Raw genomic sequence first — 144,179 nt, forward strand, 5'->3', positions numbered from 1 at the left:
AAGCAGGTAAGAAGAAAGGCAGGTGAGTTGAGATTAAAAATGACAGAAAGGTTGAATGGTGAGCAGGTAGGCAGAGGCAGGCAGGCAGGCAGCAAAAGGGCAGAAAGCAGGTTGCAGAAGTGGGGGTTAGAATAAAACCCAGTTACTTAGTTTTTTTCTACTTACTTGCCAGACTTAAAACATGAATACATATCTAATAGGCAACAGAAAAAGCATTCCAGAGGTCCCTTCCAGTGAATATAGCAAATTAATCAAATCAGGTATTCAAAAGCCAAATTAGGAAGAATAATAAGAGAAGACTGGCTAAGAGATAGGCACCTAACTCCCTTTTTGGGGTGCTTTAATTTCTGATCTGCATCAGAGAAGACTTGGGGAAAGTTAGCACATAATCAGAGCCCTCATGGATTCACTTTCACTGACATCTTTTATTGTTCTATACTTGGAATTTATCCAATAATCGTCACAATAACTAGTCATTACAAATCTCCTTGAGGGTTAAAAATATTAAGGACGTTTTCCACAATACAGTTTTACATTCTTTATATCAGAGGTCACAAATTAGTGACCCACGAACTGGATCCAACCAGCAAATATTTTAAAAATCTTTTGCAATATTTGCTAACATATTATAGTTAGAAAAATTTACACACACACAGAGGCAGACATACTTCTGTATTTTAGGGGCCCATAGCTACAAGGGCAATGTTGACAAGAGCTGACCAGCAGCTCCTCCTTTCAGGTAAGAGTTGTCCTTAGCACCAGGACTCCCTAGGGTCTTAACCCTGATGCATTTATTACCTTACCTGACAGCTTCCTGTAGGCATTTGCATTTTGGATGCTAGGTATAATGCCTACTTGAGAAATTTATTTTACAATGTATTGACAAAGTAAAGTTTGCCTCATACAGGAAAAGAGGCACTTCTTTTCTGGCAATAAGAGCCATATAACGTCTTGCATTAACTGCTCAGAAGCTCAATACCAAGTGTGTCGTCAACCATATGTACTAGTACTTAAATGTACATTCTTTTTTATAATTCCATCATACATTATTTATATATTAATGTTGTAATTATTTTTTGCAGAAAAATACCTCAAATCCTTTTTGCAAAGAGTCAGAGTACACATGTTCTAAAAGGAACATTGCCTAAACTCTATTTAAGAATGACTGAAATAAAAAAATAAAATGAGGAAATAATGAGCATTGACAGAATATTTTATTTGGGGATTAAATTAAGTCTTTAGCTACAAACACATAGTACTCATATAAGGAAAAATAAAACAGAATGTGAGCTCAGCTACTGTTCATATAATGCCTGTCACTAAATATTTTTCCTACAAGATACCTAAAAAGTCAAGAGCAAAGTTTCAAGAATGTACTTTAATAAATATAACCACACAGCAAATTTTCAAGTAAGAATTTAGTAATCAGATTTGCAGTTGGCTTTTTATATGAAGTCAGAGATTAGACTGCTCCATTTTAATATTAATGGCTTAAGAGTTTGTAATGAAAAATTAGATATAGAAAGGCAGCATTCAATACATATAAATTTAGTAGTACAAAAAAAGTTGTGCCACGCTACTCCCAGGTGACTGTGTTCCAAACAAATTTCTAAAATTTGCTGCATGTTTTATAAGTGAATTTTTTCTATTTCTCTTTTTTTGCATTTGATGTTTTCAAGATCAGGGTAAAGATCACATTACATTAGACATTATTATCAAATTAACACGGTCATACAGTTTTGATAACGGCTTTTGTAAAACTGACAGAAATACTCTTAAGCATGGACTTAGTTATAATTAACGTATTTACTTTAAATGTGATTAAGTAGCTGAAGATTGCCACTTTTTGTGTTGTTTACTGTTATTTTTGCTAGGATTTTTAATCTGTTTTTTCACAAAGTCAAAAACAAAACCACTTAAAGCATGATGACACAGCCATATTCCATAAGTTGAATCCTATGTAGTATTATCTTACCATAGTATGTCACTGGTGTCATGAAATATTTATTTCGGTGGGGTAGCTTCTAAAAGGTTTTTGAACTTTATGGGTTTTTTTTTATATAAATTGAGAAACATGAAATTCAAAATATAAGATGCTTTTAAAAGAAGTCTAGAATATCCAATATAAATGTACCACTATGTTTCAACTTAGTAAATTTTCTATCTATGACTATTTGCTAATTAGGTATTAAATTATTTTGTCTTTTAATATCATAAATAGTACTTATATGACAACAACGACAAAAGCTAATCACACTGTAAAGAGCTCCTCACTTCACTGATAGTTGGACTATAACAGCATTACTAAGTTCTTTGATTTGCCTGAGGATGAATGAGTCTCTGTGAAGTAATTAAGCCAAAGTAGTACCTGAATTCTCAAGTATAATAGTCTTACATTAAGCATATAATAACATTTAGCTTCTATGTGGACATATAACAAAGTCAGTATAAAATTTAATTTGGAGTACATTTCTTGAAAGAGGAATTATCTGAGCCAAAACACTCTTTTGCTTGTGGCTAAATCAATTTTTCATGTTGAAATTGTAAATATTTATAAAAATAACTGAACTTTTGCTGGTCGAAAAGTATTGCTTCTACACTATGGGACATGGGAGTGTTTGACCTTAATTCAAAATTCAGATACAGACTTTTAAAGACTTTCTGTAGGCACTATAGAGTTTAGGAACAATCATCAAGTTTAAATTGAGTAACTGTAATCAGTTTTAGAAAGCACATGGTTATGAACTTGGTGGGTTCTCTGGTGGCTTGTTACTTTTGCTGTTTTAGAGGAAGATCAATTTCCTAAAGGATGTCAGAGCTAATATATGATTATGCCCAAAGAATAAAAAAATAAGAAAATGTTCCCCAAATTCTTAAAAAAACTTTATATGTTTGTGTGTGTATAACACAAATTCACAGATGTAAAAAGTATGTACAGTTAAAGCTATCTACTTTGTAAGTGCTACATCTCTCAGAGAAAATATAGAAAGAGTGCTGAGTGAATACTACTTTTCATTTGTTAATCAGAAATTAAATAAAACATATTTCATAAATAGAAAGGACTAAATTTTTATATCTAAGACATATTTCATGTATGCTCTTATTAGATGAAAGTTAAGTACTCCACATATCAAAATAGTCATCTTTTAATTACACACCCTTAAAACAGAAAAAAGTTAACATACAACTAAGATAAATGTTAATAACAGCAGTTTCGGACAATATTAGTCCTTAAGGGGAGGAGTAAAAGAAAGATTTGGTTTCTATATAGTCAAAACAATTAGACTGATTAAACTATAAAACAATTCATTATGACTCATGCATTGCATATATTACACTGCTTTTTCTTTTAACAGTTATTTTAGTTTACTGAATTCAAACCTATAGTTTTTAAAATTAGAAAATCAAGTCTTTGCTCTTATTTACTTGTGATCACAATGATCTAAACTGTGCTACAAGTCAAATGGTAAAGGCAGCTGTAATGAATACCTGAGGAAGATTTTGAAAGCTTTCCTCCCAAAGAATAACAAAATTATTAGAAATAATTCCTCCTAATAACCGTTTTGTAAAACAGGAGAAAAGAAACATGATATTCATATAATTATATATTAGTAAACCATTATGAGATCAGATTCCAAGCATTCTTTCCTTGAGAATAACTTTCAGTGAGGAAGACAGAATCTGTTTCATCTTACTTTGAAATCTGACTGATTATTACTGGCTGGTTAGGGTAATGTGTTGGAAACCACAACAAAACTCAGAGGTAAAGTGTGCTGTAGTAGATTATCTATGTCTGCAATGGGAGCAGGATAGAAAGTGGTGGTATCCATTGTGAGGATTTGCTGACCTTGTGTCTATATACTTTCCCTTAATCTTAAAACTATTTCATAAAATTATCTGTTATGGTGGATTCAAAAATATAACACAAGCAATGACAAAAATTCCTCTATAGTAGATAGTTCGTTAACTAAACTTTAATAAAATATTGTATGTTATAAAAGATTAGGTATGACATATTTAGAGTTTATCCCTAAGATAACATATAATGGCTAACTGGACATAAGAAAAAAAAATACACAGGTTATATCTGTATGATTGTTTCTATGAACATACTTGGTTTTATGTCCTCATAGTGATTTATTCTTGTAATTTCCTCTAGAAAGTAGATTATTAATATTGTACTAATTTCCTGTGGCCTGATCATTCTCCGAGAAATGGCAAATTCTTAAGTTATAAATAAGTTTAACATTAATCAGGCCTCTTTTCAAAGACATGATATTTTACTTCAAAACTACTGCTCAAAAATAAGTTTCAACATCTGATGGGCTATTTTATAATAAATTCCACTGCTAATTTGTTTCTGAATGAATGCCTTTATTCTCTAAAGATTTATAGTATTATTGTTTAGTATTACCCTATTGCTTCTCATTGATAAATTAAATATCTAAGAAATAATATGCATGCATATATATTCAATTTTTTTACTATAGTTCTAGTTGCAAGTATTAACAATGATAGAATGCATTTTATTCTCTAGTTTTTAAGGTAAAGAGATTCATTTTTGGCATTAGGTGATTAATTTGTCACAATATGACCAATAATTGATCACAAGTATTTTACATGATAGGTATCATAAAAGTATAATGTTTTTAAATAGGGATATTATTATATAAAATAAAGTATTATCTTTTAAATGAAATTTTATTTCCATCATTAAAGGTTAAACAAAAGTCAAACTTCAGGAATGAATTTATGATATAAAGGAATTTTCATTTCCATTTCCCTAAAATCTAAAATGCTAATAAGTAAGTTTTCTCTATTACTCTTGGTAAAAATAGCTTAAAATATTAAAAGAAGGCAATCCAATGATAGTATCAGCTTCTTTCTTATCTTACAGTTGGTCTCTGATTAACATTAAATTTAAAAACATGAATAACAGAGTAAGTTAAAGATTGATAAGGTAACACGAATAATAGAGTAGTCAAAGATTGATAAGGTATCCCAAAAATGATAACATTTTGGGCATTTTATCTTCATAATAATTATGAAACAATTATGTTTTCTTAATAATTGAGAAGCAGTAGGTAACTTTTATGAAGAAACTTTCCACAGCTTCCAGAATCTAAAATTTAGCATACAAAGCAGAAACATTAGACATGCAAAACACCTCGCATGCTATGGGTAACCCAAATCTGCCAATGATGATACATATTATGCTGCAGAAAGCAGGCCTTCCTAACACAATATAGTTCACAGCTTAAGGTACGTGATTCTATTCTTCTTAAGAATTATTATTGGAGAGTTACCTAGATAGAGCTTGAACACTAATACAACAAAGCTGATGGAATCATTGAAAAAAAATTAGAAATGAAACGTACAATATCTTTCAGGTCTTTTTTCTTCAATAGACATACCAAATATACACACAATCCTATTTCTTTGGGCCCAGAATACAAGTAGGATTTAACTGTGTGCTAGCTACTTTCGGTAACACAAGCATTTATCTGTTGTGAAAAAAAAATTAAACTACTATCAAAGCAGGATTTCACTTTCAATCAGAAATTCAGCAACTCGTGCCACAGGGAATGTTATCCGCACAACTCTCATCTTCTCACTGCAGCATTGTGAAGGGTGGCAGTGACAATATTACTACCTTTAAAAAAGTACAAATTATTTTTATTAAAGACAATAGTTCCAGTGCATACTGATTTTGACAGTTTTCTTTCCATAACTCAGAACAAAAGGCATTTATTGAAATTAGGTCATTTCTATAATTAATAAACTTTACTCAACGCATTAAGAAACAGGCAGCTGGTGATCTAACTCGTAAGTTGCTCTTTCTTTACTGTATTTTTCAGACCACTTGCGAGTTAGTTCCAGATAGAGACTTGGTTTATGAGGCCGGTAATCCAGGTACACTGTATTACTGGTTCTTTTGGGAACAGCTTTTTCAATCTGAGTTCCTTCATGCCACTCATTAAAGGAGGTGATAGAAATCACAGAGGGCTGGGCTTGGAGCGCGGCACTCAGAGCGGTTTCATAGTACTTCCCGTTGACTCGGTTCCGAGTGTTTTGAGCGTTCCACGGACGGATGCTGGTATCTATGTATCCTGGGCCCACACTTGGGATAAACATTAGGTTGAATTGATCACAAAAGAATTTTAGCCTACCCCAATTCTCATAAGATGAGCCATAAGTAAAGCCATTTGTGGCAAAATACGTATAAATTCCATCAAAACCACCTCGAAGAATATCATATTTATGTTTGTTTTCCACAAGAAGTGCGATAAACAATCCATCATAAGGAGAATTGCGAATGCTCTGAGACCCTGAGGCAGTTAACAGATTGGCCCATTTTTCAGGCTTTGTGATATAGGAATCATAGACATAAAACATAGGAAGTGCATTGCCGTTCTTAGTCTTGTACCTGTAAAAGGCTGGATGATTCCCATACCTAGAATACAAATATATGTAAAAGTGAGATGAATATTCACAACTCATTTGCCATAGGCAATAACCGTTTATGTGTTGAAAATGAAGGTAATCAGTACAGTTTAAGCACACTGTACACCTTCTTTAGGGAATCAGTCATATAAGTATACTCATTAAAAATGCATTTTAAATTTTACACATTGGGAAATGAGATACTGGATACAGTAAGACATAACCAAACAGGAAATTAATTATCTTACACTGAGGTTTACAAATGATGACAAACACCATAAAAAGCCCATTTTCTACATGAATATATAAACTGCTTTTTTTGTATCAGTGATAAATGTCCCACTGTTGCTGACAAGTTTCTCTGTAAGAGTATGGCATCTGTCACAGACTGTTATCAGTAAAATTCTTGAACAAAATTAAATGTATTGATTCTTTCCTTATAATCAGATTAAATATAAATAAAATATTAGATGTGGGTCCATTGCTATAAAAGCAGTTCACATTTCATAATCTGAACCTTCTTTTAGAAAGACAAAACTCTATATTCATGAGATTTACAGAATTTACAGATTTACAGAATAATATCTATTTAAAATGTCAGTCTGACAAAAATCATAAATAGCCAAACACATAAAACAGTAAAAAGAGAAATTTTTATTCATACACAAAGCGAATTTTAAGGAACTTCAGAAGCGTTCCTCAAAATGACTGCAATACTCATTACCAAATTAGTTTAAATTAATTTTAACGTCAGACCATAAGTTATTCAAATCTCTCAAATATAATTTAAATATACTTTTCTTAGAATTATCAATTGATCATAAAACAGTAATAATAAACACTGAGGAAACTCACTTGTCTATAATATATTTGACATTTCTGTACATGTTGTTTTCATCTCGATTGCTATATGGTTCGATGTGAAAAGTGACCTAGAATAAAAAATGATTAGAGAAAAAATTATCTATGATATAAAAATAAAAATCTCATATTTTTAATGAAGTGACTGATTTAATAACCTTAATTTACACTGAATACTTAGTGAACATAAAGTTACTACAGAATTCTAATAGTAATAACATTTACTAAGAGCTTTCTCTGTTAAATAATACGCTAACGATTTTATACTTTTTACCTCAGTTAATTCTCTCTACTCTCTAAGACAGTTACTATTAACTAACTTCATTTTCTAAATGAGACAATCAAAGGTAAGACAGGTTCAGTAACTTGTCACCCAGCAAATTGGAGGCAATATGGGCAGTCTGAGTTCAGAGCTCAAATGTTCAACCACTCAGCAATAATTGTTCCTATCTGTTGATTCCTTATAAAGAATAAAGAGGGATATATTCTATATTCAGACGTATCTTTCTTAAACAAAATAAACCATAGTCCAGAAAAATCTAGATTCTTTTTTCAGGTGTGGCCATGAAGTTTATATTTAAATAGAGTCAATATCACGTCTTTAAATGACAAATTCTTCTATATCATTAAAATAGCATTTTACAAAATAATCCATGTTTAATTTGTACTATTACTCAAAGAATTTACAACAAAATTACTGAAAAAATAATATCCATTAGAACTATAAAGGACGATAATTTTCAGAATGCTTGCTGGTGACACGGTTTATATATTTCTACCATAATAACAGAAAGCAGTAACCAAAAATATTTTTAAAATACTGTGCACAGAAGATTCAAATTTTTTTAACTAAAACAAGTTAGTTATATATAAATCAAGAAAACTAATAATAGCTAGTAAAATCATTTTGTATGCCACTTCTAATGGGTAGTGTAGATAGTATAGATGATACCTTCCTTCAATGACAATCTATTTAAGATCTGTAAAACAAATATGAGAATTTACACTTTTATTACTAACTTTACTGACTTACCAGTAACCATTAAAAATCTTTATGGCAATCTAGTAAACTTATTGATATTATTTTTTTTTTTTTAATTTTTTTTTCTTTAAAGATTTTATTTTTTCCTTTTTCTCCTCAAAGCCCCCCCGGTACATAGATGTGTATTCTTCGTTGTGGGTCCTTCTAGTTGTGGCATGTGGGACGCTGCCTCAGCGTGGTTTGATGAGCAGTGCCATGTCCGCGCCCAGGATTCGAACTAATGAAACACTAGGCTGCCTGCAGCGGAGCACGCGAACTTAACCACTCGGCCACGGGGCCAGCCCCGTTATTGATATTATTTTAATTGTAGGGTTTGGTCTCTATGAAGCATGTGTGGAATCCAAGATTTCTAAGCTACTGGAATATTTAATAAGCCTTTGTTTTCAACTACCCAATTAAAGTGAAATGCATTTTATGTTAATCAGTACTACTAGTTTTCACAGAATTAATTTTAAAGTCAGAGAGCATTTAGTGAAAATGTCCTTCTCTACTTTTAATAAAATGAGATTTCAGTAATATATACAAAGAAAGTTTTTATCAGCAGCAAAGTAAGGTCAAATTCATTTCTGCAGTATATTGTAAGTATTGCTAGGGTAGTTGGATCTTTCAGTAGCTCTGGTATTTGCTTTTTAACTACAATTGAAAGAAGGTTGGCAAAGGTATATATTCATACTCTTATATAATGTTACCCTGCATCTCCCTTAAGATGCAACACTGTATTTCCTAAGACAGATTCCATTTTATATATAAAGGACACATTTAAGCAAATATCCGAGGTCAAAATGAATTTCCTTTTTTTTTTTTTAAAGATTTTATTTTTTCCTTTTTCTCCCCAAAGCCCCCAGGTACATAGTTGTATATTCTTCGTTGTGGGTCCTTCTAGTTGTGGCATGTGGGACGCTGCCTCAGCGTGGTCTGATGAGCAGTGCCATGTCCGCGCCCAGGATTCGAACCAACGAAACACTGGGCCGCCTGCAGCGGAGCGCGCGAACTTAACCACTCGGCCACGGGGCCAGCCCCAAAATGAATTTCCTTTTAAAGCTGCAAATTATAAATGGCATCCTTCTTTTGTAAAGTTTAGATCAATATATTTGTAGTAATTCAAAAAGCCATTAATGATAAATATCCAATATTTTAAATTTTCCCTCATATATTTCTAACTTCTTAATTGTAGGTTTAATTAATGATGTGATGTAGTCACTATTTTTCTATTCCATTTGGAAAAATCTATTAGACTAATACTAAAACAACTTTAAAAATGACAGAATACTATATTAAAACCAAATGTTTGCATTATCTTCGGATTAAGGAATGAGAGTCATATAAATGTTCCCTCATTTCATGCTTCTAGTTTTGACCTTGCCAGTCTTTTCTCTACCCTGCAGCCAAAGTGAACTTCTGAAGTGAAAATGTGAGGAACTTGCTGATGTTTCTCCTGGAGAGTGATGTCAACAACATGTTCCTCACTTATCTTGCGTTTTAATCAATAAATTAGACATACCTGAAACTTAAACTCTTTATTACAATGGTGTATTAACTACTCAACTATAATATACAGGTTAAAGGAAAGTAGGAAAAATAACCGTAGCTTCTATAAGTTAACAAATACATGACAAAAAAGAGGTGAATTGTGACATCAATAATATAAAAGGGAGGAGTAAATGGGAAGCCTTTATAGCCAATCAAAGATAAGTTGCTATCAGCCTAAAATGGACTGCTTTATCCTTAAGATGTTTTACGTAAGCCCCATGGTAACCACAAAGCAAAAATCTAGAGCATATCCACAAAGGACACAGAAGGGAGACACAGAGCATAGCACCATGGAAAATAACCAACTTACAAAGGTAGGGAGAAACAGAAGGAAAAGAAATCATAGAAATACAAAACCAGAAAGCAATTGATAAGATCGCATTAGTAAGTCCTTACATATAAGTAATTACTCTAAATGTAAATGGGTTGAATTCACCAATCAAAAGGTACACAGTAGCTGGATGGATACAAAGAAGACCCAAATATAAGCTGCCAACAAGAGACCACAACAGCTTAGGACACACACACAGTAAAGGGGAAGGGATGAAAAGATATTCTATGCAAGTGAAAACCACAGTAAAACATCAAGTTTCAGTATGTAAATTCAAAGAGGGTGAAAAAATTAAATGTCCAAGTGAAAACTGTTAATTTTTTATGGAAATGCTTTCATGTGCTGTGGCAATGATGCCGTATTTTAAAAGTATTCTTGGGTTTCTCCTGATTATTTTTCCCCATTAATATACGAACAGATATTTATAATTTATTGTTCTTATGCTGATTACCTTTAACTTTCTTCCTTACAAAATTGTCTGACTGTCAAATGTTTTTGTTTTTTTGTAGTTTTACTCTATAATTTTGTTGAAATAAATATCTCTTTGTCCTATTAGGGAAAAAAAGAGTTCTGGTTCAAGATGGTGACATAGGAACATCCTGGATTCACTTCTTCCCACAGACACTGCATCTACAGTTATATATGGAAGAATTTCCTCTGAAAAAAACCTAAAAAATGGCAGCGCAACCCCTTCACATCTGGCAGATGAGAAAGAAATCACACCAAGCAGGTAGGAAAGGCTGAGACACAATCTTGCCATAAACCCCATCCCTGGTGCGGCAACCCACAATTGGGAAGGAACTCAACCTCCAGAGATTCTCCCTGAGGAGTGATGGTTTCGTACCTCATATCAAGCATCCAGCTTTTAATACTGGCACCTGAAAGACAAGCCCCAGAAACATCTGGCTTTGAAGACCAAGGGGGCTCACAGCCACAAGCCCTGCAGAGCAGTGGCGAACTGAGAAATGGCTCTTAGGGCTCATGTGCAGACTCATCCACTCCAGGGCCCAGAGCAGAAGCGGCCCTTTGAAAAGCGCCCAGACTTTACATTGGAGACTCATTTGCTAATTTTAAACTGCTGGTCTGAGGGCCAGGGGTACTGATGGGGGAAGGAGACTGGGGTGCACCACCTCCCATGCTCTCCCTTGCTCTGCGCCTTGCTCCAGCTAGGGGTTGCCACCTCCATGCTCTCCCTGGTGCACTGAGAGTGCCGGTATCTCCAGGAGGAGGGCTTCAACACATCTGGTGCCCTCGTTTTTGCAGCTGCCACTCAGGAAACACCCCTTAACACCTGGCTCTGGAGGCCAGGGAGGCTTGCGTTCCTGGGTCCCATGGGACTGTGACAATCAGAGAGAAGGTTCTTAGCAGGCTACCACCCCCAGGGCATGCACAGACAGCAGGCTGAAACACCCCCAGCCTTTTTGAGAGAGAGGCCTCTGCTCCTCCTGGAGCTCTGGCCTGAGCAGCAGGCTTCTGGATTGGCACACTTAGAGGGGCCTATGGCAGTCCTCTCATGGAACGGAGGGCAGTGAACGCAATCTTCACATGCTCCCTCTGGCGGACGGGGGCCTTACACTCATGGGTCCCACCGGACTGTAACCAAGAGAGAAGTTGTTCTTAAATAGCTACAACTCCTAGGGCACAGCAAGAAGCAAGAGACCCAGGAACTCAGTCTTGCGCTGAAAGAGGCCTATTAGCTTATCATCACAGCTACAGCCTGAGGGTAGGCTTCTAATGACACACACATCTAAGGGGTGACTGTAAACCTTTCCAGTGATCTCAGAGGGCAGGAACTGTCTTCCCAGGCTCCCTCTGCTGCACTCTAGGGCGCCAGCATCTCCTGGAGGGGAGCTCTTACATGTGTCTAGTGCCCTGGTTTTTGCAGCTGCAGCTCAGGGGATATCCCTGATCACCTGGCTCTGGTGGCCAGGGCTTGAGTACTTGAGTCCCAGGAGATTGGAACACTTGGAGGGAGTTCTTGGCAAGCTACCAACTGTCAAAAGACACAGAGTGGCTAAATTGTAAAAAACCCAAGATCTACCTAAATGCTGCCTACAAAAGCCTTACGTCAGACATAAGGGGACACAGTCTGAAAGTGAAAGGATAGAAAAAGATATTCCATGCAAATGGAAACCAAAAGAAAGCTGGGGTAGCTATATTCATATCAGACAAAACAGATTGTAAAACAAAGACTGTAATAAGAGACAGAGAAAGGCATTATCTAATGATAAAGGGGTCAATCCAATAAGAAGATATTGCATTTGTAAATACTTATGCACCTAACACAGGAGAACCTAAATATAGTTTTCATTATACATTGCTTTAAATAAGACTTGCTGAAAAAAATGAAGACACAAACAAATGGAAGGACATCCCGTGTTCACGGATTAGAACAATTAATATTGTTAAAATGTCCGTGCTATCCAAAGCCATCTATAGATTCAATGCAATCTCTATCAAAATCCAACGGCATTTTTCACAGAAATAGAAAAAAACCCTGAAATTTTCAAGGAATCACAAAAGATCTTTAATAGCCAAAACAATCATGAGAAAGAAAAATAAAACTGGAGGCATTATATTTCTTGATGTCAAACTATATATGAAGCTATAGTAATTAAAACAGTATGGTACTGGCATAAAACAGGCACATAGACCAATGGAACAGAATAAGGAGGCCAGAACTAAACCTCTGCATATAAGGTCAACTAAAATTTGATAAGGGAGTCAGGAACATCCAGTGGGAAAGGACAGTCTCTTCAACAAATGGCATTGGGAAAAGTGGATAACTACATGCAGAAAAAGAAAATTGGACCTCTATCTAACACCACTCACAAAAATTGCCTTGAAATGGATTAACTTAAACATAACACCTGAAACTCCTAGAAGAAAACATAGGGAAGAAGCTCCTTGACACTAGTCTTGACAATGGTCTTTTGCATATGACACTAAAAGCACAATCAAAAGAAAAAATCAAAAGTGGGACTATATCAAACTTAAAAGTGTCTGCACTGCAAGAGAAACGATTAACAAAATGAAAAGACAACTATGGGATGGTAGAAAATATTTGCAAACCATGAACTGAGTAAGTAGCTAATATCCAAAATTTATAAAGAATTCATACAACTCAATATAAAAAAAATCTGATTAAAAAGTAGGTATAGGAACTATAGAGACATTTTTCCAAAGACACCCAAATGGCCAACAGGTACATGAAAAGGTGCTCAACATCACTAATCATCAGGGAAAAGCAAATCAAAACAAAGTAAAATAGCACCTCACATGCATTATTATGGCTATCATCACAAAGACAAGCCATGACTAATGCTGGGAGGATGTGGAGAGAAAGGAACTCTTGGGCACTGCGGGTGGGAATGTAAAATTGGTGTAGCCACCATGAAAAGCAGTATGGAGGTTCCTCAAAAAATTAAAAATAGCACTACCCTATGATATAGAAATTTCACTTCTGGATATTTATTTGAAGGAAATGAAATCACTCTCTCGAAAAGATATCTCACCTTTATATTCATTGCAGCATTACTGACAATAGTCAATACATGGAAATAACATAAGTGTCCATCAATAGATGAATGGATAAAGAAAATGTGTTTTATACATACATACACACACACACACACACACACACAAAATGGAATGCTATTCAGCAGTGAGATAAAAAAAAGCAAATCCTGCTATTTGAGACAACAGCAATAACAATGGATGGACCTTGAGGTCATTATGCTAAGTGAGATAGGTCAGAGAGGGAAAGACAAATACTGTATGATATCTCTTATATGTGTAATTGGAAAAAAACTCAAAAAAACAGAGTGGAATGGTGGTTACCAGGGGCTGAAGGATGGGGGAATCGGCGATGTTGTTTAAGGGTACGTACTTGCAACTAGTAGATAAATAAAAGTCAGACCTCTAACACATAGTACAGTGATTATGGACAACAAAACTGTATTATAAACATTAAACTTGCAAGGAGACTAGATCTTAACTGTTCCCACCACTAGAAGAAATGATAATTATGTGGCATGATAGAGGAGTTAGCTAGCACTCTAATGGCAATCAGATCACAATATAAATGTTTCAAATCAATATGTTGTATACCTTAAACTTACACAATGTTATATGTCAATTATATTTTAATAAAATAAAAAACGAAGTGAAAATTGGATCATACTTTTCTCCTTCTCCAACTCCTCTACTCCCCACCCTTCACTCCTGCACACCCTCCATCCCCCACTACAATAAGAATGAGGTAGGTCTTCCTACTCCCATGTGGTGCCATCATACTTTGTACTTTTCTCTTCCTGCAATTACTTGTGTTTTTCTCTGATCTTCACTAGATTGCAAGGTCCCTTAAACACAGAGATAACATCTTATTCTTCTTAATATTACTGGCATCTGGAACAGTAACTGCACATAGCAGACCCTGAATGAATGAATGCATGCATGAGTGAATGAATGATTTCCAGGCAAAATTGGGTAATAAATTAAACTCTGGGTCTGCCATTTATATACCCCATTAGGTAAGATTCACCAAGTTTTCACCAAAAATTCACATTATTAATTTGAGAACAAGAAAGAAAAAAGGGAAAAAGAAGAGAAGTCATGGATAGAATAATGTCTTTCAAATGGAGCTGAAAAACCATTTTAAAAAGAACACAGACACACTACATATAAGTTTCACATGGTGAAAAATTTGCATAAGCCTGAGCAGCAGATATAATGATGATTCTAGAACCACAGGCCACATAAATATTGGATGCTGATAAACCAATAGTATGAGAAATGTGATTTATATACAAAGTAGAAAAAAACGTGCTATTTTAAAATGCAATACTAAATTTATTAAAATACAAGAAGACCACCAGTGGCTGAGTTGGTTCTTTCCACTATAATCCTGAGCAAAGGGAAAGAATCACTGGATCAGCCTGATTTTCTTTTTACCCAGATGGCTGGCTTAACTCAGTCAGGCTTAATGTGATGGTGATGTATCATAAGCAACCCACAACCTCAGTGGCTTCCAAAGACAAACATTTGTTTGTTGCACAAAGGCTGATGAAGTGGCTCTGATGGTTCTGCTCCACGCTGTCGATTAGGTCTAGATCTGCTCCATGCGTCTGTCATTCTGGGTCCTAGGCAGAGGAGCACATGGGGCATGCTGTTCTCACAGAAGAGGAACACAACTATGGAAATGCATATAATGCTTCTGCTCAGACATGGTATACATTATGTTTTCTCACATCCCATTAGCCAAAGCAAGCCATGAGGCCAAGCCCAACACCAACGAGGCAAGACATATACTTGCTCTTTCCACAGAGGGGAGGGAGAACAGGATGTTTGCTAAACATTGACTTCAAAACCTATCTATCATGCCTCACTCAAAAGATTGTTTCACTGCTCTGTTCTTAATGGTGTAGGATGGAGAGGATATAGAGGAAAAGATCCATCTGTGATTTGTATAGTCTCTACAAAACCAGACTGCTTAATGACAGTTAAACGAGTTACAGCCCTTACTCCAGCGAATATGCAGACAAGTACATGAATGAGCAGATATCTAAATCTCTGAAAAATCATGATTTACACTTTAGTTTTACTCATTTACTTTTCCAAAAAAATATCTTAGGCCACATTTGCTAAACACAATGCAAAACAAGTAACTAAAGTGTCAAACATTTTTGCTATTCTTGCTTGTTTATTTATGACTTAAAAAGCAGTCACCTAAATGACTCTTGGTATGAAGTTAATAAATCAAAATTGCACTTACAAATTATTCAGTGACTAATACTAGTTAAAACATTACATAATAGAAACTAATGAACTATAACAAAAGCTTAACTGTGAGACAAATTCACTCCTCAAAAACTCTCTATTCCTAAACAAAAATAGAATGAAAATAAAGGAAAAACATTTTCAACTCAAAAGGCAGAGAGGGCCAGCCCCAGTGGCCTAGTGGTTAAGTTCGGCACGCTCTGCTTCAGTGGCCCAGGTTTGGTTCCTCGCTGCAGACCTATACTGCTAGTCCATGTCTATGCTGTGGCAGTGGCTCACATAAAAAATAGAGGAAGATTTGCAACAGATGTTAGCTCAAGGCCAATCTTCCTCAGCAAAAAGAAAAAAAGAAAGAAAGAAAGAAAGAAAAGAAAAGAAAGAGAAGAGTAAAACAAACCCAAACAAAGAATAGAAACACATTAATCAAGATTGAAGTAGAATTAGGGCCGGCCTGGTGGCACAGCGGTTAGGTTCACAGGTTCCACTTCAGCAGCCTGGGGTTTGCCAGTTTGGATCCTGGGTGCAGACCTATGCACTGCTTGTCAAGCCATGCTGTGGCAGGTATCCCACATACAAAGTAGAAGAAGATGGGCACAGATGTTAGCTCAGGGCCAGTCTTCCTCAGCAAAAATGGGGAGGACTGGCAGCAGATGTTAGCTCAGGGTTAATCTTCCTCAAAAAAAAAAAAAAAGATTGAAGTAGAATTAATATGTTAAAACCATTAGAATATTTTTTAAATAAAATTGATAAATTGAAAGGCTGCTTTTGGGGAAAGGGGCTAAGCAGGTCTATACTAATCAATTGAAGAAAAGGACAGATTAGCTCCTTGCTTTGAAGATTAGCAAACCAAAAGAGTTGTTACTAATGAACCTACTTATTTTATACTTCAAGTTTTCAGGTGTGGTCAGTTATGTGCAGCATAGGCCCCAGTTTATCAGCACAGAACTCACAATATTATCATTCATCTCTGTGTATCATATTGCCTTAGAACTTTAAAAAATTCTAGTACGTTACTGTGATTAATTAAACTAACTTTTCCTTATATTAGCGAGCACAGGAAAGTTTTCTATTCCTGATAAAAACAGAATTTACTAAACTTTATCTAATTATAAAAAATATCCATCTGACAAGATCAACACAACAGAAATCACACAAAAATCCAACAAATAAAACCATCTTATGGTTTAATCCTGTCATTTTACAAATGAGGAAGACACGCCAAAAAAATGAAGTTGAAGTAACTAACACAAGATTCCAGAGCTACTCAGCTGGGACGAGAACTCCAGTCTCAAGGTCCTGGTCTATTTTTTTAACAATGTATAGTTCCTCCCCAGATATAAGGACAAGAAATTATTCTAAAAATTTTGGAAAATATTAGCCTGTCAGGTTCCAAACTTTTCTAATTACCAGATAAAAAATCTGAAGCAAAGAGAGAGCAAGAATGTTGGCAACTAGACTCTCTGCCACACCCTCTTTCCACAGGGAAGCTTTAAACAGGAGAAAACACAACCTGTCCTCGTGCATCAGAACATGTCACTTCACCTTTAAAAGCCTCCTGAAAGTAATGAAACAGCCAACTTCCCTGAGTTGTGAAGGCCTCCTGCCTCCCATCTCCCAGGATTATAGTAGGGCCTGGTGAGAGGAGTGGCCTTCGGACCTGTTTTGTGGAAGATAAATCAACTCACTTATCCAGTCTCAGACTGGTGCCAGAAGCTGCAGGTCTGTCTATGTGCAGATTTTAAGTGCCAACGAGAGCTCACTGAATGGCACTAGGGGACAGCAGACGACAGCTCTCGCCAGTCAGCTAGTTTAAGAGATGCTGCCCTAACTGATTCAGGATTGTAAAGTAGAAAAAGAAGGCTCTATGGACAAGGATTAAAAAAAGAAAATGCACACCTATTAGTTCTTTCCCTTTCCCTAGAGTTCCATTTCTATTCCCCAACAACTGCTGAATCATTAAGCTGCAAAAGGAATACTAAAACAAAACTAATTTTTCACGTTTTTATTTGGAAATAAATATTTCAACAGTGATCCACATCATCTCTTAGGGAGCTCGCTCAATTACGTGTATTGGTCAAACTAGCTTGTCTTCCATTAGGATATATAAACTGCAAGAAGTTTCAGAGCAAATGAAAATCCTCACTGATTTTTAAGAATGGTAGCAGCCTGAGAACTCAGGGTAAATAGTCTCTCATTAAAAGATGTTTTAATTCACATTTTCATTAAGACTTGCAAACACACTGCATTGAAAAACAAGAATAAACTTCAAGAAAAATGAGCAACCTGAGAAAAGAAGAATTATTAGACATGAAAATTATTGCCCAAGGACACAGAAGAGTGGATAATGCAAAAAACTAAATCAGTGTCATGAAGACAAGATCATTAACGAACCTCCCGTTTATACTTGATTCCAAATGATTCTTGAATTACACATTAGATTCCCATATACAGTGCCTTGTTTCTGGACTCTGTATTACACTTCATTATCTCCTTCTGAATACTGATGCTAATGCCATACTCTTTCAATTTCTGCCATTTTATAGTACATTTTGGTATCTAGGAAGACAAGCTTTCCTGTCATTAATAAATATTTTTTAAAAGTTATACTTTTTTTTAAATACATTTGAAACTTTAGGATCAGCCTGTCAAAAATCTCAGTGGAATTTTTAATCAGGATTGCATTAAATTTACACATCATATTAAAAAAAATAAAATACAAATGTTTTGCAATTTTGGATCTTCCCATCAAATTCCTGTTTCTCTATTTATGCAAGTCTTTCATATCCTTCAATAAAATGTCAAAGATTTCTTTATATCCATTGCTATGCTATTTTCAATGTACTTTTTCCATGTTTTCACCCTGTAATATAGGAATCCTATTGACTTGTATGTTTTTTGGTTTCAGTCACTGTACTGGACTCATTATATCTAATGGTTTTTAGGTACTTTTCACAGTTTTTGAAGGTATTTTCCGTTTGCAAAGAATGATAATTTTACTTAGAACACTTTTTCTTAGAACATTTTCCTTAAACTAAGAACACGTATTTTAGTTAAACTGCTTTGTTGAATCTCTATAACGATACTAAATAATGCTGATGATAGAGGTTATTCTTTTTTTTTTTTGAGGAAGATTAGCCATGAGCTAATATGCACGGCCAATCCTTCTCTTTTTGCTGAGGAAGACTGGCCCTGAGCTAACATTTCTGCCCATCTTCCTCTATTTTTTATGTGGGATGCCTGCCAAAGCATGGCTTGATAAGCAGCGTGTAGGTCCGCACCTGGGATCCAAACTGGCGAACTCCATGACACTGAAGCAGAGCACGCAAACTTAACCACTGCGCCACTGGGCCAGCCCGATAGAGGGCATTCTTCACTGATCTTGGTTATGAGTATGATGCTACTGTTTCTCCTTTAAGTATGGTGTGTGATATAGGTTACTAAGGAATACCCTTTATCAAGTTAAAGAACTCTCATTATTAACAGTTTTATTAGTAATGACTTTTTATTTCCACAAAATTTCAGTATCCATTAAGATGTTTTATCTCCTTTAAATAATCAATAAAGTTTTATCTACTTAACACTTATATAGTGCCCACTCCATATTGCTTACTCTTTGCCAGACACTAAGTGCTTTACATATTACTGCATGTAATCTTATAACCACTCTGTAAGGTAGATTTTGTTCCTTTTTTCTTCACTTGAGAGATGAGGAAACCGAGGCACAAGAGTTACATAAATAGCCAGTAAGTGGCTGAGTCAGCACTGAATGCAGGAGATTTGAACTCAGATTTCATACTCTTGAAACTATTCGGAGATTCGTGCTAATCAACACTACTTCTGTAAGTTTTATTTAGGAATTTTGCATATATTTTAACTAGTGAGATCATGTTATAAATCCCTTTCTTGTGTTATGCTTGTTTAGTTTTTGAATTAGAATTACGCCATCATTATAGAACAAATTCACAAGTTTTCTGTGGTAGCCAGTTTCCAAGATGGCCACCTATGATCCCCATCTTCCGATATATATATAACCTGTGCAGTTGCCTCCCACATTGTACCAGGGTTGGTTTATCAATAGATAAACCAACAGAATAGGGCAGAAGTGATAGTCACTTCCACGATTAGGTCCAAAAAAAGACTGTAGCTTCTATATTGGACTCTCATTCTCAGATCACTCACTATAGGGAAGCCAGCTGCCATGTCTTAAGGAGACTCCAGCAGTCCTGTGGAGAGGCTCACTGGTGAAGAACTAAAACTCCCCTTCTAACAGCTCAAAGGAACTGAGGCATGTCAGCCACCACATGAGAAAGCTTGGGAGGGGCTCCTTGAGCCTTCTGACGACTGCAGCACCACCCAACAGCTAGACTGTAACCTGAGAGATCCTGAACCAGACCTACCTGGCTAAGCCACTCCCAGATTCTGGACCTTTAGAAATTGGGTGAGATAAATATTTGTCGTTTTAAACTGCCAAGTTTCAGGGTAATTTGTTATGTAGCAATTGATAATGAGTAAACTTTCCACTGTTTCAATATCACAAGAATTAGCTGTTTCTCAAGAGAAATAGAAATGACAGGTAAAATCTGGTGCTTTGGGGAAGATATATGTTTAATAAACTTTTAGAAGTTTTCCTAGGATACAAGTCAACTCAGACCTTTTAAACTTCTTGCTGCATAAAAAATAAACCTTTTTGTATTTTCCAAGCAAACTGCCCATTTCTTACATATTTTAAATATGGTGACATAAAATCTTAAACTCTCTTCTGTACCTATATGTATATTCCCTTTCAATTTTTGATGAGATTATGTTTCTCTAGTTTTTTTCCTTTTTTAATCTCACCAGTAGTTTTTCTATTTTATATCTCTTTCCAAAAGTGGAAAAATGATTAATTTATCCAGGCTACTGCTTTTAAATGTTTTTTATTTGATTTAGTTAACTCTTTACTTCAGCCTTATTATTCCTCCTTCTACTTTTAGTTTATTTTATTATCCATGTCCTAATGATATGGCTAATGCATAATGATATGGTTACTGCATAATGATTATGCAGTAATCTCAGTGCTATTTATTTTCATATCACCTCAAATTTCACTTTTGATTTTTTCTTTAAAAGAAGTATTATTTTAAATTACAATGTTATAATTAAAATTTTAAACAATTTTATATTTTTTAAATGTTTAGTTTGGCCTTAATTATTAATGTCCAGTTGTACTGAATGTGGTCAGAGAATGCAGACTCTATGGTTATAATTTTTGTGAATTTATTAAGATTAATGTTGCTACCTACTACATGACCAATTTTTTAAAAGTATCCTCAGATTTTGAAAACAATGCTGCTTCTCTTGGTATTCAGTTTAAAAACTTCCTTTGCAGTGCTATTTAAATCCTTTTAATCATCCCTTCTATTTTTCTCCATGATTAATTAATTTTTGAAAGAAATAAAAATCTCATGCTGTGAGAAATTTTCCCTCATTTGTAACACACCATAATATCTGGGCAGATACACTTGGTCTGACAGTTGTCTTCAGACTTTCATCTGCATTTTATATCTACAACGGTGGGTGTGTGTGTGTGAGTATGAATGTGTGTTAAATGAGGTTTAAATGAAAATCAGACTTCTGACAAATTTCTGAGCAGGAGTTTGTTTTCTAACTACTTTATAAATACTTAAATTCACATAGTTAACAACACATTTTTAGTAGTACATCTTTGACATCTAAGATACTTAGACATGTAAATCTCACTAATTACTATATTATCTTCATAAAAGAACATTTCAATCCTCTTTCTTTTCTAAAATAAATAAGTAGATGAATATAAAACAAGCACAGAAAAATAGTAACGGATCTTTAATAAGTTGTAATCTAGAAAAGGTTTCGAACTCATGTGATAGAAATTTTTTTATGAAAAAAGTAGTATTATTAAAAAAGATTGTCATTTTCACATCAAGTTTTTAATTAAAATGACTACTGCAAAAGTTGTAATCACTATCTTCATGCCCAAAAGAATTATTTGTAGCTTGATAAAGTAAATACCTTCAGAGGTTCCAGTTCAAGATACGGCATAGGAGGATCCTTAACTCACCTCTTTCCCCGGCACACCAAATCTACAACTACACATGGAACAATTTCCTCTGAAAGAAATTCAAAAACCAGCTGAGCGACTCCTATACACTGGGCAAACAAGGAAAAAACCCATTTTGAAATGGACAGGCGGCTAAGACACAATCTAACCACTAACTCTACTGGCACAGTGACCCACAATCAGGAGAGAACCCACAACTCTCAGCTTCCCTCTGAGGAGTGAAGGATTTGAACCCCCAATCTGATACCCCAATTTTTAAGACGCACACCTAACAGACAAGTCCCCAAAACATTTAGCTTTGAAAGCCAACAAGGTTTGTGCCCATGAGACCCACAAGGCTATAGCAAACAGAGAAACGGTTCTTAAAGGGATCATGAGCACTCACTGTGGCTACACCCTAGTACCCAGTACAAAGGGAGCCAACTGAAACACCCAATATTTCTGTGAAAGAGACCTAAATGCTTATCTTAAAGCCCTGGCCTGAGGGGCAGGCATCTAATTTAACACATATCTAGAGGTTTACTGAGCACTCTCAAAAGAGAGGCAACTGGTGGGTACCATCTTTGCATTCTCCCTTTGCCTCACTCCAGGTCACTGCTATCTTCTGGAAAAGAGCTTGGTACATGTCTGCTGCCCCAGCTTTTGTGGCTGCCACCCAGGGGATACTCCTTGATCACCTGACTCTGGTGGCCAGAGTGGTATACATTCACAGGTCCCAAAGGACTGTACAATCAGAGAAAGAGTTCTTAGCTGGCAACCACCCACAGGGTAAAATACAGAAGCAACAGCCTGAGGCACCCAGTCTCTCTGTGAAAGAGGTCTATTAGCCTATCTTCACAGCTACAACCTGACGGGGAGGCTTCAAATTAAACGCACGTCTAGGGGCCAACTATAAGAGATGGGAAGGACAGTGGGCACCAACTTCACACACTCCCTGTAACCAGCAACAAGTTGCTGGTATCTCTGAGCAAGGAGCTTGTGCACACATTTGGTACACCTGCTTTTGGGGCTGCCGCCCAGAGGAAACATCCCTTGACAGCCTGGCTCTAGTGGCTAGCAGGGCTTGGGTTCAAGGGTTCAACAGGATGAGAGCAAAGGAAGAAATAGTTTTTAACTGACTATCTCACAGGGCTCAGTAGAGAGAGACCAAATAGAAATGCTCGTCTCCTAGCCTTCCACTGAAAGAGATATATTTGCATAACTTAAAGGTGCTGCCTAAAGTATGACTTCTAGAAAGGGATAAACTCCTAGAAACACACAATCTACCAAGACTGAATCATGAAAAAGTCAGAAAATCTGAACAGACTGATTACTACTAAGGAGATTAAATCAGTAATCTAAAAGTTCCGAACAAACTTCTAGAACCATATGGCTTCCTTCATGAAATCTACCAAACATTTATAATACCAATCCATCTCAGGCTATTTTGAAAAACAGACTATGAGAGAACACACCCATATTCATTTTATGAGGTCAGCATTATCTGATACCAAAATCAGACAATAACACTACAAAGAAAGAAAATTATAGGCCAATATTGCTGAAGAACATAGATGCAAAAATCCTCAACAAATATTAGCAAACAAATTCAACAACACATTAAAAGGATCATACACCATAATCAAATTGGATTTATTCTAGGGATGCAAGGATGGTTCAACATGCACAAATCAATCAATGTGATACACCACATTAACAAAATGAAGGATAAAAATCACATAATCCTCTCTACAGATGCAGAAAAACATGTATCTGTGATACAAACCCTCAACAAAGTGGGTATAGAGGGAACATACTTCGACAGAATAAAGGCTATAAACAACAAAGCCCCAGCTATATCACACTCAACAGAGAAAAGCTGAATGTTTTTCCTTTAAGATCAGAAATAACACAAGCATGCCCACTCTCAACACTTTTATTCAACATATTATTGGAATTCCTAGCCGGAACACTAATGCAAGAAAAAGAAATGAAAGGCATTCAAAACAGAAAGGAAAAAGTAAACTATCTCTCTTTGCAGATGACATATGACATACAGAAAACTCTAAAAACTTGATCAAAATAACTGTTACAACTAACAAACGAATTTACTAAAGTTCTATGATACAAAATCAATATACAAAAATCAGTTTGATTTCTATTCACTAATAATAAACCATCAGAAAGAGAAATTAAGAATAGAATACTATTTACAATTGCATCAAAAATAATAGAATACCCAGGAATAAATTTAACCAAGGAGGTGATAGATTTGTACACTGAAAACTCTAAGACAGTAATGAAAGAAACTGAAGACCCAAATAAATGGAAAGATATTCTGTGCTCAGGGTTGGAAGAATCAATATTGTTAAAATGTCTATACTACCCAAAGCAATGTATAGATTCAATGAAACAGAAATAGATTCAATAAAACAGAAATAGAACAAACAATCCTAGAATTTGTATGGAATCACAAACCCAAAGTAATCTTGAGAAAGAAAAACAAAGCTGGAGACATCATGCTCCCTGATTTCAAACTATATTACAAAACTGATCGGTGATGATTTTTTGGATTTGACACCAAAAGCAAAGGCAAAAAGAGCAAAAATAAGTAAGTTGGACTACATCAAACTAAAAAGTTTCTGCACAGCAAAGGAAACCATCAACAAAATGAAAAGCTACCTACTGAATGGGAGAAAATATTTGCAAATCATGTATCTGATAAGGTATTAATATCCAGAATACTTAAAGAACTCACACAACTCAATAGCAAAAAACAAACAATCTAATTAAAAAATGGGCAGAGGTTCTGAATTGACATTTTTCCTAAGAAGACATCTAGATGGCCAACAGGTACATGAAAAGATACTCAGCATTACTAACCGTCAGGCAAATCAAAAACCACAATAAGATATCATTTTACACCTGTTAGAATGGCTATCATCAAAAAAAGAAGACGTAATAAGCGTTGGTGAGGATGTGACAAAAAAGCAACGCTTGTGCACTGTTGGTAAGATTATAAATTGATGCAGCCCCTATGGAAAATAGTATAGAGGTTCTGTGAAAAATTAAAAATAGAACTACTGTATGATCCAGCAATTCCATTTCTGGGTACTTATCCAAAGGAATAAAAAACACTAACCCAATAAGATATCTGATGCTCACTGCATCATTATTTACAATAGCCAAGAAATGAAAACAACCTAAGTGTCCATTAATGGATGAATACAGAAAATACTGTACATATATACAATGGAATATTATTCAGCCATAAAAAAGAAGGAAATCTTGCCATTTGCTACAACATGAATGGACATCACGGGCATTAAGCAAAGTGAAATAAGCCTGCCAGAGAAAGACAAATATCGTATGATCTCACTTATATGAGGAATCTTAGAAACAAACAAACAAGTAAACAACTCATAGTTACACAGAACAGATTTTTAGTTACTTGAGGCAGTGGGTGGGTAAATCAGTCAAGATGGTTAAAAGGTAAAACTTCCAGTTACAAAATAAATAAATCCTGGGGATGTAATTTACAGCATAGTGACTATAATTAATAATACTGCATTGCATATTTGAAAGTGGCTAAGAAAACATCTTAAAAATTCTTATTACAAGAAAAACTAATTTGTAACTATGTGTGGTGATGGATGTTAACTAGACTTATTGTGATAATTATTTCACAATATATACACATACTGAATGATTATGTTGAATCTCTGAAACTAACATAACGCTATAGGTCAATTATACCTCAATAAAAAAATAAAATACCTTCAGATTATATTTATGAGCTTTATCCAAAATACCTGGTACCAAGTCATCAGTAGGTTCTCCATTCTCATCCTTTGAATGGGGTGGGTACCAAGACAGGGCTAGTACACCTAATAGAAAAGACCAAAAAGAAAAATAAACACAGGAACAGGAAAGACTGCAGGTATTCTAAAAACAGGCAGAATAAAGACCAAATTGTTACCAATAAAAAAAACACATATTCTCACATAAGGTTTTTTACTTTACTTACATATTACCTTTGTTTATTCGATTACTTTGTATAGTGAATATATGAACTCTTTATCAGGCATTATTATCTTTTAATTAATTAAAAGATTTTTCTTTCTAGAGTAAGTTTTAGGTTTACAGAAAAATTGCACAGAAAGTACAGAATTCCCACAAACTCCCCTCCTACCCATCACTCATCGATCACACATACAGTTTCTATTGTTATTAACATCTTTCAGTAGTGTGGTACATTTGTTACAACTGATAAGCCAATATTGACCATCAGTACCAACTAAAGTCCCGAGTTTACAATAGGGTTCACTCATTGCATTGTACAGTTCTATGGCTTTTGACAAATGCATAATGTTATGTGCCCATCATTACAATATCATACAGAATAGTTTTACTGCCCTCAAAACCCCTTGTGTTCCACTTATTCATCTCTCCTCCCGCTCCCCATCAACGCCTGGGACAATTATTGATCTCTTTGCTATCTGTATAGTTTTGCCTTTTCTGGAATGTCTTATAGGTGGAATCATAAAGTAACTTTTTCAGACTGTCTTCTTACACTTAGCAATACGTATTTAAGGTTCATATGTCCTTCTAAGGCTTCAGAGCTCACTCTTTTTATTGCTGCATATTATTCCACTGTATGGATATACCACAGTTTGTTTATCCAATCACCTATTAAAGGACATCTTGGTTGCTTCCAATTTTTGACAATTATGAATAAAATTGCTATACACTCATATGCAGATTTTTGTGAGGTCCAATATCTTTTAACAGAAGATTCGAGAAATAAAAAAAATTATATTTTCTCCCTGTAGTCCCTACTAACTTCTGAACTGATAAATTACAAAAAAAAAAAAAAAAAAAAAAAATGTAGAAACATAAGCCCAAAAAAAAGAATCACTAACTGGAGAGGGAACATGTGAAATTAACTAATTCAAAGCCTCCTTGCATATATAAAGAAATAAGAGGCCATTAGAAAGACAATACTAATTTCTAAACCAATCAACAGATTCTTTAAGGTAAGGAGAGAAACACAGTGGTACCAAAAGCCAAGCAAGTGGAAATCCAGGAAATGTAAGGTTAGAAATTGGCAGAGAACTAACTTGTAAGACAAACTTTGTGGCAGCCATTCCACATACAAACAGAGCAGTACCATCTAGAGGAACAAAACAGAACTTTCACTAAATAGAAAAAAGATGTCTATGTCCCCATCCACTCTGAAAATAAGAAGAGAAACAAGAAGGTAAGAGGTAGGAAAAAGAACCTATAATATATGGGGCTTCACGGAAACTTTTGGCTAGCCAAGAAGGAATCATATATGGAGAAAAACGTAGGTAAGAAAAGTGTCTGGAGACAAGCGATGAAATATTCAAGCTGCCTACTAGCCCAGTTTATAGGAAGAAGATCACCAATGAAAAGAAGAATGACGGTAAGAATTTTCTCAACATGGGACCTATGAAAAAATCCTGCAAAAAAAATGAATGGAAAAATAATACATGAGAGAAAATAATAAAGGAGGAACACACAAAAGAAAGATTATGCCATAAAGCTCAGGAAAATTATGAGCACTGTATTCTTCCCTGAAATTAAAACCAAAACAAAATTCCTGTTTCTAACAATAGTAGATTAGGTTACTTAGACCAAAATTTCCAATGAAAACAAATTATTAAATAAAATACGGAGAACAAAACTTAAAACCAAAAAGCTGAAGAGCCTGTCCAAACTGAAGTGAAAATGTGAAGTCAGAGAAGTGAGCAAGGAAGCCAGTTTGCTGGAAGCATAACTGGCAAAAGTAAACCAGCTCTTAAAACCAACAGATTAAATCCCAAATTGGCCATGCTTGGGAAGTCCTCTAGCTTTAAATTTAATTTAAAATAGCTAACATTTTCTATTGTATTGGACAGCACAGATATAGAGCATTTTCATTATCATAGAAAGTTCTGTTGGATAGCATTGCTAGATGATTCTGATTCTTTTAACACCCTAACCAACTCATTCTTGTCTAGTGATTTTTGTTCCTCCCTATGCTTTCTGAATATGTAGATTAAGGCACAGGGAGTATGTTCTTTGTTCTTCCTTATCCTATTATTGTGTTTCAGCTTCTTTACTGTATCAATTATCACTTCCACATGTCTAATTCTACCCCAATACTCTGCTCCACACTCCAATTTATCTTTGTACAGTATCTTTTGGACTGTGTCACTCATGAGCTCTGAATATGTAATGGCCTGGGAACCAAGCCAATGATGGTCCTACTCCTGAGGAGAGCTGGACCACTTACAATGGTAATGAATCCTTCACAGTAACCAAAAAGGTTTCTCGAAAATACATCAACCAAGTATCATTTGTAAGTAAGAGCTATTACTGTGTATTTCTACCATTCCAATTCCTTCGTGAAAAAGGATACTCTTTGAAGTCCATTCTTAGAATATTAGCATAATAAATGCAGATCATATCATATTGATCTTGTCATCCCTCCATAGCACTTATCACAGCACCTTCAATGTAACTCATAGTTTGCTTGTTAAGTTCAATGATGCATCTAAACAGGGTAATAGTTAAGAACACAAGATACGACATCAGATAGACCAGAGAATCAAGTCCCAATTTTGTCACTTGACAGGGGTTTATATTTAGGTAAGTTATTTCACTTAAGTTTCCACACTTGTAAAATGGGAATAAGTTCAGTTCATAACCTAAAAGTCTGTTTTAAGAAGTATAAATGAGAGAATGTATTATGCAGAGTAAGACTCCCTCCAAAACTGATTAAAAAAAAAACTTAATAACAAGAAGACAGGAAAATGGTAAATAAATTTGGATACCTTTAACTCCACAGAGCTTGTGATAGCTTCTTTTATATATAGGAACCTTACTTAGTGCTGCTTTCAAACATCTTAAACATTCTTTCAAACTACAGATTTAGCCTTAAGAAAGGCAAGCCTATTTCCAGACATAAACACTATTATCACCACAAAGAATGACACACTTTCAACTAAAAATTAAAAGGTACATAAAAATGCAAGAAAAATAATACACTGCCAAGAGACAAAGCAATCAATAGAACCAGATTTAGATAAGAAAGAGATGCAGAAATCATTAAACAGGGAATTCAAAATTTCTATGATTAAAATGTTAAAGGATCTAATGTGAAAGACAGTCAACATGTAAGATGAGTGGGAAATATTAGCAGGGAGATGAAATCTGTAAGAATCAAACAGAAATGCTAGAAGTGAAACAAACATTAAAAGATATGAAGAATGACTTCAAGAGACTCATGAACAGATTAAACAGAGCTGAGGAAAGAGTCAGGTAACTTCAGGCAAGTCATAAGAAATAACCATAACTGAAATATAATGAAAAAAAAAAGACTGGGGTAAAACACACAAAACAACACATCTAATAGCTCTCGGATAAATACACGAACAATTGTACATGAACAACTTGGATAGCCTAGATAAAATGGACAAACTCCTGGGGCCAGCCTGGTGGTGAAGTGGTTAAGTTTGTGCACTCCACTTTGGTGGCCTGGGATTCACAGGTTCGGATTCTGGGCGTGGACCTAGTATCGCTCATCAAGCCACACTGTGGTGGCATCCCACATAAAACAGAGGAAGAGTGGCACAGATGTTAGCTCAGCAACAATTTTCCTCAAGCAAAAAGAGGAAGATTGGCAACAGATGTTAGCTCAGGGTGAATCTTTCTCAGCAAAAAATAGAGAAATAATAAAAGGTAAAAGTTTTGTGCAGCAAAAGATACTATCAACGACTAAAAAATGCAAAATACAAAATGGAAGAAAATATTTGCAAACCATCTATCTGATGAGATTACTATCCATAATAAAGAGAGAACTCCTAAAACTCAACAGCAAAAGACCCACCAGATTTAAAAATGAGCCAAGGACTTGAACAGAAATTTCTCCAAAGTAAATATACAAATGGCCAATAAGCACATGAAAAGATGCTCAACATCACTAATTATTAGGGAAATGCAAATTGCAACTATAAGCAGATACCACCTCACACCCATTAGAATAGCTACCAACAAAGAAACAGAAAACAATTGTTGGCAAGGATGTAGAGAGACTGAAATCTCAATGCACTGTTGGTGGAAATGCCAAATGGTATAGCCACTGTGAAAAACAGTGTGGCAGTTCCTAAAAAAATTGAAAATAGAATTACCATATGATTCAGCAATTCAACTTCTAGGTATACAACCAAACAAACTGAAAAAAGATTATAGAAGAGATATTTATATATCCATGTTCACAGCAGTATTAGTCACAGGAGCTAAAACGTGGAAGCAACCCAAGTGACCATCAATGGATGAATGGATAAGCAAAATGTGGTGTATACGTACAATGGAATATTATTCAATCTTAAAAAAGAATACAATTTTGCCTATATGCTACAACTCAGATCAACATATATTATGCTAAGTGAAATAAACTAGTCATGAAAGGACAAATACTGTATGATTCTACTTATATGAGGTACTTAGAGACAAAACACTAGAGACAGAAAGTAGAATGGCAGTTGCCAGTGGCTGGGAGGAGGGGACGATAGAGAGTTATTTTTTAATGGGTAGAGTTCCAGTTTTGCAAGATGAAAAGAGTTATGGAGATGCATGGTGGTGATGGTTGCACAACATTAGGTATGTATTTAGTATCAATGAACTGCACACATGAATATGGTTAAAATGGTAAATTTTATGTTTTATGTATTTTACCACAAAAAAATTTGAAAAGAAAAACTAAAGGAAAAAAAGAAATCAAATTAATTAATGCAGAATAAAAGCATTTGATAAAATTCAACATAAAACTCTCAGTAGTAGTAACAGAAGTGAATTTCTTTGACTTGATAAATGACATTTACAAAAACCCTATAGTTAACATAATAATGAAGAAAGACTTCTTTTACCCTAACTCAGAAACAAGTCAAGGATATCTTCTCTTTCCACTCCTATCCACATAACACTGGAAGTCCAAGACAGTGCAACAAGGAGAGAAAAAGAACCAAAGTATACAGATCAGAAAGGAAGGCATGAAAATGTCTCTATTTGCATTTGATTGTCTATATAGATAAAGAATCACAAAAATACTCCTAGAGTTAATAAGTGAGTTTATCAAAATCACAAGATACAAGGTCAACATATTTTTTAAAATTGCATCTCTATTTACTACTGAGGAGCAAGAAAATAACAATTTAAGAAATAGTACTATTTAAAATAGCACTCCCCTAAAAAAGAAATACTTAGAAATAAATGTAACAAAATGGGTACAGGATCTGTATGCTAAAAATTACAAAAATCTAAAGAAACTAAAAACTTTTTAAAGCCCTATATAAATGGAAAAACACACGATGTTCATGGAATAGAATATTCAATTTGTTATTGTTTAATATTGCTAATTCAATTCACTATTTTTAAAATGTCAACTTTCCCCAAATTGGTCCATATGTTCAAGGCAATCCCATTCAAAATTCCTCCAAGATATTTGAAGATATGGACTAGCTGATATGCATAGGCAAAGGAATTATAATAGCCCAAGAAACTTTGAAAGAGAACAAAGAGGAATCACACTACCTGACTTCAAGATGTATTACAAAGCTAGAGTAATCAAGACAGGATGGTATTGGTGAAGGATAGACATATAAATCAACAGATTAGAAGACAGTCCGGACACAAACCCAAAAAAACACAGGCATCTGATTTTTGATAAAAGTAGAAGAACAATTAATGGAGATAGGACAGTCTTCTATCCAGAAAAACTGGATGCCCACAGTACAGGCTTAGCAGAAAGAGAGGCATGCCCATTTTCCAGGAATAAAAACTACTTATCACAGTCTCTATAGCCCTAGAAAAGATGACGTGCTTTCAAGAAAAAATTACGAGGCATAGAAAAAACTGAAAAAAATCCAACACACTCCCAAGAGACAAAGCAATTGGCAATCAGTAGAACTAGACTCAGGTATCTATAGAAATATGAAACTATCACCAATCTACAATTATAGATACAAATTTAAGCTTAATATGAACAGTTATTCTAAAAGAAAAGTTTATGACATTTTGTTAAATGTTAATAGATCCATTTAAACTTCAAAAATCTAATTTATCTTACTATAAGTTCTAATTCTCCTACTTTTATGTACAAATTTTAAAGGCAGGAGATGCAAAAGTAAGACATGTGGCCTTATAAAAATTGGTATTTTCTGCCTTCAGAAAATATTCTAATGCTGATTTCCATCTATTGGTTTTGACACATCAAAGATGAAAACAAGGGAAAGATTAGGGGATTTGACTTATTCACCTTTTGTCCTCAGAATCTTGCACAAGGTTTGGATATGGTGTAAATAATAAATATCTAGTGCTAAACTGAGGGAAAGAGAAAATAATTTTAAAGACAGTGAATTATGTTTTGCTAAGTATCTTAGTTTTCTATTGTTGCCATAATGAATTGTCACAAATTTAGTGGCTTAAAACAATGCAAATTTATTATCTTATAGTTGCATAGGTCAGAATGTGACAGGGTCTCACTAGGCTCAGATCAAGGTGTTGGACTATACTTCATTCCTTTCTGGATGCCCCAAGGAAAAATCTATTTCCTCACTGTTCTGAGCTTGTGGAGGACACCACATTCTTTGGGTCATGAACTGCTAAACCCATTTTCAAAGGCAAGAACAGCAAGCTGAGTCTTTTTCAGATCACATATCTCTCACACTTTTCTTCCCTTTCTACTCTAAGGACTTATGTGATTAGATTAGTCCCACGGATAATCCAGGATAATTCCATCTCAAGGTCAATTGATGCCTTCAGTGCCTCTGGAACCTTAATTCTCTTTGCCATGTACAAGAACATATTCAGAGATTCTGGGCATTAGAATGTGTACATCTTGGGGGCCATTATTTTAAATACTCTACTATGTTTTTAGAAAATTTTATAAAAAAAGAAAAGGTACCCATGTGGTATCTTTAGAATTGTAAGATATCAATACAAGGGATAGACTGTTATCTTTTACTTAAAAGACTTGAAAAGAATACAAATCATCAGTGGCTTCTGCTATCTGATACATTATTATGATATAATAGTTGGAGTTTAAAAATAACATTAATACTTCATTTTAATTTCATCATTCTTTTCCAGAAAAAAATAAAGTGGACCATTAGGATTTATACACATAACACTTCTAACTGTAAAAGCAAAAATTTAACCAACTTGTACTCTGTAATAAAATAGTATAATTACTTTACACAGCAATTTAAGAATAAAAAAGTGACCATTTATATCAAAGGGAAAATATGAATGTTAAAGAAGTCAAAGCACATTCAACCACAGAGCAATTTAAATAGCCTTCATTTACTATCTTCTTCAATTCAAAAAATGCCAGTCAGCATGCCAACTTCATACTAAAATAGTGTTTTGTGTTCAGTATTTTTACAGCCAAATTATTGTTCACCTAATAATAATGAGTATAATAGGAAGTAATGTCAGGAACACAATGGCGTAAGACGCTCCTCTTTCATATGCCTCTTTTTAATCAATGAATTAGACATCCATACACAAATAAATCGCCTTTGTGGGCACTCTGGGACCTACAGCCTTACTCCAAGGAACCCATGAGGAATCTTGCCCAACAGTGTAGCATGTAACAGACAAACCTCCCTGTGAGCTGCGGAACCAGGAGAGCTGGCAAAACTGCCTAGAACCCTCTCACTGCTGTTGGGCAAAAATCAAGAGTGCTCTCCCAAGCAGGCATCATGGACAAGAGAGAACTTCCAGAAGTCCAACCTTCCCAAGGAGAGCCACCAGCACATCCTTTGGTTGCAGTGGAGGCGGTAAGAGAAACCGTACTAGTGCTGCCACTCTCCTCTAAAAAATGGAACACGATAGATAGCCCAGAATTAAACTCCCACATATAAGGCCAACTAACCTATAACAAGAGAGCCAAGAACATCCAGTGGGGAAAGGATAGTCTCTTCAACAAATGGTGTTCGGAAAACTACATAACCACATGCAGAGAAAGAATATTGGATCCCCAGCTTACACCACTCACAAAAATCACCTCAAAATAGATCAAAAATGGAAACATAAGACCTGAAACAGTAAACACTTCTTAAAGAAAACACAGAAAGGAAAATCCTTGACAATGGACTTGGCAATGACTTTTCTGGATATGACACCCCAAAGCATAGATAACAATAAGAAAGAATCAACAAGTGGCACTATATCAAACTTAAAAGCTTACACTGCAGAAGCAACAATTAACAAAATGAACAGGAAAATTATTTGTAAACCATCTAACAGATAAGGGGTTAATATCCAAAATTTATAAAGAACTCATGTAACTCAGTAACAACAACAACAACAAAAACGATTCAATTAAAAAATGGGCAGAGGAACTAAAGAGGCATTTTTCCAAAGAAGACATTCAAATGGCCAACAGGTACATGAAAAGGGGTTCAACATCACTAATCAACAGGAAAATGCAAATCAAAACCATAATGAGATATCATTTCACACCTGTAAGGTGGCTACATCAACAAAACAAGAGAGAACAAGTGTTGTGAGAATGTCGAGAAAAGGGAACTCCTGTGCACTGTTGGTGGGATTGTAAACGGGTTCACCCACTATGAAGAACAGTATAGAGGTTCCTCAAAAAATTAAAAATAGAACTACTATATGATCCAGCAATCCTACTTCTGAGTATACATCCAAAGGAAATAAAAACAAGTTATCAAGAAGATTTATGCATTCCCATGTTTACTGAAGCATTATTCACAACAACCACAATATGGAAACAACCTAAGCATCTATAAAGGAGTGAATGGATAAATAAGTAGTTATGGTATATATATGAAGAATGGAATACTGATATTCAGTTATGAGAAAAAAGGAAATCCTGCCATGTGCAGCAACAGGGATAAATCTTGAGGACATTAAGCTAAGTGAGATAAGTCAGACCTAGAAAGATAAATACTCTAAGATAGCTCTTATATGTGGAATCTATTAAAAAAAAAAAAAAAAACCTCATGGGGCCGGCCTGGTGGTGGAGCAGTTTTTTTTTTAAGTTCATGCACTTCAGCAGCCCCAGGTTCACTGGTCCAGACCCTGGGCGTGGACCTACATACCGCTTACCAAGTCTTGCTTTGGTGGGCATCCCACATATAAAATAGAGGAAGATGGGCACGGATGTTAGTCCAGGGCCAATCTTCCTCAGCAAAAAGAGGAGGATTGGTGGCGGATGTTAGCTCAGGGCTAATCTTCCTCAAAAAAACAAACAAGAAAACAAACTCAAAGAAACAGAGTGGAATGGTGGTTACTAAGGGCTGGGGAGTGGGGAAATGGGAGAGATGTTATTTAAGGTATATACTTGCAACTAGTATTTAAGTAAGACCTGCACATTTAATACACAGTACAGTAATTATAGACAACAAAACTGTACTATGGACATTACACTTGCTAAGAGAGTAGACCACCAGATGAAACGATAATTATGTGATCTGACAGAGGTGTTAGCTGACGCTACAATGGCAATTATACTGAAATATAAATGTATCAAATAAATGTGCTATACACCTTAAAATTATACAATGTTATATGTGAATTATATCTCAATTAAAAATGTATAACATTCAATATTTAACTGATATGGAAATAACTTATTTACAGATGGATTATAATGTCACTTTTATTACTATCAAGTGTTTTTTTAATTTTCCCCAGCAGAAAATCAACCAAAGAAATAGAATATTTGCATCAATAGTGAACCTGTCACATTCAACATTAAAATAATTGTATTGTTGATAATGTTTGGAACTAATTCATGTTCTTATGTTATGTAGTAGTAAAATAATATGTGGGGCGAAGGTCTTCATAAACATTAAACAGGCATAAAACTAAATATGAAGTGAAACTTTTCTTCTTGATCACAATTAAATTATAGCATATGCAGTATGTCATTTATATATTACTTCTATATTTACATATGATATATATGTTATAAATAAATATATACATATATGGAGCCATTATACATCTGAGGGGAAAAAAACACCTCACTGTATACAGTTCAGTTTGCTTTAAGAAAACCAAAACTTTTGCAACTATCCATTTTTTTCATCAATCAAGTTTAGCTTTTAATAGCCACAAACAAGTCTACCTTGAAATAACAGAAAAGACTTGAATGTGGTATAAATTCTTTGTAGAAAACAGGGAAAAAGTCATTTGAAAAGTCCTCCCCACCAAAAGCAAGTTATAGAGACAGATACATACACACACAGCAGGCAGTGCGGTCTGCATTTACCAGTCCTATTTTTGGGCATAGTTTACGTCACAGAACACAGAAACTAGACTTATTAGTATACACTAGAAAGTAAGATTTTTTTTTTTAAATAGTTGAAACAAAACCCACAATTACTCCAGAGAAGAAAACCAAGTAATCTTGCACACAGTTTTTGTTCATGTTCTTGCATATATTGTTTTGTTCAGGAAAAAGCCTTGCGTGTCTCTATAAACATATCAGCTCAACAGTGAGTTTTTGCCTTTTGTAGAACTAGAAAAATGTGGGAACACCCAATTTGTTCTTGTGTTCCTAGTGCTAGGGACACTAACAAGACAGAGGGAACCAAAACAGGAAGGTTTTTATAAAGGGCATATTAATGAATTTTCAGGTACCCAATTATATTAAAGAATTTTCAGGCACCCAATTATATTTTTTTCATATTATTTACCTGTGGAATAATAGGGCTCTATCTAAATATGTGTAATTGGAGTGCCAAAAGTTAGAAGGAAGAGGAAGTTGAGGGGAGGGGGGAACGACAATAAGAATAACCAGTTACTCCGCATCAGTCAAGGTAAAGGTGCATACTGTCAGCTTCAGAGCAATCACAAAATAAACAAGATGAAAGAATACATGTAATAACCCAGAAGAGACTACAAAATAGAATAAACATATTCAATACAAGAGAAGGCAGAAAAAGAAGGAAAAGGAACAGAACAGATGGGATAAATAGAAAACAAACAGCAAGATGAAACATTTAAAATCAACCAGAGCATTTTACATTAACTATAAATAAAATAAACACAGAAATTAAAAAAAAGAGATTGTCTGACTAGTTTAGAAAAACAAAAAAAAGACCAAATTATACGCTACATGCCTAAAATTTGAAACAGCCCACTGTTCATCAAGGTTAATGCAGAAACAAATTGCTATAACCATCCAGTGGCATCCTACTCAGCAATAGTAATGACTAAACTACTGATATAGTTAACAACATGGGTAAATTTCAAAATAGAGTACTGAACAAAAGGCCATACACGTACAAATCCTGGATTATTCTATTTTTATATAGTAACAGAATATTCACAACTACTCTACAGTGATAAAAATTAGATGCATAGTTTCCTGGGGTGGAGGGTGGTGCTGAGTAACAGAAGAATGACAATTTTGGGGCTACAGAATATTTTACTTCATTACTGGGGTGATATTTAAACAGGTATACATCTTTGAGAAACATTATTGAGCTGCAAATTTAAAGTGGGAGAATTCACTGTATTTTATGTAAATCATAACTTAATAAAAGTCAGAAAGAACACTAAATTAGAAATAAATTAGAAATAAAATAAATTAGAAATAAAATTCACATATCCAGAAATGCTCCAAAATTTAGAAATTAAACCACATTCTTTAAACTAGTGTTTAAGGTGGTTGCCCGGATGTTCAAGAATATATATACAGTTTGATTGGAGTTTATAAGTTAAAAATCATAATTAATAACAATGTAAAGACTAGTAATTTAATGTTCTACAAAAAATTATTCATATAAACACATACACATACATACACACTCACATACATACACACACAAACCTAAACACACACACATAAAATAAAATAATTACCAATTGAAGCTGAGTACATTTGTTTCATGTGAGTTTCAATGACAGAAGGATCCCGAGAGCTATAACTTCCCAGCTCAGGGTAAAAGCTGGAGCCAATGTCATCTGGGGGATTGTGTTTCCCTTGTGGATAATTCTTGGTTATTTTAGGATCCCAATGCTTCAGGATTGGATGGTTCCAATGTACATATTTACCATCAAATTGTGGATTTCCATACCAACTGTAATAAAATACATGTAAATAATAATTCAGAGGTGGCTGTTCTTCCAGGTTAGGTTCAGAAGCTTTGGAAGCTTTTATAGTGATTTCAACACTTTTTAAATTCTTGACATTTGTTTCACTGTTGATTTTGTCACTCTTTTGGGAATCAAAACTTTTCCCCAAGTGAGATTGTTGACGAAGTTCTGGAAGAAGGTCCAGTCCAAAAGGATCTCCAAAAGTAGCTTTATTTGGTCTCAGCATTTTTAAACCCATCATCAGAGAGAAGATAAATAGAATAAAAAGTGACAAAATGATGCAAGTCTTTCTTCGAAACTTTGCCATGACGACATACTTTAAACTCCAAAATGGTAAATGTTTAGCTGTAATTTATTGAAAAATGGTAATTAGTAAGTGGTATTAACATTATTTTCCAATGTCTTCAAAATGAAAAGTAAAATCCATTCAGTTCATTACAATGAAAAAATTTCTAAGTGCATTATCATGTTAATTATACCATCAATTATTGATGTCTACAAAAGAATCCATATATGGCTTGGCTAAATAGCAGTATTTGTTTGGAAATATCACAATTACATTTTGTCAGATAAACATTTTAGGAATTTTAAGAAAATGAATATATTTTTCAATTGGGCATATTCTGCACATACTGAATACAGAAAGGGAATATCCTATGTTTATGGACTAAAATTTTCTAAATATAAATATAAAATTAAAGGTTCATAGTTTAAAAAAGGAAATACTTATATTAAAAGTCTAGTCATTAAATGGATTTGCAACAAAGTCAATTTTTTTTTAACTAAAATAATGATTTCACATGAAGGGAGTAATCACACATTTTAAATGACATTTTTGAAATAGAATGAGATAAAATAAAAAAGAACGACAGTAGATAAAAGAATAACAAGTTAGAGATTCCTAATTTAAAAAGATATTACTTTACAACTTTAAAAATCTTATTGACAGAGGTTATAAACACTAACTTAAAACTTCTAGAATGGTATTGCATGTGTGTTTTTATGTTTTAATAAGCAGATGTATACACATATCTGTATAGGTAAGTGTGAATATGTACAAAGGTGTATACACATACACATACATATGGATAAAACATTTAAGTCTTTTTAAGTTTTATTAGAAAGGTATTTGGCAAAAAGTTGACGTTGATTGAATTTGTAAAACGTGACTTTCTAAGATAACATCATGCTGTTGTTATTCTAGAGAATTAAGTTAAAATAAACTAACCCTGATATAAGACAAGTAAAACTCACTCTAATGAGCAAGTAGTTCTGTCACACACACACAAAAACTTGTAAAAACTGCTGCTTCTATTATGCATATATGCAAGAAATACTAAGATGAGCAAGCATACTTCTTTTAGGGCTAAGATCACAGAGATTCTTTTCAAAGTCAATCTCGTTTAACTGTGAAATATATGACACCTAAAGACACTATAAAAGACATATGTCTAGTTTGAAACACACAAACATTGGAAAAGAAAACTACCAGCTTAAAAGCCCATCTCCACCTTTTGTGTCCCCTGCCAATCACCAGCCCTGTCCCTTCTCCTTGCTTAAGGGCATCCACTTGACTTTGTGTTTACCATCCCCCTTCACCTTTCTTTGTAGTTTTTCCAAAACATAAGCATACCTAAACAATATTAACTTTGTTTTGCCTGATTCAAGATTTTAAGTAGATATGGTATATCCATATATACACCATACACATGTGTATGCATCCACACATGAATATATAATAAGTATATTAATCTTATATACAGATATACTTTTACCTTACATATATTTACATACACTATAAATATGTATAATTATATCTATAATTCGATGTATATAAAATATACAAAACTCTTGAGAAATAATATCGTTTACTAAACCTTCTGACACTTTACCTGGCATCCTAACTCTTCCCCATCCCTACGTCCCAACACACCAGTTCTTTCTCTCTTATAAAAAGCCATGAAAATGGACTTTTAGTAAAGGAATAGGTAGATGGGTTTTGGGATTTTATTTATAACTATATTAATTCACTGGTTTGATGAACATGCTTTCATGTCAAATATTTCTCCTTTCCAAACCTTGAAAATAAAGTTATCAAAGTAACACTTTCTCTTGTTCCTAAGACTCTAATTTAGGGACCGACCCCCCCAAAAAACCTTTTATTACATTTTAATATCATTGCATGGATACACTGTGACCATATCAATAAGCTGGACTCAAACTATGTCATGTAACCGATCAATAACATAAGATGTAAGCTAAAACAAACATTATGAAAGTAGGCATAGTTGACTTTAAGATGAGAAATAGCTGAATCTTTATTGCTCTCCAAGGAACAAATAAAAACTTGTTTCATTTGCTTGAAATAGCAAAAAAAACCTCCAGAAAACAAAAAGTAAAAGATGTGTAATTCACTTTCAACTATATTATGTAAAAAGTAGTATGCTAGGTGCCACACAAAATAGGTTTATTAGTAAGACAGTTCTTATGTTCAAGGGGCTTAGAGTCCATGAGGAAGGGGAAGACACATATGCAAAGAAGAAAAGTGCCAAAAGAGAAGTGGAAGGCATACAGCAGAATGAAATGTCATATAAACTAAGGAGGTGAAGAAAACTCTTTAGGAAAAAATAGTAACATCTTGGAAGAATGTGTACAATATGCATAGGCCGGTGGAAAAGAAGGGAAAAGAAGAGATAGTCATTAAGTGTCAAAGGAAACAATATGCCCAAAGATATACTGGACATGGAAAAAAGATACATTTGTAAAATAAAAAGGCTTCTTCTGGCTGCAGCACAGAAAACAAGATGGTGAGGCAAAATAGAGCTGTAGAGGGATGTTGGAACCATGCTGTACCAAAGTGAGAGGACAGTTCTTATTCTGGTAAACAGGGGGACACTGGAGACTTATAAACAAAATATCGGCATAGAGTTTAGAAGGATGAAGCACCTATAAAAAATGACATTGAAGCCATGCCACTTTACCATTTTCTAATCTAACAATCTCCCATTCACTGATGATTTTGGCAACTGACTTCCTGTCTTCCCCACTACCCTACTTCTACTTTTAGTGACTCCGCGAACATGCATGATCCAGGCAGTAGCTTACCCTCCCAATTCTTTGCCTCACTTCTAATGATCTGTTTTTCCACCCCACTTCACCAACTTGTGTCATATGCATACTCTTGATTCCGTCATTTTCAACCTTTTATCACTCCAAAATCTTCATTCTTTTTTCATTTCTAAACATAATGTCTCATGCTTTGAACCCCTCATTCTAGCAATTTCTTGACCTTATTGAGATGTCCAATCCACTTACTCTACCACTTTTTCACTATTTCTCCTTTCATTCATGTTTTGTTTCTAGTGACGCAGTTTATAGCCCACAGTCTAGCATTATAATTCCTCACTTGCAAATACCCTTAACTCCCTTTATTTCTCCCCTTTCTTAATACTTACCTGGTAAAACCTCAAATAAATGATGCCTGTCTTGACTTTGATCCAGAACCACAGAATGATACTGGAGAAAAACATAGAACCATACTGATTTCTCACTTTGAATTCATGACTATAAATTTCAAATGGACACTCAAGTCGGCTTAACAATCCTATTACTCTACCCCAGTATATTTACTTTTCTAACCTCAAAAAAATTATTTCATTCCTTTTCATTTTTCATAAAACCTGCTACATTACCAACTTCCCTTATTCTCTTTTGATAGCCATGTTTTATACATCATAGAGAAAACAGAAACAATCGTACAGGCACTCCCTTATGGTCCCATTAAGAAATTAACTAACCTCTAGACATTTACTTTTCTATTGTCAGCCAATATTTCCGATCTTAATATTTGCTCCATTTCGCTGCTTTGCTTTTCTTCTATAGAAGTCTTACTACATTTATTGACTTTTGCTCAATTTTTACAACTGTCTTTTCTCTTTTTCACCTCTTTCTTCATTTCATTTCGATTTTAAGTTTCTCTTTACACTCTATTTCTCCTAAAGTGTTATCTGTTGTCTTCTAGTCTTCATTTACAAAATAATTTATGAAGTAGTTTTTCTGTCAATTTTTATTTTCTGATTAATTTTACCTCATTTCTGAGTTTTCATAATTGTGATTTATTTATTCATTCATATCTCATATAATTATTTCAATTGTTTCCTTCTATTTAAGCATTAAGTTACAGTTGTCGTCTATGTTTTGTGAGCATGTCTCTCAGGCATGCTCTCAATGTTTACAAGAATATTAACTGTTGCCAATAATGCCTTTGCATGGGATTTGACTGCAATCCTTTTCTGTTGCTAAATAGTACATAAAATAATTTTCCCTTAATTTTTGCAAGTGACCATTGAATCATGATAGCTTTTCTAGCTTTACAGCTCTAGAGATCTTTCTTCTGTTGTGTAAAGTCGTAACGTGGCCTTGAATTTTTTCTGAGATCAGTTGGGTTTTTTTTTATTCCCACGTTTATTCTGGAATTTTTAATTTCCTTCGCTTCTATTTTGTTCTTAGCCTGATCAATTTGAAAGTTATTTCCAGAAGTTACTCTTCAATATGAGGCTTTGTTCTGAAAATGAGCTTCAGCTACTTAGTTTTGCAAAGTTCTCAGAAACGAAGATGCTCTAGCCCCTTCAGATATGACTTCAAAGCTCCCCTCCTCCTTTGCAGCTATTATTCTCAAATTGGGCTGCTACTCTTTCCAATTAATATCTATGTTTAGACATTTTTCTGTTTGCTGATAAGCAGACACACTATTGCTTCCCTCTGCTTCCTCCAGCACAGACAGACAGAATACAAGTCTTGTCATTGTTAGTGAGCTGTCCCCATCCCTCACATTTTGGGGTCTGTGAGGATAACTTGTCATTTCCATTTTATTGCAGATGCTTGTTTGGTTTTACTATTTTAATGCTATGTTTTTATGATTTCAGGAACATTCATAAACTATACCACTGCGGTTGCCATCATCCTTGAACTCTCTTTTGTACTTTCCTAAAACATGTCTTTAACAGTATCCCATTAGGTTTGCACTCCTGTATTTTCATGACCACTTAATTCAAAATATATTCTAATTTCCATTATGATTTCTTCTTTGATGACTTATTTATAAATGTATTATATTTGGAAGATTTTCTAGTTATCTTTTTGTTATTGATTTCTAGTGTGAATGCAGTGTAAACATCCCCTGTATGATATCAATCCTTTGAAACATGTTGAGACTGGCTTTAAGGCTCAACCTATGACCAATTTTGTTAAGTGTCCCATACGCACCTGAAAAGAATACATATTCTGCAGCTAATGGTTACTAAGTTCAATGTATGTCTATCAAAACAAATATACTAAGTGTGCTGTTTATATTTTCCACATCCTCATTTTTCTTCTGCTTGTGTTAAAAATCCCCCACCATCATTATGGCATGTCTATAAATGTTTACATTATACAATTCTAATTGATGTTATTATGTAGAGACAAATTTAGGACTGTTCTATTTTCCTTAAGTATTAAATCTGCTTTTATAATACAATGTTCCTTTCCTTCCCTACTGATGGGTTCTGACTTGAATCTTATTCTGTCTAATATTAACATAGCTACAACAGATTTCATTTGGTTCATGTTTAGAGAGTACCATTTTCACCATTTTATTGTCACTTTAAATGGTTATTTTTGAAACAGGACATTGTTTTTATTGTTATTGTTGTTTTTAACGTAACCTGACAGCCTCTGTCCAATAATTGTAGTACTCATTACATTTACAATTCTGTAAATATGGATATTACAGCTTTAAATCTACTTCTTACCCTTGCTTTCCTTTTGGCCTCTCTATCTTACAAGCTCTATTCTCTCTTACCTTCTTTTTGTTTCATTTTTCCCTATTAGCTGGTTAATTGTACATTCTCTTTGCTATTATTTTAGTTATCTCAGTGATTATGACATGCATTCTTATTTGTCAAAATCTTGTATGAATTAGAACTTCACTCTCTCTCAAACAATGAAGGTACATTTAGAAGACTTTAATTCCTTTATCCCCGCCCCAACTTTTATGCTTCTATTTTGGTGTATTTTATTCTTTACATATATCTTAAACCCCACCAGACAGTATATTGTCTTGTGCCGTCAAACTTCATTACATTTACTCTTTCCTTTGCTCTTCACTTCTTCCTGCATCTCCTTACTTCCATTCAAAATAATTTCCCTTAGGGTGAAGAAATAATTTCCTTTAATAGGGCCATTACCATTGGTGTGCTGCTGATCAACTCTTTCCACATTTGAAAATATCCTTATTTTGCCTTCAATCTGATATATATGTAAAGATTTCTATATTGGCAATTATTTTCTTTCAGCCCCAGCCATTATCTTGTCTTTGATTGTTTCTGTTGAAAACTCAACTATGTATATTTTTCTTGATTCTTTAAAGACTTTAAAGATAATACATTTTCTTTTTTTCTGGCTACTTTTAATATTTTTCTCTTCATCTTTAGTTTTCAGCTATTTTCCTATGGAATATAAATGGACCACGGTTTTCTTAATATTGATCCTGCTTTAGGTTCAAGTGCTTTCTTCAATCTATGGGTTGATATCCTTCCTTACCTTTGTAAAATCCTGACCATTATCCCTTCAAATATTGCTTTTGTTCCATTATTGCTCTCTTGCTCTTTCATCTCTCATTTTGGAATACGTTACACACATGTTAAGAGTGTTAAGTCATGTTTCATAAACATTTTTTTTTATTTTCCTCATTTTGTCTCTCCACACTTCAGTCTGAATATTTACTTCTGAACTCTCTTCCAGTTTCCTAATTCTCTTCAGCTGTGACTTCCTATTTCAGTTATGATTCTAGTCTTAGAGTTCCTATTTGACTCTTTTCAATGATATCAATTCTCTGCTAAAGTTTTCCATCTTCTAATTCCTTGAACATTTTAATCCCTTTTATTTAAAGTCCACTTCTAATAAACTGAATTTGGATCCTAGGAATTCTGTTTCTATAGCCTGCTTTTTTTTCTTTTTTCCTCTTAATATCCAGAGAGTCACTATCTTTTTTTGTATGCTAGGTCTTTTTTTTTAATTGAAAAGCAGACATTGTGAACAAAAATTTTTAGAGACAATGTGAGGCTCTACATTATTTTCCTTCAGAGAAAGCTTATTTTTGCTTCTGGAAGACTGCTAAGGTAGCGAAAGATTATCTTAACCTAAATCACAGACTGAAATCTTCAAAACTGGGTTTAAGTCATTGTGAATATTTGGTCTATTTCTGATTCATCCTTACACCCGTGAGTTCTGAAATCAAAGCCACAGGTATTGATAAGATCTCTCCTCTTTGACAGGCCTTGGAAGGGCCCAGAATTCCAATTTTGGTCCCCACAGAGCCATGAAAATGCAGAAAGTTCTGTTCATTTTCTCAGCTGCCACTTTATCCTAACTGTGCCAGCTGTGTCAGCTTCTCTGCTGCTACTTTTGAATCAAGGGTTTTAAACACCCCCCTATTTCCTACCCCAATCTCCCAAAGAATAATGCAAGTTAAAGAGCTCTGAATCATTCAAATGATTAAATAACCCCACCTTAATTCTCTTATAACCTCAGTGTAGTGAAAGGCTTTATAACTATGACTCAAAATTCAGATGCAATAAATGAAAAGACGGATTAATTTAACTACATAAAATTTTTAAAAACATTTATCAAAAAACACTATAAACAAAGTGAAAGGACAACTGACTGAAAATATCTGCAAAATCTTCTACCTCACTGAAAATTAGAAAAATGCAAATTAAAACTAGACAAAGCTATCACTTATCTATGAGATTGGCAAAAAATAAACAAACTATGAAGATACATCCTGTTGGCAAGACAGTGGGAAAATAAGCACTCCCATACATTGCTAGCGACTCAAACTGGTACAACCTTTTTTGGAATTTGGCAATATCTAACAAAATTACACATCCTTTTACCTTTTGACTCAGCAATTCTACTTCATGGAAATTTACCTTGAAAATATACAACCAACAGTACATAAAATCATATAAAGTATTGTTTGCAATTGTAAAATATGAGCTTATTCAGGTGAAAAAAATGAGAAAGATCTCTGAAACGACAGAAAGTGATTTTCTGTAATGTAAATAAGAAAATATACATTTTCTCAAGAGAACAAAAGAAACACAGGAAGAATAAATAAGAATCTAATGAGGTTGATTACCTACAGGGGGCAAGGAGGAACCAAGTGGAAAATCTGAGAGGATGAAAATGGGGTAGAAGGGCTGGGAAATGGAAGTGACTCTTCTCTGAGTACACCTTTTTGTATAGCTTTCTCTTTTTGAGCCATATTATATTTCACGTACTCAAAACAAACAAATATTAAATGCTAAACTCCACTTAGTAAGCTGTTTTTTGCAATAGTACAAATTAGCAATTCTTAAAATACTTATTGTGTAAGCAAATAAACAATATATGCTAGAAAATGGGGCCCAGGTTTTTCACTGACAAAAAAGTGAGTCATAAATATAGAAAGTGGGAGGCTAGAGTGAATCTTGTGCTATCAGATTGTAATTGGCAGTATCAGTATGGATGTGTGGATTTTAATAGATCAATAAAGACATGTGTATGTGTTTGTGTGTGTACACGTAAATGTATTCACACTATTTCCTAGTTCTGTCCTCTCAGGGTGTCTAGAACCAAAGAAATACCTGTAGCAATGAACACATGATCCCAAGATTTTGGTTTCTAAATACCTTTCTCTACATAAAAGAACCAAGTTCCTCTGAGAAATATTGTTTCCAATACTATAGACGAGAAAGCAAAAGATCACCCTGCAGCATCTTGCCAGAAAGTAAGGAAGTACTCAAAAAATGTAGGGGACGTGTCCATAGGACACAGAAGCCAGCTTGAAGGGGCAATCACTGGCTAAATCTGGGGACAATTTTAGCACCACAGTAAGGAATAAGAGTAATAAATTATAGCTATTAAAATATGAATTATGAATCTATACTGATATTTTTAAATGCAAAAATAAATAGAATAAAGAAGCCTATTTCTTATATTAGAACACCAACTAATAAATTTAGATAGAATAATGGACTTAGAATATCACCATTTGGTAATCAATATAATAATAACTGTATCAGGCAAGAATCACCAATGGATATTAAATGAGGCAGTAAAAGTCTGATGAGAAACAGGTTATCTACTATTGGCAAAGTATCTCCCCAAAAGATACCCAATTAACTACAAAAGGAAACAGCAACTTAACAGTGCAGAACCTAGCAGACATCACCTTAAACAAGTGGCCAAAATCAACTGAGGAAGTTAATTTTGGATAAGTAGATATCATGAGTCTCCTGAGAGGATACCCTAAGGAGGACACAGCATCACTGCTGTGGTATTTCTGCCAAAGCTTAATCTGGAGCTAATCATGAGGAAACATCAGACGATATGTTAGACACTCAAACATCCACATGTATATGCATACATATACACACATACATACACATTACGTATGTGTATGAATAATTATATACAATGTAACATATAAGAGTGTGTGTGTGTGTGTGTGTGTGTGTAACGATAGAGCAAATGTGATAAAATTATCACTTGGTGAACCTGCAGGAAGAATATACAGTGATTGTTGAGCTGTTTGTACTGTTTCTGAAGCTTTTCTGTAGGTCTAAAATTATTTGAAAACTAAAAAAGAAAAAAGAAGAATCCCACCAGCAAACTGGAGGACATGAGCTGTTAATCTAATACCTGCTTATTTCTGGAAAGGGTCAACTCGTATAGTCCTTCATGCTCTGCACTGCACGACTCCAGGGAGTGAAACACCCATGGACAGAACGTGGCAGCCCTGTGAACAGGAAAAAGGGATGATATAAACATTTTGGCCCGCCTCTATGATTTCTTGTCCTGAAATTTCAGTTATCAAGATAAATCCTTCCCTTTGCTTAAAGAGAGAATTTTGACAAGCCATAAAGTAGAAAAAAAAATTATGGACATAATGTGATCTCAACTATGTTAAAGATACAAACAGAGGAAGGAAATATACTTAAACATGTATAATGATTACCTCTCAGTAAGAAAACACAGTGATATTTTTCTACTCTGTCTTCTACAATTAGAACATAATACTTCATAAGGAAGAAAAGTTTGAGGTAGGTACTTTATAAGGGAATAATCAATGGTAATGAATATTGACAAGTCACAAAGAATGGGAGAAATAACCCCTAAATTTAGAAATGAGTAAGACAATGACTTTTGAGACGTTGACCATCTGAGCGGTGAAATGCATGGAAGAGTCAGGATATATAAGGGAAAGAATATTGATCTTGAAATCTGAAGATCCAAGTTCAGATCAGCAATGCTCACCTAGTTGTGTGATCCCGAGTAAGTCACTTTCTCTCTTCTTAAAAATGAACATTTACGGGGCCAGCCCTGTGGCTGAGTAGTTAAGTTCGCGCGCTCTGCTTTGGCGGCCCGGGGTTTCACTGGTTCGGATCTTGGGCACAGACATGGCACGGCTCATCAGGCCATTTTGGGGCAGCATCCCACATGCCACAACTAGAAGGACCCACAACTAAAAAAATATACAACTGTGTACTCGGGGGAGTTGGGGAGAAAAAGCAGGAAAAAAAAAAAAAAAGACTGGCAACAGTTGTTCACTCAGGCGCCAATCTTTCAAAAAAAAAAAAGGAATACTTCGTCTGTCTATTTTTCTGACAAAGTTGTTCTGTGAATCACGCAAGATCATGTATGTGAAGAAATATCGGCAATTATTTATTATGATGAAGATTATTACTAAAGGTGGGTGTCTGGCAAGCAATTAATAACCAACACATAGTTTATTCTCTCTAAACGACTGTTCTCTATATGGCTAAGTTGTAAAATACTACTCATCCTTCCAGACAAAGTTGAAATGTTGCCTCTTCTTCTTGATACCCCTCCTAATGATTCCAGGGTGAAAAATTCCTGCTTTTTACATTGACATTTCTTTCCTTATGTATTTCATCATATTTACTTATATTTACTTATTTACATGTATTATATCCCCTACTAAACTGCTCCTTAAGGTCCAGAAATGGAGCCCTTATCTTTACACTCTAGTAGAGCCCAACATATCTTACACAGCATCTATAAGTGTTCAGCTTAAACAATTTAATTTCTGGCCCTTCTGTTTTTGACGTTGGTACATAATTGCACAGTATGTATACAAAAAGATTCTACTGACTATACATATACTTAACATGTTTATAGTCTCTGTTGAACAGATTATATAGGAAGGATCATATATAGACAGATCTAATACTTTTTAAAATCCATTTTAATGGAAATTATCATGTCCAACATAGCAAACCCACAATGACCCTTGAGATGCCTAACAGGTCTAATGGTCTCACAGGAAGTGAGGAGAGGAACTACTTATTTGGCTTCAAAAAAAGAAAGAAGTTTCAGAAGTCACCTAAGAGGAAAAAATTACAAGTTAATTGCAGATGTACAGGTTCCCAAAGCAGGAACCTACTCAAGGTATTGGCTTTCAAAAATCTGTCTTCAAAGGGCAGTTTACATTACATAATAATACGTGGAAGTTATACATAATAGGTTCTTCTGAAACTCTATGGTTTCTATTTTCGTGTTTTGTGCTTCTAATCTCTGAGATGCTAGTTTTTGACTTGGAGGTCTAATGAGGTCTAAGAGATCCAGAAGCAGTGTGATATCAATTACTATTTCAAAAAGAATATGCTGTTATCCTGGTACTCAGAAAAGCCAAGAAGATTTCACCTTTTAATTATCTACTGTTAAATTATAACAGGCTTCTGGTGCTTTTTCATCTTTTTGAGTATTGTTTTCTTCTAATTTTATTTTCTAAGAAGCCACTGGAGATAAACTTAACTAATACTAGAAGACACATCTGGAACTTTCAAAATCAGTTTCGGTACGGAGGCTTCCTTGCTCAGGTCGGTTTCAGTGCAAACATTTGTACCCTTTGGTTAAAAGAAATTCAATTAAGTGTACTCTCACTCTTCCATTTTAATCTTCTCAACGACCTGAGAAGTAGAATCTCTTTTTAACACCATTTTACAGATGTGGAACTGAGGTACAGAGGTAACTTTTCCCAAGTCTTGGGCTAGCAAATGGCTAAGTAACCTGTCAGGTTCAGCAACTGGCAAGGAACAGAGCAAGTCTGGCTCTGGGACTCAAGCCCTTGCCCTCATGCTACTCCATTTTCCTACAACATATCAGACAAATCAAATTTAGAGAATACAACACTGTAATTTTTGTGACATACATAAAACCTGCTGACGTGTGGTCATATTTTCATTTAGATTATGAGCTTAGAAAACAATGATTATCTGTTACCTACTCATAAACTGTTGCCCGAATTTAATCCGAAGACAGTTTATTTTCTGATCAAACGCTTACTACTAATCACGTGACTAACAGCAAACACTCTGGAAATGTTTTATGCGTAAAGCCTGAAAATCCACAATATTCACTGCCCTCCACTATTTTTGGAGGTTTACATATAACTCAATATGAAATAAGTAACATATTGTCATGAAAACAATTTGCAAAGCATGTGACAATATTACCAATACCTAGATTTCATTTTGTCTTTTTCTTTCAAACTACAGTCTAAATATTTTAACGTAATCTATTCCAGTCCTATTTGTCTTTTTTTATAAAGTTCATATAATTAACATTATCCTCCCTTACTTTATTTTTTTAAGCACTTCCACATTTTCCCTTAAGACTTATCCGTAGGGTCCTGCCATAATAAAAGGAAAACAAACTATCATAACTGCCTGAATTTCAATTTTCTCCTTTGGATAAGGGAAAAAGATACTAGTCCCGCATAGCTGCATCCCGACACTTAGCAAAAGATCACAGGCTACGGTGATCGTGCCAAATATGTTAACAGGTGAACGGGAAAAATCTCTGAGCCGGCCTCGCCATCCTTGCTCTCCTCTCCCGACCCGAGGGCGCCGGGAGGCAAGAGAAGGCGACCTGCCTGCTGCACCCCAGGTCCCGTAGGCTTCGATCTTTCCTCCTTCCCCGGAGGCTCAAGGCCGAGCAGCAGTTTCGGGACAAAAGGACAAAGCACTGAAAGGCTTCCCCCACTCCCAGAATTCTCAAACTACTGGGAGAGAAGGGAAAACCGAGGCGACAGGAGGTTCCGCTCCAAAGAAGTGGCGGAGAAGAGGCCGACAGCGTCGGGATAAAGCAGGGTAGACGGCTAGAAAACTAACCCAGCCCAAAACAGAGGGATGCGGCCTCGGGTCCCGAGGACCGCCGCTCCACGTCCCCGCCGCCCGCCCGCGGGGGACAGGGTCAAAGGCCGCGGGCAGGCGAGCAGCGAGCAGATTGGCTGGCGGACGAGCGCGCAGGCGCTGGGGTGGGCCCGGTGCCCGCCGCGGTCGCGGCCGCGGGGCCTTGAATCCTTCAGCTACTCACCAGGTGCTGGGAATCCGGCCACCGGCAGGCACTCAGCCGCCAGAGCCGTTGAAGTTGGGAGGAGAGACAGCGTCCCCGGCCTACCGGCTACGACGCCAACCAGCCCAGCCTTCTGGAAGGCGCGCGCAGAGCGTTCCGGGAGCCCTGAGGGGCGGGGCGGGGCCCGCTGAGGGGCGGGGCTCTGGTTTCCCGGCACCGGCCCTACGTGTCTGCGAGGGTCAGGAGGGGAGTGGAGGGGGAGAGCCTTCCGTTGCCTTCGTACTGATGGAGAAAAGAGGCGGAGTGGCGTCGGGCTGGCCTCCCCTTCCTCTTTCTGCAAGTGGTGAGGACGCTCCCCTCTTTTAGAAACTTGACAGCTAAGGTTCCGCTGGGAAGCTCTCACTAAGCGAGGACAGCTGTTTTTGATGTGAGGCGTTCCAAAGTTGCCTTGAAGTCGAGTACACGGGTTGTTTTCAGACTTTTTAAATTGAGAGACTGTTTTGTCTTTTTTAAAAAATGAAACTTTACTTGGAAGCCCAAGGTAGACGAATAAAGATAACATTTTTAATTTGCAAATGGATGTTATAAAATCACATTTGTATTGGAATATTTATAGAAATAATTGAGAGCAATAAGGCAGGTGTGAAGAAGAGGAACTTCTGAAGGTTTCCATTTTACATCAGACTCGGAGCTAGAGAATTCTCCATTTTGTTTGGTTACATAGTAACAAGAAATCTTGACTCACAGTGTAGAACTTGCTGGTGTGAACAGGTTTGTAAGGGCTCTCCCTAAAAATCTCACTGGGTTTTTTTAAACAAATTTTAATTGTTAAATGTATATCTATGAGTGTATGCCGTATGTGCACGTTTTAAAGAATAACAAAAAGAATATCCAGGTACCCACTACCGGGCTGAAGATACAGAAAAATATCAGTATTTTTGAAGCTTTCTAGAAGGCCTCTTCAAAAGTATTTTTCCCTCTCAGCCAGAAATAACCATTCTGCTGAAATTTTGTATTACTCATTTCCTCGCTTTTCTGATAACAGTTATAATAGATAAAATTCCCTAAAAATATAGCTATCCTGGTGTTATATTTTATATAATGAATCATGCTGCATTTTTTCCCTCTGACCTCTATTTTCACTACACATCCAGGTTTTGAGATTCAACTATACATAGATCCATTTCACGTGGACTAAGCTGACACGTCATTATCCAGAACGCTTGCTATAGTTAGATCTTAAAATCTTTGCCTGGTCACAGCATCTGATTGCTCTTTCTTTTGTTTTTTGTTTCTGTTTTTGTTTTTGCTGAGGAAGATTTTCCCTGAGCTAACATCTGTTACCCATCTTTCTCTTTTTGTATGTTAGCCGTGGCCACAGCTTGGCCACCAACAAGCAGTGTAGGTCAGGAACTGAACCTCGGCGGTCAATGAAGAGCCTGCCGAACTTAACCACTAGGCCACTGGGGCTAGCCCCTGATTGCTGTTTTAGTTTGCATTTCCCCTCTTGCTACTGGGCTTATGCATCTTTAATATGCTGAATAGCTATTTGGGTTTCTGTGAAATGCCTGTTCTCAATTTTGGCTGATTTTTTTATTGGATTGTTTGCTTTTGAACATCAATTTGTAGATAATCTTTATATATTTTTAAAGTTTAAATACTTCTTGTCAGTTTTATGTATTGCAAGTAGCTTCTCTCAGTTTGTGGTTTTTCTTTTAACTTTCTATGTTTCTTTTGATGACCAAAAGCTGTAAATTTTGAGATACAGCTAATTGAATTTAATTTTTTACATTATAATTTCATGCATTTTGCCTTCTCGTTTACAGGAGTCTTCCCAACCTGAGATCATAAGCTATTCTCTTCTATTTTCTTCTAAAAGAACTAAAGTTTAATTATGAAATATTTTAGAAACAGAAAGGTACAGATAATAACATAATGAACACCATGCGCTCATCTCTATGAATTCAAACATTTTGCAAGCCCCTCTTTTTTATGATTTTTCTCTAAAATTGTCTTAGCTATTCGTGGCTCTTTGCTCTTCCATCTAAACTTTAGGATGAGTCAGCCAAGATCCATTAAAAAAAACCCTATTTGGACTTTGATTAGAAGGGAACTGACTTTATAGATTAATTTAGGGAAACTTACCTTCTTATCCATGAACATGGTAGAATTATCTACTTTTTCAGGTCTTTTATGTTCTGTAATGCTTTGTAATTTATTGAAGTTTTAAACAAGTTTCATTATACAAGTTCCTAGATTTTATTGTTAAAATTGAAGATATCTTTCTTTAAATTACATTTTCTAATTTGTTATTGATGTTACATAAAAAGAGCATCAATTTTTGTTTATTGGTCTCACATCCACAAAACTTTGCTGAATTTTTTTGTTTGTATGTTTTCTTTTTTTCTTTGTTACTTCTCTGGATATGTGGTATAAACATGATTTGTAAATAAGGATAATTCTTTCCTTCTTTTTCACTTCTTAAACCACTTATTTATTTTTCTTTTCTTGTGTATTCACAGGACTTCTAGTACAATATTTAATGAAAGTACCAATAGCTCCTTATCTCATCCCTGACTGTACTGCAGTCCTTCTAAAATTTTATCATGAAGTATAATGTTTGCTACGGGTTTTTGGTAGATGCTTCATAAGAATTATTAAGTGTTCTATTTCTAGTTGCTAGATTCTTTTTTTAATCATGAATGGATGTTTAACTTAATCAAATATTATTTCTATAGTTTTTTGTTTTGGGACAGGGTGAGGAAGATTGGCCCTGAGCCAATATCTGTTGACAATCTTCCTCTTTCTAATTGAGGAAGATTGTCCCTGAACTAACGTCTGTGCCACTCTTCCTCTGTTTTGTATGTGGGATGCTGCCATGGCGTGGCTTGACAAGCAGAGGGTATGTCTGCCCCGGGATCTGAACCCACGAACTCCGGGCTGCCAAAGTGGAGCACACAAACTTAACCACTATGCCACTGGGCCGGCCCCCTACATTTTTTAAATATAATCATTGTTTCCTACTCTAATATGTTTATAGGGCTTATTATATTAATAGATATTCTAATGTGGAATGAGAGAGAAGGTATTTTATTTTGCAAATATATCAATGCATGACCGCTTCTGAAAAACTGTTTGATTCCTTTATACCTGACAGTGTAAATAAATTAAAGTAAACGGATTCTCACTGCATCACTTTTTCTGCCCATCAGATTCATTGCCTGATAGTGTTTATAAATTGGATTGGAGTTGCAGAGAATGCCCCATCCTTTACCTCTGACTGCTCTGTTGGTCCTTTGCTTCTGGCAAGGAATATTGAAATGGCGTTGATAAAGACAATGTTGTCATTGTTTTTTTTCCCCCACATGGCTTTTTTCCGAAGAGTTTTTGTGTATGTTATGTAATTATTTTCTACATCCCTGGGAGGTATGGAAACAATGCTTTTTTTGTAATGACCACATATATAATTATACATGTAATTACGTGCTAAATCTTCATGCTAAATCTTGACATTTTTTCAGATGTGGAATGGCTGTAATTTCTTCCAAGTGAAAGTTTCTATTTCTCATATTTTTAAAAAATTTTTTAAAATAGTTCCCTGAATATGGTAGATTTATAAGTATTGATTCAGAAAGTTCTCCATGACAAATTAGTAAGTTAAGAAACTATCTTCATTAATATTTACAGGATGAGTCCACTTATTTAAATACGTGTGTATATGTATATATATTATATATATAAAATAACATATGTATCTTAAATCATATAAAATATCTGAAGGGATGTGTACACCATTAAGTGTAGTCATCTAAGGGAAGGGGAATGAAAGAAGATTTTCCTTTTTTACTCCAACACTGTAGTGGGTTTTATTTGTTTATTTTTACTATCAGCACATATTTATGTATTTTGTAATATAAAAAATAGCACTAGAGTAATATGCAATTCATCTAATAGGTGGTTTCTTGGAAGGAAAAGATATGCGCTGCATGTAAGTTGATTTTGCCTAGTAAATAGACATTTTAATTGTTTCATCAAGGGTGATCATTGAGATCTCAAAGAAAAAAAATGATCCAAAGAAGGAAGAATGGGAAAAAAATACAAATTTTGCTTATCAAACTCTTGTTAAGAACTATCCTAAAGCATTAAACTAATAGTAGCCTTTGATTTCTTGCAATTGCCATTTATTATTGTAATAGTCCCCAACCTACAGGGTTCTTGGGGTGGATCTTGTCTTGCTACTAGAAAAACAGCACACATTTCTCTTTTGCTATTAGCAATAAAGATCCTTCTCCTTATTTCTCAGGCCTACGCAAACTTTTATCCCTACAGCCATCCTTTTCGCTGTCTTTATTTCAGTGAGCCTCAGACACATACAAAATATATAGTGTGTGAGGAGGTATACCAGTTAGGGTTAGCTCTGTTCGCACAAACAGAATACTCAACAGTTGCATAAACAAGATAAAGGTTTGCTTCTCTCTTGTGTAAAAGGGGTGGGGCTCATTTCGTGACTCCACAGTTATAATGGATCTAGACTCCTGTTTTATTTTATTTTATTCTACTTTACGTTATTCTACTTTCTTTTTACCCCACCATCCTTATTGCTGGCTTTGATCCTCATACTTCTCCTATAGAGAAAGATGGCCGGTATGCTCTAGATATCTTGTCTGAATCCCAGTCAGGAAGTAGAAGGAAGGTGGTGGCAGGGGATGTTGGAAAGGACAAAGATGGCTCCTCCAGTCACTTGTTAAAGAAGTTTTCTGGGAAGTACCATCCAACAATTTATGCTTTTGTGTGGTTGAATGTAATCGAGTCACTTATCCATACTCAGCAAGGGAGTCTTAGGAGTGTGGTCTTTTACCTGGGCTTACTGCCACCCCAAATAAACTCAGAGCTCTGTTACTAAGAAAGAAGGGAAGAATGGATATTGGATAAACAATAAATAGAACTTACCTCAGCAGAGAATAGAGTAGAGAAAAATAAAGAGATGTACTGGGGCTGGCCTGGTGGCGCAGCGGTTAAATTCGCATGTTCCACTTCTCAGCAGCCAGGGGTTTGCTGGTTTGGATGCCGGGTACGGACATGGCACCGCTTGGCAAAAGCCATGCTGTGGTAGGCGTCGCACATATAAAGTAGAGGAAGATGGGCATGGATGTTAGCTCAGGGCCAGTCTTCCTCAGCAAAAAGAGGAGGATTGGCAGTAGTTAGCTCAAGGCTAATCTTCCTCAAAAGAAAAAAAAAAAAAAGAAAGGAAGAGATGTACCTTACCAAGATAGGTGGATCCAATCCAAGATCCTGGAATACTGCTGACCACCTTGTAGCTTGGTTTCCCTATGGGGTGTCCCTTTGTTCAGGAAGGTAATAAAAGAGTGTAAAGGTCTTGCCATGGGATTGACAGCGTCTTCCAACATTCTTACCCATCAATTTTCCAGTTTCCAATATAAATGGGGGGAGGGGTGAATATAGGTTGTTAGGTTTTCAGAAGAGTAAAATGGAATTGCTCAGTGGATGTCTTCTCCCAGTGCCAGTTATAAGTCATCATGTTCCTTAATACCATTTTTTGGGAAGGGCATATCAGAGTACATTCCTGGTCCTAGGACTAGTGGTGGTGGGTATTCTTTTGATTAATTTGAGGTTGATAGTTAGGTACAAGGACCTGTGGAGTTTCAATAAAAGTTATAGCATTAAAAGTACTCCTATAGTATTCCATTGATATGCTTCTCCGCCTGTTTGTCTTTAAGAGTAACAGATATGTGGATGAAGAAATAAAGGGCCTTAAATTGTTCCCTCCAAACCAAGCACACAAACTGACACCCCAAATATGAAGCCAGGTTCCATCGTACCTCTGCCCCTTCACTATGTCTGGAGTCTGGAATTCAGACAGATTAATTCCCTTATTGGAAGTTTGAGCCATTCTCTGGCTGCAGAGGTGGTACTCCATGTGCTGGCACTTGCAAACCTGGCCATAGGACATGTAGTGATTCTCTGCCCACGAGCACCTCTGCTCTGTAGCTGCCATCGGGGAGGCCAGGCCTCAGTTAGCTCTCTCTGACGGAGGTCTATTGAGGTCTGTGTGGATACTGACTGCACTGTGCCACCGGACTTTCCCAGAGTTCTTAATTTAGAGAGGCTAGTGAGTGTTGATTCTACCTAGTGCTTCCCATTCTTGTTCACATTTTGTCAAACAGAGAAAATAATATTTTCATAAAATATTGAGGCAAATTCTCTGCTTGCAGTGAACATGAGGGGTCCTATGACTGACTACTCTAGGCCTCTAGGCCCTATGTGGTAAATCCTAGGGTTAAGGAGATCAGTATCTTGACATACCTGAAACAGGTATGTAACAGGGGCACCCTAGAGGAGAAGCTCTTCTCTAGCTAATTAATTTCACTTCACCACAACACACCACCATATAAATAGTCTTCAGGAAACAGGAGCTCCAGTAATTATGCTGATGGAGTGATAGAAGACCACAGTGGGTTAGGAAGCCATCCGACTGTGACATCCATCTGTGAGTGAGGACTAGTTTTGGATAATCTCCTCATCAGTGCTCTGTAAGTAAGCCCCTGTGAGTCTTCCATGGACTAGAGTTATTGCTCAGCTCCGCATCTTATAATTTTATTTTATAGCCTAGCGCATGTCTTCCTAGTTCTTTTCTTCCCTTGCAGTAATGGGAGATTTGGAAAAAAAGGTGAGTTATCTATGTCCTTTTGGTCACAAGAGATAAATTTTGTTGTCTTCCTCTTCTGATTGGCGAGTGAGTTTTCACTAGTTTGTGCTTTAAACTTCCTGTTCTATTTGATTCCAGTCCCAAGAAGACTATCAGAATTGTGGCAATAGAATTTTAATCCAGGCCTGTGTATTCCAGGAATAAGGGCTTTCTGGGAATCCAAATTGATAAGTGCCTAGGGACAGCTGGGTCAAGTGATAACTAGCCAGGCAGACATTGGTGACACCAGCCTTTCTGCTATCATTTGTAGATTTTCCACTTCCCTATTTTCTGTACTACGTTATTTCACAGTAAACTCATATTAATTAACCATAACTAACAAATAGGTATGTAGTCTTACAGGACTCAAAAGCTCTTACTTTCATTCTTCTAGGATTAGATGATATTGGAAATATTACTTAAGAATTTCTATTTCCATCAATTTTTAAAATTGATAAACTAATGGCAATAATTAGCTCTAGAGAGAGAGAGTTATCTAAATGGTCAAATTGAGAAATAAAAGGAATTTGTATCCTGAAATCTGTTACCGCACTGTGAAAGACTAGTGTTTCCTTGACAGCCTGTATTTTGCCCTTTTTATGTTGATATGCCCAGAGCCAACAAAAGTTGTTGACATATAGCAAGAACTCAACAAATAATTTATTTGAGGGATAAAAGAATAAAAGAGTAGGAGGCTGGTCATTATTATTTAACTCCACTTCCTGATATGTACTGTTTACTCTGTCCTAGAATTGCCCTTGCTGTCTGCCTTCCAAATGTTTCATGGATTTTTTTCCCTCTGCAGTCCTAGAAGTCTCATTAGAGTCTCCCAGACACATCATGCTATTTTATACCTTTGTTCATTGCTCCGCTCGCCTGAGATGGCTTCTCAGTTCCTGTCCATATCCTCTCTACTCGCATTAATCAGAGTTCTTTTTTGCATGTGGTAGAAATGGAATCTGGCTGATGGACATAAATAGGCTTTATGTGAAAGGTTGTAGAGTAGAATACAGCATGAAGGTGAAGGCTAGTGCGTTATGCAATGGCAGTGGATGGGAACTGAGGAGGGCCGGGCATCAGGGAGCACAGCCTCATACACAGTACAGGTTAGGGTGCTGATACTTTCAGGACTGCGCTGAACTCTCAGTGTTGTTGACACCACCATGAATAATTTCCCAAATCTTCCTGCATTATTTGCCTCATTTCTTCAAGCTTCAGATTTTCGTTTGGAATAGTCTTGGCTAAGCCTAGGTTATATTGTCTGTATCTCCTTAGCTTCCTTGAAGTGGAAGTCGGTCCCTTTGGCTTCCTTAATGGGAAGTAGGGCACAAGATACACACTATGGTATTCCTCTAAAACCAGAAGGATGTTTGGATTCCGAAGAGCCAAAAACAAACAAATAAACAATAAAATAAATCCCAAAACAAAAATTCTGTTATCCGTTACTCTATGTTCAATGTCCATGTCAAGTCTAATTTCTCTATGGCTCTTGTATTACATACCGATTATTTCATTCTTTTCATCCCTATTGTATTTATAGGCAATAATATGAAATGCAGCAATAATTTCTTCATTAATTCTCGTTCCATTCTTTATATCATATATTGCTTTATGAAGGTGTAACTAGAATATCTTTTGACACAGTTTGGGATGCGAAGAATTTAACTCCAAGGAATCCCCTGAATAAAACACCAAAGCTTCCACCAGCTGATAGAAACAGCCAATTCAGAGATCCAGACTCTTACCCATACCCCCAGTGCTCTAATCCTTTTGCCATATGTACCCAGAAATTCCGAGTACCTAGCAGCATCTTGACAGCAAAGAATCCAGTCTAACTCCATCCTACATAAATTCATGAATTGTGATGCAGGTCAAAGAAGAAGCTGGTCCTGCAGGTCATGTCTCAAACTCAGAGCTGTGTAAATTCCCTGGCCTTGCAGTGGCCACAGAGGCTAGGGTGCCTTCTTTACCCATTGGTAGAGGGTCTTCTAGGGTTCACTCATACCCCAGGATTAAACTCAGGGTAGGTGATTCCCAACTGCTGTGGTCTCAGTGTTTGTGTCCCTCCAAAATTCATATGTTGGAACCAAACCACCAAGGTGATGGTATTAGGAGGTAGGGACTTTGGGAGGTGATTAGATCATAAGAGCACAGCCCTCATGAGTGGGATTAGTGCCCTTATAAAAGAAGCTTCAGAGAGCTGCTTCCCCCACCTTCTGCCATGTGAGGATAAAACAAGAAGTCTGCCACCCAGAAGAAGGTCCTCACCTGACCATGTTGGCACCCTAATCTTGGACTTTCAGCCTCCAGAACTGTGAGAAATAAATGTTTGATGTTTATAAGCCATCTGGTCTGTGATATTTTGTTATAGCAGCCCTGAACGGACTAAGACACCAACTGAACAGGCCAATCCCTTTGACAAAAGCTCTTTTCATTCCGATTCAAGCACTAGCCCAGGTAATGGCACTCCTGAGTGATGGAGATGGGAGAAAGTTCCAGTGTCGTCACTTTCCCATACAGGGATAGCACAACATTCACCTCTAGTTGATTGGTGTTGCTAGATGTGAATGTACCAATGAGTGGTTATAGGCCAGCTCTTCACAGGCGTGGTGCTATTGAGACAGAAGTATGCCTGTAGTTGAAAGCTGGACCAGTAGGAAGATGCAGCAATCCTTGAGTGGGGAAACTACTCCACAGTTTGATGCAGACCCTCTCAGTGTTTTGAGGGAAGGAAGTTTCATGTGTTATAATCAAGCATTAGTTTCATACCTTTATCAGCCAAGCCCCAAAATGTACTACTTAAAGTCCAGGTTCTACAGAGTCATTTCCTAAGGCTTTATGGTTTGGGTTTCTTCCTGTCCAGGATGCCTTAGGTTCCTTAACCAAATTGACCTAACCTTTCTTCTGCTACAACACACCCCTCTCCTGACATGAAAAGGAGCAGTTTGCAAAGTCACTAAAAAAAAAAAAGACTCATTTCCTAAGATAGATAAGCCCACTCGTCGTCTATTTATACAAGAGAGACCACAAGTAATTCTTCTCAACAGTATCTGCTACAACATGATTTTCTGTGCCTGCTTATTCTGAGAAGTAGCTGGCAATTTCTCTTGTTAAAAGGGAAAAAGAAAAAACATGCATTTATTCTCCGATAAAACATTCCTCTGCTAGAGAACCCATTTAAAAAGCAAGTCTGTGCCTTGTACATCTTTTCTACCTCCCATAACATCAAGCTGCGTGAGCACAGATACAGAAGTAGCTGTTTCACTGTTGTGTCTCCTACATCTGGCACACAGTAGGTACTTGTAGTAGGATGAATAATGGCTCCCAAAGACATCTAGGTCCTAATCCTCTGAACCTGTGAATGTTACTTTATGTGGCAAAGGAGACTGCTGACATGATTAAGGATCTTGAGATGAGGATTACCTGGTGGGCCCTAACGCCCCTATTAGAGGCAGACAGAGGGAGATTTGACAGAGAAGAAGTCAATGTGACTACTAAAGCAAAATGCTATGCTGCTGGCTTTGAAGATTGGGGAAGGGGCCACGAGTAAAGGAATGCAGCTCTGCAACCTGGAGAGGGCAAGAAAACAGAACCTCCTCTAAGCCTCTGAAGGGAGAGTGGCCATGCCAACACCTTGATTTCAGCCCAGTGAAATTGATCTCCAACTTCTGACTTCCAGAACTGCAAGAAAATAGATGTGTGGTTTTTAGATTACCAAGTTTGTAGTAATTTGTTCCAGCAGCTGTAGGAAAGTAATAGAGTGCTCAATAAATGTGTCGAACAAATGAAGCGGTGAACAGTAGGGATTCAGTAAATATTACCTTAATTGCAAGATGCCCAGGTTGGTCTCAAAATAACATGTGAGAAGAAAGAAACATGGTAGATGTACTGTGTATTCTTCTTTTTATTGTAGACCTTAAAAATTCTCTGAATGTGAGAAAAATCATTCTTCATATATATCTACAAGTTAAAACTAATTGCATTGATTTAACCTGGGGATTTTACTTACCAAGTCTTATTCTGGCTGTTTTGGTTGGTTTCGGTTTGTTGAGATTGCTCGATATGTTAATTGAGCAATAACTGGTTTTATTTGATTATGCATTCATTCACAATTTTAGGGGAGGTGCCTGCTGTCAGAATACATCAATTCATAAGAAATCTCTGCCTTCTGGGAGCTTCAAGAGATACAGAGATATATACTGTGTGGTTTATACTAATTATCCACTTACTGCTGTTTGGATTACTTCAATTATATTTGTATGGTCTATATTTCCAAAAGAGTTTGTGCTCCTCTAAGGCAGGCTTTTTTCATTCACCTGTATATTTTTAGAGCACATAGCTCAACATATTTCACATAGCAAGTCTTCAAATATGTTTGATTAATTGAATGTATTTAGTGGCCAAAAATTGTAAAAGTAATCTTGATTCCTGGAAAAGGCAAAGGCCGTGGCGTTAGAATGACTGGTAATATCCAGTTTTGGCAAGGATGTGGAATATGGACACTCTCATATATTACTGGTGGAAATATTAGTTGAAATAATCTTTTTGAAGGGCAATTTGGCTGCATCTGATAAAGTGTATCTATTCTTTGTGTGAGCTATTCTATTTTTGGCAATTTCTCCTACAAAATTGCATCCATAATATTCAAAGCTGTGCACATCAGTGAGCCCTCTTTGTAAATGACATGAAAAGGTGTCTATATATATTTTTTAAGAAAAATGAAGTTGCAAAACTGTGTCAATAGCAATAGAAATATATTTATATCTATATTAGTTTTCCATCACTGTCCAACCAAATTGCAAATTTAGTGGCTTAAGCAAAAAAACTGATTCTCTCACAGTTCTGTAAGTTAGAAGTCAGACTTGGGTCTCCTTGGGCTAAAGTGAAGGTGTCAGCAGGGCTGCCTTCCTTACTGCAGGCTTTAGAGGAGATTCAGTTTCCTTGCTTATTCAGTTTGTTGGCAGAATTCAGTGTCTCAAGTTGGATGACTGAGGTCTGCATTTTCCTACTGGCTGTAAACGGAGAGCTCCAGGTTCCAGAGACCATGCATTATTTGGCTCAGTCTCCTTCCTCCATTGTCAAATGAAGCTACAGCAGGTCAAGTCTTTCTCATGTCACATTCATCAAACACACTTTTCTGATTTCCTTTCTGCTTTTAAGGACTCATGAGATTGTATTGGGCCCATATAAATAATTCAGGATAATCTCCCCATCTCAAGATCTTTAACTTTAATTTCATACGCAAAGTCCCTTTTGTCATGTAAGGTAACATGGTCACAGGTTCTGGGGAATAGGGTGTGCATGTTTTTGGGGGTACATTATTATGCCTACCACAATATCTATATGCACATTATATATATATATATATATATATATTCTTTTGTGTGTATATACATGCATACAGTCATGCATACATATACACACCCACAGCAGGGAGGAAAGAGAGAAAGAAAACAACTTCCACAACAATAAACAATAAAATATAACAATAAACAACAAACAACAAAATAAACAATAAAAAATAAATAGCGTATGTAGAACAAATTTCTAGAATTAAACATATGAAACGCTTTCAACAGTGGTTATTTCTGGGAATTGGAGTTTCAATTTATGTATACATGTATATATATATTGTGTTCAAGAATGGTTTGTATTTCTACAATAAGCACGCACTAATTTTGCACTTAAAAAAGTAGAAGAACAATAAATTGGTCAATTAGGCTCAAGACACTATCTAAATCACTTGCCGTGTCTCCTAGTATAAACACCTAGGGAAAGAACCAGCCTCTGAGTAAAATGTATGTTCTTTGAATTATTCATCAAAATAAATTGGCAGACACTTCACCACAGGTGTTATATGCTCTGAATTGAAGAAATTAACCTTTAAACTAGTAATTGGCTGAATTGCTGCATCTCTAAATAGACTTGCAATTCTTAGTGTAGAATAAGCATATTACTTATATCGCTACTAATAAGATTAGCTACTCCTCCAATGGTAATAGCAATGTGAATAATAATTGTTTTTTATTTTAATGATTTATATGCTACAATTTTAAAATACATTATTTTTTTAATTCTGAAAACCATCCTATAATATTAAGTAGCAGAACAGATAATATTATCATCACTTTTTGGAAGAGAAAATATTCAGAAGACTTAGATTAGACTTACCCAAGGTCCAATAGCTCAAAACTATGGAAAACCAAAATAAATACTTAGATGTTCTATTTTAGGAACAAAATGTAAAAATAGACGTGACTTCTGCCCTAATGAAGTTAACAGTCTATAAAGGGAGATAAGATGTGTATGTGGATGGTCATACTCAAGACAGAAAGTCATAAGTATTATAAAAGGGTACCAATGAAGTGTTACAAGAATTCAAAGAAAAGTAGATTGCTTGAGTATGAAATTATTAGGAAGATTTAATCAAACAAGTAGTATTTGAACTGGGCCTTGAATAATAAGCATGATATGATTTTCCCCAAACAGGAACTAGAATGGGGTATGGAAGTAAGAGCCAAGGATTGAACAAGAGTGGCCCTTTTAGAGGCAATGACAAGGAGAAACCAGAGAGAAGCAAGAGTCATTGTGCAATTAGAATTAACATCAGAAGAGAAATGAGAGAAAAGAGTCAAAGATGATGCCAAGTTTTCTATGCCAGGTACATGGAATAGTAAAGTTGCTAACAATAGTCATGGGAAACATTTCCTCACCTTCCATTACTTCCTAAACCTACTGTACCATGATTACTGCTCCCAACACTCCTCAGGAATTGGTTTTCTCAAGGTCTCCAGTGATTTCCTTGCACTAAATACAATAAACACATTTGAGTCTATACCATATTTGATATCTTGGCTACATTCAGCTCTATAGTCAGCTCCATCTATTGTGAATGTTTTCTTCCTCAGACATTCTTGACTTCACACTCTCCAGTTTTACATAAGGCAATCCATACAAAATGCTTACTGCACTCAACGCTCCATACACATACATGCTCAAAATATGTTAGCTTAGACCTTTGATTAGTCTTCTTACTTTTTTGATGACCCCTTTGTAGGCTTCTCTTTCTTATTGAACCGTTAAATAGAGCCTCTTCTGTCTGGGTCCTCTCTCTTCTCATGCAATGTCCTCACTGTTGGCAATCTTCATTCAGTTTCATGGCTTCAATAATCATAAATGTCCTAAGGATCACCAAAGCAAAGTTTACAGTTCATATTTTTCTACTAAACTCCAGAGCCATTAACTTCCTATTGACTATTTATGCTTATAAATACTTTAGGAAACCCAAATGCAACATGTCCAAGTTTGAACTCAAGTATTCCTCCCTAACCTCCTCCTCTTCTCCTCTTCTGTAGCTCAGTGGAAGGTTGTAGTACAAAAAAAATAAATATTTTGTCTTTGTCCCCAGTTCCCAGCACACAGTTCCTAAAACCCTTGAAATTCCCTGAGTGACGAGGGTTACAGGAGCATCTTTTGTTCTAATGAGGTGAATCTGGTGAAACCTCCATAAAACCCCTAAACAACAGGGTTTGGAGAGCTACCAAGCTGGTGAACACATCAATGTGCTGGGAGGATGGTACACTCAGAGATGCATATACCTTGCTCTATGCATCTCTTCCATTTGGCTATTCTTGAGTTGTATCCTTTAAAAGAAAGCAGCGATAGTAAGTGTTTTCTTGAGCCTTGTGTGTCATTCTAGTGATTTATCAAGGCTGAAAAAGGGAAGATGGGGTGGGAACCCCCGACTTTCTAGCTTAGGACACAAGTGCAGATAACATGGTGACTCAACACTTGCAACTGGCATCTGAAGCGAGGCAGTCTTGTGGACTGAGCCCTTAACTTCTGGAGTCTTATGCTATCTCTGGAGTAGTTAGTGTCAGAATTTAATTGAATTGTAGGCTGACCAGTTGGAGTCAGAACTGGTGGGTGTCAGGAAAAAAAAAATCCACAAAGATATCCTTTTCCATCCCATTCAAGCCAGAAATGTTTGTCTCTTTTTCCCCCGTGCCTCAATAAAAGAAATCACCAAGTCTTTCAAAACCTATTTTAAGATCCTTAGCTTTTCTCCATCTCTAATGTCACTACTTCAATCAAAGATTTCATCACCTCTCATTTGATTCTAGTTGATCTTTCCCCTGTCTTTGGCTTTTCGAAGCAACTTCCACACTGCACTCAAACTGACCTTTCTAAAATTCAGATTTGATCTTGTAATTCTCTTCCTATAACCCTCCAATATTTTCTCTGTCCCTCAGAATAAGGTACAAACTCTTTAACACAACTTCAATAACCCTTAAGGATGGCTGCTGATTACCTTTGCAGTCTCAAAACTCACTACTTCTTACCCCCTGCCCTTTAGTTATAATGAACTATTTTCTATTCCTAGGCTTGCTTGTGTGCCATGGTCTTTCTTACTTTCATGCTTACTGTTCTCTCTACCTGGATTACTCTCTCCTTCTCCTCTTTACATGAATAAATTACTAGCAATCAAGTTTTAGCACTCAACTTAGACATTACTTAATTTAAAAAGCTTTCCCTGACACCAAAGTCAGGATTAGGTGCCCCCTTTCTTCTTTCATCCTATCCTGAACTCATCATATCTTGGCACTTATCATGCTATCTCATACTCGCCCGCTAACTTGTGTGCATGCACGTCTCTTAATACTGTGTAAACTTTCTCAGAGGAATAACCTTGTCTACAATTTTTACTAATATACGCTTGGCAACAGGACCTGATACAAAGAAAGCATTCAATAAATACAACAGTGAATGAATGCATAAATGAACAGATGAATGAATAAGTAGAGATATAGATTTGGGGAAGTAGATGATGATGAGCTCAGTTTTGAATACATTGCTTTGAACAAAGGAATCATCATTATATCCAAGGCAGGAGCAGACACTCATCTGAATGGTTGAACCAGAGTCTATGGGAAATGCAAAAGTAGATAGTAAGATCTGCAGTTACCCACGAAGTAGAGATATTGAAGCCACAAGATTGGATAAAATTGGATATAGAAAATAGAGAGAAAAAGAGAGAATTAAGGATAAAACATTATGGAATACCTATATCTATTTTTAGGTGAAAGCACCATGCACCTGAAATCAAGTGAGTAAAAACTCCATTAAGGACTCTAGACAAATAAAAGTTGATGAAGGTTTATGTTTGTGGATGAGAAGCTATTGGTGATGACTTCCAGATAAGTAAATGACTTCAGTATTGGAATACCTGGCCCCTTTGCCAACCCAACATTCTCAATTACCTAATAATTAATGACAAAATGCCCAAAGGAACATAAAAATGATGAAAAGCCTGCACAGTATTAGGAACAATGACTAAGCAGTGTACTTAGAACTGAATTAATTCACCTGGAAACAAATCAAGGAAAGACTCATTTCTTCTTCTTTCTGAGATTGTAGTGTGACATTACAGAAAATAAATCTAGGAGATTCTGGCACCTCACAATTTCCATCAGAGAGGGCTAAAGGCAATGACACAGAATAGAATAAGCAGGAGGTACCTCTCTTAGATCTCTTTACTTGCTCTGATCAGCCACATTCCAAATTATCTGCTTTGGGAGACATACAAGAATGTGAACTACTCAAGAAGGAAACCAGAAGGTAGTGGTTTTCTCCCTGATCCACTATGATTCTTCCCAATGGTTTGAATAGTAACACAGGAAAGACAACAAGATACATGGTGTCCATAGACTAAAGACTGGGCCAAATGGAAAGTGAGACAGAGTTGGTCCGAGGAATAGCAGCTTCACAAATTATGGAGAAGAAATTACACACAGATTAAATGACCCCTCTAGGCCTGCCCATGCCCTAGTCTCCCTCCAAGTATTTTTAGAATGCTGGATTACTAAATTTATGCTAACTGCCTTTCTAGTTTAAAACATTAGAGAAATGTTCCATAAAATATATTCAGGTATATGGTGAAGACATCAAACAGGTATATTCCCATGTGCTGCTTAGGCAAATAGCAGGCCATAAATGACCTCTCCACACTCACGAGGGAGAAAACAGGATGGAGAAAATAAAAAGGAATAGCTTTTTTCTAATAAAAGGAGTAAATACAACTCTCTCAAAGTTGTTCTTTAAAAACTTTCTGTGATAAACAAACAAAAAATGTTTTAAAAGTGTCCATATTGTGCAGTCCAAATTCACATAGACTCTTGAAGCAAAAAATATAAGATAAAAAATTCACATGGACTCTTGAAGCAAAAAAATATAAGATGAAATGATAATCAAAACACTAAGTTCAAATACTGTAACACTCTCTTTATTATCTCTTAGTTTCAAGGGATGTGGGCTGACGACGTGTGCTATATTTGAGGCCTCACTCCTGCTACACATCAATAACAAAGACGACTGACCTCAGACAGTTAAGAGTAGCTAGACGGGAAAGAGGGACACTCTTTGTCATGCTTCTCTGATCTGGCAGTTGACTAAGAGCAAGGAGTTTCATTAGACGAAGGGATGTGTAAAGCCTGGATGTAAGGGTACACCTAAATTGCTTAGACCAGATTCTGTAAATGGAGGCCTACGGGTGCAAAAGTACAAGTGCAGAGAAGATATACATCCATGTAACAAAGAGAAAGCCAGCAGAGAGTGGGGTTTTGTTTCTTGTTTTTTAATCTCTTCAAAATTCTTACCAATATGCCAGGTTCACAACAAAATGGAAGGACAATCTATATTACACCATCTTGCAAAAGGTGGTGAATATGGTACCTGGTGAAATAATTCTAGAAAGAAAAATCCCTGGTTCTGGTGGTCTGAGAGTGTAGCTCTCCCTGTCCTCTTTTCAGACAGCTAAAGAGTTGAATGGGTAATAAAACCTTATAGCCTGCCAACCCCTTAAGCTTAAGTTCTAAATGAATGATCAAATGGAGCTGAGTAAATAGAAGAAGACAAGGAGAATTCTAACAAATTCTTGTAGCACACTATATGGCTTATCTGCAGATTGTAAATGACATTCTCTCTGGGATGACAAATTCCTAGAAGACATCCTTTCCTTATGAACTCATCCAGAAATCAGAATACAAGAGAACCTGACTGATTCAGTCCACAGTGGACTCTCTCCTGTGGCACAGCACAGTATGGGGAAGGATGAAAAATAGACCTTGAGAAGCAAACAGTATGGTGACCGTTAACAGAATTAATATGCAAAACTAACGATATTTTCTTCTCTTTGAAAAGCTAAAAGCAGAACAAACTTGAGAATGTGCAGGACCTATATGAAGAAAGCTATATTTTACTGAGGTACGTGAAAAAAGAGATAAAGGGAGGTTCATGCCTTGTTTTTAGGTGGGAAATGTTAATACTTAAAAACTTCAATTTCTCCAGCTGAATCGACATATTCATTATTTCTGCAATCAAAATTCCAGGGGTTCCATTTCACAACTTGATGAAATAATTCAAAACTACAGTTTAGAAAATTAAACAGTAAGAAAAATTCCAAAGGAAGAAGAATGACTAGAATTATAGAGCTACAATAATTGAAATGGTATGATTTGGGGAAAAGATCAGTTAGATCAATGAAACTGAATAGAGAATCTAGAAATGGATTCCTACATTCCTATTGGCACATGAAAAATGTGGCATTTCTAATCACTAGGGAAATAATATAGATTACAAGATAAATGATAGTAGGTCAATTGAATAACCAGTTTGGCAAGAAGAAAATGCAGTTAAGGTCTGACCTCAAGCAAAAAACATTATAAGCTTAAATATTTAAATATAATTTAAATGTAAACCAAAAATAACCCTCATAAATATATAGGAAAAATTAGAAAATGTTTCAATAATTCAGGTGAGGAGCTATATAAAAAGCTTTTACAAATCAATAAAATGGTGTACCAAAGTTTTTTTTAAAGTGGATGAAAACCACTCATAAAAAGTAGTCAGAAATCAGGGCTGGCCCCGTGGCCGAGTGGTTAAGTTCGTGCGCTCCGCTGCAGGCGGCCCAGTGTTTCGTTGGTTCGAATCCTGGGTGCGGACATGGCACTGCTCATCAGACCACGCTGAGGCAGCGTCCCACATGCCACAACTAGAAGAACCCACAATGAAGAATATACAACTATGTACCGGGGGGCTTTGGGGAGAAAAAGGAAATAATAAAAATCTTAAAAAAAAAAAAAAGTAGTCAGAAATCAAATGTAAAAAGGCTAGTATGCATTGAAAAAGCCTGAGGCCAGCTTCAGGAGTGTGAAACTTTTAGAGTCACACAGAGTCCTAAGCTTATAAAGGACCCATACTTGGTGTAATACTCTGCTGACATAGTCTTGAAGTTTTTAATAGTTTTTGAACAAAGGGCCCTGGATTTTCATTTTGCTCTGAGTCCTGCAAATTTTGTAGCCATTCTTGGTTAATTTTCACATATAGTTAACAAAATACAAATGAAAACCTGAATTTTGAAAATTGTTTTAGGGGCTGGCCCCGTGGCTGAGCAGTTAAGTTCATGCGCTCCTCTTCAGCGGCCCAGAGTTTCTTGTCGGTTCAGATCCTGGGTGCGGACATGGCACCATTCATCAAGCCATGTTGAGGCGGCATCCCATATGTCACAACTAGAAGGACTCACAACTAAAATATACAACTATGTACTGAGGGGATTTGGGGAGAAAAAGCAATAAAAAAAAAAGATTGGCAACAGTTGTTAGCTCAGGTGCCAATCTTAAAAAAACAACAACTTCTGTTTAAAAAAAAGTTTTAAGATTGAAAAAGATAAAAAACAATGATATCATATAATATCAAGAGTATAGATGAAGTAACACTCTCATACACTTTTAGTTCAACCATCTGCAAACACTCTAGAGCCAAACACCAAAATTTAAAGTGAATACCTTTGATCCAGCAATTTTCCCCCCAGGAATAGATCTACAGGAACTAGTTGGACTAATATGTAAAAATAAGGATATTTATCACAGTATTGTTTATGATAGCAAAAAAAAAGTGAACCAATCTAAATGTCTATAAATTTATTGATTATGAATTGAAAGATATATTTACCTATTGTACTTTAACTCACAATGTTATATTAGTTGTAGCTGCATATAAACACATCCATATGGTCTATATAGATATATGTTGATATGGAAAGACATCCATGATTCATCATTAACTGAAAAACAGGCTATTTAACAGGAAGGTGAGTAAAATGCTATAGGTACCTAGAGAAAACTTTTTATATAGTTTATGGTCAAAAAGATGTCTGAAACGAAAAACACAAAAATATTTTTCTCTGAAATTACAGGAAATTTTCTCTCTTTTATTACATTTTTTGATAGTCTTCTTCTTAACAATGAGTTTTAATTTCTATTAAAATCAAGAAAAAACATATCATTTTGAATGAATAAGAATTAGCTCATTTAATTGTGTCTATGATCATTAAAATATTTAAATAAAATAATTACAAAAGTAATTGTAATTTGGTATAAAATAAGGCAAATGACCAAAAGGTTTTGAAAGAAAAGATAAACAATGTTTAAAAGTTACAGTAAGTTGTTTCAAATATGTAAATTATACAATTAAAACTTGGAAAGTGAAACTAAAAGTATACTGATTTCCTCACCTTAAAAGGCAGCAAGTGTTGGGGACTGGCATTGGCCATCCCAAGATATGTCTCTTTGTATGAGGATTATTTGGGGCTGGCTACTTTCAATAAACTGCATATGGGAAGGAGGCTCTGAGGAGTGGAACTTGCTTGCCCTTTGTTAGGAGACATTTACATTGTAAAGGAAATCTCCATCTGTAAAGGTGTCTCCCTCTCTGTACCAGGAAGAAGGGGGGATGATCTTATCTCTAGAAACTTCTCAATGCAGAAGGCAAGGACTTAAATCTGCATAATAATCTTATTCCTGTTTATTGTGCTTGTCTGGTAACCTCCTGTAACTGACTCTCCCCACCCCCAACATCCTCCTTTGTCTTTAGCTGAAGATGATATTTAAGGTGGGGGCTTCAGCCATTTTGGTGAGTTGCTCAGCTTGCCTGAGCCTCTCCCATGTATACATGTTATAAGGCTTTGTTTAATTTTCTCCTGTTGTTCTGTCTCATGTGAATTTAATTTGTTCTCCAGCCAGAAGAATCCACAGTGGGTAGAGGAAATGTCTTCCTCGCCTACACAAGTAAGTATACATTGCTTCTGTTCTGACATAAATAATTAGAGAAATATAGGTTTAATTTTGTTTTTGCAAAGCATAAAGGTAGTACAATTTATAAGGATTTTTAGAAGTATGAAAAATTATACCAGACAGTACATGATTATGAGATAGAAGATAAGGCAGTAAATCTTGAACTGGAGTGAAGAATAGTACTTAATGTGAAAAATAATAATTGATTTGGATTCAAATTTAATTAAAAAGAGAGGAAACCATACTAGACTTAATGAACTGCAGAAAATTTCAGTCTTTCATCTAAAAAGAGAACACAGAATGTAGCTGAATTCAGATGATGTATTACAGTCATTGAGTTAATTCTCTATGTTGATTAAAATAAGCACATAATCTCCAATAAATTGCTTCCTGATATTCCTTTAAGTTGTTTCACTTGAAAGAGATTTCAAATGGAGAAAAATATCAGACATCTAAAATAAATTCAGGACCACCTGCAGTTTGAGTCTTAGAAGGCTGATGAGTAGAGATATTTTAGTCAAGTGTCTGATGTAAAATATCACATTTCTACCATCATTTTTGATTGGAAAGGGGATTCTTGGAGGCAACCCAGTGCAATATGGCAGTCAAACTGAAAGGTAACATAGTGCCAATTTTATCTGTATATTTGAGCTATTAAAACAATTTTAAAGAACTAAAGTAACGGATGTTTATTTTTCTTGCCAAATTCATTTAAGGTTTAAATCTTTTTTTTCACTCTTTGGAAACATTTTAACCTATGCTATGAAAGTGGTAGAATAAGAAAAATTATACAAAATTTCAATAATTGAATGCATAATGTCTGTATTCTTTATCGATAGCTGGATAAAGTGAGAGAATTAAAGAATTCAAGTCTTCTTATACATTAACTGAACAATGTATATATTATGAGTTGTCAAAAGTAATACTAAATTAAGGAATGCTAATTTGTAGAAAATATCGTTTCTTTTAAATAAAGCTGACTCTATATAGAGGCGACTCCTTTAGTGAGAGAATTTGATGACTTTAAGTGATAGAATGCGTATGGCAATTTCAGACAATAGGTGACCAGATAAAAACAATCAAATAGCAGCTGATTGTTTTTCAACATATTTTCTGTAGACCATCAGCATACAGAGTACCCACCATGCTTTTTAAGAATTCAGATATTTAGATCCTAGTTCAGAATGACCCAATCCAAATTTATGAGGTAAACCCCTGGAACCTGCATTTTTGCCAAAACCTTCAAGAAGTCTTGTAGATTAATTTCTCGGAAATGCTGCTTAAGGATGTGAGGCAAAAATCTAAAGAAGGGGAAAAGGAAAAGCACAGAGAGCTACACAAGAGTCACTAGATGGTTCTCTGAGAACAGCTGACTTCACAGGTCTCAGGCACCACTATGCATAACTCCATAGATTCTTGGAGACTGCACCGGGAAGACAGATTTCAGTGATGTGGGGTCGGTGAGCCAGAGTGGAAAGAAAGATATCTCGGACTCTCAAGGTCTGGCAGTAGTGCTCTTTTATTCAGAGAATAGTGTGGAATAGCAGGAGGATAGGACCCATGGGCAGTCAGAGCTGCTGTGTGGGGACAGGACCCACCGGCAGGAGGATCTGCTGCTGCAAACATGGGTTGAGGGTAGGGCTAAATTTAAGGCATAGGTATGTGAGTTATCTCTTTACAAGACAAAGGAAAGAATATGTAAAAAGAGTTGTTAAAATGGTATCAGTGCGGGTGGGGTCTGGTTATTGGGTGGTCTTATAATTTTTAGATAAGAATCAAACTAGATTAAGTAAATGGCAGAAGCCACCACCTTAAATATTATCTTCAGCTAAAGACAAAGGAGGATGTTGGTGGGAGGGGGGGGTCGTCAGTTACATGAGGTTACCAGACAAGCACAATGAACAAGACTTGAGTCCTTGCCCATCCCCATTAAGAGTTTCTAGAGATAAGGTCATCTCCCCTTCCTCCTGGTGCAGAGAGGGAGACAACCCCCACAGATGGAGACTTCCTTCACAAATGCAAATGTCTCTCTTCAAGGGGCAAGCAAACTCCACTCCTCAGAGCCTCCTTCTCATCTGCAGTTTTTAAAAGTAACCAGCCTAAAATTATCCTCATCATCAGGACAGTTAGGAGCACAGAATGGGATGAGAGCAGAGAATACTTTATCAGCAGTTTTACAGCCAAAATGAAGGAAATGTACTTATCTTCCTACCTGCTATATGATTCTGGAAAAAAATATTTTTTAAATCTATCTCACCTTCAGTTATAAATGAATAAAAAAATTGGTTGCACCCTTCTAACCCCAGATAAATATTTATATGAACAATTAAGAAATGTTTCAAAAAGCTTTGGCATGTCTCCAGAACTGATCCTCTCTTAACCAGGCCCACTATTTGTCACTAAATCGTTTCCTTTTACTGAACTACATCCCTCCCTCCTTTTTTTTTGTATATAAAGAAAATACAGATAGACTTCCTTGTAGATTAATATTTTAACACAGTAGGTAGCATTGTCACTAGGTGTATAATTTATTAATAAGAAATATTTAATGTTATTGGTAAATTGCTATCATTTCATTTTGATCCCATTTTTTTCATTCGTTAATCAAATACGTTTTAGTCTCTACTTGTACAAGAAACTGCTAGGCTCTAGGCAGGAAACAACAAACGAAATACACACCATCATGAAGTTTACAGTGACAAATAGAAACGGCAAACAATAAGATATATTGGAGTATATGAGGAAGCCATTTGGTGTAAACCTAATTCAGCCTGACTTTGTTTTTCCAAAAGGGCCTGACATGGCCATCAAGCATGCATTGTATATCTGCTTTAAACATTTACTGTGGCAAGAACAAATGGCCTTAAGATAAAGGTGCAACTTCCCTCCACATTGGCATTTCCTTAAGGATAAGCATCTTTCCTTAGGCTAGGAACCAATTGCTGTGCTCACCTTTGACCACCCAGCTCACCTGTGACCACCCAGCTCGAGACAGCAGACCTGCCACCCTGCTGTGTTCACCGAGACAGCAGACCTCCCTGCTGTGTCCATCAATCGCTGTGCTGACAGAGCAGTCTCGCGACTATTGTAAAAGAGACATTTCAATCCTATGTGAAACATCCTCTTTGGGGGTATATAACCACTCTGTGCACCCCACTTCTTCGGTGCCCTTTCTTCCTTCAGGAAGAAAGGCCCTGGGCCATGGTCCTCAGATTTTAGCTCAGAATAAACTCACCCAAATTTTCATTTATAGATTGGTTATGGATTATTTTCATCGACAACAGGATAACAGAGGAAACAAATATCAGACAAGTATTCAAACAAATACATTTTTTTAAAAAGTTAGAAATGCTACCAACGAAAAATACAGGGTGCTCTCACAGAATACAACCCAGTAATCTAACAGGGACGTCAGTAAGGATCTCTGTGAGGGAGTCCTATCTGAGGAGGTGCTGGGACCTAAAGGGTGAATTCACTCTCATTTGTCCACAGGCGTGAAGGAGAAAGGTTCTGGACAGAGGAGAATGTAAGTAGTACCTTCAAAATCCAGAAAGCAGCCAGTGTGGCTGGAACATAATTAATAAGAGAGAGAGAGATTAGCTGGAAAAGAAGCTGAAGACGAAGGCATGAGTCAAGGCAAAGGCTTAAAAGCATCTGATAAAGCAACAGGAAACATTCAAAGAGTTTGAAGCAGGGGAGTGACTGGGTCCTCTTGGCTGCCCCATGGGGAAGGGATGGGGGCAGAGACAAGTGTAAACATCGGGAGAACATTAAAGACTACTTTATTCTAGGTAAAAGATAATGATGACTTGATTTAGAGTCTCCTAGTGAAATTGATGAGAAATGGTAAGCTTTAAAATATGTTTTGCATGTGCAACCACCTAAATTGGTGATGGATTAGCTACTGAGTTGGCTGGAACTAGAGGGACGATAATACCAAGCATAACCCAGAGAAAAGAATGTCTGACTCATGTGACATTTTCTCATTTCTGAATATGACCAGGTATGGCTCAGGAAACAGGGTTTGGATAATCCTAGAGGAACATTGACCTAGAGCGAGGTCTAACTATAATGATGAAATAAAACTTGCTCCCAGGAGTTAGAAAAAGTGCATTTTGGGAAGTAGAGTACAATGTTGAAAAGAAATCGTAATGGATTTTAGCTTTGGAAGCTGTGGTGTCAGAGGAAGCCGACTGAGAGGGACAGATTTTGAAATTTCAGTGGGTAGGCAGAGGCAGAGAGGCAGCCAGACAGCAGGTGAATGTTCTCCTTACACTGGGCAGTAGGCTTTGCATTTCAGGGCAAGATTACAACCCCTCCCTTTGTTGTAGGAGATAAGTAAACCCAGAGGATCTTAAGTACTGGGTAGGTAACCAAGAGAGGGATTTGAACCCACAGAGGAAAAAGCAGAGCCCAGTCTTCAGAACTCACATGTGAGAATGAAACCAAGGGAAAATTTTCAAAACAACAGCGAGACCAATGGCACAGGTGACAATGCTTAGTGTCAGATGGTTGGGCTAGAAGTCACTAGGTCAGGCTTGTCCTAGAACCTGCAGTGCTGTGGGTGGGGGTTAGGAAACACCAGCTGTGGGAGAATGGGGAACAGAGGCTGGTAGATACCTACAGGTAATAAATACATTCTGTTTTAAGTCACTGGACGATAGCGCAATGTGCATTATGGAAGAAATGTTACTGCAGAAGCCTAAAATGTGCAAAGGTTATGTGCTGCGCGTCTAAGGTGATGTGTACGAGCATCAGAATCACCTCTATTAGCAGTGCTTGATCAAGTCTTTCCCAACTTGCAACTATAACATCTACAAAACTATTAAAATATGCATTCATAACCTCCCAAATCAAGACAACTAATACTATCTACACAAATTACAGAAGTTTCTTGGAACTGAAAAGGAACTATAATTAACGGGGGATGCTGACACATACTTTGCCTTTTGAGGCATGTATTCTCCAGAGAAACAGAACCAGTAGTTTAGATAGAAGTAGACAGATATAGATATAGATGCAGATATAGATTTATTGTGAGGAATGGGCTCATGCAGTTGTGGAGGCTGATAAATCTCACAATCTGCCAAGACCCAAGAAATTTGGTGGTATAATTCAGCCTACATCTGAAGGCCTGAGACACAGGAGAGCTAATGATGTAAATCCCTTGTCCAACAGCAGGAGAAGATGAGATAATATGTCCCAACTAAAGCACTGAAGCCAAAAAGAAGGGGCAAATTTCTCCTCCTTCTTTTTTGTTCTATTCAGGCCTTCAATGGATAGGATGATGCTAGCCCACTTTGGGGAGGGCCATCTACTTTGCTGAGTTCACAGACTGAAATATTAATCACATCCAGAAACAACCTCATAGACACACACAGAAATAATGTTTAACCAGATATCTGGTCACCCTCTGATCCAGTTAGGTTGACACATAAAATTAACAATCACAATGGATAACAAATGTGTAAACCTAAAGATTAGTCTTCGCTGTTCTGCCACAGATAGCCTCTTGGTCTCAATGCCCAGTGTCTGTACCAAACACAACACTAAACTTCTTTTCCTCTAGTGTGAAGGAAAGAGCTGCTTTCTAAAACATGCAAGACCAAGCAATCCCCCAGTTTCTCCCATTTGTAGCTCTCTTTGTTCTTTCTGGAAATAAAAGTATCATTATTCTACTCCAGCCAGTGGCAGACATGGAAGGTGCTGTGCTCTTCAGGGTTGTGGAAGTACCAGTAAGGAGGGATTCTGATCAGAAGACACAGAGCACTGCATGATGTGCGCTGTTTTGGGTTTTTTTTTTCCATTGTGTCTAGCAAGGGAAGGTTGAAAAAATATTTTCAATCATCAAGGTATAAATGATCCTTTTTGAAAGGCGACCAGATAGCCACAAAAGATATATGTCTTCTGGACATAAGAAATTTCAATAGAGGCTCCTCACGTCTATAAACCCTCTGGCTCAAAATCCATCTGAGGGCAGGTTAGAATAGAGTTAGATGGTTCATGAATTCACCCACAATGCTTATGGACAAATACCATGTTTGGATACATTTTTCCTTATCAGGATAAGCAGATATAAAAGATACATGGGTATTTTGACAAAGACTACATAAAAGAAGTACAACAGTATTTAAGCTGCAAGTAAGTATTTTTGGAAAAGGTTTATTATCAGAAATTTAAAGTATTTTTTTAAAGCATCTGCTTTGTGTCCTTAATGCAATTTAAGAAAATATGGACTCTGGTACAAAAGATAAAAATATGAAGTAAAAATTCAATAGATTGACAAGGAGGGAACATTAATTGAGAGAAAGGCAGAAATTAAAACAAAAATAATGCAAGAACAAGGACTCTCCATGAAAAAAAATTACTCGAAGACATGCATAAATTTAGCTGAGTGGAATTTAAATAAAAAACTAAAGAAAACCTGGTATTAGGCATTAAAAACAATGATACAGAATAAGTTGAATTAAATGTCATAAATAGTTTATGAGACAAGAAACAAAAGTAATTCTTGAAATAGAATATATAACACATAAAAATAGCAATAATAGTCCTGGCCTCAAATTCCAGATTATAGCAATCCCATATCATCCAACTGGGAATTGAAGGAGGGATGGAGGAAGCAAAATAAAATAATAACATTCAGAATAACATTGGGTGGTATCAAAACACTATTTTATTTGTGAAATTTATTATTGGAATTCATTTTTTAACTTATGTATCTGTTGGATTTAAAAATAAGACATATGTTTTATGTAGCACTAGCAAAAAAAAATAAAATCATTTTCAATGAAGAATCATATAAGAAAGAGAGAGAGAAGGAAAGAGAAAATAAAGAAGTATTAAAAAACTGATTGAAAGTGAAAAGACAAATGAACAAGATTTTCAGGTATAACAGGCTTAAAAATTTTGAAGTTGGATGGGTTAAACTCTCCTGTTAAAGACAAAGTCCAATTATATGTTATTCCCAAGAGACATATCTAGGGGAATATGACCCAGAAAAGTAACAACAACAACAAAAAAGATGAGCCAAGAAAAAAGAAAAAAGGACTGCCAGAGATATATTGTGTAAAGGCAAACAAAGAAAAGAGTATAATATTCAAATCAGGTATATTAGATTTTGAGGAAAATATATCAGCATAGAATCAGAAAAAATGACCGTCATTTTATATTGAAAAATGATATATTCATGATGAAGATATTAGAGGCATAAACTTTTATATGACAAATATCATAGCTACAAAATATTTAAAGTAAAAATTCTGATAGAAAACTTTACAAGGAAAAATTGAAAAAGAACAAGACATGTAGCTTTGAAGATACATCTCCCAAGTTTTTAAGAACTATGTAGGAAAAAAGTAGAAATATAAAGGCTATATGATACTTTAATTTATAATTTATTTAAAAAACAGATTGAGTATGTTCCAAGTAAGCAGCAGATACACTTTCTTCTGAAAGCCAATGGATCATTTACAAAATCTGGACATCAAATAGGCCACAAAGGAAAGTTAAATAAATTACAGGAAAGCTTAAATTGTGCATGCCATGATATTAGATCACAATGCAATAACAGCCATTAATAACAAAGTTGAAAATTAATTATTTGAAAATAAACAGTGCATGGCTCATTAACATGGATCAAGGGGGGTTATTGATTGTTTATGAAGCAATGCAAATGAGAATACTTCATTAAATACTTGATAGAAACTCTATGTCCATAAACTCTTTGGCTTAAAATCAGAAGATTGGATGTATTAGCAACTAGGTAGACAGTGAATAACACTGGGGCAATTTGCCTATAATGTTTATGGCCAAATACCACGTGCAACATACTTTATTATGGAGAATGAGCAAATTTTAAAAAAGAATAATATGTCTGGGTGTAGTAAAAAATGTAGCACTCAGTCTGCAGTCAAAGCCAAGTTATTTTTTAAAAATGCTTTCAATACAAAAAAAAAAACAAGAAAAGAAAGGGAAAAAAGGTAACCAAAGAAAATAAATCAATCATTTAAATCACCTGCCTGTTTTAAAATGTAGATTTTATTACTCAGTTATGGTAAGGCCAACAGAAAAGGAGATGATTGCCATGGAAAAGATAGTTACTCACAGTTGCCAAGAGAAGGGGGCATGCCATGCCATACAGGGCCATATGGGGAAGCAGTAGGGTTGGTCAGGAAGCAGAGGTTGCAAGGGGAAAATGTGGACAAGAGCCTCCTTGTGGTTTCTGTGGGATGGAACAGGCAAAGCAGGGTAAGCAGGTTTAGGATCGCCTAGTTTAAATAATTTCAGCAGGCTATGGGCGTATGGACTGTTCCAAGCTGTCTAGAATAGGCACACCTCAGAGATATTGCAGGTTCGGTTCCAGACCACCACAGCAAAGTGAATATCACAATAAAGTGAGTCTTATCAATTTTTTGGTTTTCCAGTACATATAAAAGATATGTTTAGGGGCCGGCCCCGTGGCACAGCGATTAAGTTCACACGTTCCGCTTCGGTGGCCTGGGTTTCGCCAGTTCGGATCCTGGGTTCGGACATGGCACCGCTTGGCATGCCATGCTGTGGTAGGCGTCCCACATATAAAGTAGAGGAAGATGGGTGTGGATGTTAGCTCAGGGCCAGGCTTCTTCAGCAAAAACAGGAGGATTGGCAGTAGTTAGCTCAGGGCTAATCTTCCTCAAAAAAAAAAAGTTATGTTTACACTATACTATAGTCTAATAAGTGTGCAATAGCATTATGTCTAAAATAAGCAATGTACATAGCTCAATTAAAATATACTTTATTGCTAAAAAATGGTAACCATCATCTGAGCCTCAGTGAGTCAAACTCTTTTCACTGGTGGAGGGTGGTGCCTTAATGTAGATGGCTACTGACTGATCAGGGTGGTGGTTGCTGAAAGTTGGGGTGGCTGTGGCAATTTCTTAAAATAAGACAATGAAGTTCGCTGCATCAATTGACTCTTCTTTTCATGAATGATTTCTCTGTAGCATGCAATGCTGTTTGGTCACATTTTACCCACAGTAGAGCTTCTTTCAAAATTGGAGTCAAACCTCTCAAACCTGCCACTGCTTTATTAGCTAAGTTTATGTAATATTCTAAATCTTTTCTTGTTATTTCAACAATCTTCACAGTGTCTTTACCAGGAGTAGATTTCATTTCAAGAAACCACTTTCTTTGCTCATCCACAAGAAGTAACTCCTCATCCACTGAAGTTTTATCATGAGATTGCAGCAATTCAGTCACATCTTCAGACTCTACTTCTAATTCTAGTTCTCTTGCTAGTTTCATCATGTGGTCAGTTACTTCCTCCACTGAAGTCTTGAACCCCTTAAAGTCATCCATACGGGTTGCAATCAGTTTCTTCCAAACTCCTGTTTATGTTGATATTTTGACCTCTTCCCATGAATCAAGAATGTTCTTACTGGCATCTAGAATAGTGAATACCTTCCAGAAGGTTTTCAAGTGACTTTGCCCAGATCCATGAGAGCATACACATTCTATAGCATCTATGACAGCTATAGCCTTACAAAATGTATTTCTGAAAAAATAAGACTTGAAAGTCAAAATCACCCCTTGATTCATGAGCTACAGTATGGACGTTGTGTTAGCAGGCATGAAAACAACCTTAATCTTGTTGTACCTCTCCATCAGAGCCCTTAGGTGACTAGGAGCATTGTCAATAAGTGGTGGTATATTTTTTATTAAAGTTATGATAGATTACAACCTTGTGAGATTTCAGTTGTACATTTTTGTTAGTCATGTTGTGGGTACACCACTTCCCCCTTTGTGCCCTCCCCCCACCCCCCCTTTTCCCTGGTAACCACTGATCAGATCTCCTTGTCAATATATTAACTTCCACCTATGAGTGGAGTCATATAGAGTTCGTCTTTCTCTGACTGGCTTATTTCACTTAACATAATACCCTCAAGGTCCATCCACGTTGCTGTGAATGGGCCAATTTTGTCTTTTTTTTATGGCTGAGTAGTATTCCATTGTGTATATATACCATATCTTCTTTATCCAATCATCAGTTTCTGGGCATGTAGGTTGGTTTCACGTCTTGGCTATTGTAAATAATGCTGCGATGAACATAGGGGTGCAAGGGACTCTTGGGATTTCTGATTTCAGGTTCTTAGGATAGATACCCAGTAATGGGATGGCTGGGTCATAGGGTATTTCTATTTTTAACTTTTTGAGAAATCTCCATACTGTTTTCCATAGTGGCTGTACCAGTTTGCATTCCCACCAACAGTGTATGAGGGTTCCTTTTTCTCCACAACCTCTCCAACATTTGTCGCTCTTGGTTTTGGATGTTTTTGCCAATCTAACGGGTGTAAGGTGATATCTTAGTGTAGTTTTGATTTGCATTTCCCTAATGATTAGCGATGATGAACATCTTTTCATGTGTCTATTGGCCATATTCATATCTTCTTTTGAGAAATGTCTGTTCATGTCCTCTGCCCATTTTTTGATCGGGTTGTTTGTTCTTTTGTTGTTAAGCCGTGTGAGTTCTTTGTATATTACGAGATTAACCGTTTGTCGGATAAGTGGCTTGTAAATATTTTTTCCCAATTAGTGAGCTGTTTTTTTGTTTCAATCCTGCTTTCCCTTGCCTTAAAGAAGCTCTTTAGTCTGATGAAGTCCCATTTGTTTTTCTTTCTATTGTTTCCCTCAACTGAGGAGTTATAGTGTCCGAAAAGATTCTTTTGAAACTGATGTCAAAGAGTGTACTGCCTATATTCTCTTCCAGAAGACTTATTGTTTCAGGCCTAATCTTTAGGTCTTTGATCCATTTTGAGTTTATTTTGGTGTGTGGTGAAAAAGAATGGTCAATTTTCAATCTTTTGCATGTGGCTGTCCAGTTTTCCCAGCACCATTTGTTGAAGAGACTTTCTTTTCTCCATTGTAGGTCCTCTGCTCCTTTGTCGAAGATTAGCTGTCCATAGATGTGTGGTTTTATCTCTGGGCTTTCAATTCTGTTCCATTGATCTGTGGACCTGTTTTTGTACCAGTACCATGCTGTTTTGATCACTGTAGCTTTGTAGTATGTTTTGAAATCAGGGATTGTGATTCCACCGGCTTTGTTTTTCTTGCTCAGGATTGCTTTAGCAATTCGCAGTCTTTTGTTGCCCCATATGAATTTTAGGATTCTTTGTTCAATTTCTGTGAAGAATGTTCTTGGGATTCTGATTGGGATAGCATTGAATCTGTAGATTGCTTTAGGTAGTATGGACATTTTAACTATGTTTATTCTTCCAATCCATGTGCATGGAATGTCTTTCCATCTCTTTATGTCATCGTCAATTTCTTTCAAGAAAGTCTTGTAGTTTTCATTGTATAGATCCTTCACTTCCTTGGTTAAGTTTATCCCAAGGTATTTTATTCTTTTCGTTGCGATTGTTAATGGGATTGAGTTCTTGAGATCTTTTTCTGTTAGTTCATTGTTAGTGTATAGAAATGCTACTGATTTATGTATGTTGATTTTATACCCTGCTACTTTGCTGTAGTTGTTGATTATTTCTAATAGTTTTTCTGTGGATTCTTTGGGGTTTTCTATATATAAGATCATGTCATCTGCAAACAGCGAGAGTTTTACTTCTTCATTGCCTATTTGGATTCCTTTTATTTCTTTTTCCTGCCGAATTGCTCTGGCCAACACCTCCAGTACTATGTTGAATAGGAGTGGTGAAAGTGGGCACCCTTGTCTTGTTCCTGTCCTCAGAGGGATGGCTTTCAGTTTTTGTCCATTGAGTATGATGTTGGCTGTGGGTCTGTCATATATGGCCCTTATTATGTTGAGCCACTTTCCTTCTATACCCATTTTATTGAGGGTTTTTATCACAAATGGGTGTTGGATCTTGTCGAATGCTTTCTCTGCATCTATTGAGATGATTGTGTGGTTTTTGTTTTTGATTTTGTTGATGTAGTGTATCACGTTGATTGACTTGCAGATGTTGATCCATCCCTGTGTCCCTGGTATAAATCCCACTTGATCATGGTGTATAATCTTTTTGATGTATTGCTGTATTCGGTTTGCTAAAATTTTGTTGAGGATTTTTGCATCTATGTTCATCAGTGATATAGGCCTGTAGTTCTCCTTCTTTGTGTTGTCCTTGTCAGGTTTGGGGATCAGAGTGATGTTGGCTTCATAGAATGTGTTAGGGAGTACTCCATCTTCCTCAATTTTCTGGAATAGTTTGAGAAGAATAGGCATTAAGTCTTCTTTGAATGTTTGGTAGACTTCTCCAGAGAAACCGTCTGGTCCTGGACTCTTATTTTTGGGGAGGTTTTTGATTACCGTTTCTATTTCCTTACTTGTGATTGGCCTATTCAGATTCTCCATTTCTTCCTGATTCAGTTTGGGGAGATTGTAGGAGTCTAGGAATTTGTCCATTTCTTCCAGATTGTTCAATTTGTTGGCATATAGTTTTTCATAGTATTCTCTTATGATCCCTTGTATTTCATTGGTATCTGTTGTGATTTCTCCTCTCTCATTCCTAATTTTATTTATTTGCGATTTCTCTCTTCTTTTCTTGGTGAGTCTGGCTAAAGGTTTGTCGATCTTGTTAATTTTTTCGAAGAACCAACTCTTCATTTCATTGATCCTTTCTATTGTCCTTTTTGTTTCAATATCGTTTATTTCTGCTCTTATTTTTATTATTTCCCTCCTTCTACTGACTCTGGGCTTTGTTTGTTCTTCTTTTTCTAGTTCTGTTAGGTGTCATTTGAGGTTGCTTATGTGAGCTTTTTCTTGTTTAGTGAGGTGAGCCTGTATTGCGATGAATTTCCCTCTTAGGACTGCTTTTGCTGCATCCAAAATTATTTGGTATGTCGTGTTCTCATTTTCATTTGTCTCCAGATAATATCTGATTTCTTCTTTAATTTCTTCAATGATCCATTGTTTGTTCAGAAGCGTGTTGTGTAGTCTTCACATTTTTGCACCTTTCTCTGCTTTTTTCTTGTAGTTGATTTCTAGTTTCATAGCATTATGATCAGAAAAGATGCTTGATATTATTTCAACTTTCCTGTATTTATTGATATTTGCTTTGTTTCCCAAAATATGGTCAATCCTTGAGAATGTTCCATGTGCACTTGAGAAGAATGTGTAACCTGCTGTTTTTGGATGAAGTGTTCTATATATATCTATTAAGTCCATCTGGTCTAATTTTTCATTTAATTCTATTATTTCCTTGTTGATTTTCTGTCTGGATGTTCTGTCCATTGGTGTTAATGGTGTGTTGAGGTCCCCTACTATTATTGTATTGTTGTTGATGTCTTCTTTTAGTTCTATTAAGAGTTGCTTTACAAATTTTGGTGCTCCTGTGTTGGGTGCGTATATATTTATAAGTGTTATGTCTTCTTGGTGGAGAGTCCCTTTTATCATTATATACTGTCCCTCTTTGTCTTTCTTTATCTGTTTTGCTTTGAAGTCTACCTTGTCTGATATTAGTATAGTGACACCTGCTTTCTTTTGTTCATTATTAGCTTGGAGTATTGTTCTCCATCCCTTCACTCTGAGTCTGTGTTTGTCTTTGGGGCTGAGGTGTGTTTCCTGGAGGCAGCATATTGTTGGGTCTTGTTCTTTGATCCATCCTGCCACTCTGTGTCTTTTGATTGGGGAGTTCAATCCATTTACATTTAGAGTGATTATTGAGATGTGGGGGCCTACCACTACCATTTTATGTCTTGTTTTCCGGTTTTCTTCAATTTCCTTTGTTTCTCGTCCCATGGTTTAATCTGTTCTGATGAAGAGCTGCCACTCTCTATTGTTGTCCTTCTACTTATCTCCTCTGCTGTTGGTTTTGTAGCCCCTTTCCTTTTTTTGATTTTTCAAGAATGAGGGTTTTCTTGAGGATTTCCTGAAGAGGAGGTTTTGTGGCAATGAACTCCCTTAATTTTTGTTTATCTGGGAAAGTTTTTAATTCTTCATCGTATTTGAAGGATATTTTCGCTGGGTAGAGAATTCTCGGCTGTAGGTTTTTGTCCTTCAGATTTTTGAATGTATGATTCCACTCTCTTCTAGCCTGTAAAGTTTCTGCTGAGAAATCTGCTGATAGCCTGATGGGGGTTCCTTTGTAGGTTAGTTTCTTTTGCCTGGCTGTCCTTAGTATTTTCTCCTTGTCATTGACTTTTGCTAGCTTCACTACTATATGCCGTGGGGTTGGTCTTCTTGCATTGATAAAGTTTGGAGATCTATTGGCTTCTGTCACCTGAAGATCCATCTCTCTCACCAGATTTGGGAAGTTCTCAGCCATTATTTCTTTGAATAGGCTTTCTGCCCCTTTCTCCTTCTCTTCTCCCTCTGGTATACCTATAATCCTTATGTTGCATCTCCTAATTGTGTCTGATAATTCTCGGAGAGTTTCTTCATTTCTTTTTAGTCTTACTTCTCTCTCCTCCTCTGCCTGCAGCATTTCTATATTCCCATCTTCCAAATTGCTAATTCTTTCCTCCATATTATCTGCCCTACTGTTCAGTGCATGTAGATTTTTCTTAATCTCCTCTATTGTGTTCTTCATTTCCAGTATTTCTGTTTGGTTCTTCTTTATTGTATCAAACTCTTTTGTGACATAGCTCCTGAACTCGTTGAGTTGTCTATCTGAATTCTCTCTTAACTCATTGAGTATTTTAATGATGGCTGTTTTGAAGTCATCGTCATTTAGGTTATATATCTCATTTTCTTTGGGATTGTTTTCTGTGTATTTGTTATTTTCCTTCTGTTCTGGAGATTTAATGTATTTTTTCATATTGCTTGATGTTGTTGATTTGTGCCTCCGCATAGAGATAGAGTTTAGTTGCTCCTTCCACTTGTTTCTGCTGGTGTGGTGGGGGAGCAGCTATTTATACTGCACCAACCAGGAACCCTATCCGCAGTTGCTAACTGGGCCTGGGCCCCTCCTTGTAGTCACAGTGGTCCTTTGGATTCCCTCTTTTGCCATGGGGGCCGTCACGGGGGGACTTCAGGCTGCTGGTGCCAACTGTTGCAGCCCACCTAGACGTGCTCCCTCCTTGGGGTCTGCAACGGTGTTATGGGCTTTTCCAGCAGCCAGGGGTAGGATCACTTATATTTGCTGCTCCATCACTGTCGGCACCCACAAAATCTCACTTGTCCACTATGGGTCGCAGCAGAGCTATTGGCATCTTCTACAGTCTGTGGTTAGCTCACCTAGCTATGCTACTTTTGTCCCGGGGTCTTCCAGCCTTGTGGCTGCCAGATGGGTGCTCTCTACTAGTGCTGTGCAGAGGCTTTCGCTGAGGCTGCTGTGAGCCTGTAGGGTTTCCCCCTAGGCTACGGAGCTGGGTCTCTGGAACTCCACCCAGCCCCAGTCCTGTTCCCCAGGAACTCAGGGAGCCCTTTGCCCTGTCTGGGGGATAGCTGGAGATCCTGATTTCAGTGGTAGCTGGTCAGCTGCTGCCCTGCCTGATATTCTCCTCTCCGGGACCCTCCTGGTGTTGTGGATGCTGGGCGTAGCCCCTCCGCTAGTGGCAGACAGAGAGTTTTGTCTGCTGCCCGGGCGGAACTCTGGAGCTTCCCCTCCGGGGCGCGGAGCCGGCCTCTGGAGCTTCACCCAGCCCCAGTCCTCTCTGAGATCTCCGGCAATCCCTTTCCCCACTGTGCAGGCAGTGGCAGCCGGGGGGCCGCCGTACCCTCAGTGATTCTCTCTGGGACCCTCCGGGCGCCGTGAACACTAGGCGGGATCTCCCCGCCAATGGCGGGGCGAGACTCTCCCCGCAGGTTCAGGTGTGTAACTCTAGAGTTTCCCTCTGCGTTTAGAAGTAATTGCAGGGGGTTTAGGTAGGGTTCTGGTCACCTGTTTCCACCGTCGCTCCTCTGGTGTGTGCTCGCTCCTGCCCTAGGTGTGTGTTGATCTTCTGGGGGCGTCCGTTGGAAGAAAGCCGCTTGCAGGTACTAGGCTGTTCGGTCAGGGTCGGAGAGTTTTCACCTATCTCCACATCCTCCCGGAGGGAAGTCCATCTGCCTTCCGATGTATAGTCGCGTGGGTCTCTCAGACGTCCTGAGATGCTGTCTGGATATCCTTTGTTAAGCAATGAGTGTCCAAATAATCGTAGACTCGAAAGGGGAGAGACAAAGAGGACTACTCATGGCCCATCTTGGATCAAGTGGTGGTATTTTGAAAGGAATTTTTCTTTTTTTTCAGAGCAGTAGGTCTCAGCAGTGGGCTTAAAATATTCAGTAAACCATGTTGTAAACAGATGTATTTTCATCCAGATTTTGTTGTTCTGTTCATAAAGCACAGGCAGAGTAGATTTAGCATAATTCTTAAGTGCCCTAGGATTTTTGGAATGGTAAATAAGCATTGGCTTCAATATATTGTCACCAACTACATTAGCCCCTAACAAGAGGGTCAGCCTGTCCTTTGAAACTTTGAAGCCAGGCCTTGGCTTCTCCTCCCTAGCTATGAAAGTCCTAGATGGTACCTTCTTCCAATATAGGACAGTTCTGTCTACATTGAAAATCTATTGTTTAGTGTAGCTACCTTCATTGTTCATCTTCCCTACATTTTTTGGATAACTTGCTGCAGCTTCTATATCAGCACTTGTGGCTTCACCTTGTACTTTTATGTTATGAAGACAGCTTCTTTCCTTAAACTTCATGAAACAACCTCTGCTGGCTTTAAACTTCTGTTCTACAGCTTCCTCACCTCTCTCAGCCTTCACAGAATTGAAGAGAGTTAGGGCCTTGCTCTCGATCAGGCTTTGGCTTAAGGGAATGTTGTGGTTGGTTTTGTCTTCCATCTAGACCACTAAAACTTTCTTCATATCAGCAGTAAGGCTCTTTTGCTTTCTTATGATTTGTTCGTTCGCTGGAGTAGCACTTTTAAATACCTTCAAGAACTCTTCCTTTGCATTCACTGCTCTGCTAAGAGTTTGACTATCTTGGCTTTTGACATGCCTTCCTCACTAAGCTTAATCATTTCTAGCTTTTGATTCAAATGAAAGACCTATGATTAATCATTTCTAGCTTTTGATTCAAATGAAAGACCTATGACTCTTCCTTTCATTTGAACATTTACAGGCCATTGGAGGGTTATTAACTGGCTTAATTTCAATATTGCTGTGTTTCAGGAAAGAAAGAGGCCTGAGGAGAGGGAAAAAGATAGGGGAACAGGAGAATAGCTGGTGGGTGGAGCAGTCAGAACACACATATTTATTAAGTTCACCATCTCATATGAGCACATTATGTGGTGCCCCAAATCAAGTAATATAGTAACATCAAAGATCACCGATCACAGATCACCATAACAAGTATAATAATAATGAAAAAGGTTGAAATATTGCAAGAATTACCAAAATGTGACACAGAGATACAAAGTGAGCAAATGCTGTAGGAAAAACGGCACCAATCGACTTGCTGGAAGCAGGGCTGCCACAAACCTCCAGTTTGTAAAAAAACCACAAAGCGTAATAAAGGGAATCACAATAAAAGGAAGTCTGCCTATACTCAACTCTGGGGTAATTAGGGCAGGGGGATAGTGGCCCTGAGAGTGAGAAAGGAAGTGGTGGATGTGAGGGCTCTGGATTGGGTGGTTTGCATATGAAAGGCTTGCTCTCAGGCTAATCATTTACTATCTGTAGGAAATGGCTAGCACCTGCAAGGGGCAATCTCTCTGGGGTCAGCAAGCTTTAGAGATGTCAAAGCATTGGAATTACAGAAAATAAAAAGGCATGATTAATTACTGCTGATCCCAGCAGATAGTCAAAAGCAGGCTTCCTTATCTCCCTTTTACAGCCATGGCAGATCCTGTGATGCGCTGCTCTTTTCCTAGTTAGGAATAAATGACTTATTCCAGTTGCTGGAAGTGCTGTCAGCAGACACCTCTTAGCTGTAGAGTTTCCTCACCTGCATTACTTTCCATTTCTGGGTGGGCCCATGTCCAATGACTGATCTGTGTAGGACAGGGTTTCTCGGTGTTGGTCTTATTGACATTTTGGATGGCATAATTCTTTGTTGTGGGGGTCTGTCTTGTCCATTGCAGAATGTTGAGCAGCATCCTTGGCCTCTACCCACTAGACACCAGTAGTACCACCTTTAGTCGTGGCAATTAAAAATGTCTCCAGACATTGCTAAATGTGCCCCCTGGAAGAGGGCAAAATAACCTCTAGCTGAGAACCACTGAAATAAGAGTGTAAAGGCTCACTTACTCATCCTAATTCTGGACAGTTCTAACGTATCATTCTTTCTTTCTCATATCCCACAGAGTTCCATTTGGAGCCCACAGCTCTGGTCACACCACCCACTCCTCTGGGGTTAAATCACCAATTTCCTTGCATTCATTGGCATGTGTATACTGACAGCTTTCAGATCCATATTTCCAGCCCAAACCTCTTGCCTAAGCATCAAATCTGTATAATTAACTACCTACTGACCATGTCCTTTCGTCAAGAGACGTATTTTTGTGCTTAAGAACATGAGCTCTGGAAGCAGGTGCTTATGTAAGTACCTTGACTTACCTAGTAACTTTGTAATGTTGGGATACCACTGAGCCTTTCTTTCCTTCAGTTTTCTCATCTATAAAATTGACACAATAGTAGGATCTACCTTATAGGTTTGTGTGGGAATCAAATGAGTTAATGCATGTAGAGAATTTAGAACAGTTCCTGGCATATGGCAAGTTTTCAGTAAATGTTAGCTATTACTATTAGTCACTAGGTTGTCTTGCCAGTACCAAAGGGAGTATGCTCAAGTCCAAACTAAATTCTCCATTTCCCACTTCAGGTCTTTCTTCTGTATTTCTTATTTCAGTAAATGATATCATCAGCAATTCATTCAATCCAGATACTTAATCAATGATGTTATCATTGATTTTCCATATCCTACAGCAACTACTTCAAATTAATCACAAAATCATAGTGAGTCTGTGTTCTTAGAATTGGTTGAATTTGTCCATTTTCTTCATCTCAATTGCCACTATCCTAGTTTAATCCCATATCTCTTATTGCAAGAGCCTAGTGAAGAAATGAAGATCATGGACTCTGGAGTCACAGAGAGCTAGGTGAAAGCCCAAGTCTACCAGCCGAATGGTATTGGGTAAATTACATTTCCTCACTATCTGTCTGAAAAACAAGATGAGCATGCTTACCTAAGAGTACTGCAGAGAATATCACAAGAGAAGCATTGTTTGTATTAACCTCAACTTAAAATAACAAAAATGACCATTAATAAGAGGCTGGATTAAATAAATTGTAATATTTTCATGTAAAAGAATACTGGATAGCAATGAAAATAAGCAAACTACCTCTGCACACTACAGCATGATTAAATCTTAGAAGGATAATATCAAGCCCCCTCTCTAAAAAAAAGCAAGTCACAAAAGAACATATACAGTGTTTATGTAAAATTTAAAACAAGAAAATCTTAACTATGTTGTTTAGTGATGTATACCTAGTGGTAATACTGTAAAGAAACACGCAGTTGTGATGACCATAAAAATCAAACACATGAATGCGGCCAGGAAACACTGAGGATGGTTGGTTTGGGAAATGATGATCTGGAGGCTTTGAGGTGCTGATAATGTTTGTTTTCTCAATCTGGGAGGTGGTTGCATGGGTATCTATATATAAATATTATTTATTATACTGTAGGTTAATATTTATGGACTTTTATGCATGATAGTTGTAATTCACAAATTAGAAAAGGTTAAAGAAAAGGAATATGATAAATGAGAACAAAATATAAGCATAGAAATTAAAAAATGTGAATAACACTGACACGAATATATATATATATAACATTTGTGAGTAAAGGGTTACTATCAGGACTGTTCAGACCTGTTTCAGAAAGATCTCCGATTCTTACAGCATTGTTTCCTTGGAAACAGTAGAGTTAAGATAAATGAGGAATCTTTTGTCAGCCTCGTTTGTTGCACAGAACACAACATCTGCCTCAGGTTAGAGTGGCTGTGAGTTGGCACTGGGCCTATGTGATAACTATGGTATAAAACCTTGATGGGAAGCAGAGGCTGAGGTTTCCATGTGTCAAGGTGACCCACATGTACCTTGGCTCTCATCTGTAGCAGCCATACATGTCCATGTGGGTGAGGCTGCAAGTGAAGCCTCCTCTTTGTTGAACTTGGGTGGCCACTGCAATGAGTTGAGGGTGAGATGAAGATGCTGAAGCTACCGTATGTACTGCTTTATTTCCTCGTATAATGCCAAGTTACATAGTATTATGTTAAATCCCGCCTGTGTCTCTTGAGTCTAATTGCCAACTCACACCCATAACCACAGCTGTGATCCCAGAGAATGGTGTCAGAAGCAGGCTTGCCTGTCAGGCATGTGAGCCAAAACACTGTGATGCAGGACTCAGAACTGGGTAGGAGTGGGGAGGAGATTCTGATGAGCATTTGATGCTGAGGTGGCTGCGTTACATAGATTTATCTCCTGGATTGCTGGTAAAACAGTCAAGGAAAGGCAAAGTGGGGGAGGGGCAGCTAAAAAATAAGGAAAGGGTGAATTGGATAGACTTATTATTAGGTGGCAGTTAAGACAAGTGATAAAAAATTTAATGGATTCTTTCAAAAGATTTACCAGCTCATTATCAGTAGTTGGAAAGAGGAAAACCTGCTCCATATCTGGCAGCTGCCGCCCTTAATGAGTCCCATGAGATATGCTCCCTTTAACCCAGCTGGAATGAATTTAAATCCAATGATGCTGTTAGGGAACAATAACAAAAGGTGCTGACTCAGGCTGCTAAATGTATTCTGCTGGTTGAAGCAGTAGAAACCAAAGAGGGTTGACAGAAAGCCTAGGATATTTTGCCCTACCCCTGGTAGAAGTTCCAAGGCCATGTTCTTTGGTTAAAGTAGAACAACCCATGGTTGTAAACTTTACCCAGGGTAAAACTTTTCGCGATAAGTGGATATTGGTATATAATGTACTATAAATCTCCAGGGAGCAAGAAGACAATATTAAGAGGCCAAAAAGGAAGCTAAGGGGGGATGGAGATACTGTGATAGGAGGTACCATGGTCCTACAAAAACTCCAGACAGGAACATGATAAAGGAAGAGATATCCAGTAGTGCTATCCTCTTTGCTTGAATGTATAAATGGAAAGGATGTGATGCACGAATGGAAGGTCTTGCCCTTACTGACCTGTAGCTGAATGTTGGGGACATCTGCTGTTTGCCAGGTTTTAACTGGATCAGCTAAACGGGAGCCCTTACAATTGACCTAACCTTTTTCTGTAGCAAGGACTAAGCTGCACCACCTTTTAGAAGGATGAGAGGAAATTTCAGTTCTGTTTAAAGAAGTCATGGACTCAAGTATCCTTATCAAACGCCAATTCTCTCCATCTTAGTCCTGTTTGGCCTGTGAGAAAATCCAAAGTTAAAGATAACAATTCTCCCTAAAGGTTCTTCTGTGCCAGACATGGTAAAACTGTCAGGAAGTTCAGGCCAACGTGATGGTATGCTGTCATAGACTTAGAATCTCGAAAAAGTATCCTGCACTGTAGGTATCTGCACTGGCAAGATTCCGTTATATATAATTTTACTGTCTTCCTTTAACGCTACTCACGTTCTCCAGGATTTGGTTACTACTCTGTCTGATGATTCATGAAGTTGAAAATATAATTATGCTTCCCCTCTCAGAAGGGAGGCTGGAACTGGAGGTCAAGGGAATTTAAAAGCTGTAGTTGCAATAGGATTAGAAGAGGATGTTTGAATAATCTGGCCCAGCCTAGTCAGTTGTTTTTCTGGGAATAATCTGGGCCAGGGCCACTAGAGGCATTTTATAAAGAGTAAAGGGAAAACTGCTATACAATAATAAATGAGAGAGGCACAAAGCCTCAAAAGGTTGTCTGGATTCTGGAGGACATGTATACCATATCTGGGAATCCTATTAGCACTGATATACAAAGAGACTGGAAAAAGAATGGATTTGAATGCAGTTCAGAGCAGAGGGTAGCCCAAGCCATTCCTCTGAGGTTTTATAATCCTGACATAACAAGTGCTTTTAGAGAAGCTAAAATACACAGACTTGAGTCCCTAGAAAAACCTCAGAATAGGGGACCCACCCCATGGCCTAGTGGTTAAGTTTGCATGCTCTGCTTCAGCGGCCCAGGGTTTCACCAGTTCTGATCCTGGGTGTGGACACGGCACTGCTCATCAGACCATGCTGAGGTGGCATCTCACATAACACAGCCAGAAGGACCTGCAACTAGAATACACAACTACGTACTGGGGGAGTTTGGGGAGAAGGAGAAAAAAAAAGAGAGAGAAGATTGTCAACAGATGTTAGCTCAGGTACCAATCTGAAAATAAACAAAAAAAGCCTGAGAATGCTACTTAAAGGCAATTGCTAGACTTATGAACTACAAACCTCCCTGATGCTATTTCTAAGAACAGCCCATGTGAGAGACGGTTACTGGCACACTCTTTGGTTCCGGTAGAAACAACTCTCACACTTGAAGAGCATCAGATTATATTGAAGCTTGAGTTACCTATGATGTCATGAGTGATATCAGGGAGAGATTCCAATAAAGAAGGATCTGTACAAGTTCCCCGATAAATATAAATGGTGTATTTGGGAACATGCTAAAGAGATGAGCTCTGAGGGAGTACGCTGTTTCCACGAGGAGGTAGCATCTCTGCCTCTGCAGTGGAACTCCTGAAGAGCTAGCCACTCTTATTGCCAAAGGGTCTGAAACCTGCTGAGGCAAAACATCTGCCTGATTTGCTGATGGGAGTTCTCATACTGAATGGTGAAGAGTCCATGTGGAAAGCTGCTGTTCTCTGCTCATGGGCTGTAAAATCTTAGCTGCAGAAGCAGTAAGTGTACACAGTGGGCTGAAGTGAGAGCAGTGTATGTTCAGTGCAGAACTTGGTTCTTGGCCTCAGGGAAATGTCTGAATACACGTAGAGAGGCTTCTGGGCCATGCTCATGGCTATGCCGCATGGGGAGGCAGGCAAATGTTCCTTGATGAACAGATAAATAAGAAAAGCCTGGTGTGAAAGGGTAAAATTGTAGACATCTCTACCGAAACTCCTAGGGAGAATTATGTTTATAGATGCCCATCAAAAGAAGACATTTATGGCTTAGAGGGGCACTGGAAATCCAAGGCAGATGTCCTAGTCTACTGCTGGGGAAAAACAATTGGATACATGAGATGAGCTGGCATAGTCGTGCTCAAGCAATGCCATGGTGGATGCAACAATGACATATAGCACTGTCACCCAGAAAAACCCCTAGTATGGTGACAGACTGTCCTGAATGCTATCAAGAGAAAAAAAAATGTCCAAAACTGGAATTCCGTGCGGTCAAGAGTCAGCACATCACTGACAGATGGATTACACAGAACACTGCTCATGGCTCCTGGAGTATTCCAACAGATCTTTTCAGGAATAGACAAATGCTTGGGGTCCCCTTCATACATCTGACAGAGAATACATTTCACCATAGCCTGTTTACCAAAATGGGACAAAAAGGTACAACATATAATGGACATATATTCCTACCAGTTACATGGGAGTGGCTTAATTGAAGATTGGAGTAGGCAATTAAAACATTCATTTTGTATGACAGAGGATGCAAAGGATGATAAGAATGAGAAAGGCTGGCTAGCTAAACTCAGTGGGTGTGTGCTTCATCTGAATATGAGAGGTTTTGAGGGAAGTACAGCCTTAGGGAAGGTGTCTGTGTACTGGGAATAAATGGGTGGAAAATGATGAAGAGGCACTAATTCTGTCTTTTAAACCTCACAAGGCTTCATTTTTGGGTTGTCAGATCTAGTGGTTTAGATTAGGATTGTGTTTTCCTTCCTTCCAGCTGAAGGGAATGTTACTGCTTAAGACACTGTATTCCTTTGAACTTGGTTAAGGAAACCCTAGATTAGATGATCACTTTCCCTAATGTGACCAAGCTAGGACTAACCTCGAATGCTGCCATATTGCCTCATGGTAGAGATTGACATGTTATGTTTTATCTCTGCAAATCTACCATCTATTTCTAGGAATGGGCAAAGAAGGACCTGGTGGGGCTCTCATGTTACCTGGAGGGAAGAAAAAGCCATTTGGGACATTATACCCAGCAACAACTCTGAGAAGGGCCTGTATCTTCACCCTTGATTGGTTGATTGCTATTATGTTTTAAGGGTAATGCTTAGGTGTTTTAGAAGCCCAAGCCAGAAAGATGAACTAAGGGCTATCTAAATTATAGCAGAATGTCATTGGGACATGCAGTCCTTATTGTCATTCTCTTATAGCATGTGTGCCATGAATTTAAAAGGAGCTATCATTTCTTGTGGTACACTTGGAGGGTATTGAACAGATGGAAGACTAACACTGTGTCCTTCCTATAGGGTAAATGGGTTGTACTCTACATTAATATGTGGGAAACAGTGTCAATTAAAACCCATTCCTTCATAGCTGGGTATGAGCTGGCCCCCAGGCCAGAAGGACTCCTGAATTTACTCAACACTCTAGTGACCATTCCTGTCACTGAAAATATATGGTATATGGGTAAGAGATGATTCTGTTGGAAGAATGGGAAAACTGGACTGCAATAAAAACCAATGTTTGGTGTGCTAAATATTGCTTTAACATCTTACTATCTGCTATTTGGTGTAATACTAATAAGTGGTTTGTGTGATAACAATTACTTTAATGTCTCATCTGCTGCTATTTGGTATAATAAAGTATTTTATGGGATTACATATGGAAATTAAAGAAAATGAAACGTATACTGATGATGATCCCCAGGATGAAAAGTTATTTTGGGAAACTGGTTTAAAACCCCCAATAGATATTAACCTCCTTGAAATTAACACCATGGCTGTCCAGACAAAATGGGAAATATGGCCTCAGAGAAACTAAACATATAAATTGTCTCTAATAACTTTTAAAAGATTCAAGTGGTAGTGAATGAGAGGGAAACTTGTAGAATTGATAAGAAAGTATCAAAAGACTTATGAAGCACGTTGATCAATATTAACATGTTTTGAGGCTGGCCCAGGGGCATAGTGAAGTTCACAGGCTCTGCTTCAGTGGCATGGAGTTCAGGGGTTTGGATCCTGGGTATGGATTTGTGCACCGCTCATCAGGCCATGCTGTGGTGGCATCCCAAGTACAAAATAGAGGAAGATTGTCATGGATGTTAGCTCAGTGACAATCTTCCTCAGGCAAAAAGAGGAAGATTGGCAACAGATATTAGCTCAGGGCTAGTCTTCCTCATCAAAAAAAAAAAAAATGATTAACATGTTTTATAAAAGGATGCCTGCACTTTATTGAATATTAGAAATTTTGGTGATTGCAGGTATGCTAGCTTGCTTTTCCTGCACATAAAATGTGAGAGCTGTGCCTGTCAGGAAAAAATATCACAGAAAATTTGAGTATGATTTATGAAAATATTGACTAGAGCTCATGGGGGTGAAAATGAGAAAGCATTAAACATCAGCCTAGTCTGATGCAGCCTCTCAGGGAATGACCTGAGTTTCCACAGCACCTTTCCTTGGAAGGTGTGGAGCTAAGAAAATATCTCCGTTTGTTGTGTGAAGTCAGCACTGGGTTGGGAGAGCTATAAGTTGGCAGGTAGGTTTTGAGTCTGCGGACTTGAAGAGTATAAGGAATTGGTAGAAAATACAGTCTCCAGCTTCTGTGTGTCAAGGTGACCCACATACACCTTGGGTCTTGTTTATGGAAACCAAATGTCCCTATGGTGAGATGGACAAAAGAATCTATGTATGTGGAGTTGCTGAGAGGAAGAGGAGTTGAAGATGCTGTGGCTGCTGTATTTCCTGCCTTGTGTCCTGTTATAAAGCTAAATAAACATAGTAATAGATTAAAGCTGATCTGTGTCTTATGAGTCTGCTTGCCACCTTGAACCTGGAACTATAGCTGTGGTTCTTTACTATTTACCCTCTAAAAAAAAGAAAATATTTTTAAACACTAGGAAATGTCTCCTTTAGTTATTTATACTAATAGAAAACAAGTTTTCTAACTGTTATACCAGAAATAATTTTTAAAATTGAATGAACTAATATATGAAAAGTACTCACTGTAGTTTCTGCCACAGAATTCAGACTTCATTATATGGTAGCAAGTTTTTTACAAAATCAAAGCTTCTTAGCTATATCTATACATGAACATCTTCAAATATTTCTCCTTCCTGTAACTAGAATAAGCATACCTAAAACCTATCGATGCTCTCAGAAAAACTTCCAGACTCTTTAGTGCAACATCCGCTCATTATATGACCGTGCTCATCCTCTCTAGCAGTTCTCATTTACCCTCTCTGTACACCTATGAAGTGATAGATACATAGATATTTTTAAATACTTGTATTTCCAAGAAAGGATTTTCTCTTATCTCTGAGCATTTGCCATGTTTCCCCCTTTGTTTAAGCTCACCTACTCCCACCTTAAACCTTACCCCACCCCTGCTCACCTCAGTCTTGAAGGGTGTACTTTGTTACAAGGCATTGAGAATTAATCTAGCTTTATCATGGCATGACTGAATTATATCCCAAGATCCTCTACTTCTCTTTGATATAATTTCATGGTCATCATGCAACTTCTAATTATCTTTGATTTATTGTTCAAATCTTTCCCCTAAGCACCTTGATACAATAAAGGAAGAACGTGGATGGTGGGCACTAGAATTCTGGTGACTTGGCTGGTATGTCAGTGTCCATGTATTAGCATTACAAGTTAATCTCAGTGTTTCATGACTTTATTAATGTCAATATATACCTGAGGACCCTATAAATAGGCAAGAACTGAGAAATCCAAGTTTCTTTCATTCTCAAACCTGAGAACGACACCACTGACACCAAAGCATTGCAGCTGAAGAGGCTGCCTTTTTAATGCTATTTCCCTCTACCTGCAGTAGTTAAGCTTATGTTTTTATTAATACATCTCTCCATAATCATAATAATATTTTCTCTAAAATAAAATTAATAATATTTTTGTCCAATTAAAGTCAAACAGAACTTTGAAAATAGGTATACATAACTTGGTGATTAAAATAAATAATTATAAGCCAGCCTTTATGGCCTGTTGGCTAAAGTTCTGTGCTCTCTGCTTTGATGGACTAGATTCAGTTTCTGGGTGTGGAACCACATAACCCACCTGTCAGTAGCCATGCTGTAGTGGTGGCTCACATAGAAGAAATAGAAGGACATACAACTAAAATATACAACTACGTACTGGGGCTTTGGAGAGGGGAAAAAAAAGAGAGGAAGGTTGGCAACAGATGTTAGCTCAAGGCAAATCTTTTGCAGCAGAAAAAAAGAAAAGAAAAATAAATAAATAGCTACTCAAGGAAATGGGAAGATAAGTCACAGATGAGGAGAAAATATTTACAAAAGATACATCTAATAAAGGACTATTATCCAAAATACATGGAGAACTCTTAAAAATCACTCAACAATAAGAAAGCAAATAGCATGATTAAAAAAATGGGCCGTGGGGGCCCACCCACTAACCCAGCAGTTAAGTGCACACATTCCAATATGGCAGCCCATGGTTCGCCGGTTCAGATCCTGGGTGCGTACATGGCACCACTTGGCATGCCATGCTGTGGTAGGCATCCCCTTTAAAAGTAGAGGAAGATGGGCATGGATGTTGGCTCAGGGCCAGTCTTCCTCAACAAAAAGAGGAGGCTTGGCAGCAGTTAGCTCAGGGCTAATTTTCCTCAAAAAAAAAATGTAAAAAGGGCCAAAGACCTTAACAGACACCTCACCAAAGAAGACATACAGACAGCAAATAAGCGTATAAAAAGATGCTCCATATCACATGTCATTGGGGAAATACAAATTAAAACAACAATGAGATACCACTATATAGTTATTAGAATGGCCCAAATCCAGAACACTGACAACACCAAATGTTAGCGAAGATGTGGAACAGCAGGAACTCTCATCCATTGCTCTTGGGAATGCAAAATGGTGCAGCCACTTTGGAAGACAGCTAGGTTGTTTCTTACAAAACTGAACACACTCTTGCCATACAATAAAGCAATTGTACTCCTTGGTGTTTACCCAAAGGAAGCAAAAATTTATATCTACACAAAAACCTGCACATGGATGTTTATAGCAGCTTTATTCATAACTGGCAAAACACGGAAGCAACCAAGATGTCCTTCAGTAGGTGAATGGATAAACAAACAGTGCTACATCCAGACAATAGAATATTATTCAGCATTAAAAAAAATGAGTTATCAAGGGATGAAAAGATATGGAGGAACCTTAAATGCATATTACTAAGTGAAAAAAAAACAATCTGAAAAAGCTACATACTGTATAAAATGATCTTGCAAATAAGGTGCTCAGTAGCAAGGGAAGTTCAGTGCATGGGCAACCAGGAATTGTGCTCACAAGTGAAGATATTGTATGAGTCATATGTACTAAGAAAATACTTCTGGTATTGGCTTCCGTTAGACTGATCGGTCTAGTTCACTGATTCTCAATTAGTAGAATATTAGCTTTCTTTGTAAAGTAAGTTAAAGGTATAATGTAACATCAACCTATTATTTTAAAGACACCATGTTTACTGAGACATGCAAGAATGTCTCTCTGTGTCAGACCATTGTTCTGTGTAAGACTATAAATACTTTGCTCAAATACCTTTACGGTGAATGAAATATAAAATCTAGAACAAAATGTAAAAAAAGAAATGCAATTAAATGAACAGTTAAGTATAGTTAATATAATTTAATAATTTCAAGGGTGTTGTCAAAGACTTCTAGCATTCCAATGGAACAACAAGGAAGGTCAGAGCCACTTGTCTAAGTAAAAGCAGTTATTCCTTTAGTTATGGATTCCATCATTCACTAGACATATTATTGTCTCTTGTCTAATTACAATGATATCTAGTCTCTGTGCTTCCAAAAAGTCAAGTCTTGAAGGCATGCTCCCACTGCTGTTAAAATGATCTTCCCCAAATACAATTTTGCCCATTTTGTTCCCTTCCTTAAAATTCTTCTGGTTGTCCCTGTTTCTTATAAAATAAAGTTAAAAGTTGTTATGGCAATAGTTCTCAAACTTTCTTGACTCTTGGGATTCTTTGTGACTCAGTTATTTTCTTCCAAGCACCCCTCAGGCAAAACAAATATCCAACAGCTTAATTTATTAAGTAGTTAGGTTCCAGCAACATAATAGTGGTAAACTGCATGGTATTCCACAGATATTGCTGTGTTTTTTCCTGAAATTTAAAGTGTGCTTGGCAGTTCTATAAGTTTTCTTTGGTACCTGGGGTGCATTGTTGCACAATTTGGATACTGCGACATGATGGTATAGCTTTTCTTTCACCATCTGCTTCTATTTGCCTAACTGGAATACTGCTTCCATTCTCTTGAGTCCCTGTCCTATTCATAGACTCTATTCTTTTACGTGCAGTTCTCAGATAAGCTGGAGAACTTTGTATCTTTGTGGTTTTGTTCGTTCTGATTCCTCTGCATTCACTGCCTTTTCCTGTCCCTGTCTACCTGAAGAACATCTATCTCCTCATCAAAATTCACCTCAAACATTACCTCCTTTATTAATATTCACTGTTCTCCTTCCCTGTCAGGTAGAGTTGATGTCTCACTCTTTATGCATGCACTGTACCTTGTACAGACCTCTATCATAGCAACTCTAGTATTTTATTTTAACTATCTCTTTATGGCTTTTACTCTCATCCAGACTGTAGGCCCCTTGATCAAAAGGCAAAACCACATCTAATCTGTCTTTGAATTTCTAGTATTTTACAGAGAACTTGACCGTTTGACAAATATCTGATGAATGAATAAAGGAATTTATGGCATTTAGTGCCAAATCAGGATATGGTAGAAGAGGTCAGAGAGAGAGGCTTTATGGCTATAACTCCAAGTTTCAGAGTTTCCATTGACAAGGGTACTTTCCTTAACCAAACTTTAGCCAGGATCCTCTGATCCCTGTTTTCAATTAGACCTCAACCTTGACCCATTAAGACTTGAACAAACACTAACATAGTTTCTAACAGCTCAAGGCCTCATCGCTAGGATGGTGCTATCTCCCTTAAAGGACCTGCCTGAGAAAACTCCAGACTGCCAAAGGAATTCAACTGTTTGTTCTAGCCAATGTCTAAAGATAAGACCCCTGTCTTCCAATTTCTGTGGGAGGGTAGGAGCCTAACTTCGATAAATGTGGGTTAGCAAACCCACATGGGTTTCACATGGGCTAACACCCTCTTCTCTTTAGTTTTTTGTAATTTTCTCTTCCTTAACTCTGCTGAGTCTCTGCTCAACCCCTTCCTTATTCCTTCTTTCTCCCTTTAGAATACTCAGTCACCTCTGTACAAACAGACGTTGAGGGCAGTTCATGCTGGACTCTTCCCTATTGCAACAGTTAATATGGATTAAAATCTTTACCAATTTAACTAATGTCCATCTTTATTTATTTTTGACATTATGAAGAATTTTTAAGGATAATTTATGATTAATGCATTCAGTATTTTAAATATAACCTGCCACAAAGATTATAAACTTTATTCCCATTCCAGTAAGTATTGATCTTATTTACTTATTGTTTTGGTGAGGAAAATTGGCCCTGAGCTAACATCCATGCCAATCTTCCTATTTTGTATATAGGACACTGCCACAGCATGGCTTGACGAGCACTGTGTAGGTTCATGGCCAGGATCCAAACCCATGAACCCCTGGGCTGCCAAAGCACAGCACACAAACTTAACCATTATACCACCAGGCTGGCCCTGATCTTATTTAAAACATTAATTTTCTTATCAAAACTTGTTTCATCGAAGATAAAAAGTCTATCTCTTCTCAAGCTGAAATTTTACAACTTACAAAGGAATGCTGTCAACATTGGGAAGCTTTCATTCAATTTGACTATCTTTATATTTTAAAACATTTATTGATTGCATAGCTTATCAATATATAAAATATGCATGTGACAAATTCATTAGTATGTGTTAATTTATTAATGTGGGTAAAGGTCCTGACTTTCCAAACACTAAATTAAATGCTTTATTTTTTTAATACTTTGACAGTGTATTGCTCTATAAAAGGAAATGTCTTGGCTGTGTCTCAGGGAAGCACTTGCCTCTTATAGACATGGCCAAGAAATGAGATCATATCTAACTTTCCTTCCAGTGTTATTGGCATTCTACTGAGGTATAGTGTAATAGCTGTTTCTTCCTCCATAGGGATATTGAGTTTTCTCAATGATTTTTTTCAATTTAACAAGTAATTCAATTGCCATTATATAGTTTCTTCTGGCCAGGACTCTCAAGAGAGTCTGTGTTTCCTACAGCTACTGACTCTTACAACATCACAGACTATGAATTACCAACAATTCATCACATTTTTAATAAAAACAGTACTTTCATCTTCTGTGCTTTAAAATGATTCTTTTTTCAGTAATACTAAAAGCACCCTTGTGAGGGAGAGATGTTTTCCATTATTATATCTATTTGACAAATGGAGGAGCTCTGGGCCAGAGGTTCAATTAAGGTCACAGAAGTCATTGGTGCACTAAAGCATGGAATTCCCAAACTGAGGACTTCAAGGCCCTTGCTCTAAACATTCGGTCATGTAGGGTATAATTATATGCTGTTTGAGGAGGAAAAGAGATAGGGAGAATACAGCTACTTTTCCCCTATCAGAAAATTGTTGTATTTTCTAATCCAACTTTATTTACAACAGTTTTCTGGCAACTAGGGGGAAGGACTCTATTTGATGTCAGTCTCCTATGTCTAGAACACAGCCTAGTCACTGTGCTCTGTGTTTTACAGCAGTATCTTGTCAGATCTAGCCAAAGACTCTGCAAGGTGGCTAGTCTTTTCTCCATTTTACAAGAAAGAACTATGTCATTCACTTAAGGTCACACAACTATGAAATGTCAGATTTAGGTCGCAAACAGACTGACCTCTGAGGCCCATGAATTCCTTATATGAAGATAATTCCTTCTCAATATTACTATATAAGGATTAAGAAGTGTATAAACTTATCAGATATACCTAAGTTTAAGAAAATTACATACCCAAACCTAAAATTATACAGTTATAGTATGTTAAATATAAAATTATTTTTAAATAATAAGTTCAATTCAAATGCCTAATCTGACCCGTGTTACAGTTGACCAAGATAGCTTTAACGCTCCTCTCAGCTTGACTAAACTTAAGACAGATTTCTTACTGGCTATAGTCTCCTGACCTCCTTTTCCTTAGAGCATTGACTTTGGAAAACTTGCAATTGTACACTCTTTCTCTGCCCTTTCGAAATGTATATAAATCTTCTAGCCTCTTGCCAACTTTATAACCTAGCAACATCTTCCTCAAGGAGCTAGGAGCCATTCCTTTGAAAAGTAATCATCAAGGAAGAGAGAGCCCTATCTCCCAGTCTCTGTGAGAGGGAAGGAACCCAACTTCCATGAGCACCAATTAGCAAACACAGATGGCCTAAACGCAAAGAAAGACATTTGCAAACTCAAGGATGACTCAATGTACTCAATATATCCTATCGATCAACTTCTCATCTATCCTGTCAATCCCATCTAACATCCTCTGTCCTCCAGTACTTTTTTACTAGCTCATCCTAGTACTTGAAAATCCTCCAACCGTTTGTCTCAGGATGAAACTGGCTGTCCAGACATGATCTGTGCTCTCTCTCCTATTGCTGTCAATCTATCAAAAAAATCAACTTTTGCCCGCACACCTTGTCCAGTGTGATTTTATTTTCTTTGATAGAATAATTCCAGTTCCATGCAACTTTTGAGAAATTTGCCTATTGATGAAAGCTCATACTAAATAACGTCAAATTATATTTTGCATTTCGTTCTATTAAATATGTTTGTAAACAAATTGTATGTATGTCCATAAAAACGGTATTCAAAAGATTCAAATAAAATACTATTTAAGAAAGTTTGTTCGTATTTCTCTAGTAGCAATTTAACATTCTTAATATCTGCTGAGGAGAAGATGACTACCCAGTTTAGAATCACTTAAAATTAAATTGATGTATCTTAAAAATACACATGCAAAATCTCTGTGAAGGTAATACTTTTAATGGCTTTGCCTCTTCCTTCCTTCCTCATTTTAACTTAATTACATTTTTAAGGCCCTATTACCAAAAACAGTTACATTTTGAGATACTAGGGGTTAGGGCTTCAAAATATGAATTTTGAGGGATACATTTAGCACATAACACCCCTTATTCCTTAAACTCTCTCTGCCTGGCTCACTATTCTCTGTCCGGACTATACTTCTTGTTCTTGAAAAATGCTACCTCAAGGCTTTTGCTGTTTCTCGTCTTGCCTGAAATGTTATTCTCCCAGATTTCCTAAGTTACACTTTCACTTCATTCAGAGTCAGAGATGCCTTCCTTGACATGCTAGCTGAAGGAACCCCCCTCACCTGAACACAAACCCTTTCATTACACTTACTCCCTCACGTTTTCTTCACAGCGCTTACCACTATCTGACATACTGTTGTATATATGTTACTTTGCTACTTGTTTGTCCACCTTGCTCCACCACCTTAGAATATAAGATCCGTGATGCACTACTGGTCACATTTACTGCTAGTGTGCCTTGTACCTATTAGGTTCTGTATAGTCAGGGTTCTTCAGAGAAACAGAACCAATGGGATATACAGATAAAGATATAAAGAGATTTATTATGAGGGATTGGCTCACAAAATTTTGGAAGGCTGAGATTACATGGGCTGAGAAGGCTGACCATCTGCCATCTACAAGCTGGAGGCCCAGGAAAATTGGTGGTGTAGTTCCAGTGCAAACTCAAAGGCTGAGAACCAGAGAAACCAAAGGTGTAAGTCTCAGTCTGAGTCTCAAAGCCCAAGAACTGAGAGAGCTGATGTCTGAGGGCAGGAGAAGGTGGATGTCTCAGCTCAAGCAAACAGAGTGAATTCGCCCTTCCTGCACCCTTTTGTTTTATTCAGGCCCTCAAGGAAGTGGATGATGCCCAGTTACATTGTCAAGCTTGACCTTTATTACTCAGTCTACTGATTCAAATGCTAACCCCTTACTGAAACACCTACACAGGCATACCCAGACAGAAGGTTTTATCAGCTGTCCAGGCATCTCTTAGCCCAGTCAAGTTAACACATAAAGTTGACACAGTTACTTAATACATTTTTGCTGAGAGAATAGATTTCTTCTAGGTGTGCGTGAAATTCTGGATAGGACTGAAGATCCCCTAAGAATATAGACACAGAAAGAAAGGGTAAGTCCTGGATGGACTGGGTCTAGAACACTCAAATCAAGTCTAGTGGTGAACAAGTTTAATTTATCCAATCATTTAAAGAACCCTAAAATAGACCTAACTCCTTAGAATTTAAGAGGCCCAAGGTTTTCTTTGGTGAAAACTGCCATTATTAAGATAGCTGGACATTCTTCTGACTGCAAAATCATTTAACTATCAGCAAAGCACACATTTCTGTAATGTTAAAACTCTACGTCAGACCATGAATAATTATATTTTCTTATTTTAGCAAAGATTTAGAATATATCTCTTTAAAGAAAGAGTTGCGTCATACAATCTTGAAAATGTGCATTCATACCTTGGTTTTGTTTTATGATTGATTTAATTTCTGAAAATTATAAAGTGCAGCTAAATTTGGGACTCAAGTTATTAATAATTAAAGACAGATTCACTTTTGATGATGAATTGATTTAATTCTGTGAAAGCCAGGATTTTATGTAGCTATTTCATAAAATTTAGGGCAGAGAATGGCAGATTTAGAGAAGTCAAACTGTCTCTTCACCAAAATACTTATCTTAGTTCAGCATATTTTCTGCCTACTGTTTCTAACAAGTGGATTTGAAAATTCAGAGTCTTAAAATACTATAGACTATGATTCATATTTTTAAATCATGCAATATATCTTATCATTTTAGAATGTGGTCTTTTACAGATAAAAAGTTGTATTCCTCCTGATAGAGGAATATAATTGCTGACTGATAAGATTATCAACACATAGGTAAAAAATATTAGGATATATTCAGTACAACAGAGGCAAGATAACAACATAAGAATCTCTTTGTCCAGGCAGGTGTTTCTGAGTATGTTGAGGACTGGATGGGCACGTGGTACATGAAATGGGATATCTGACAACATGAAACAGTTTGGAGAATTTTAGACATATGATCCCAAAAATTATCTGAGAAGTATGGTGCTATAGGCCAATTATAACACTTAAAAAACCTCGATTAAAAGCCACTTTTAAAGTATATAACATCTTAGTATAATAAAGTTACCTTACTATGATCAGAAGACAAAAAGTTTTACATAAATATCGCCTACATGTACCCACAGAAATGTTCTTGGGTTTCAAATAAAAGACCGACAAACTTGGACAAAACTGTTTAGGACCAGAGCAGATGTCTTGTTGGTGGATGATTTTTGAGTTAGCTTCTCAGTAAACAAGCTAGTGAGTAAAATCAGTGGTTTTAATGCTGCAGTGCCTTTGTTTCCAACGATGAGATTTTTCTGTTTACAAAATTCCAGGAATAGCCATCAAGCTTCAATCCTCTCATCTCATTGTTTTTACAAATAGCTTTTAAGAGATAAAATTCACATGTCATATAATTCACCCACTTACAGTGTCAGCCTGAAATAAACAGAAACCAGTTTAAGAGGCAAAGAGTTTATTTGAGATCAAAGAACTGCAATTTAGGGAGCACAGATTCATGTAGAAAGCCAAACAGTGTCCTGCTGGGGAGTAAAGGTCAGGGCTTTTAAAGGCGAAGAAGGGAGGTTGTATTATAAAGAATTTCAATTGGAGTTGGAGGCACAGAGCTAGTCTTGGCTAAACATTGATTGACTATTGATTCTATCTTCAGAAAGCCCACAATCCTGTCTTTGTAATCAGGATATCTGTCCTGCTGACTTCTCAAACAATTGCTTGCAGAACAATTGCGGTTTTGGCCCAGTCCAAAGGTTTGGCCCAATCCAAGGTTCAAGACAGCGAAGCTGTTTCTCTGAAAAGGCAGCTCTGACTCCATTTAAAAATGGCTCCACTATAGTCAATTTTGACAACAGTATGTGACTCAGTGGATTTTAGTATATTCACAGACAGGTGCAACTGTCACCACGATCAATTTTAGAACATTTTCATCATCTCAAAAAGAAACCCATTTGAATTTAATGTGTTTTAATGGTTACGTTAACTTAATTAAATACATGATTAATAACATTTAATTAATGATTCATTAGTGTAATAGTTAATTTAATGATTTTAACGTGTTTGAATGATAACCTTTTCCTGCCACTGTCCTATAGGAAGAGTGAAGGAGGCATCGTTATGGTTTGGTATGTCCCCTATTCTAGTGACTTACCTTCTCTCCAATCTGAGACAAAGTGGGTTTATAATTGAAACAAAACCAAAAATATAACACTAATTCTAGATCATTAATACAATATGAAAGCATGACTGCCAAATAATGAGTCTAGATTCATGAGCGGCTTGAGGATCAGTCTGTTCACATTCACTTGCAGAACACGGGGTTCTTTTATTTAAATATGAAATGTCTTAATGTCTTCTCTCCTGGAGGAGAATGAATGGTGTTGAATTTTATACATGTTGATGCTAAAGAAAATCAAGTTATTTTCATTATAGTTCATTGAAGTCCTTAATGAAATTTAAATATTTTCTACTTCAGGGGTCGGCCCCGTGGCCGAGTGGTTAAGTTTGCGTGCTCTGCTTCGGCGGCCCAGGGTTTCGCCAGTTTGAATCCTGGGCGCGGACATGGCACCACTCATCAGGCCATGCTGAGGCGGCATCCCACATGCCACAACTAGAAGGACCCACAACTAAAAATACACAACTATGTACCAGGGGTCTTTGGAAGAAAGGAAAAATAAAGTCTTTAAAAATAAATAGATATTTTCTACTTCAAAGAAGGAACCAAAATCGTTGATATGTCAGGATCGGGAAAACACGTCTTCCTTTACCTACCTGATGTATGTATGTGGATATATTTCACCTGCTCTCTCTGGCACATGTACACGTACACACACCTACAATACACACACATATATATACAGAAAATAGTGCAAGTTAACATTGTTCCGTTATTGTCTTAAAGCCATTTCCAGAAGTAAGATTTTATCAGAGATTATCTTACTTTTGTACTAAAATTAGGAATTTATTTTTATTTATTACTTTCTTTTGGATAAAGTTTTGTAAACACACTACAGAAAATTTGAAAAACAAACAAAAAAATTACCTTGTGATCAAAACAACATTCCTGTTTTACCTTCCACAACTTCTCTTTCCGACTCCTTATTCTTCCTTTTCCAATGTCAAATGAATTATAAGCAATTTCCACAGAATTAGTTACTCTTCAAATTCATCATCTTTTAATGTCCTAAGGATAAGGTCTTTCTGAAAATGTCTCTCTTGGGAACTTATAGAACATGCTAGCATTTAATGTTTGAGAAGGCTCAGAGTGAAGACTCCTGTTTAAAAGAATCTGTTAAATATTCTTGGTCACAAAACCCTTAATTCAAATAACATTGGTAAACATACTATGGAACACAGTTTGGGAAGAGTTAATTGTTCTCTTATAGATGATCTTTGTATTATTTGGAGGATAAGTATACTTGAGAATGCATTTTTTTTCATACTTTGGTTATAGTCTTAAGATAATTTCTTAAAATTGAAATAATGGGTCAAAATTATATATATTTTTAGAGACTCTGTGTGGGAGTTGCTCAATTGCTTCCAAAAGGTTTATGCTGGTTACAATGTATTTGAGTATGTTTCTTTTCTTGCACATTTGCCTGCATTTGTATTATCATATTTTACATCTTTGCTAACCTAATAGGAGAAAAAGCATATTTTATTTGATTTCAATTTGTTTTATGAAATATCTAAGTTTAGACGTCTGTCTGAGATATTTGAACAAACTACGTAATTCCTATTGATATTTTCATATGTTGCTCTTCAGTTTGAAAACTATTGTAACATCTGTTCAAGTTTGGGTTACTGTGGCTTAGTTACATGACCTAATGTTAATATATAGTTCTGCTCCAGTAAAGATAATAAATTATGCTATTTCCCTTTCGATTCTTACTAACAAATTTTAAAGTTATTTTCAAGGTCAAAAACAATTCAGTTGAGATTCTTGTTGAATTTGATGTTAGCAGTCTTTCTCCGGTTCCAAGGAGCAAAAACTTACATAAGCTACTTTAAGGACAATTGGAGATTTTATAGAAAAAACAAGACATTTATAATATGATAGTTTACTAGAGTACCTCTCAGAATTCAAAGGCTTTGGACAATCAAGCCGCAGGAAGTCCGCTGATCAGTCAACCTCACAATATTGAGACTTGCCATTCTGAAATTGTCAAAGTTTTAACGAGACTGCCTCAAACACTCTACGCGTACAGGTGATTCAAAATTTCAGATTCCCAGAAAAGATAATCTGATTAGTCCAGCTCTAGAAAGATGTAGGTGACAATAGATGCAACAGTAGTGACACGTTTAGGACCATAACTTGTTGGGTTCCCTATGAAAACTCCTGGCCCCAGACAAGCCAAAGGATCAGATCTTGGGTCTTCAGAAAAAGTAGGAGGAAGTGATGTGCCAGCTACAGCTGTACTATCTCGTAGTTAGAGTCCCTTCCTCTTATTGTTTCATTTCCCTTCCCTGCGTACTCTGAGCCTATCATTGGAAATTGGAGTCTGCTCCATCCATCCCCATTTCTGTTAAGGGGATATATATACTAACTTCAAAATGGTTATATCAGAGTTAGGGGCTGATTTTGAACCAGTTTAACTAGTTTCATTAGAGATCTGATAAAGGGAGTCAATTTTTGTAAATGCTTATTGAATACTTTAAAAAGAAGCAAATTTTCTATAGCATAAATACTCCCTATATTCAGTATATGACAATTTAATTCTTTATATTCTCATTCATTCTTTCACTGTTTAATCTTCCACAATTAGTTGCATGTTAAATCTTTTACTACAGTTTTGTTTCTAGACCTAATTCCATGCACAGATGTGTTTCGTCAGGCTCACATGGTTTTTTGTTTTATGGTAAATATTCATAACAATATAAAGTTTACCATTTGAATCATTTTAAAATGTGCTATTCCGTGGTATCAAGTACATTCACATTGTTGTCCAACCATCACTACTATCCATCTCCAAAACTTTTTCATCATCCCAACTGGAAGTCTACTCATTACACAATACTTCTCCATTACACCGATTCCAACACCTGAAGACCACCACTCTACTTTCTGTCACTATGAATTTGACTACTCTTGGTACCTCATGTAAGTGGAATCGTGCAATATTTGTCCTCTGTGTTTGGATTATTTAATTTAATATAATATTTTAAAGCTTCATAGGTCTATATTGTAGCATTTATCAGAATTTCATTCCTTTTTAAGACTGAATAATATTCTATTGTATGTATATACCACATCTTTCTTATCCATTCATCTATTGATGGACATTTGGGTTATTTCCTCCTTTTACCTATTGTAAGTAATGCCAGTAGGAACAGTGGTGTACAAGTATCTGAGTCCCTGCTTTCAGTTCTTTTGGGTATATATCTAGGAGTGGAATTGCTGGATCATATGATAATTCTATGTTAAATTATTTTGGGAACTGCCAATCTATTTTCCACAGCAGCTGTACCATTTTACATTACCTCCAGCAATGCACAGGGGTTCCAATTTCTCTATGTCCTTGCCAACACTTGCTATTTTCTTGTATCTAATTATGCTTTTGATTTGCATTTCCACATAATGTTTTGAAACATTTTTAGAAAGTAGCCAATATTGCAAAAAACTTAAAGATATTTTACATAGAAACCTAGAATTGCCATTTCTCTTAAAAAAACAGAAGGTGTGTAATATACAGTTCTATCTGGCACCATGAGCTGGAGCTGAGAAATGAGGGCCCCTTTAGACAAGACACATGCGTTCCTGCACCAGCTAGGCCACTTTGTCCCAGGCCATCCTACATGGCCCACTCACTTATGTTATTTGCATAGCCTCTGTGAATAGTAAGTTCACAGTCCCAGTCATCAAATCATCCTAGACAACATATGCTTTCATCTGGATTTAGTCCATAAATATTCTGGATGTTCAGCTGCCATGGGGTTCAGATGACAATAATTGGCTCAAGGCAAAAGAGGAATTTAGTAGGCTGAGTGAAATGACTATAATTTAGTTGTTATGATCGTCTAAGAGCTATAAACATGGAGTTTGTGGGCAGGTTTCAATTCAGAATGTGACCTAGATAGAAATTATCTCCATGAGTGTTACTACTTTAAGTGTTTTAAAAATCTAATTAGATTCAAGAAAGATTTGGAAATTGCCTTAAGGTACTTACACAAGCAGTGTTTGTAAAAACAAGGAAAAGTAAATAGGTATTTTAATAAGAAAAACATTCAGCCATGTAGACTATTTTTCTAAATTTTGACTGTAACAAGCATGGTTGGCTGAGGTCTGTTCACAGCTACAACCAACACCTCCAGCATCAGCATCTTACCCTCCTCATGATATCCACTTGAATCCATTGAAACTTTCCTTTTAATAGGGAAAGGAGAGAGGTGAGAGCATGACAGCAGTGATATGAGGCATTCAGGTTCCCTACATGGCCTGCTTTTGAGCCCTGATTGAGGGAGGAGTGAAAGGCAGAAACATGTAGAACAGTTTTGGGCAACATCAGAACTGCACTGGGAATGAGATCCCAAGTATGGTACAGAATTGAGGAGGAGAATAATGTTTGCTTCCCTGCACAGAATGTAGCAATGCAGCTGGAAGATTGAAGACTTTGGTGACATTCAGAGATGGAAAGCTTTGCCTGAATATTATTGATTTCCTGCTGGGCACCATCCATGTTGACTCTTCTGTGCGGCTCAGTGGGAAGAGGAATTGGACAAGCAGAACTGAGGAAAAGAAGAGCAAGACCTGAGCAGAGGCTGTGTAGTGACTGTAGTTGAAAGGCTGATGCATTAATCCATCATGTGAGAAACATACTTGGGAACAACCAGAAAAAAATTAGAACATTTTGAGGAGGATTTGGAAATGAAAAAACCTGCAGATTTACTGTATAGATTTGATATTATTGGAACATTCATTTGTATTAGTTAAAATACCCTCTGCTGTTTTTACTGGACAAAATCACTTTTTCAAAATGATTGGAACAGTGAGAAGGATGGTCTTTTGTATGACAGTAGTCCAGAGGAAGTGTAGGATCCAAGCACGGCGGCTCACATTTCTGTAGTCCTCTTGGCTCTGCCTTTCCCCACAGTGTGGCTGTGCTCAGGCTGGTGGTAGGGAATTTGTAGCCATTGCAGGTGACATATTTGGATATGTGTCCAGAGAGAAGAATAGAGAGAACTATTCCAAGAGTCCCTCAAAGATTTTCCTTTGCATGTCATTGACCAGAATCTAATGAGATGCCCAATTGTAAGAATATAGTGGTTGAGGGAATGAGATTGCTAGGATTAGCTTCAATTTATCAGAGTATTTTCCTAAGACTAGCAGCTTTCCCTTAGTCATCTGGGGTAGCAATTGAATTTAAACAAAAAAAGGAATTCAAATGTGGCAGAAGGAAGATGAAAGCGATGTTATGTAGACAATCAACAGTGTCTATCTTTGAAACATTCACATTGACAGCAGAGGTAGTGCAGACTCCAGTCTCCCAAGGAGCCCAGTGTTTGATCTCAAAGCAAGTTTGGTTTTGGCCTCTCAATTATAAACCACACAAAGGAAAGCTGAGACCATAGGGACAATCTAAAGGAAATAATTCTCTGAATGAACATGTAAACAGAGTTAGCTTCCACAAGAAAACTTACAAACAACCTTGTCTCCCAACTAGGGAGAAGCAACAGAAGAAAGAAGCAAGAACAAAAGGAGAAGAAAGCAAAGGTTTTGGGAGGTGAAAGGAGCCTCATTCTGGCTGAAGGTTAATTTAAAAACATGTTTCTTTTTTTTTAAGTGTTTCAATGCTATGTTTTTTTCTTACATCTTTTCCAGTCCACCTCTCCCATTCCTTCTAAATTTTATCATTTTGGGGGGTATATTAGCTTTTGTGAGCTCTATTTACCATTATTTGCTATTAAAAATTATCATGAGTATATATATAACAAAGTACATAAAGGGAAAAAGTATGAATGGGAGGAAGGTTTGGGAGGGTGGAGAAGAATTATGACCTTGCTGCACTAGTTCAATAATTTATACAATTACACCATAGAATGCTCTAGATACTGTATTGGATCAAGTAGAGAATCAAATAACAATCATTACTTTCATCTTTTGTTTTTTCAGTTCAATACCTTCATAGGTATAGCACTAATAATTGATCAAAAACAGATTATGTATCACCTACCTTTCTTTGTTTAACTTCTAAAATGTTAAATTGAATAGTATAAATTCATATTTATTGATTGTCAATGTCATTTAGAGGGAGCATCGCTTTTTGGAAATTTATCTTAAACATATATATACTTGCACAATACATTTATGCTAATTTTTATGTTTAATTATTCTGACAGTAAATCTACATTTGTGAAAGAGGTTACAAAAGAATTATAAGATATAATGCCTGTGCTTTAATCTGAAATAATTGGTTTTACATATATGCAAAATTGAGAACATTGAGAATTGAGAACATACTTAAGGTGATGTTTTTAAAATTTTTCTACCACAATTTGTTTAAAAAAATATTTGGAATAGCCACAAACTAATACAGTTTTAAATAACAAATGCTTCCAGGGGAAACCGATTTTGAGACCAGTATTGAGAGAACACATATCAGCCAGGACTTATGTTAAAAGAGATTAAGGGAAGGCCTCCATATGTAGAAAGTGGCCTGCAATAATATGAAGACAGGACACTTGATTTTTTACTGTTATGAGGAATGTAAGAGAATTTATTTGGTGAATAATAGGAATTGTGGTTCTTGAGATAGTAAGAAAGGGGACTTCAAAGAAACATTGCATCAGATGCCTCAGAATCCTAGGGGCAAGCGTGTCCACTTACCTCATGTGCTTGGTAATAGCGGTTGTTTGGGGAAATGTACAAAACAATTTTCCTATTAATTCTAATCTGCTATAGAAAATCTGCAGGAATTAATGAGTATCCGTGTTAACCGATAGTGTTTGGATGAGAGTATAGACAGGAATTTTACAGCTAATTCATGATATTATGGATGATGCCTTAATTTTGAGGAAGCTTGATTGCACTTTATTAGAATACTTGAAGAAAAGTTTTCTGCAAATTATTCAATTTATGCAGTTTAGCATTTTCAATTAACTAGGCTTTATTGATTTCTAAACTTCTTTAAATCAGTGATGCACATTTTCATAACTTTTTACTTTTCCATTAATCATATTTTTAATTAGCTTATAGACTCATATAATTTCTTGATAACGTGATAAAGTTGTTTAAAATTCTGAAGGTACATTCGACTAAATCTTCATCATGACTGACAAGCTGCAATTTTGTCTGACAATGATATTTTAAAAGTTATCTGAAAATAAACTAATTACATTTTCCTCAAAAAGATTTAAAATGGTCATTAATTTGTGCACTTGATTTTTTTCTCTTATTATCCATAATTAGTCTGTCAAGGTGATAAATACATACCTACCATTCTTTCCATGCATAATGAGCCACAAAGTTTGCAATAGTTGAATGTGAAGTTTGAACACCAAGTGGCAAAACTCCTGTTAGAAATGTTTGTAGAACTTGCATCTCATTTAAAAGTTTTGTAAGTTTAAAATGTGCTTAGACATAAATATATGATCATCATGAGGAATTCTACACAGAAATGCAAGTAGCCTATAAATGCCTTCACATTTTCCATGCTAATGTGGGTATTGCTATAAAAATGGAAAGTATACTACAAGAATTTTTATCCATTTGCAGTTTGCTTCCTTTAACATTAGTAACACATTGAATGCACATAAGGCTCCCTTGCTCATCTGATGGAAATATTACCATATCTAGGTCCTAAATTGCTCAATTCAAAAGTATGCCCTAGGATTTTATAGTAAAGTTGTTTCTGAGACCTAGAGGCATAGAAAAGAGTAGAAAATCACTTTAGTTTTACTCATAGCCCACTTTACATATTTCAAATTCATTTATTATTAATTCAACAAATTTTTATTTCCCACTCACTATATGACAGATACTCTTCCAATGATTGAAAAGATGAATAATACATGAATCCTATAATTACATTTGCATATAGAAGAAAGAAACGTGCTTCTAGTTTTTTCTTAATTTTCTCAATGACTAATGATTTCCCTCTCCATTCTCATGAAAATTGTTTTTGGAAATATTTTTTGTGTCTGAAAGTTGCCAGCAATATGACAGCTGTTGTGGTAGATTGCAATAGCCATAATATTTTGTAGTTTGTCCCATGAAGAGGTGGAATCTATTCTCCCACCCACTGACTTTCTTATGTTCTAGAAAGGACATAGTATAGCTGAATTGAATTTCTACAATATTTATTTTGCAAAGTTTAATTTAAAATAAATGAGTAGCCCTGTATGACTGTAAAGGCTCTATTAAATAAGAAGGTTAATCTACAATGATGAGCAAGGTGGATTGGTGGAGACATACATTTGGTAGAAATAAGAAAAACATCTGAGATGTTTGATTCACTTTACTGTTGAACATTCTTGGAGAAATAGTTCATTTCAACAATATATTTCCAAGTCCCTTGCTTCGACCCTTTCAAAGGGTGGGGCTTAGATCACAATGGAAACTTTAAAAGAGAAAGAAACCAAAAGGAAAGTAAAAAAATCCAAAATGGTAGATGGTGAAAGAGGGAAAGATAGAGGAAAAGCAGAAAGAAAAGAATAGGAAAATATCTTATCCCTTTCTAGAAATACAGTAGGATAAACAATTTAATGTGTGAAGATTTTGGATTAAGATGCATTTTAGAAAAAAAGATGGACCCCAGTGATAAATTCAAAAACAATGAACTCAAGAGACATGCATGCAGCAATGCACATAACTAAAAGCAAGAGATTTGACATGAGAAATAGTATTTATTTTGGAAAAACTTAATTAGTGAAAGGGGAACAGGACCCCTGTTGAAATTTAATAGCATTGTCACCTAGCAGGAAAGGGTTAAAGAAATAATTCTTTTATTTGTTTTTACAAATGAAATGCTATATAAAAGAGACATATTGACAGTGATTATGATACTTTCCTAAATCTAGAAAAAGTTGCATTTGAGTTGTTTTTTTATACTCAAAATAAGCATGAAAGAAGACATTATAAGGAAAAGTTGAATGTATAAACCATCTTATCTTAATGTAATGTGTGATGGGAAAAGTGTTTTAAGTACAGGAAAATAACACTGTGATGCCATCATTTATTTTTTTTAAAGATTTTATTTTTTCATTTTTCTCCCCAAAGCCCCTAGTACATAGTTGTGTACTTTTAGTTGTGGGTCCTTCTAGTTGTAGCACATGGGACGTCGCCTCAGCATGGCCCAATGAGCGGTGCCACGTCCATGCCCAGGACTGGAACCGGCGAAACCCCGGGCCGCCGAAGCGGAGCACGCGAACCCAACCACTCGGCCACAGAGCCAGCCCCTATGATGCCTTCTATAGAAACAGGATCCTCTGTAACATTGTTTAAGGAAAAGAAAGGCCTATGTTTTAAGCCAAGTGTGTGTCATAAGGGAAATAATCTTAAGGGGGATAGCCTCTGGTGTACCAAATAAAAAGAATAATTTATTTGGATAAATTTCCTAAATTTTTCATGAAAGCTATTTCTCACTACCCTACTCATTAACTGCACAAGAAGAGGAAAATGGTAAAAGGAAGTCTTGGGAAAAAATGAGCAAAAACGAGGATGAAATTCAGAATTTAGATAGGAGGGGTGGGGGAAGTTGAAGCAGCAAAAAATGACCCAAAATTGTAGGAAGGAAGAAGAGGAAAGTTTTTACTGCTGAGGGACATTTATGTGAGAAGAGCAAGTTCTTCATGAACTTGATGAAGAAAGGCCAGACATCTTGTTATGAGTGCCTCACAATGCTTTCAAATTTAAGATGCCTAAAACAAACTCAGCACCTTTCTACCTAAATTAGCTCCTAGTTTAGAATTGGAATTTTGTTTTTTGTCAGCAGTACCATCAGTGTCCAGTTATTTACATATTCCAGAAAGAGATAATGTGTCTTGGACAATGATGGTAGGTGCAGAATTGGTAAGAAATAGGATTTGGAGATATACACATATATACATACACAACTTAATTTAGATTCAGTAAAATTCACCACTTTTAGTATAAATTTCTAGGAGTTTTGATAAATGTATACAGTCACGTAACTACTTGCACAATGAACACTTTCATCACTTTCCCCACCTCAAGATTTTCTTGTGCCCCTTTGTAGTCAAGGCTGAGTGTCCCGACAAGCCTGCCAAAGACAATATTCATTTATGGTAAGTATTTATTTTTTCTACCATTTCCATTTGACCTCTTTTATAATTTCCATCTCACTGCTAAAATTCCCAATATGTTCATGCATGTTGCCCACCTTTTCCACTAGAGCTTTTCACATGTTAAGAACAGCTATTCCAATTTCCCAGTGATGTCTTCTACCACATCTCAGTGTGGTTCTGCGATTTCTTAGTCTCTGACAGTCGCCCCACCCCTCCCTTTTCCTTTTTCTGATGTCTTATTATTTGTGATTGGAAGTTTGTGTAGGACAGTAGAAATTGAAGTAAACTGTATTTATGCCTGGAAATAGCATGTCTCTTCTGCTAAGCCTTTGTTACGGGTGAGTCAATCTAATTAGAAATTAATTTTAGTTTAGTTTTGTTGTACCATATCTTCAAATTCTTCTCAGTTTACCTTGTGCATGTGGTGTGATCTGGATTCCTGGAGGATTTTTCTCACTGTTTAAATTCTACTCTCAGTGTGCATCTTTCCCTGTTGATCCTGCATTTCTTTGCATTTATTCCTCCCCTGGAGGGAAGCTTCTGGTACTTGTTAATCTCTTCTTTCTGGCTTTGTGGTGAGAAATGTGGGGCATTCTCTGCATCTTTGCTCATGCTGAGTCTCAGGCAGGCAATATGTCCTTCTGTCTTGTGGGTAGCTTTCTCTATTTCCTTTTCCCTCTCCAGTGGTGGGAGATGGTTAATAGTCCTGGAACCTTTTCTTGCCTTTCCCCCAGAGTTTAATTTTGTTTTCTGTTTCCCTACTCTAACCACAGTGGCCCTTTACCTGGGCCTAGGGGGTGACAGAATTTGCTGCTTTTCCTCTAGAGGATTAATTCTTTTGTTCCATATGGGAGAAAGATATAGTCAAGACTTCCTGTCTTATCTGCAGCAGAAAAAGCAGCTTTCTCCAGTTTCATGCCCCTTTCCACAAAAACCCCACTTTTTTGGGTACACACTGTGAGATCCAAGGAGGAGAACATGCAAGTAGGTGCAAACTATCTTTGTGTCTGAGGCTCTCAGGGGTTTTGTACTCTCACATTAGTCCACACTTGGCTGAGTAATTAAGCTTGGCAGCCTTTTCTTCCTCCTGTTCTCTGCCCCAGATAAGCCAGTGCCCTGTTGCTCCATGGAGATGTTCCACTTTCATTAGATTTCAGGCTAGTTGATTACTCTGTGATGTCAGCTATCTGATAGATTCAGCAAAAGTTACGGTTTTTTTGATTACCTTTCTTCTTATTTTGTGTTGAGAATAGCACTCATTCCAACTTTCTACATTCTAATTGGAAGCTAGAAGTCTGACTCTGGATATATTTTGAAGATTAAGCCAAAAGAATTTGTTGATAGATTGGATGAAGTTTGGGAGAAACAGAGGAGTTAAGAATGTATAAATATCTTCTAATTGAAGCCAGGGAGTTCATTATAAGATTAAATGTATCCAATATTTTGGTGTAGAGAAAGAATTGAGAAGATGGTTATGTGAGAGGGAGGATAAGAAATTTAAAATGATGAAGATAGATGAAAAACAGAATACCCTACACTCTCCAAATTGGACTAAGTTATAAGACATCTACAAAATGGATATCATCCCCTTATTACAATGTATTTAGAAACAGTTTGTAAAATAGAGAAACAGCTAATGCTTTTTAAATGAGAAGGCAAGACTACAATGTATATATAATCACAATCCCATAAAAATATATTCAGCAAATGACACAAAGGAAATCTGACAAGATATTAACAGTGATTATGTATGAGAGATTTGTTTTCCTCTTTCTATAGTTATATTGTTTCCAGACATTCTATGATGAAAATATTACTTTGTAATAACGAAAAGCAATTTTACAAAAATAGAGCTGAAGGGGAATGTGATTAATAGAAGATTTCCTTATATAAGCATTCCAGGAGAAGAAAATGAACAAAAAAATGATTAAAGACATAATTCAATACCAGGATATAATTAAAAAGAAGAAGAAATATGATGACAAATGGCCCAGCTCAAGAAGTAACCAGCATAGTCAAAAAATGATTTTCACTGGTCTTCTCATTTCTCTAGTTATCCAAGATTTAACCTAAATTTGTCCTCAGGCAACCATGTGCACTCCTTACATAGTATTTCATTTCCTAATCACCATGTCCAGACTACTGGTCACATTAATATACCTGCTAACTGAATGCACCTTCCTGTATTCAGCTCTCTTGCCCTTACCGAATCTAAGGCCATCTAGGATACAGCACTAGATAAATTACTGTCTAAATGCTGAAGAACACGGTTATGATACATTAACTAGAGCATAAAAATAAGTGAAAATGTATTTAACAGTTTTTGGAATATAAGAGCTCTCTATCTCTCAGCAGAGGTATCTGAGCGCTCTATGCTGACAGAGGATTAAAACAAGGATGTGGAAGAGAGGAAACAAAATCAGAATTTTAACATGTTTTTGAACAATCTTTCCATATGAATGTACTCTAGAACAGTTCTAGGAAATTTTTTTCTATCCCTTGGCTGCAAATAAAGAACATTTACTTTTCTTAAATCAATATTTACAGTCTATAGCTTTAATCTAGATTTGTCACATGCATTGTCAGTAACAATGATGAGAAAATAATACTCCAGTGATTTAAAATATATTACAATGTTATTGAGAGAAAGAATAACCTGCAGACATTTTCCATTTCTAATGCACTGATAAAATACAATAAAAAATTCAAAGAAATATTACAAGTGGAAATTTATTCTTGCATGTTATCATCTCAAAGGTACAGAAATTATGTGACAATTATTGTCTATGCATTATCAACACTACGATATTTTGACAAAATGTAGATAGCCACTTTATGAATGTTATTCTAAATATCACTATGTGCTTTTAAGTAAACATAAACTTTCCTAATTGAGGTCATTGAATTTTAAAAGACTAGTGATTTTCCTAAAAGAAAACAAAAAGAGGATAAATTTAAAACAAATTTGGACAAGAAACCAAACTTCAACTCAGTTGCATAACTACTGAATACATCAAAATGCTGTCATAAACATTCTTGACCAGAAAAGAAGCTAAAAATTTTAGGGAAAAAACCCAACATCTGGTCAGACCTACTGATTTTACGTTTCTCAGGTAATTTAGATAAAACCAGACAATTTTTATCGAATTTGACCAAAAAAATGCGACTTATAGGAGACCTTTTTATTGAATTTGCAATTTCATTTTAACCTTCAGAGATAAAAGAAGATATTAGACAGAATACAAACAGCAGGGCTTTCAGGCAAAGAAAAAGTAAATATACTTACAGATGAGAAGAAAACATGGATGCAACCTATTAGTCTCATTGATTCATTAATTCATTCAATTATCAAACAACTTTGCTTGACACTGTCAGAGACTAGTAACATTAATAATAGAACTCTTCCCTCACTGTAGCGTGAAAAATATTTATGAATGTAAGAAATGAAAATTTATTTCCAAAATATTTGTGAGATGGCAACACAAGATGACAATATATGGTATGATTCAATCATTAATTTATCTGACAAATATATATGTCATTAGGCATCATAAGGCTAGGCATTAAGTGAGTGAGGTGGAAGGCTGGTAATATTCTGCAACAGAAAGAAACTAGTTTATACAAGAATGACAGGGCAAGTGTCATGTTAGTGGTGATGTTTGGGCTGTCTTAAATATGGGTAAATTTAGATAGCTGCAGAAGAAATATTCTTTCACAAACAACAATGGACTTGAGGAAGGCAGAAGACCTCAAAGAACATATAAGCATAGCATATTTAGTTAGCTTTGAATAAGTCAACATGGACCACACGAGCCAGTTAGAGTAGAGGACTTATTTTAGGCAATAGTAATAGATGAGGCTGAAGAAATAAAATGGGAAAAAATTGCGGAGGACACCAAAAGTTCTGAAAAGTATGTTAGGCCTTTTTGTGTAGGTAATGTGGAGTCATTTAAAGTTTGTGATTAGAGCAAGCCTAATGTGTACGAAGGTTAGAGGAGTATGATACTTGAAATAGAAGAATCAGATAAATGGAAAGTATAAATAATTTTGGCATGGTCTTTGCTGTTCTAATAACAATTATTTCGGAAGTGTTTTAGTTGAGATCAGTTATATTTTTAATGTGACAATGTTGAAAAAATTTAAATCATAAGACATGGCGATATCTAGTAGAAATGCGAGCATTTGTGCATGCATGAGAACAATAGGATGCAAATATATTAACAAGTGTAATAGAACATTAAAATGAAACTTTATCTGAAGCGTATTGCAAAGTGCAGCCTTAGGCAAAATGCAAAAGTTTTCAAAATAGATTACTAAGCCACAGCTAAAAGAACTTTTAGTCTCACTTTTTTGCAATGCATAAAAGCCCATGACAATACCTATAATCAAACACTTTCACATTTTAAAATGTATAGTGCTTACTTTATTCTGTTTATTCAATAAATGGGCTATTTTATGGTACATAGAAAATTATTATAAAATTAAATGAATATTGAAATGTACTATAACAATGCAAACCTTTTAAAGGATGAATCTAAAACAAACAACTAAGCAGAGATCAATAAAATCTAACTGAAAGCTAAAGACAGCAACAGAATTTGGGACAACTAAGAGTTAGTGTGTAGTAAATATGGCATTTCCAATTGTGTGGAAATGGAGAATTATAGAATAATTGTTTAGATATTTGTAAAAGAACACAAGCAATATCTTCACACCATGTAAGAAAATAAATTCTCAATTAATTAAAAATAAAATAAACATCAGAAAATAGCTAGAAAAATAATGAATTATTTATAATTTTTTGTTACCATGGGACATGGCATGGCGATCATAATACCGGTGAAATACAATTGAATAGAATGTTATCTTCAAGAAGGCAGCGCTTTTAATTGTTTTTTATTGTCTTCTCCATATCTAGAACAGTTCCTGACATATAGTAGAGGCTTAGTGTATGCTTTTTGAATGTTGGAGGAATATTAAAGAAATCACAAAAAATTGAGAGATTTAACTACATTATAATTAAAGGTTACAGTATGCCAAACCACACAAGAGAAAAATTAAAGACCAAATGATAAAGTGGGAAAATATTTTACATCAGTTTATATCATAAATAAAAACCCATTAAATAACTGAGAAATAATTGGTATTACATTAGAAAAAAGAAAAGGATAGCTATAAACAAACACTTCAATAAGGAAAACCATTTATGGTCAATAAACAGTTGAAAAGAAGTACTTACATACCATTGGTATTTAATGATACAACCATGAGAAATATATTTTTACTTCTTATATAGTCAAAGATTTAAAAACAGTATTCTTAGTATTAATGAGGGTATGTAGAAAAATTAATATACTTTTAAAATTTGCAAGTGGAAGTATAAAATGGTGCAAGATTTCATAGAAGCAATTTGACAATGTGTATCAAGTATATTACAATTTTTTTATAATTATGTGCCATAATTTATTTTTTTAAGAATTTAAATAAACAATTCTTACACAAGTATTTGGCCATAGAAGCTGTTTATTTTGGCATTTGGTAAAATTATTAAGTATCAAGAAAAATTTAAGAATCCAAAATAAAGAATTGGTTAAATAAATTATGATACATCAGTATGAATCAAAACTGTGCAGTAAATACAAATTGATGTAAACAATTACTTGATTAAACACACCCACACACACCTGTCTTAGATATTCATATATAGAATCACATTCAATTTTGTCTGTATAACTCATATGTTTCACGGAATCCCGCAAAGCTAATAGTATTACTAGTTTTGACTTCCATAGGTAGCGGATCTACTATTGTCTTGGCCTAAGATTGTTTTATGTTATTTTGGTTAAAAGTAAAGATAAGAATGTAAAAATGAGTGAAATTACAAAGAAAAATTGACCCACAATCACAATAAAAAGTTTTAAATACCTCTTTCAACGTTAACAGACAAAGCAGATAAAGAGAAATAAAGCTATAGAATACTTACCTGATGCCATTATCTAACATTGCTGATGATTGAATCATTAACATTTAGTTAGACATAAAACCTGACAAAGAAATGATCAGGCAATGCATATTATTTTCAAGCTTTCTATTTTTATTCATTTCTACTCTTTATTTCCTTTTGCCACTTTCTTGGGTTTATGCCAATATATATTCTCTAAATTCTTGGATTAGATGTTTCCTTAATTAATTTAAATGGTATTTTTTGTTAAAAAATAGAATTTACATACTAATGGTAGAATTATAAACTGGTATAACTACCTTGGAGAATAATTTGCAATAATGAATAACATTTTAGCTGCATATGTAGTAGGACTCAGCGCTTCTGTTTAATCTTAGGAATATACCCTAGAAAAACTCACACGTGTGCACAAAGACATGTACAAGGATGATTATTGTTATTTTGTTTTTAATAGGGGAAAAATGAGAAAAAAGCCCAAATTTACATCAAAAGCAAAGTGGCTAAATATATTGTATATTAATCATCTATTAAAACACCACATAGCAGTAAAAATTATTGAACTAGATATTCATGTATAGTTTATAGACATGGATAAGGATTAAACAAAAATGTTAAGTGAAAAAAACAAGTTGCAGAAAGATGTGCAGTATGATAGCATGTTATGAGGTTTATAAACATATATATACAATTATAAATATATAACATGCACAAAAGTACACATGTATTATAGATAATACACTGTATCTGTGTGCTTGTTTGCTGTGTTTGTGTGTATAGTAAAACTATAAAAACATGCTTTGGGAAGTAACACACAAAATTTAGGACGGTTGTCACTTCTAAGTAAGGAAGAAAGGAAAATAGATTGGGGACACTAGCAAAATGGATTTAATATGTATCTGTAATATTGTATTCTTATTATTTTGAATGCTCTGAATTTAAGATACAAAAATGTTAAGAAGTAACAAAATTGAAGGGTAGGAACATAGATATTTGTTCTATTACTCTCTCTGTATTTATTTACACTTGAAATATTTCATAATTTAAAAAAAAATAAACAAGGGATCATTGAACACCCACTTATCCTCTCATATTCTCCTTGTGTTCTAACAATGCTCTTGTGTATTGTTATCACTTCCATGGTTAATCATTATTTTGTGTTGTCTCTCAAGTTAGACTGAAAATCATCTGAGTTTAGGAACAAAGTCAAAAGTTTTGTATCCTAAATGAGGTACAAAAAGTAATAATCAGAAACCTCATTAAATTCTAGTCAGGAGGAGTGACGTCAGCAGCATGGCAGAGTGAGCTGTTCCCTTTATCCTTCTCCCTTTGAACTACAACTAAATGGACATTCTTTAACCAGTGGAGGATACTCACACAGCACAACAGGACACCCGAGGGACCCATGCAGCTATACATTCGAAGGTAGATGGACTTGCTCCCCAGGAAGTGGTGGAGATAGACGAGCACTCCCCTCCCTTCCCTGGCAGCCTTGTACACATACCGAAATGCTTTCCTGGCTGAAACGAGAACCCATAGTACTGCTACAGCCCGCAAAGTGGGAACCTGCCTCAGTGTGAATGTGGGAAGGGGTGGAGGCAGCCCGGGGCCTGCAAGAGAATGCTTTCCTGGCTGCTGAGAGAACCCATCCTGCTACCATGGCCCCAACAAATGGTCTAGACTCAAATCCTGCAAAAAGGCCCCATCCCTCAAGCACAGTGGCCAGTGCAACCGTCAAAAGAGGTGACGGCGTATATACACACACATGAACACTTTCCCAGCCAGTGTGAGCACCCATAGTACCACTGTAGCCCCACAAGTGGGAAAGCATCTTGGCATAGCAGCAGCCCTGAGCCCACATGCAGATGCTTTCCTGGCCAGTTGGGACCTTTCACCATAGGTGCATAACTTCCAGCAAACAGGGTGCGATTGGAAACACAGCTCCTGCTTCCCCCCAGCAGTTGTAGGCGGAATCTGTGACCTGATACTACCACAAATGTACCACCAAAAGATTAGCTCATCAAACACCATGAGAAACTACAGGAACAATGCAGAGCAGAAAGAGAGTGACAAATCTCCAGAAACCAACCCAGAAGTCACAGAAATTTACAATCTAAATGACAGAGAACACAAAATAGCTGTCATAAAGAATCTCAATGAGTTACAAGAAAATTCAGAAAAACAGTTCTATGGCTTAGGAATAAAAATAATGAGAAGAAGGAATACTTCACCAAAGAGATTGAAACTATAAAAAAAAAACAAGCAGAAATTCTGGATCTGAAGAATATAATTAATGAGATAAAAAATAATCTAGAATCCTTGAAAGATACAGCTGACATTATGGAGGAAGGAACTAGTGAGTTACAGGACAGAAATATAGAAATGCTTCAGGTGGAGGAGAGAGAATTAAAATTAAAAAAAAAATTAAAGAATTCTTTGAAAAATATCCCACTCAGTTAGGAAAAGCAACATAAGGATTATGGGTATTCCTGAAGGAGAAGGGAGGGTGAAAGAAGCAGAGAGCTTGTTCAAAGAAATAATAGCTGAAAATTTCCCAAACCTGGTAAACGAACTGGACTTACAGATACATGAAACCAATAGAACTCCTAAGATGCAAAAGTCTTCAACAAAATATTGGCAAACCAAATAAAGCAATGCATTAAAAGGATTATACACCATGATCAAGTGAGATTTATAGCAGAGATGCAGGGATGGTTCAAAATCTGCAAATCAATCAATGTGAATACACCACATCAACAAAATAAGGAACAAAAATCACGTAATCATCTCAGTAGAAGCAGAGAAAGCATTTGACAAGATCCAACATCCATTTATGAAAAAACTCTCAATAAAATGGGTATAGAAAGAAAGTATGTCAGCATAATAAAGTCCATATATGACAAACCCACAGCCAACATCAAACTTAGCAGGGAGAAACTAAAAGCCATCCCTCTGAGAACAGGAACAAAACAAGGGTGCCCACTCTCACTGCTCCTATTCAACACAGTAGTGGAGGTTTTGGTCAGAGCAATTAGGCAAGAAAAAGAAATAAATGGAACCCAAATTGGAAAGGAAGAAATGAAACTCTCGCTGCTTGCAGATGACATGATTCTATATACAGAAAACCCTAAAGAATCCATCAGAAAACTATTATAAATAATCAGCAACTACAGCAAAGTTGCAGAGTACAAAATCAACTTACAAAAATCAGTTGCATTTCTATACACTAATAATGAACCAGCAGAAGGAGAAGTCCAGAATATAATCCCATTTACAATTGTGATAAAAAGAATAAAATATCTAGGAGTAAATTTGACCAAAGAGGTGAAAGACCTATACACTGAAAACTATGACATTATTGAAACAAATCGAAGAAGATATAAAGAAATAGAAAGACAGTCCATGCTCTTGGATTGGAGGAATAAACATAAAGTGTCTATATTACCTAAAGCAATCTATAGATTCAATGCAATACCAATCAGAATCCCAATGACATTTTTCATGGAAATAGAATAAAGACTTCTAAAATTTATATAGAACAACAAAAGACCCCAAATTGCCAAAGGAATCCTGAGAAAAAGAACAAAGCTGGAGGCATCACACTCCCTGACTTCAAAATATACTACAAAGCTATAATAATCAAACAGCATGGTACTGGTACAAAAACAGGCACACAGATCAATGGACCAGAATTGAGAGCCAAGAAAGAAAATGACACATCTGTGGTGAGTTAATCTTAGTCAAAGAAGCCAAGAGCATACATTGGAGACAGGAAAGTCTCTTCAATAAATGGTGTTGTGAAAACTGGACAGCAACACGCAAAAGAATGAAAGTAGACCATTATCTTGCATCATACACAAAAATTAACTCAAAATGGATTAAAGACTTGAATGTAAGACCTGAAACCATAAAACTCCTAGAAGAAAATATAGGTAGTACACTCTTTGACGTCAGTCTTAGCAGCATCTTTTGAATACCATGTCTACTCAGGCAAGGGAAGCAAAATAAAAAATTAATGAATGGGACTACATCAGACTAAATAGCTTCTACAAGGCAAAGGAAACCATGAACAAAATGAAAAGACAACCCACCAAGTGGGAGAAAATATTTGCAAATCATATATCTGACAAGGGGTTAATTTCCAGAATATATAAAGAACTCATAGAACTCAACAACAACAACAAATCCTAATCAAAAAGTGGGCAGAGGATATGAACAGATATTTTTCCAGAGAAGATATACAGATGACCAACAGGCACATGAAAAGATGTTCAAATCACTAATTATTAGGAAAATGCAAATTAGCACTATAATGAGATATCACCTGGCCCTGTCAGAATGGCTATAATTACCATGACAAAAAGTAGTAAATGTTGGAGATGATGTGGAGAAAAGGGAAACATCATATGCTGCTGGTGGGAATGCAAACTGTGCAGCCAGTATGGAAAACAGTATGGAGATTTCTCAAAAAATTAAAAATAGAAACACCATATGATACAGCTATTTCACTACTGGGTCTTTATCCAAAGATCTTGAAACTGACAAGACAAAGAGTCTACACACCCCTATGTTCATTGCAGCATTATTCACAACAGCCAAGAACGTGGAAGCCACCCAAGTGCCCATCAACTGAAGAATGGATAAAGAAGATGTGGTATATATATACAATGGAATACTACTCAGCCATAAAAAAGACAAAATTGTCCCATTTGCAACAACATGGATGGACCTCGAGGGTATGATGTTAAGTGGAATAACCCAGACAAAGACAAATACAGCATGATTTCACTCACATGTGGAAGCTAAACACAGGGATAAAGAGAACAGATTAGCGGTTACCTGAGGGGAAGGGGGTTGGGAGGTGGACAAAGGGTACCAGCAGGGGGCACATGTGTATGGTGATGGATAAAAATTACACTATTGGCGGTGAGCACGAGACAGTCTATATAGAAACTGATAAATAATAATGTACACTTGGAATTATACAATGTTGTAAATCTTTATGATTTAGATAAAATAATCTGAAAAACCATTGGAGTCAGGAGGCCAAAGTGGGATAGCAGGTGGATAGTAGAGCCCAACAGGAAGAAGAAGACTTCTTCACCGGCAAGAGGTTCAGCCAATTAGAGACTGTCACAACTCAGCCAATGAAAAACCATTACACGGTGAACCCGCAATTCCTCTAATGAATCCTTTGTTTATAATAGCACTACCAGCCCCCTCTTCACCTCTATAAAAACTTTCTCCTCCTCTTGCTTCTGGGGGTCTTACATGTGCCTTTCATGGTTGCAGACCCTGAATTGCAATTTTTTTTGCTGATCTCCGATAAACTCATTTTAGCTGGAGAAATAACTGGCCATTTGGTTAAGGCCAAAGTGGTAGTAAAAATTTTTGGAGAATCAGAAAATAAAAATACTGTTTTTCTAGCAGTCACAATTTGTCTTGTCTAACTACTGAAGTGTGTAGCTCCTGGGACAATAAACAGAAATAACTAATAAAAAGACATAATCATAAAAGGACTGAGACACATGGAAATATTGAGTTAAACGCATTTTGCATACCATTATTATACAGCATTTTTAGAAGATCAAGAATTGTTTTAAACACAATCTTCCCTTGCAGAGCTGTAGAATGGGTGCCAAACACTTGCAGAAAAAGCATAAAATTCAGTCTTTCTTGCAGACGTTTCTGTATATTTTAGTAAGGTGTAGACATAAAAACATCTATAAATATGACATCCATTTAGAAAAAAAAACTAATTTGTTCTTTGGGGGTCCCTGGGAGATCTGTGTAAGTGGATCTCATAGTGAGAATAAGGGAAAATGCAACCTGAAGCCATTATAAGAACTGTGCTAACAGTTTCCTACCAACAGGAAACATTTTGGGAAACGTAAAGCATATGGAATAGAAATGTCCAGTCAAAGACAATGCAACAGTTTCTCTTTCCTCATCTCCATTCTTTAATAGTGCTTCCTTATCCAGCCAGGGAATTTCAGGGTGTAAACTGTTTCTATATTAAAGACTAAAATTCTAGTAATTCGAACTAATCAGTATTCCTCTGGGTAATACTTTTTACTTCTCTCTGCTTATGTATGTTTGGTTTGCCTCTGAATGAATTTTAATGTTTTCTGATAATGCCTTTTGTTATGTTCCTTTTGGAATTATTAAATAAAACTTTTTTTTCCTTTTCTTTCTCTTTAATCACTTTTCTCTCTCACTCTAAATTATGGTCTCTTGCCTGGGACTTCCCAGACCTTTGATGATTGTAAATCAAGACAGTAGCTATACAGGAATGCAACTTTAAATGAGTTTTGTGTCTTAAGGGAATTACGGATTTTTTTGTTTTACTGACAATAAAAGGAAATTCTTTTGCAATTTTATGCCTTGAAATGTGTCTAATTGAGATATGCAAACTTTTAAAACGTATCTCACCAATGGGAAAACACTTTAATACGTGTTTTCACGTCAATGCTTGTACGAGGCTTAAGCTTTAGTTTTGAACTTCAAAAATTCATTTAAAAATACTCTGCAACCTATTTTTTTTAACTTAAAATATTTCTTTTAGGGGATTGTTTCGCAGAATAGGATACAATGTAAATTCTAACACATTAACTTTGTTTTATATACTTGAATATCCTTGAGACTCTTATCATACCTAAGAAATATCAGAAGTTTTAAAATTTTTCTATCATTTGAGAAAAAACTTATGCCATCTGTGATAGTTGTGTAATTCAACAGTTTACAATAATTTTTAAATTTGATAATTTCATAGTTGAGAATATCTTAGTGAAAATATAAAATTAGTCTTATTCAAACATTGAGACTTTCAAAAATAATACAGATTAATTGTATGTACCCATTAGGATGATTTCAGTGCTGAGTAACTGAAAACTCTAATGCAGACTAGCTTAAATAGTATTTTCCTGATACACTATAAATTCAAAGATAGGGTAAGCTTCAGGGATGGTATGAAGATATCTTGAAGAGTTCTTCAAGAATTTAAGTGCTTTCCATACCTACTTGGCCAGCATTAACTTACCCTGGCCAGTTTCCGCATGGTTGCAAGAGGTATTTCGTTCACATCATCAGTAAGAAGGTAGAGAAACCTCTCCCCAATACATGAAAAATAGTACTTCTCTTCACTCTGATTGGTCAGCTTAGAGAGTAGGGTGTCATGCTCAAATCCAGGCCAGACACACTCACCAGGGACAGAGGTGGATTTGGTGTGAAGTATGAGTTTTTTCTAAAATTCTGAGACAGACCTTAGCAATGTGATCATATGTTCATATTTTCTTTTTTGTAAAATTTGCAAAATAAAATATTTTAATCTCAGTTAGTTAAGACTACTATGTCTTTGAACTTTGATCTACTCTCTCTCATACCATCCTTCATTTTAGGTGGCATTTAAGTTTGAATATTTGGAGTGACTGTTGCTAAGGAGAATTTAAATTGAGAGTTCACTTAGTTTTGGGTTAATGGGGTAGATTTGTGTGGTTTGCAGTCGCCTTCCTCTTTATTTGATATAGTTAAATTTTTGCTAGCTTTCCAGCTTACTGTCCACTATGCTTAGGGTGAATTGCGATATGAACATGTCTTACAGTGTCTGGCACTGGAAAGACATGAATACTGGTGGAAAAAAAGATTTGACATGTAGAAAATAAGAAACAGCCTATGGAACACTCTTCCAATATCAGAAGAGGAAAATTTCTAGCTAAGGATTCAATTGTCATGTATAACTATTTAAAATGAAAGATTATTCTTCTCTGGAATACATTTCATATTATAGAATATACAAGTATAAATAAATAATACATTTTGTTTTGCTATTTGATGGGAACTACATGAAATGGAATTTATCAGAATTCCCCTATTTGTAGGGCATATGCCTGTAGTAGAACTAAAAACCAGCAAGTAATTCTCAATGAAAACAGAGTTTGATTTTAACTTTACGATAAAAGACTGAAGTATATTTTTATTCTCTCTGTAGGAAATGATGCCATAAAATTATTTTATAAGAAGTGGTAATCAATAGCTATGCATTTTGAAAAAAAAGGATAATGTAGAGATGAGTCAAGCAGTTCATTAAAATGATATTGTTTTTCTGGATTTTGTTGTGGTTAGTACTTTTAGTCAGCTTTAAGATTTTTAAATTTGTTATTAATAACTATTTAATCATGCATATGTTTATATTCATAATTAGTATTATTTTTCTGAAAGACAGCACCCTTATAGTTTTCAGAGCCCGAAAAATCTTGATCCACCTGACCAAGGGAATGCCATGCACAGCTTGACTACACAGACAGATGAAGGTTCCACTTTGGAGTAAAAAATAGGGTAGATTACTGGTATTATTTGGATTCTTCTGGAACAGGGGAGATAGAGGTTGGGTGGGCCACTAAGAGGTTCCAAGTCAGGACAAATGATATAACATAAATTAATATAAAATTTAAGTTGAAGTTTTAAAAAAAATTAGTAAAGTATTACAAAGAGAGGACTCAGTTGTGTGTCCAATAGTAGGCAAGACCCTGTTCATTTACCGGTCACATTTGTGGTTCTTTTCTCCTCCAGATAAAAATTTCATAAGTGAAGAATGTGTAATACGTAAGTCTGAATTTACAAAATAACTAAATAAAGAAAAGCACTAAGTTAGCCTTCTAAATATTTTTCTTTGAAAAGAATGCATATTAAGATAGTTGATAGAGATATTTGTTTTCTGTGTCAATCTCATCTCAACAGAATATACATTAGCCACACATCTTAGAAAGTAAGATGGGCCACTTTCTGTGTTCCTTCATTAGTACTCATTGGAATAAAACTTTCCCAACAGAAACAAAAATAATATTCCCATTTTGTAGATTAATTATTACTGGATTGCTTTTTTCTTCACTATTATTTCAGAGGAATTAAATTGTTTTAAAGATATTTTCATGTTTGGGCTTGAAAAAACTCTAGCAAACAAAGTAAGCCAGTATGAGAAATTTCTTTTTCTAGCTTTGCCATGAAAAAAGATGTAAAAACTAAATCAGGTGGATGTAAGGAAAGATGTTTGAACTGCCCTTATGGACTAACACAAATAAGTTCCCTCATTTTGTGCCACAACTGAGTCTAGGACCACATGGCCCCTTGTTTTTGAGATTTTTGGCAGCTTAGCCATTATTGAAATGAAGGAGGAACTGCTTGTCCATCTTCCTGCCTCCATTCCTACTCTCTGCCCTCTCTTTTCTCTCTCTACATTTTTTTCTTTTTAGCTGAGGAAGATTTGCCCTGAGCTAACAGCTGTTGCCAATCTTCCTCTTTTTGCTCAAGAAAGATTCACCTTGAGCTAATATCTGTGCCAATCTTCCTCTACTTTGGCTGTGGCTTGCCACCACAGCATGGCTGCTGATGAGTAGTGTATATCTGTGCCTGGGAACTGAACCCAGGCTGCCAAAGAGGAGTGTGCCAAACTTAACCACTAGGCTGTGGGGCTGGCTCCCCTCTCCCTACTTTTTTAAACCGATATTTACTGAGCATTAACCCAGGAGTGGCTCCGGTAATACACTTGTAAACAAGATGTGAATGAGGCTTCAAAGAGTTTCCCAGCAGTGAGGATATGAACAAGTAAAGAGGCAGTATTATGAAATGTCACAAATGCTGTGGTACATGAAGTTCAGGTGCTGCAAAGTACAAATTAGATTTGACACAACCTAGATTTGACTTCCCGGAAGAAGTGATATCCAAGCTGAGGTTTGAATGATCAACCACAATAAGCAAGAATCATCCAGAAAGAAAGGTTAGAAGGTCAGGGAGAGAGTTCTAGGTAGGGAAAAGCAGAGGAGGAAAGAGAACATGGACTAGTTGAATGATATCTTTAATTTCCTCATCTTGTTTCACAGTACTAAAGATAGCTTATTTGATGCTTCTGTTTCCTGGAAACAGGTTGTGCTGCATCCCTTGAAATCTGTTTCAGAATCTTTTGAGCATTTTTTTCCGTATAAAAAGCATGCCTTTACAATCTTTCATCTATAATAAACCAATTCTATATCTTTGAAGTGACGTTATGATTTGCCATTTTATAATGTTCAACACTGTTCAAAAAATCAGGGTAAAAGCATCTATTACTGATAGTTTTCTTCTGAATGTGGGTTCACCGCCACCACCATCACTCATCTTTGCTTTAATCAGAGATGGGATGACATCTTTAAATTTTAGCATCTTCCAGGGTTTGTGTCACTAGCATGTGATTTTCTTCCTAGTGGGTCCTTAGAAGCACTAGCCGACATGTACTATCACAGAGCAGCTGGATTTAAGGGAAAACTGTTTCCCAAGGAAAAGACATGTTCAAATGGTACATACCGTCCTCCTTCTGAGTGGTTCTGTAGACAATCTGAAGGTTGGAGAGCACAGAAAGCGCATAAACAAACACAAATATGTTTTTATAGCAGCATCTGAGGTTGCCTATGAGATATTCCACTGCACATGCTAATAATGTTTTCTTAAAAGTGAAGTTTCCAATTTGATTAAGTACTTTTACCATTCTTTCTATTATAACATCAATAGCTAACAGTCATTTAGTAATTTCTATATGTCAGGCATTGTATCGTCTCATTTAAGTGTTAAAATGCCTATAAAATTATAGTAGTCATTTTATAAGCATTTCATAGATGAGGAAACTGAGATCCAAGAGGTTAAGTACCTTTCCTAAAGGCACAAATCTAGCTATAAATGCAGGCAGTCTGAATCCAGGATCTGTACTCTTAACCATGCACTATATTGCCTCCCAGAGAGAAAACAGGGTGCAGTAAATGAATCTGATGACAATCAGAATTGCAATCACGATAGAGATGAAGAATTTTTAGATTATGATGACTGAGAGTGGCTTACATGAAATTAAGCCTGATGAATAATTAAAACACTAATTTGCCTTTTGTGTATCAGTATCATTTAACTGGAAACTGTCTTTGTATTTTTTCTGTATCTTTTGTTACACCAAGCATTTAGTCTTCTTTGAAAATGTAGGTCTTCTGTTTTTCGTATTGTCAACAGTTTTGGGCATAGGTGACTTCACCTTTCAAGTACTCAGGAAGCTTGAGTGGCATCTTAAACATAACCATGCGGTAAATGATTTTCTGGAATCCATTTATAGAATCAATTTAGAGCTGTGCACACTATAATTTTGAAGTGTTTTCATTCCTGGAAAATGATAATTTTATTTTGGATATTTATGCATGAAATACTTTATGATTGTATGGTTCCATTAGTAAATGCACTGCTTCCATCATGCCAACATTTATCACAAATAAAGATGACTATCATTTTGGCATTTCTTTTTACTCAATATTTATTATGATTATTGCTATTGATTTTATTAATGTAGCAGCATTCTATTTTTATATAATTTTTGAAATATATTCACAAAAGTTGTCTAAAATAAGCAAATAAAATGTGCAAATTCTTTTAAGTGTTTCATTTGCTAGAGCAATGTGTATTTACTGAGACCTTTTTATTTGGAGAGGGAGGATAATGCATTTGATGCTTTGTAGGTAATCAGAGCAAGGAAAATTAGTTCAGGCAAATGTAGATGCTTGACTTTATGACTCTCACATCTTATTTTTCAAGGCTTTTAGATTGCCCCATCTACAGCTAATCATTGATCTCATGTTGATTTTTGGCACCCAGCATTGCATCTACAAAGCTCTCCTAATGCTCAAGAAGATTCCTTCTCTTCTGCTCCATATTAAACCTCAGTTCTTCTCTCCTAATCTCAACCAATTAGTTTTTATATCAGAAAATTTCAGATAACAGAAATTCTAATGCTTTAACGAATTATCTGCCCCCACACTTTGTATGGTAGCTCTGCATTTTAACACAGGACTCTTTGAAATGAGAACACTTCAATCTACAAGAATGTATATCTATTAGGTACCATCAGAAGTGTGGCATGAAAGTTTTGGCTACAGGTGTTTCTATAGTATTCTTCTTATATCAGTATTCACAATCATATGATTATCATTGTCCCTGGATGACAATGTCATATAATCAAGAGCTTTGAGGACCATGTCAAGCAGGGTTAGAGAAAGGCTGAGGAAAATGAGGTACTTGACCTGTGCACAAAATTTAAAGGGATACCAAAACATTCACTAATGGAGATAAAAAATCAGTATTAATAAAAAACATCCATGATGAACAAACTATCAAACTTTTAAACAAAGAAGACAGGATCAATATTACTGAATTTTTCTGAAAACCCAGAAGAGAACGCTAAAAATGACTTAACCTTTTTTCTTGAGCTATTGTACAATTAAAAACAAACAGAATGAAAATATTTTAGTATCTTTCAGATCAAAATGGCAGATGCAGCACAGACATCCACTTCCTAGGGCTGTTATTCATCACTGCAGTGTAAGAGGGTTATCAGAGGACAGCACTCTTCTGAAAGGGAAAGGCTGGTAGAAATGTGTGACAGGGTGGAGAGTGCTCTAGGGGATCCTAGAAACTAGAAATTGGATGCAGAGTAGCGTGGGATGAGAATAGTGGCCAAACCAGATGTATATGGAGCATCTTTGCCTGTTTTCCAGCCAAATTATGCTCACCCTGTCCCCACACGTGTGCACAGCAAAAGGCAGCCAGACATTCATTCCAAGACCTGAAAACCCGGGGCATTTCTCCAAACAGAGATTCTATTCGCATGATTATGCTTCTAAATTCTGGCATGTGGGGGGCTCAAAGCCTGATGGTCTCTTGCTCAGCAATGGGAAGCTATTTTTCAATCAGTCCTGCTTACACAGACAGACTTTCCAGTGGTTAAGGGTCTGGGTCCTAAGGCCAGAGTTCCTGGGGTTCACTGGGGCTTGTGAGAATAATAATACATCTAAAATTCTAAAAGCTTCCAATGATAAGTGCTCAACTAAATTAGTTGTTGTTATTGTTATAAATTCCCACTCAGGGAAGATTTCTGAAGGGAAATAGCCCTCATTGCATAGCCATATAGAAAGCAGACTGGCTTTCTAGAACAGGGGTCAGCAAGCTTTTTATGTAAAAGGTCAGATAGTAAATGTTTTTGGCTTTGTGAACCATAGGGTCTCTGTTGAAGTTACTCAACTCTGTCTATGACATAAAAGAAGCCATAAGAAATAAAGAAATGAGTAGACATGGTTTTGCTCAAATAAATTTTTTTTACAAAGACAGACAGTGGGCTAGTTTTAGCACTTGGATTATAGTTTGATGACCCCTCTTGTAGAATAAATGACTTGGCTTTTAAATATAAGAGTATAAACAAAGGCTCGCTAGAGACATGAAATGTGGAAGACACTGTGAAGAACTCCAGATATGCCTCCTTTGATGAAGGACATGTGACCTCAGAAGCTGGGGGGTTGTGGGCAAGTGGACTTTAGCTGCCAGCCTCTTCAGTGATTGCCCTAGCTGCATAGTCCCTCACCCAAAGTCACAGCCTTTCCTGGGATAACACACATCTAATAGCTGACGGATGTGAGGTCTCTATGTCTGACCTTCATGATCTATCTGGAGATATTCTAAACAATCATTCTAGTTCCAGAGCTGACCGTGGGGTTAGTAGAGGCTGTCTTTGAGCCTGCACTGCAGATCATCTTCTTCCTGTGCTCAACCCTGCTTTCCTCCCCTCTCTTCTGCTGGTATCGATCCCAAGGGAATCCCTTAATAAATACTTCACACACTAAACTCTGTCCCATAGTCTGCTTTCCCAGGAGCCCAACCTGGTTTGAGGGAAACAAAAATTCTGAAAGAAAAAGACCAAGATGAATCTGCAGAAAATCTGACCTTGAAAAAGAAAGAGAGAATTGAGAGAATAGAAGGGAAAGCAAAAGAAATTAAAGTAATAAAGCAATGTACACAGATTTAAGAAGATATTCTAGCCATAAAATTATAAGAAATCCAAAAATAAACTGAATAAACTTTATGGAATAAAGAATATAAAAGACCTGAACGTAAAAAAAATGTTCGAGGATATAGGGAAAGTCAGAGAGGACCTATCCAGCAGGGCCAATATTTTTTCAATGAGAGTTTTGAAAAATAAAATGGAGGCCACTAAAATATTAAAGAAATATTATCACGTTTACCAACTGAATCACCGAACTAAATTGTGGAAGACATCTAATTTTCAATAACCTAACTTTACTTTTAAGTTTTATTTTGTGGAAAAATTTGAGTATGAAATGGAAAATCTTTGTAGTTTTAATTGCATTTCCTGGTTGCTGATGAGATTGAGCCTCTCATTATGTGACTATTGGTCATTTAGACACCTTCTTTTGTGAATTGTCAGCTCAAGTTTTCCGCCCACTTTTCTTTTATGTTACCTGTCTTCTCTTTATTATTTATGTGTTCTTTTTATATTCCAGATATAACTTTTTGTTGGAAACATTTAATGATATACAAAATCAGAGTTATGCACATAATGAAACATAAATGACAAAGAGCTCACAAAAATGCTAATCAGTGGTTTTTCCAGTTTATTGATATATAATTGACATATAACATTGTGTAAGTTTAAGATGTACAACACAGTGATTTGATATATGTATATATTGTAAAATGATTACCACAAGAAGTTTAGCTAACATCTATTACCACACAGTTACATTTTTTTGTGATAAGAACTTTTAAGATTTACTCTCTTAGCAGCTTTCAAATATCCAATACAGATTTGCTAATTATAGTCACCATGTACCTTACTGTACGTTACATTCACAGAACTTATTTATCATATTATTGGACGTTTGTAATTTTTAACCACCTTCACCCATTTTTCTCACTCCCTCCTCCCCCAAAATAACTTTTTGTAGGGTTATGTGTATTGCAAATAGTTTATATAGCTCTTTGGTTTAGCCTTTCATTCTTTTGTAGTTTGTTTTGGCAAACAATTCAATTTATCAATTTTTTTCTTTATGGTTAATGCTTTTTTGTGTGTGTAATATAAAGAAATTTTGCCTACCCCAAGTCTGGAAAATATTCTTATGTTTTCTTCTAGAAGCTTTGTTGTGTTACTTTTTCTATTCTCATCCAGAATTGATTTTATGTATGGTATGAGTTAGAGATTATGTGGGTATATAAATGACCCAAAGCTGTATATTTATTTGTAAGACTATTTATTCTCCCATTGTTCTATCATACCACTTTTGTCATAAATCAGGTATACATGAGATATTTACTTATCATTGTGCCTATACCATACTGCCTATGACCTTTGAACTTCTTTTCTTCAAGATTGTCTTGGTTATTCTTAACCTTTGGAAGAAGCTTGTAAATTCACCCCACTCCCCAAAACTACAGGAATTATGATTGATATTCCTGTAATCTATAGGTCAATTTTGAAAGATTTGACATCTTTACAGTTCTGAGACTTCTATTTATAACTATGGTACATCTTTCCATTTATTTAATTTTGCTCAGCAATATTTTGCATCCATTTTTTTTCTGTAGGGGTACTACACATATTTTGTATATTTAATCCTAAGAATTTGATATTATTTGATACTATTGTAAGTGATACCTTTTTAAAAATTTTATATTCTACGGGGGCTGGCCCCGTGGCCGAGTGGTTAAGTTTGTGCGCTCCGCTGCAGGCGGCCCAGTGTTTTGTTGGTTCCAATCCTGGGTGCGGACATGGCACTGCTCATCAGACCACACTGAGGCAGTGTCCCACATGCCACAACTAGAAGGACCCACAACGAAGAATATACAACTATGTACTGGGGGGCTTTGGGGAGAAAAAGGAAAAAAATAAAATCTTTAAAAAAAAATTTATATTCTAGTTTCAATTACTAATAAATTGAGCTACATTTTATACTTTTTATATTAAACTTATACAGAATGACCTTGCTAAATCTTCAGTTATGTTCTTCTGCACTTTATTTTGTATTTCGATGTACAAATTATGAGTTTCAAGATTACTTTTAGTGTTTTTTTCTTTCTTTACAATTCTTATACTTTCCTCCTCTTGTTTTATTTCACTCAAAATCTTCAGAACAATGTTGAATAGAAGTGGTGATAAAGATCATCTTCCTCTCATTCTTAATTTCAAAATTGTGCAGTATTTCACCTATTCACAGTCTATCATGATGTTAGCTGATTTTTGTTTTGCTTTGATAGTCTTTTTGTCTTTAGACACACAATCAGATTAAGGAAATTTCTTTATTTTCTAGTTTATTATCAAATGGATTCTCTGAATCCACTGAGGTCATATTTTTATCCATTATTCTTTTAATATGTTAAATTCCATTGATTTTTAAATGTTAAATGCCCTTGGTATCTAAACTAAATCTTATTTGTTTATCATATCTTAGTTTTTATATATACTGGTGATTTCGTTTGCCAATTTTTTTTAAGTATTTTCACATCTATCTCTGGGAGAAGGTTATGTTATTTTCATTTCACCTCATTTCCTGTTAGGATTTTGTAATGTTTGGGATTTAATCTTTGATTTCTATCTTGCTGTTATCAATATCTGTTTTCCTAATATTTGGTCAATTCTTATCCCCTTGCATGCCTGGTGATTTTTGTTTTGATGTCAGACATTGTTTGTATGAAAACTTTTAGAAAAAATTTGAAGCACTGGATTATACGATATTCTTCCAAAAAATAAATGTACTTTATTTTATGGAGACAGTCGGAGTAATGCCAAATTACTTTAATCCCATCATGGACTGAGCTTCTTTAATTGAGGTTTAGTTCTTCTGAATACTGGTCTAATTCTGTCTTATTTTTACTCTGATTGTGTATCAGTTTTTTAAGCCTAGCCTGTTTATCAGAACCTGTTCTTGGGGCTGGGCTTTGATCTTTGATTTCTGTCCTTTTGCTCCCATAAAATTGCTTTTCTCCATTTCACACCCTCTCAGCCACAAGGTTAGAATCATGAATTCCTTGAAGAGAAAAAGTAGTGCCAAATATCATAATCACTTCTCCTAACTTCTCTTCTCTTTGGGATCTTAGCCCCTCAAGCCTTCACAGACTTGGTGGCTTTCTGACATCTTCAAATGAATACTTTAGATATTTTTCCAGTTTCTTTAGCTGTTTTCTGTAGGTGGCTTATTTTCAATCAAGCTAGTCCTCCATTTTTCAAAACAAAAATCTTGAGTTGCTATATTCATTGTAATCAAATTCATAAATATTTTAAGGAAACTAGGGAGTATTTTTGTGCTAATTTCAACTTTATTTAAGACGTCTTTCCTTATTTAAAGGTAAGAATAATATTCTAATTTATTTTTGGCCAAAGTTTTAAAAATTTACTTCCCATACTGAAGTGTCAATCTGTTTGTAATTAAGTTTTGTGAACAGTGTGAGGTTGAGATCCAAATTTATTTTCTTCCAAAATAAAAACTAATAGCCCCAGTACCATACTATGCTAGTTCATTCTTTCTGCACTGATCTACAATACTAGCTCTGTCCTATGTCAGATTAGTATATAAATAACTGTTTTCACAAAGTGCTTTTTCTTCTCTTGCTCCATTTTTCTATCTTTGAGCCAGTAAAACATCTTAATTATATAATTTAAGATGGAGTATTTGCAGTATGCTTGTATCATTGTGGGAATCATCCAATAGTAAGGGAATTTGATGATTCAAGACAGCAGGAGAATACTTCAAGAGTAATGCCTTTGAAGAGGGACAGGACGTGGGATCTAGTACCCATTTTGACAGAATTACAGATTGCTTGATAGAGTTGGTGGCGAACATATGTTAGGTTCTCTTTTCTCAGTAAAATTAAAGGGAAGATACCAGATGTTAGGACGCCTAAAGTAGTATGAATATCTAAAAAGAGAGAAGATGTGATAAAATGGTATGGATAGTGGGGGTGGGTGGGTTTAGGACAATGCAATAGGCCTGCTGATCTCTCAAAACTCATGTAAAATGCGTGGCCATGACTTTGGAGGGTGACCAGGTGGCATAACTGAGTTTTCTCTAGCCACTGTCAGATGCTCAGTTGTAGCATAGTGTAGTTGGAGAGTTTATATTTAACCAGGGATGTGGTGGTCACAGAGATGATACAGAAGAGAGAAAGCCATAAAATGGGAACAAAATAAAGAGGCTCTGAGAGGGAGCCTTTTGGGATAAAAAGAGATGTTACAAAATCGTCTGATTGTACAGGTGGGTAAATATGAGAATATGATAAACACATGCTAAACTTTTACCCGTAGACACACAGCATATACATAAAATAATTAGAAACTCCAAAAAAATCAAATCCAACACAAAACCGAAAAGGGAAGGATCTGGTTAAGAAAACCATGTTCTACATATGGAGCAAATTAAGGTGTTTCATCATTTTAAGCAATCAATGGAATGTTACAAACGGGAATGTCAGTGATGTTGATGCCAGCAATATGTCCCTTAGAATATCCCAAGTTGTGATATTGGAATATAACACATTGTCTGGCTTTTCAATAAACAATACCTACATGGTTTTACTCATATATTGTTGTTCATGGGTTTTCAACTTTAAGAATCAAGAGGGAACACAGAAGACTTCATTGCGATTTCCTACTTAAATATACATATTATCTTAACATGAACGTGATCATTGAACGAAGGTTCAAGGTGAAACGGAGGATGAAAGGGCTGAGTCAAGATACTGAATGAAGAGCTTTGATCAACAAATAGAAATGTATTATTTAGTTTTAAAAAGGTAACTGACAGTAAGTAGATATTGTCTAGTGGTGTGCTAGGGCTGGCCTGTACTGGATCGCGAGAGTTAACTGCTAAATTTTCAGGAATTTTTCGAGTGAATTCTCTGGTAGCTTGAAATTAGCCATAGTGAGACTATTCCTGGAATATTCCCACAATAGAAATCAGTAAAAGCTACAAATAGGGGCCTTTTTTCTCCTTAGTGAACCCATTATTAAAGTTTTACCAGAACATCCTTGATTATAACCATGGAACAATTGTAGAGGTGAAGGCAAATGGCTTAGATTTTTTAATTAAGCTCAATGTCCCACTTTCAACTCTTGTGAAGGAGTAATTCGATATTGTTTAAAATTGATAAATTAATAAACACAGCCTTAAGCTTTTAGAAACAGAAAAAGAAATAAAAACAGAAACATTTAAAATAAATTGATTCAGGAGATTACAAATTGGGGTTAGAAAGATTGAGGTGAGAGATTTTTTCATGAAGACTTTTTCTGTTCTGTTTACCAACCACACCACATTGGAATTTCCTTAATAAGCTTACATATATTTATTATATAACAAAATATGTAGATATATAAATTAAATTTAAAACTATTTTCCTCAATATATGAAGCATTTCAGTGCATCGGATTTTATTTTCCCATTATTACTACAAATCATAATTTAGACATAAAAATTGAGAAATGCACATAAATATGAAATATGATTACAAATGGAGTCTACCCTGATGGTTACCTAAATCATTTCAATTCACTCGATAGCCACTTATCAGGCAGAA

At 36.2% G+C, this 144,179-nt stretch overlaps 1 protein-coding gene across 2 annotated transcripts; it reads right to left on the reverse strand.

Moving 5' to 3' along the window:
• Positions 1 to 3,956: 3,956 nt before the first annotated feature.
• On the reverse strand, positions 3,957 to 80,613 carry MANEA (mannosidase endo-alpha). Of its 2 annotated transcripts, XM_046676409.1 has the most exons (7): positions 80,537 to 80,613; positions 65,336 to 65,481; positions 47,917 to 48,013; positions 37,957 to 38,535; positions 25,822 to 25,931; positions 7,300 to 7,376; positions 3,957 to 6,454 (listed from the first exon to the last, which is right to left on the reverse strand). In XM_046676409.1, exons 4-7 carry the CDS (start codon positions 38,495 to 38,497, stop codon positions 5,797 to 5,799), a joined length of 1,386 nt encoding a protein of 461 aa, XP_046532365.1. In that variant the 5' UTR covers positions 38,498 to 38,535; positions 47,917 to 48,013; positions 65,336 to 65,481; positions 80,537 to 80,613; the 3' UTR covers positions 3,957 to 5,796. The 2 variants fall into 2 exon arrangements, with proteins under 2 accessions (XP_046532365.1, XP_046532364.1); XM_046676408.1 differs by lacking the exons at positions 65,336 to 65,481; positions 80,537 to 80,613 and adding an exon at positions 51,616 to 51,780.
• Between the last annotated feature and the right edge of the window lie 63,566 nt (positions 80,614 to 144,179).

Source organism: Equus quagga, chromosome 11 (genome assembly GCF_021613505.1).
Source record: "Equus quagga isolate Etosha38 chromosome 11, UCLA_HA_Equagga_1.0, whole genome shotgun sequence".
NCBI lineage: Eukaryota > Metazoa > Chordata > Mammalia > Perissodactyla > Equidae > Equus > Equus quagga.

Excerpts from the sequence above, each read along its gene's own strand:
- MANEA (XM_046676409.1), bottom strand. The coding sequence starts at position 38,497 with ATGGCAAAGTTTCGAAGAAAGACTTGCATCATTTTGTCACTTTTTATT. Across the intron at positions 25,932-37,956 it reads AATGTACTCAGCTTCAATTG|GTGTACTAGCCCTGTCTTGG; the intron begins GTAATTATTTTA and ends CTTTTCTATTAG. Across the intron at positions 7,377-25,821 it reads CTCATAAATATAATCTGAAG|GTCACTTTTCACATCGAACC; the intron begins GTATTTTATTTT and ends TTTTTATTCTAG.